The sequence below is a fragment of the Rhinolophus ferrumequinum genome, chromosome 22 (genome assembly GCF_004115265.2).
Source record: "Rhinolophus ferrumequinum isolate MPI-CBG mRhiFer1 chromosome 22, mRhiFer1_v1.p, whole genome shotgun sequence".
Classification (NCBI taxonomy): domain Eukaryota; kingdom Metazoa; phylum Chordata; class Mammalia; order Chiroptera; family Rhinolophidae; genus Rhinolophus; species Rhinolophus ferrumequinum.
Window position 1 is genome coordinate 43,082,006 of NC_046305.1, and position 135,092 is coordinate 43,217,097.

The 135,092-nt window shown below is 42.3% G+C and overlaps 3 protein-coding genes and 1 pseudogene across 7 annotated transcripts; 2 read left to right on the forward strand and 2 right to left on the reverse strand.

Moving 5' to 3' along the window:
- Positions 1–16,859: 16,859 nt before the first annotated feature.
- On the forward strand, positions 16,860–88,015 carry RAP1A (RAP1A, member of RAS oncogene family). Of its 5 annotated transcripts, none has more exons than XM_033092986.1 (8): positions 16,860–16,878; positions 68,314–68,397; positions 72,159–72,227; positions 74,414–74,470; positions 75,524–75,664; positions 77,241–77,384; positions 82,849–82,963; positions 86,337–88,015. In XM_033092986.1, exons 2-7 carry the CDS (start codon positions 68,341–68,343, stop codon positions 82,933–82,935), a joined length of 555 nt encoding a protein of 184 aa, XP_032948877.1. In that variant the 5' UTR covers positions 16,860–16,878; positions 68,314–68,340; the 3' UTR covers positions 82,936–82,963; positions 86,337–88,015. The 5 variants fall into 5 exon arrangements, with proteins under 5 accessions (XP_032948877.1, XP_032948875.1, XP_032948879.1 ...); XM_033092984.1 differs by having other exon boundaries at positions 86,330–87,022; XM_033092988.1 differs by lacking the exon at positions 16,860–16,878 and adding an exon at positions 19,665–19,687 and having other exon boundaries at positions 68,314–68,344; positions 86,330–86,383.
- LOC117014563 (latexin-like) lies at positions 61,548–64,369 on the reverse strand (annotated as a pseudogene).
- An 11,445-nt stretch (positions 88,016–99,460) lies between the features above and the next one.
- On the reverse strand, positions 99,461–111,302 carry INKA2 (inka box actin regulator 2). The gene is made up of 2 exons (XM_033092138.1): positions 111,105–111,302; positions 99,461–100,824 (listed from the first exon to the last, which is right to left on the reverse strand). The coding sequence occupies exons 1-2, from the start codon at positions 111,156–111,158 to the stop codon at positions 99,982–99,984; spliced, it is 897 nt and encodes a 298-aa protein (XP_032948029.1). The 5' UTR covers positions 111,159–111,302; the 3' UTR covers positions 99,461–99,981.
- A 13,309-nt stretch (positions 111,303–124,611) lies between these two features.
- DDX20 (DEAD-box helicase 20) lies at positions 124,612–133,593 on the forward strand. Its single transcript, XM_033093978.1, has 12 exons — positions 124,612–124,626; positions 124,811–125,159; positions 125,561–125,655; positions 127,349–127,517; positions 128,285–128,399; positions 128,522–128,664; positions 128,816–128,954; positions 129,053–129,111; positions 130,135–130,217; positions 130,578–130,683; positions 130,792–130,893; positions 132,085–133,593. The coding sequence occupies exons 2-12, from the start codon at positions 124,859–124,861 to the stop codon at positions 133,245–133,247; spliced, it is 2,475 nt and encodes an 824-aa protein (XP_032949869.1). The 5' UTR covers positions 124,612–124,626; positions 124,811–124,858; the 3' UTR covers positions 133,248–133,593.
- Positions 133,594–135,092: the final 1,499 nt, after the last annotated feature.

Here is a 135,092-nt window from a genome sequence, read left to right on the forward strand (position 1 = left end):
AAATGGAGAAAATAATGGTACCTTCCTCACAGGATTGTTGGAGGATTAAATAATACATGTAAAGCTGCAAGAATGGTTCCTGGAACATAATAATTCCTCAATTAATTTGGTTATAATTATTTTATGACAAGGGTAAGAGGTGTATGATTTTGAAGGCCCTTCTTGTTTAAGGTACCCATAAATTTACTGACAAGTGATTAAAAGTAAACTGTAATCGGATTTTTCCACAAACAAATCGTAGAGTATCTCCCTCCATAAGCTGATTACCCTTCATAAAGACCTGCACCCTCACAACCTGGCATGAAAAGTGTTCATTCAGTGAATCGGATCCTTCAGCCAAACAGAGTTTTGAAACAAGTTTGACATCCTGTCACTAAGAACGTTCTGATAGCCATGCTGTAGAAGAAGACACTACCTGTCTGCTGTCCTTTTCCTCCTGTAGGCTGAGTTCAGGATCAAATCAGTTTTCATTCAAAATACACACTGCAGCATGATAACAATATTTATAGAAAGAATGTGGAGTCAGGAAGCCCCGGGTTTTAAAGTTTGGTCTCATGGCTTCCAAACTGTGAGAACCTAAGAGAGCTGTATTTAAACATGTGGACAATCATACCTACATAGTAGGGTCTTGTGAGGGAGGATTAAATTACATTATTTATATAAAGGGACCAGCAGAGAGTTGGCACTCAATGAATGTCAGTTCCCATTCCCACTGTCCCCCTCTCCTGCTGAAATACAGAGTTGGACTACTCTGTGGGGAGGGGCCATTCATTAAACGATGTCAGTTTATTTTTCTTCCACTTTTCTGAGGCAAGGGCTCGTGAAGATGGGAAGCAGTAAGTACCCACCGGTCTAATCTTTTCTACCTAGTGGAAATTGTCCATCTTTCTCTTCTAGCACTTAAAAAAAAAAAGGATCAAATTCCAGCTGACACTGAATTATCTAGCTACTCTAAGACTGTCTCAATCAACCTAGGCATAAGTGTCCTGTTGATCTCTGTGAAGATGGAAACCAATAAGGCCTCAAGAAAATCAACCCCAATATGGCCCCTTTCCAAGTTTACAGGTGTGTGCAACACCCAAGGGGGTAGGACAAGTGAGGCTAGGGGTCAGGCGAGAACAGGACTTTGCGATGCTTCATTATCAAGAGAGGAGTTAGTGCAAATCCTGCAGTTTCCTATCAGAGTTTTAAGGACAAAGCTGAATCTCCAGTCTGATCCCCTCTAGCTATATTAACTCACAGTCGCGGAGTCCCTCTCCTTCCCTGCTAAGACCCATTCAAGCATCCAACCATCTAACTTCTCCACCCACCCCAATGTCTTCAACTACCCTGAGAACTTTTCTGAGATGAAGCAGAGGCCGAGAACTTGGGTCTTGGATGGGAGTCATCTTAGATGCTGACACACCCAAGTGCTGACATTGGAAAGTACCGCTGCTGAATCAAAAAGCCACTTCCCAGAGATGACAGAAGTGCTTGAGGCTTGGTTCCTGGAACACCACTGATTTGTTCCAGAACCCGAAGTCTTCTGTGCCTCAGTTTCCCAACACGTAGGAAGGGTAATGACAACAAAAGAAAATTGCTACCTGTCATCACTATAAAAATTGCCCCACCCTGTCATCACTATAAGTTTGAACGACGTGACCAACTTCAGAGTACTGTGAAAACTAATAAGTATTTACCATGTACTCTGAGATGAAAGGTGTGAAAATTAGGCAGAGGTGAGGCGAGCAGTAGGGTGTTAGCTGGGGTGCAGTAGAGATTTGACAGAATGGTCCTTTAGCTTGGAAACTGAACTTTAATTTGGACCACAGTAGAACATTTTAGATCACAGTTATTTGTATCTTTTCTTTTGTAAAATACTTTCACTTCTCCCAGGTTTGGGGCATGAACAGTTGTGTTGGAATACAAAACCCACTCCTCCCAGATGAACTGCTCAGGTCTGCCATTAAAAAGGTAGTGAGTATCTGTTAGATTCTCTTCATCACATGCCAACGAAGGGAATGGTATCTAGCTGTCTTTTTTTTTTTTTCCTTTCCTTCTCCTTTTAACAAAACGGATAAAATTTGTAGGAGTGAGACTCTCTGAGATCCTGTCCAGCTTTTGCCCTAAAAGAAAGAACGCCAGCTCTATTTTCCGAGGAGCTTCATTTCAGACTCATTCTGGAAATGCAGACATTTATTTGCACCTGGGCCACTTAGTCTTTGCCTCTCTGTTCCAACTTCAAGAGCACAAAAGGGAACGATTGCAACGATCATTTGCAATCTGCCATCCAAAACCTCTGATGTAAGAGATGCAAAGCAGACAAGAGTGGGCCTTGGCTCGTCTGATGAGAAGAGCAGCATGAGGAGGAGGAAGTGGGAAGGGGCCCAGTGGCTGCGGTGAGACTCTGCCAGCAAAGTCAGCACCTACAGAGTGATGAAGGCAGCAAATGAGCTGTGCCTCGTGCACTGCAGTAAACTGCCGCTCAGTCACTGTCAGGGGCTGGAAAGCCACGTTTCTGAACGCTGTCTGCACTCCTTGACACTCTCAGTGACACAGGTGTCCTTTGAAGTTAGGTGACTGCTCCTTGTGGGACTAAAACTTCTGCTTCATTCTCATCTCTTCAATGTCCTCTACCCCTCACTGCCACACATTGATGCAAATTCTTCTCAGGGGTCCCTATTATATATTGGTTCCACTTGACATCAATTCTCAGTGGCCAGGGTATCCACAGTTTAACTTATACCCTTAAAAACAGTCTTAAAATGAAAAAAAAAAAAAGAAAAAAAACATCATGATAAAAATAAATAAAAATGAGTCCCCACTTCTGACGTAATTTTGATTTGATTTTTTTTTTTTTTTTTTTTTTACAATGCTACAGTCTCTACCTACTTCCCATTTTGTATTGTCATTCGCCTTCTTTGGTGCCTTTTCCCTTTTTCCTCTTTTGGGGCCAATCCTTTGACACCCATCCCACAAAATAGCTGTTATAATCCCTGTCTTATACATTTATCCTCAAAATAATTGTTTAGTTAAAATAGTCCTGGGCCGTCCATCAAAAATGATCAGCAATGTGCTTCGAAGCACCAGGGCCTGTCGTCTCCCTGAACATACCTGGGATCATGTTTTTCTCCATTTCAGTGACTCATCAGCCTTTCTGACTCTCTGGTTTCTATACTGTGAGATTGACTTGGGGTGAGTTGTGAGATGAAGACCTACTTCTAGAAAGTCAAGTTGGTAGGGATAATACTCCACTGAATCTCAGAAGACTGACATGGTTTCTTACCTGCCAGGAATCAACAACCACAAGACTGAAGTGGTTTCCAAGATTCAAGATTTGCTGAACGGTCCCAATATCTAAGAGCCAACAGAGGCAGGGGACACCCAAATCCAGCCAATCCTGGGAAGTGTGGAACACAGTTGGTCTACTAAAGATGGTGGTTTGCACATTTTTGTGGTTTGCCATCACTTTAGTGGGATAAAAATCCCGAAGGGCCAATTCACCCCACTGACTAATGCAAAAACAAACAAACTGACACTTGTTTATTGAGAAGAAAGCCAAAGCTTTGGCAGAGGACAAGAACAATGCCTTTGGATCCCCGGGGCCTAATGGCCTCAAAAAGGATTTATTGAGGTCATTTGATTCCATAATTTCCCAATCATTTTGGTCTTGGAACTGTCCTTGGAGGGTAGAACGCTGTCTTAGAATCTAACCAGATAATGGAATATGGCCGACTAAATTCTTGATTTTTATAAAATGTGGTAAGGAGAGGAGCAGGAGGAACCTGAGCCTCTCAAATGCTTAGAATTAATTGATTAGTCCATTAATGACTTGTTAAAGATGTTTCTGTCTAGAAATTGGTGGCGGGGGGTGCGGGGGGAACAAGGGAAGATCCAAAGTGGTCACTGAGATGGCCAGAAACCCAAATGCTATTATAGGCGAAACCCTTGGCATAAGAGGAAAGAGAATTAGGAAATAGGATTGGACTGTGTTTCAGCGGTCCCCCGGGCCACAGCTTTTGCTTGTTCAGGATGCAATTTGTTCAGGCGGTTGCAGCTGGAAGCAGCAAGGCTTCGGGTACAAAAGCCTTGGCTAGTGAGAGAAAATCAAAATGATCGCCATTAAGTTCCCATTATCTTAAAAATTAGAAACCCTAATGAAAGGCTTCCCGAGTGAGCTGAGCAGCAGGAAGACACCTCTGATGGTCGCTGTCCTCTGGGAGAACGTCACTGTCACCATGGGCCAGCTGAATGCCCAAGTGCCCTCGAGCAGTTTCCCTGGCAGCAGCCAAGATGGCCTGGGCACCTCAGGACACGGAAGCCATGATGAAGAGATCGAGAAGCTGCCCAAAGGGAGGCTGGCAACCCTGAAGGAGACCCTTGGCCTGAGGGGTGATTGTCTTTAACCCTGCATTTTGTCATCGTTCCTCAGACATGGTACAGATTTAACTTTGAAGGCTGCAGATTCTTTTCAGTGCGGTGCTGCCTAATGGCAGATAAAATGCCCTGTAAAGGACTCCCTCACCTCTGTGGTTCTCAATCTGTGCTTTCCTCAGATTTCAGGTGGAGGAACCTCTTAGGAGACGAAGGTAGCAGGGAAGGCTTACTCCCCTGGCAATGAGCAATGGTGGAAACACTCGTCTCACAGACCTAGACCTGGCAAATGGCTCCCAGCATCTGCTATCCAAACACTGGATCGCCTCGCCAGCTCTGCATCTCCTCTTGGCACTGCATGGCACGGTAGTGCCCCATCATCTAGTGGAGCGGAGCCAAGAGCGTGCCCTGTGGTGCTCAGCACCATACAGGGAGTCTGTGGGCCCTCCAAGCTCCCTCCACTGCACTCCTACTGGAGCAGAGGAGATTATCAGGCGGCAAGTCACAGTGTTGTTATTATTACCTTGATGTGTAATAAATCTGCATGGTGCAGTAAATAAAGGCAAGGCTCTGTTCTCACTGTACATGCTGCCAATAGTTTTACTGTAGCAGCACACAGACATGAGTTTTCCTTTTTAGGCAGAGCAGAGGAAGCTATGAAATTTCAAAGAGAGAACAAAAGGATGCTTGAATGTAGTTTGCAAGATAGATATTGTACATGAGTCGGCCCATGGGACATTTTTTGTGCTTCATGGTGTTAGGGAACTTCGAGCCTTAATGCCCACCAGAATTCATTTTAATTCATTTTCATATCACTGTATCTGCGGTCTGCAGAGCTGGCCTCTCTAACAAGACCTAACAGAGCTTTCTTTCAGTGACAAATCTGAACTGATTATAAGATCACCAATTGGTTCTAAAACTCATGAAAGTCAGCAAATGAGCATGAGTGAGATAGTTGCATAGGCTGAGATGGTGATCATTTGTTCGTTTTGGCAATTACAGCTCAGGGGGTGAGAAGAGAGGGGCAGTGAGAAACCCTACAACTTCCAGCAGGAAGATTCTGATCCATTTCAGATACCTGTGCAGAGGTGCACAGACCCTGGCTTTTCTTCCTTGATACCATGCACGTCGGTGCTGCAGGAGGCAAGAGATGGGCTTGAACAATGCTTCCCCTGTACCCTTGGCCAAGTTTGAAGCCCATGACAGGCCTTCAATCACGTCCCCAGCATACCTGACACCGAATGAACTTAGTTTTGTCAGGAGGCCTCCAAGTTAGTAGCAAATTCTATTTCTAGTCTCTGTTTTAGAATTCAGTCCTTACTTTTTTTTTCTTAACTTTTATTTAAGTGTGTTTTTCCAGGACCCATCAGCTCCATGTCAAGTAGTTGTTTCAATCTAGTTGTGGAGGGCTCAGCTCACTGTGGCTCACGTGTGGGGATCGAACCAGCAACCTTTGTTGTTAAGTGCACCGTGCTCTAACCAACTGAGCTAACCGGCCACCCATCCTTACTTTTTTAACTCAAATCTTAGTCATTCAAGATTTCTTAACCCTCTGTTCCAGAACCTTCCTTTTTTATTCTTTTTCTTCTGTCTCACCTAGGCTCATAGATTCCTTTCCCCTAAACTAGACATATGGGGTGCTGGTTCTCTGCTTTACGGGTTATTGTACCCCCTGAACACTTATTAAGCTGTTGAGTACGTAGGTTCAATATACAGATAGATGGCCCCCAACTTAATGATCATTCGACCCAATGATTTTTCGACTTTACGATGGTGCAAAAGTGATACACATTCAGTAGAAACCAAACTACAAGTTTGGAAGTTTGGTCTTTTCCCGGGCTAGCTCTCTCGTGACGCTGGGCCACGGCAGTGAGCCACAGCTCCCAGCCAGCCACGCGATCACGAGGGTACACAGCTGATACTCCACAGTTCTGTGTGACCAGCGGTTTTTGGATATTGTGTTCTGAGCATGTTTAGGGTAGGCTAGGTAAGCTATGATGTTCAGTAGGTTAGGTGGATTAAATGCATTTTCGACTTTTTCCATTTACGATGGGGTTATTGGGATGTAATCCCATCGTAAGTCCAGGAGCACCTGTATAAATGTTGATTAATTGCCTTTCAGCACAGTTATTTGGCTCATTCTGCAACTACCAGCTCTACTTCCCTAGCTTACCATCATCTCTGTATTGCCTTGCAATGCTCTCCTTATGATCTTCCAGCTCAAAACAACTGACTACCAGGTCTGCTTGGCAGAACCCAAATACCCCTCCACACCGTCTTAGAAAATAGTACACTTCTTCACTCAAGTCTCATTTATTAGCAGCAAACACTAAGACAGGTAATTTCATTCTCTGAGATGGAGTAGTCTCATTAATTCTAATTTTCTCTGCTGTTTTCCCCCTAATACATTGTATCTCTGGTTAATCTGTAACAAGCCTAATGAGTAAAAAGTCTGGAAAAGCCGAGGTTCTAATTTCTGAATCTAGTTGAATTTGGGATTTGCTCACGCGGCTGAAAATTAATATTGTAAATTTACTGGAAGCATGTTTTTCACTTTCTGGCCTCAAGCTAATATTTTTTACACACAAAGTTTCGTATCTGGCTCAACTGGTTATTAAAATGGAAAGGAAATTTCCAAACCCTTTTTTGGCTTTTTCCTACCCCCACCCCCAACCCCACCCCACCCCCACCCCCCCCACACACACACACACACGTCACTGGAGATTGCAAAGATGGAGTCCTTGCTTGAATTCCCCTTAGGTTGTATCATTGTTTGGAAGTTACTGGTTCTCATCCAGAAGCAAATACGGACAGAGTAAGGAGTTACTATTTTAGCTCAGCCATATAAAGTAGCACAAACCCCAGGCTTGAATCTCTCTGTCAGGCTGCTCTAGTGTATGGCTTCCTTCTAATGAATAAACAGATTCATATTAATAAATATACATCAAGTGCTTATTTTGTTCCCAGTACTGTGTTGTCCATTATATCATCTTATTTAACTTAATTCTTGTCCTTTCGTAGTATTGATGTTTACATTTTCTAAATGAGGAAGCAAATGTTCAAAAGTATTAGGTGACTTATGCTGAGTGAGTGGTAGAACCAGATTTTTGGATTCTAGGTCTACTGTTCTTTACATTTCACCATATTTCCTACTGTCCGATTTTTAACTTTGTGCCCATAGGAACTGGAACTCTCTGTACAAGGTGGTTGCTTGTAAATAACCGACAGAGCATAGGAACCTCATTACAGCAATCCTCATTCTAGAGATGGCATTCACTCCCAAGTTTCATCTGGTAAATACTCAAGTACTTTATAAAGTTTATCCAGGTTCTTAGTGGAAATTTGGAGCTCAGGACATCTTCAAGGTTGGGTCCACGGATCAGGTATCAAGGGAAGGAATAGTAAACCTCATGATATTACTGTAAGATGCTGGTTGTGTGTTCCTTTATGTCATTGACAGGGCGTCTAAAAGTTGTATTAATTTAATTTGTTGGAAACAAAATTGAAAGCACCATGAAAATGGGGGAGGGGACCGTTCCATTTTTTGTAAAAGCCCTTGGAATATATTTAAAAACATTTTTTTTAGTTAGTAAATAACCATTTATCTTTCCTATAAAAGTAGCTAGTACTTTTTCTACATTTACTACGTGTCAGTTACCATTATAAAGTTTTATGTGTTATTTAACCTTCACAACAAGTCTATGAGGTAAATGGTCTCATTTTACACCTACAGCAACTGAGATTCAGAGAGGTTAAGTAATTTGTCCCAGGTCACACAGCTGGTAAGTGGCAGGGTCAGAATTTGAACTTACACAATGTGACTCCAGAGCCTACATGGTTAACCACCCTTAGGGTTGCCACATAGAATACAGGATGCCCAGTTTAATCTGAATTTCAGATAAACAAACCCAAAATATTGCTTGGAACATATTTATACTAAAAACGTATTTGTTTATCTGAAATTCAAATTTAACTGGACATCTTGTATTTTTATTTGCTAAATCTAGCAACTCTCATTACACTATTCTGTCTTCTATAAATTCACATATCTATATATATATTCGGGTTGCATAATTTGTTGGTTACATATGCTTGAGTTGTGTTACAGAATAAATGATGGTAACTCGTATCAACAGAGCTAGGGCAAGCCCACTTGGATTCCTTTTCCCTCCATTTACTGAAGGCTGGGTTGGTCTGGGGACAGTCTCCTCCTTGATAGTGCAGTTAAGTGCAAGCTTTTCCCTTCTGATAAGAAAAGACTTTGCTTACTGTTGGCACATTCTGGCCTCCTGCCTACACTGGGGCTTTCTCTTCAATGGTGAGCAGTGTCCTCCCTGGAGCTCACCCTTATCCAACTACTTTGCTGCAAAAAATCCTTAATTCTCTCTAGCAGCTGCAAAGCTGCATGGTGGAATAGCTGCTTCCTTCCAAATGACAGTGTCCCCAGAAGGAAATGGAAAAGCATGAGTTGGCTACAGCTTAGCAGAAAGGGACCCTATACACAAAGTCTCTTGTATGAGACATATTAATAGGCAATTACACACCACCAAACAACACTTGATTATCTGTGTGTGCACTCTCGTCTCTAATGTACTTTGTGCAATGCACAACAAAAACCTACCTGACTGCCTTCTTTCACCACCCAAATAACCTGAGCTGAAGAAATAGAAACTATTTTCAAGGCTACTTAGATGACAAATGTATTGTCCCTCAGATCACACAATGCATTAAAAAATAAATATAAAGAACTTTGCAATTAGCTGATCTTTATGCTCTTTTAATAATATGGATAATTGAAAGGTGACCATCTAATATTTATAAGCCTGGGTAGTTATGGAATTACTTGTATAGGCAAGAATTTTTTTTTTTTTTTTTTTTTTTAAGAATTTTCTCTTTTTTTTAATTGGGGAAGGGGAACAGCACTTTATTGGGGAACAGTGTGTACTTCCAGGACTTTTTTCCAAGTCAAGTTATTGTCCTTTCGATCTTAGTTGTGGAGGGTGCCGTTCAGCTTCAAGTTGTTGTCCTTTCAGTCTTAGTTGTGGAGGGCGCAGCTCGGCTCCAGGTCCAGTTGCCTCCAGGTCCAGTTGCCGTTACTAGTTGCCGGGGGCGCAGCCCACCATCCCTTGAGGGAGTCGAACCGGCAACCTTGTGGTTGAGAGGATGCGCTCCAGCCAACTGAGCCATTCAGGAGCTCAGCGGCAGCTCAGCTCAAGGTGCTGTGTTCAATCTTAGTTGCAGGGGGCGCTGCCCACCATCCCTTGCGGGACTCGAGGAATTGAACTGGCCACCTTGTGGTTGAGAGCCCACTGGCCCATGTGGGAATCGAACCGGCAGCCTTCGGAGTTAGGAGCATGGAGCTCTAACCGCCTGAGCCACCGGGCCGGCCCTAGGCAAGAATTTTTTAATCTTTTGAACAGTATGAAGTTTTATGAACCCAGAGTGAAATAATAATGATAGATAACTTTTAGTATAATATAAAAACAACATTTTGTCATTATGTGCCAGGCTCTATGAAAAGCACTTTCCATGCCTGATCCCTTAATTTTCACCAAAACCCTATGAAATTTCATACTTTTATCAGTACCATATTACAGATAAGAACACTGAGGTTGCATGAGGTTAAGCAATTTTTCCAAGGTTGCACAGTCGGTGAGTGATAGAACAGGTATTTAAACCTATGTAGTCTTACTCCAGAGACCATATGCTTAATTACTCAGCAATAATGCTTCCACAGCATAAGATCAGTAGATATATGGTAAAAATGCATTAAGAAATTTTTTTAAAAATCTGTTACTGACTCTTTCACTCCAAACGCATGAAGTGTTCTTTTTCTGAAAAAGTAATATCCAGGAGGAGAAGAAGGTGGTGGCAAATAGCCAAAATGGTTAGGATTAATTAGATAATTAAATTCCTAGAAACATACAACCTACCAAGACTTAATCATAAAGAAACAGAAAATCTGAACAGACTCGTTGCTAGTAAGGAGATTGAATCAGTAATCAAAAACCTCCCAGCAAACAAAAGTCCAGCACCAGATGACTCTACTAGTGAATTCTACCAAGTATTCAAATAAGAATACCAATCCTTCTCAAACTCTTTCCAAAAATAGAAGAGGAGGGAGCTCTTCCAAATTCATTTTATGAGGCCAGCATTACCCTGATACCAAAACCAGACAAGGACACCACAAGAAAAGAAAATTATAAGCCAGTATCCCTGACAAACATAGATGCAAAAATCCTCAACAAAATATTAGCAAACTGATACTTAAAAAGAGTCATATACCATGACCAAGTGGGATTTATTCCAGGGATGCAAGGATGGTTCAACATCTGCAAATTAGTCAATGTGCTTCACTACATTAACAAAATGAAAATCATATGACTATCTGAATAGATGCAGAAAAGGCATTTGACAAAATTCAACATCCATTTATGATTAAAAAAAAAAAAACACTCAACAAAGCAGGTATAGAGGACATGTACCGCCACATAATCAAGGCCATCTGTGACAAGCCCGTAGCAAACATCATACTCAACGGTGAAAAGCTGGAAACTTTTTCTCTAAAATCAAGAACAAGACAAGGACGCCCACACTTGCCACTTTTATTCAATATAGTATTGGAAGTCCTAGCCAGAGCAAGTAGGCAAGAAAAAATAAAAGGCATCCAAATTGAAAAGGAAGAAGATGACATAATATTCATATAAAACCCTAAAGACTCCATCAAAAAAACTGTTAGAACTAATAAACAAATTCAGTAAAGTTGAAGGATACAAAAATCAATGCACAAATTTTCAAAAAGAGAAATTGAGAAAATAATCTGATTCACAATTGCATTATAAAGAATAAAATACCTAGGAATACATTTTACTAAGGAGGTGAAATACCTGTATACTGAAAACTACAAAACATTAAATAAAGAAATTGAAAACACAAATAAATGAAAAGATATTCCAGGCTAATAGGCTAGAAGAATTAATATTATTAAAATGTTCATACTACCTAAAGCAATCTACAGATTCAATGTAATCCCTATGAAAATTCCAATGGCAATTTTCACAGACCTAGAACAAACAATCCTAAAATTTGTATGGAGCCACAAAAGACTCCAAGAAGCCAAAGCTATCTTCAGAAAGAAGAACAAAGCTGGAGGTATCATGCTCTCTGATTTCAAACTCTATTACAAAGCTACAGTAATCAAAACAGTATGGTATTGGCATAAAAACCGACACATTGATCAATGGAATAGAATAGAGAGCCCAGAAATAAACCCACGCATATATTGTCAATTAATTTATGACAAAGGAGCCAAGAACATACAATGGGGAAAGGACAGTCTCTTCAGTAAATGGTGTTGGGTAAACTGGACAGATACCTGCACAAAACTGGACCACTATTTTTACATAAAATTAACTCAAAATGGTTTAAAGACTTGAATGTAAGACCCGAAACCATAAAACTCCTAGAAGAAAACATAAGCAGTAAGTTCCTTGACCTGGGTCTTGGCAATGACTTATTAATCTGACAACAAAAGTAAGAGCAACAAAAGCAAAAATCAACAAGTGGGACTACATCACACTAAGAAGCGTCTGCCACAGCAAAGGAAACCATTAACAAAACAAAAAGGCAACCCGCTGAATGTGAGGGAGGCAATATTTGCAAATCATGTCTGATAAGAGGTTAATATCCAAAATAAATAAAGAACTCATACAACTCAATAGTAAAAAACAAACAAAAAACACAATCCTATTAAAAAATGGGCCAAAGATCTGAATAGATATTTTTTCCAAAGACATACAGGTGTTCAACAGGTACATGAAAAGATGTTCAACATCATTAATCATCAGGAAAATGCAAATCAAAACCACAATGAGATATCACCTCACACCTGTTAGAATGGCTGTTACCAAAAAGACAAGAAATGACAAGTGTTGGCAAGAATGTGGAGAAAAGGGAAGTCACTCTGTGGGTCAGCAGGATTGTAGTCTAAATGACCCAAGTCATCCAAGTCACCTGTTTCCAAAGACTCATCTACCTTGTTTCTAGCAACCTTTAAGAACTGGAGAGCAGGTGTATAAAGATGACTATGTTTCAGATAGCTGTTTCCCACTTATTTTTTCTTGCTTGTTCTTCTTTCATTCATTTCTTTTTAATTTCCAAGAGCTCTGCATCAAACTTGGCCTTCCAACTTAAGAAATTTCAGTTGTTTAAGAGGAGTGCCATGAAATAATTGCTTCTTGGCTTCTTCTGCTTTTTGTCTTTTTGTTTGTCCTAGGACATAGATATTCTCTTTGAGGGTTAGTGATATGACTCTTAGAGAGAAGCATGAATGTTCTTCAGATTCCGCAAAAGTGTATATAACTCAATTCAGTGGCTAGTTGAGAAGTGCTTTGTATATATAAGATACAAGACTAACACTGCACGAGGCACTAACATAATTAAAACACGGTGATCTGCAGGGAGGAATACTTAGTAACAGGAATAAAATGAATACACAAAACATATGACACGGCAGTCTATAAGTGCCACAGGTGAGGCAAAAATAGGAACAGTGGGATTCAGAGGAGAGAAAAAATCGGAAAAAGTTCCAGGTAGGAGCTGCAATACGAGACAGGCCTTCAAGAATTTCAACACATTTGGAGTCTGAAAGAAGGCATATTGTTCCAGGCAGAGAGAATTTAGGCAAATAAGTTGGCTCCTTTGTAAAAAGTTGGTAGGCATTACTGCAAATGGTTCAATTTTGATTGAGAACCAGCTCTATATATGTAAAGGTGCACTGCAAGGTCAGGCTGGAAGAGCGAGGTGAAGACACATAATTGGGCAATTGGCAGACTAAGTCATTTGTACCTGATGTGTCAGGGAACTACTGATAATTTTTCTAAATAGGGTGGAGTCATGATCTGGCCACTGCAGAGAGATGGTTCTGGCAAGAATACAAGATGGGCTGAAGGGAAAGCAACTGAGAGGACCAAGTAGGAGACTATAGAAAAAGTCTAGACTGGAGGTAATCAGTACCTAACCCAGGGTAGTTGCGATGCAGACAGAGGAGGGGGCCGGTGGAAGAGACGTCTGTAGGAAGGATCTATTATGTCTGTGTGTCCAATACAGTGGCTCCAGCCACAAGTGGCTCTTTAAATCTCATTTATATTCATTAAAGTTAAGTGAGGTTTAAAATCCAGTTCCTCAGTCCTATTAGCCACATTTCAAGTGCTCATTGTCCGTATGTGATTACCCTTTTGACGATGCAGATGAGAACATTTCCATCATCATGGCAGAATGTTCTACTGGACAGTGCAGATTGCTACACTTTGGGGACTGACTGGGTACAGGGATGGGGAAGGTGCATTAAAGGTGGCTGAGTAACTGAGGCAGGTAGTGCTGCAAATCGAACAGGGAAGTCAGGAAGAGGAGGGAAGATGTTTAGTTTCTGTCAAACACCAGGCAGGATAAAGTGCTAACACAAGTGCCTGGGTGTCCACAGTGAAAGGGGAGGGTGGGGAAAACAAAGCACCCGGTGGGCTCTCCCCAAGGCTTATAAAGGAGACCAGCAGTATGAAGTTGGCTTATCGTCTCCTCCACTCAGTTTCTCCCCAGACTGTACGGCTCCCTCGTCCTCTCCCAGACCAATGGCTCCTGTGTTTACTGGGAGGAGGGCATAAGCCGGAAGGCATTGCTGTGTCCTCACTCCAGGCACCTGCCTGAACCTTTTTTCTCACAGATCATCTTTGCTTCCGCTCTCTGAACCGCCTCACTCATCCTTCCCCATGCTCGATCCTTGGAAAGTCCCCTTGCCCACACTTATTTGATTGCTTCCTCTTGAACTATTCTTTCCCACAGGGACCACTGAACCATTGGCCCCACTGCTGTTTTACTTGCCCTCTCTTCTCTCACAGCTTAGATTCCAAGGTCTGTGGCTGATTACCAATTGCTGACATAGTCCCCTGCGTCTCTCACTGACTTTCATCAGGAACCCCAGCCCCAGTTAAATCCAACTCTCCTTCAACCTCCCCACTCGCCCCCACACCCAGCAACGGAATGTGGCTGGAGGAAAACCACACAACCTTGCCGACTGGTCTCACTTGAAATATAGGGCCACCAACTCAAGAGGGCCCTCAGCGTTGTCCAGACTTCACTTCTCTAGTAACCTTGCCACTCTTCAGGGGAGTTCTTTCTCACCTTCTTCTATCTCCTTAAATAGCCAATAGCCTCTCCCCAGTCACCATTGCACAGAGTAAAGGAAAGTACAGTGAGAGGGAGCCGGCACACACAGGACTCAGTGCAAATTGAGAAACTGCACAGTGTGTGTGTGTAGGAATGCTAAAAGGCCCCACCCCTCCAGGCAGAGCAATTAGAAAAGGTGCCCCTTCCTCCAGGCTGATGTGGCTTCACAGCTTGGTTGGCAGAACAGGGGCTGGATTTCAACGCCCACCTGCCCCCTTCTGCTCCATGGTGGCCTGAGCATGCCACCACCAAATGGACTACGCGACCTACCTGCGTTTGCAGCTAGACGTTGTTGCCTTCTCTCCAAAAACAGTGTGTAAACATACTGTCCTTGCTTCTATCCAAGGCCAACCTCTTCACTTCTATGCTAGGTCCCACTGCGTCTCACCTACTTGAGGACCATCTTTCTCCAGTTGTCTCCTCTTTTGCAGTATCACTTCTACCTTCCGGAAGGGTCATTCCAGGTCATTCCATACTAACATGAGGAAACATCTCCCACCTTAAAATACCCTCCCTTGATCCCAAGGAATCCTCTGGCCACTGTCCACTTCTCACTTGCTCTTACAGGACAGCTCCTCAGGAGCTTCTAGATTTCCTATGAACACTGGCTCTCCTTCACCTCCCATTCTCTTGTTCACACACCCTAATCAGACCTTCTCCTCTTTGACCCCATTGAAACTGCTTCCGTCGAGGCCATCAGGCACCTTCATCAGGCCAAATCCAGCCTTCAAGCTCTCAGATCTCATTTTACTCATTTCACCAGTTATTTGGTAAGACTGATCACTCCCACCTTCCTGAAACAATCCTGTTATCTTCCAACAGTCCACCCTCTCCAGGTGTTCCTCCCACCTGACCCGCAGCTCCTTCTCCTTTTCTCCTTAATCTCCAAGTGTTGGAGTTCCTTAGTCTTCGCCCCCAGCTACTTTCCCTCCCCAAGTGATTTTATGTAGACCTACTGCTTAAAAAGCTTCTGTGGGCTGATGAATCCCAAATTTTTATCTCAGATTCATGTAGCCAATCGTTCACTAGTATTTCCACTTGGATGTACACTGAGCACCTATGTGACACATACAAAACAGAACTCCTGATGTTCCCCATCCCATATTTTCTCCTCCTTGACTCTTTCCCCATCTCATTCAATGGCACCACCACTAACCCATCCTTGAGGTCCTGACCCTGATAATCATCCATGATCTTTTTGTTCTTTCACACACTCTTTGCCAAATCCATTTCAATTCAAAATCTATCTGACTAGCCCTTTTCTGGCGCCTTCTTTGCGGCCACCCTATTTCACCAGCAGCTTCCTTACCAGTCTTCTCACAGACATCTATGCTTTCCTATTGTGTATCTTACACACATTAACAAGAGTAACTTTTAAAAACGTGAATCAGAAGTGGTCACTCATCTGCTCACCCTCCCACGGCTTTCTGTTGCACTCCTAACAGCCCATAAGGCTCAGGAGGATCTGGCCACTTCCCCACCTCAGCCTAACTACTATTGCTGTCTGGCCAGTTGGCTCCTCTGAGCGATACTGGCCTTTAGCTGTTCCTGCAACATGCCAGGCATATTCCCACCTCTGAGCTTATGGCTGATTTTCTTTCAGCTTGGAAAGGCTGTCCCACCCCCACCCAGGTATTTGCTAGGCTCATTCCTTTATATCATACACGTATGTGCTCACAGGTCTCCTCTGAGGGGCAACATCTGGTTGGCTATAAAGTCACCCCACTCCCGGCTTTATTTTTCTGCACACCACTTACCACCACTTGAAATTTCTGTTTACTTGTCTCCTCTCTCTCACCCCACTAGAACTCTCAAGCTCCACGATGGCCCTTGCTTGCCTATGGCTTTGTCCCTTGCGCCTAGAACAGTGCCTGGCACCTACTAGGTGTTCAGTTAGTACTTGTCGAATGGTTGCAATCCCTTCAAGATTTCATTTCTCCTGAACCCTCGGACCCTTCCTCGGTTCACTTCCGGCCCCATCCCATCCTTCGCAGAGCCGGAACTCCCCGCACCTCCACCGTCGTTCTTTGCTCTCCCCACCCCTTCCTGCGCGGCCCCTTTAAGCGGACTCCGGAACACCGCGAGGAAGGCGGGGCCGAAACCTTGCGGACCTCGACTCGGAGGGGCGGGGAGGAGCTAGGGGGCGGGGCCTGCGTGCTGCGTGCGTGCGCGTTCTGGAGGCGCCGCCGCCGCCACCGCTCTCGAGGCCGCTGCCGCCGTCGCCGCGCAGAGCCGGAGCAGGAGCCACGGCCGAGAGGAGGGAGGAGGAGGAGGAGGAGGTGGAGGAGGCGCCGGACCGGGGGGGTGAGTGAGGGGCGGGGAGCCGGGGCCGGCCCCAGAGGGAGCGGGGGGCGCGGGTCGGCCGAGCCGGGGCTGAGGCGGCTCCTGTCGCCGGTCAGTCCCCCGGCTCCCCCTTCCTCCGCCGCGTTCCCTCGGTGTCCGGGGCGGCGGCCCGGGGGCCTGGCGGGCGGGAGGGGCCGGGGCTCGGGGAGGCCCGGCCGCAGCCGCCAGGGCCGAAGCCAACCACGCCCGCGGGCTGAGCCGGTCGGCAGTGGCTGGGCCTGCGGGAGACGGCCGGGAGGGGCCCGGGCCGGGTGTGGGAGAGAAAGAGGACATTGTGTCCCCCACCCTCCGACTCCCGGAGGTGTCATGGCACGAGCCCGCTTCCTTCGCCATCTCTCCGGACACAGTGCCCTCGCGCCTCGCCCCCCGGGAGGTGTGGACGGTGGGACGCCGCTGCCTCTCCTCGCTGCTCGCGTGTCCCCACACCCGGGTCACAGCTTCCTTCGAACCCAGCTGTCCCTTTGGGGGACACGAGGAAAGGCGGCTGCAGGGATGGGTGTCTTTTCTGTCCTCCCTGCTCGGCCTCGCGGGGAGCCTGGAGCGTTGCCCCGTCTCTGGTCACTTCTGTCCGGGTCCGGGGTCGCCGTCGCCTTCCTTTATCCCCCGAGCGCGCACGGCTGACATTTCTCCATCCCACGCCACCTCGCAGCCCCTTTCCCGCCCTCCTGGCCCCCATGTCTTCCGCAGCAGGCCATGTGTTCGCCTTTCCGGCGTTGCTTTTCTTGCGTCTCTGCTTCCCTGAATTTCGTTAGGGGACACGGTCCGTGGGGTTCGTGTCTTCCTCCGAACTGGGGCTGGGAGGAGTGTCGCTTGCCCTTTTTACTCAGGAAGTTAAGGGACGGTGTCTTAAGCTGAATTGTGTAATTAATTGACTGCTCTGGGGAAAAGATGAAGGGGAGACCCTCCTGCCTAAAAGAAATGGAATCTCCTCCCGGGGCTAAGCACCCGAGTTTAGAGGACCGCTGGGAAAAAGAAGTGGCGTCGAGCAGTTGCATGTCTTTTCGGGAGGGAAGATCATTTTGTCAGTGCTTTGAAGGGAGGAGGGTGTAGGAAATGAAAGGGAATAGTAAGAGGGCAGGAGGTTAATGGGCCACCGCCTTACAGGTGGCCACGGTTTTCTGCTTTCTGGGTGTGGGAGGATGATTCTTTCTGTTTTTATCACAGTAAGAGTAACGTACCGGCTCACGGTTTTAATGTGGGACTCCTACCTTCAAAAGCATGTTGAAGGGCAGTCTCAGAAGGGATGCTGCTGGAAACAGGATTTGGAAACTTACTTTTGGTTTCCTGTCAGTGTGTGGGGGTGGGCATGTGTATGTGTAGTGTTTCTTTTCTTTTGATGTCATTGATATCTGCCAGATTTTTGACATAATCCGGCCCCCAGCTCCTTTGTGTCTTTATTGTGATCGCCTGTAACACTTTCTGTTTTGAAGTTACATTTGCGTTGGTTGAAATTCTTTTTTTAGTCTGGTGTTTCAGTGTATCTTGTTTCCTCGGTAAGGTGTGGAGGATTGTAGGTGCCTGCTGTGTGGTAGACATTTGTTGGGTATTTCTTGAATGATTACAAAGATGTGTCTAAGTATTAGTATGTATCTTCTATCCTTTTGAGAGGTAGCTTCCATTTGAATATTGCATTTCACTTCCAAAATGTGAAATAGTAACGCTTGACCTTTTTAGGCCACTGATACCTTTGAGAATGTGGTGAAATATATAAACGCTCTCCGCAGGAAAAAAAGTAATAGGCATTTATGTACAAAATGTTCCCATTTCGGGGGCCCTCTGAACCAACCATGGTTACCTGTCTGGAAGGTAAACTGGAATCCCTGATTATTCATTTCCATGTTAAAACTGTTGAAAAGCCTTTGTTCATTTTCTGTGTGGTCTCAGGAATGACAGTGTTTACACTTACAGATTAAACTTTCGGTCTTTGGGAACACGATTTAAGAGTGATTGTTATTACAATTTTATGGGGAAAAGTTCTCATTAGTAACTATTACCAGTCAGTAACAGTTCAGAATGGCTTCAAAAGAAATAGGACTGTTATAGTTGCTTTTGGCAGCCTAAAATCTTAATCACGACTGACTTACGATTTTTATTGTACATACTTCTGAGCAATATCAACAGCACTTGAAAATGTTCACAAATCAAACCTGTTTTCCTGTTCTCTTCCAAGCTTTTCATATGCATGGTTTTTCATGTAGTTAATAATTATTGTATCGACATTCAATGTTAATTTAACAAGTGCTTTTTGAATGCCTATTGGAATAAAACAAAGTCCTTACTGTGATAGAGTTTATATTCTAATCAGGAGAGACGGGCCATATCCAAATAAATATAGGGTATGTCAGATGCTAAGAGCTATGCAGGGGAGTAAAGTAAGTTAGAGAATCAGTAGCAGGGACGGGTAGGCAGGGAAGACATGAGACTGGAGTACAGACCTGAAGGAAGTGAGGAGATGTGTGTTCTCTGGGGGGAAAAGGTTACAGGCAAAGAGAACAAGTGCAAAGGCACCTCAGTGTACTTGGTCTTTTTAGGACAGCTGGGAGGCCAGTAAGCAAGAGGGCCACCAAGAGAGTTTGACGTTAGAGAATTAGCTGGGGCCACACCGTAAGTCCTTGGAAAGAAGTTTGGGTTTTACTTTGAATGAGATGGTTTTGAACCGAAGGGAGACCTGTTCTCACTGAAGTTTGTGAGAATCATCCTGGCTGTTGTGTGGAAATCAACTTGGGGCACGGGGAGCAAGAGTGGAGGAAGCAGGAAGACCAATGAGGAGGTTAATCTTCATTTTAAATCTTTTTCAGCGGTTGCAAAACAGTCCATCTACCTGCTGTTGGGCATAGAAGTAGCTTCCTCCCCCCCATTAAAATAACAATGAAATGAACATTTTTGTATATGCAACATTTTCTCTTTTTGGAATATTTCCTGAGGGTTGATTTCCAGAAGGACTGCTGAATCAAAGTATGTGAATGTCTTTGTGTTCTTGGTGTATCTGTGAATCCTTCAGAGAGTGGGTTGTACTTATTAAAGTGATCGCCACAGTTGTTGATCTGAAGTTTCATGGTAATGTCACTTTCATTGAGTATTATCATTTAATACTTTAAAATTTTGAGTTATAAAAAGAGATCTTTTAGATTGTTGGGTTTAATTTTCTAATAGCTCGTATTTGGAGTTTGTGTATTATTAGCTCACCTCTCTTCATCATTTAATTTTGGGGGGATAGAGAAATGAATTAGCGTCTCTACCCTCAGGGAGTTTTACATTCTGTTTATTTTGTAATCTAATAGTTAAATTTCTTCTTGCCAGTGTTCACTGTTAACCCATGAACTTTGTTAGTATGTGATTGATGATCTTTTATATAAAATCAGCATTCCAATCAAGCATTTAGTTTTTCCTTTTTTCCCCTTCCACCCCCACCCCCACTCCAGTTCAAGCCGTTGTTTCTCAGTCTAGTTGTGTAGGACACAGCTCCCTGGCCCACGCTGGTATTATGAGCCTTGCGCTCGCCCCGGCTGAGGCAGCCGGTTGCCAGTTGTCGGTCGGCCGCTCACAGCAGCTCATGGTAGCCCAGGGCAGCTCATGATGGCTGCCAGCCTCTCACGCTGCCTGCCGGCCACTCACTCTGTCCACCAGCTGCTCATGGCATTACTCGGTAGCCCACAGCAGCTCACAGCAGCCCAGCTCCAGGGAGAGCTGTTGTTCACAATCTTAGCTGTAGAGGGCGCAGCTCAATGGCCCTGGTGGGAATCGAACCGGCGGCCTCAGCATTAGGAGCTCAGCCCTCCAACCATCTAAGCCACTGGGCCGGCCAGCATTTAATTTTTCATACTGAGAATTCCTTTTTTTTCCACCTTACAAAGGGATTTTTTTTAATGGTATCTGTAATTTGTTTGTATGTCTTTAGAATTTTACAACTGTGACAGCCCCATGGTTTGGTCTTTGCAATAAATTATGCAACCTGGTACTCAGTTGAGGACTCTCACAGTTGAATTTTTAAATTGTTGTAATTCTTTATAGTTATTCAAAACAGAGAGTATTGTTTCTGTTAAATAAGGTCAGCATTGCATCTTTGAAATTTTATTTATTTTTTTAAGGGAGGATGATACCAGTCTGTTTTGATAGAAATTATACCACTGTGAAGGCATTGCTCAGCATTTCTGGTTGTGAAATCTAGCTGGCTTGATTTGGCATGAGCAAGGAACTCCAATATCTGTGAAGTGAGTGGTTGAACTAATGGAGTTACCTGCAAGCACCTAGCACTGTGTCTGGTACATGCTAGGGACCCAGCGAATGTTCATTGAACCTCAGATAACCTCTAAGCTTCCAGTTCTAAAATTCTCCTATTTTAGAAATTCCATAAAAATATCTCATATAAAGCATTTATATCATAATGTTGTGGTGAGTTTAAAATTGTGAATACAAATTTCCTCTTAATGTTCCTTTTCAAATTAAACTTATAAATTTAAAAAAGAGTTACGGCATATTTCCAAATATTTTCTGCTCATTCTGATATCATGTGTGTTGCCTGAGTTAATGCCAATCACATGGAAAAGATTAGTGTTAAACAAATATACTTAGGCTTGCATATGTTACTGAGGTAGGTGAAGCATCCAATTTTTCCTTTTTTGTGGATGAAATTTTTTCCTTTTTTGTGGATGAAAGCAGAGTAGTTTTTACTGTGCTTTTCAGTCTTTTCATGCACAGAGATAATATTGGCCCATTCACGTTTTGAATTTTTGTAATATTGGTTATGGGTTTGCACTGAATGGTTCACATAATCTCTCCAATACCCTTCACACAGTTTTGAGATGACTGGTTAAGAGGGCAGTTTGTTTCAAAGTTAAATGATCCAAGTAAGTATTGAACTTGTAAGCTTAGTTTATCATGGTATTCTGATCAATAAAGCAGTTCAACAGAGAACTATGCCATGCTCTCATTTCTGCTTGAAAATAGGCCTTTTAGAAGTAGAAGGTACTCGCGTGCACCAATAAAAAAAAGGAAATTATGTATGATGATTAAGGTGAAGTTGAGACAAGAAATATTGTACATCTTTTTATAAGTGGTCTAAAAATCCTTCTCATATAATTTTCATAAGTGCATGATATATACATGGAGGATTTAATATGTTCTATGAAATTAACTTGAATCATTAGACAATTTAATGGCTTTTTTGTACCAATGACTTATTTATTTAAGATGTATAAATTTAAGTAGATAAATCTGGAGGAAAATTTCTTTGCATATACAGTTTTCCCAGATACAGATTCCTATCTTTAGCCTATTTATTACTTCACATTGAAAGAGAGTGGTTCAAAGTGTGGAATGGTAAAGTTAACCAAATTTGGAATTAAATGTGTAGTCCATGTTTGGTTCTAGAATACATTTAAATTAGGTGATATTTCATAAGAATAGGAAATGCCAAACTACACCTTATATCTGATAAAATACTTTGTTGGATTAATTAAAACTTGAACTGCCTTAGGTTGAACTCACGAGTATATATACCTATAACAATCATGGTTGTTTGCAATCATGGTTGTTTGCTGTGCTATATTGTATTATTCTGGTTGTAAAAAAATAACTTTGCTAAGGATAGAACTATGGTTTAGTTATCAACTACAAAAGTGTAAAGTAATAGAGGCACAAAGAACTGGCTACAACTGCTTTTTTTGGACAAATCCCAAATGCAGCTTGTAAGATTCTAAATTAGTAGTAGTAGGAAATTCTCCCTTATTGCAGACTGAACATTTCAGATTTGTCAGATGTGTAACACAGAGAGAAAATTCATTCACTGTATTTTCAGTGATATTTTTAAATTCATTTATAAATAGAATCATTTTGTTCTAGAGAAGTATTATAGAACATTAAACAAGTAACCATGACTTAATGATTTTAACAGTTGAAATTTAACACTCATCTTTCGATTTTATGTAGTTTTCAGTATCTAGTCTAAATCATTGATGTCTTTTGAAACACTTTTTAAATTCCATTGTATGCTTGTGAAAACGTTGCATAATTTCATTAGTAAATTTCAGATTCAGTCATTGAACAGATGTTTGAGTGACCCAATATTAGGCTCTTTGATGGAAGCTTCTATTTAAGGAATTTATAAGCTACTAATTTATTTTCTTTGCCAGAACCTGACATATGTTTTATAAATAAATGTTGTATTTTCATGGTAGAATAAAAATAGAATGATATTAATGTCTAAGTAAAATATTTTAAATTCTCTCTTAGTTGCTTATCAACTGTTTCTGTGGCCTTATTTTCTAACAGCTTTTTGGTATTTTATCAGTTTCCCAGTTGTTTAAAATACAGCGAAATAAGAATTGTTTGCTGCCTATTAACTTCAGTCCAAGACTTTTTGTTTTTCAAGTTGCTTTTCTGTATATATGTCACATTGTGGGGAAATTTATTTTCTTGTTCAGCTAGCAATTTAAATTCTATGTTTAATGTGAGAAGTTTGTGTTTTTTTAGTACAGCTTAATATTTTTTCTACACTGATTAAAATCATCCTGTGCCGTTAAAGTTAACTATTCCACTAGAATAGAAATGTGCATATAGATAAAACACATCACTGTGTATTTTTAGTGAATGTTGGTAGCTTGCCTGCTTTATTTTCAAGTCCCCCAAGTCCCCCCTCCCCAGACCTAACTGTGATGTACTTAAAAGGCAACAAAAGTACATTTACTTAATTTGCAAAATGAGAATAGTTTTTCTGATTTTGCCATTTTTGCATGTTTTGAGTTAGGATTAATTGGATGTTTATTATTTTCAATAAACACAGTAAAAGAGTTCAACTGTGGTGCTTTCTGTTGGAGTATTGGCTGACTTTTAGTTAGTGAGCCTTAATGCAATTTCATGAACACTACTGCGTTTTGGATGGCATTCTTTATACAATCTAAAAGTAAATGGGAGCGTAATAGAAGCTGGAAACAAAAGAAGTTTGACATCTTCTTCGCACTAGGAAATGTAGTTTCTATTTCAAGTAATATGCCCTTGTTAGGTTCCGGATCATTTTCAGTGCTTAAAACTGCTTAAACATTTTTTCCTGTTTAAAGTAATTCATGTTCCATTGTGACAAATTTGGAAAAGAACACAAATGTAAAGAAATATTGAAAAGCACCCATAAACGTGTCACCCAGAGATAATTATGAGTAACATTTTAATGTACATTTTTCTAGTTCTGTCCTTGTATGTACAGATTTTTTAATTTCTAAAAAAATTGGAATTATACTTTTACGTAGACTATTTTACTTCTACTTTTTTTTCTCTGAACAAGATACCGGTCTCCTACCTAGTCCTACCTAGTGTGGGACTTTTTAGGTTGATTCTTTATAATATTACTATTTTAAATAACACCGGGGCAAACCTTTTAATACACTTATCTTTGATTACATCTCTTTTTTTTTTTCCTTTCTTTAGGGTAGATTCTCAGAAGTGGGATAACTGGATCAGAGGGTGGTTATCCTGTGTATAAGAATGTGTGTCTCACTGCACCTTCAATGGCATTGAGTAGGTCAGTTTTTACAATCTTTGCCAATTTGATAGATATCTTTTACAATTCCTGGGTGGTAATCACAAAATCCTTACGTTATTAATAATCTGTAAAACCGTCATTAGTAATTTGCAGTCATCTTTGAAAAAGTTGGTTAGAATGAATTTCTTTGAAAATATTTCAGGTAAAAGTAATCCATGTGACATAAAAAGATACTGCTTGAAGTTACAATTTGCACGTTGTTCTTTTATTGGAAAGAAATAGCATTTTAATGTCTCCCTTTACTAAAATGACAAACACGAGAAAGCTTATTTTATAGCATGTAGTAAGAAATATGATGTAAGGCTAAATTTCTTCAGATAGATTGAAAGGGGTAGTCACGTGGTTCTGACTAAAAAATAAACACTTAAGTGTTTAGAGTAATGGCTCTGGAGGTAGGCAGCCTGGGTTCAAATCCTTGCCTTGCCACTAAGTACATGATTTGAAGCAACTCAGTGTATAATTCGAGGTAACTTACTAAATATATGATTTGATGTTTCTGAACTTTGGCTTTCTCATCTTTAAAAAGAGATAATACCTACTTCATAGGATTGTTGAGAGGATTTGAAATACTGTGTAAGACTGGTTGGCGCATAGAAGCCATTTAATAAAAGCTAGCTATTGTTATTAAATTTGGGTGGGTTTTTTGCTTTTTGCCCATTTGGGTGGGAGGGGCAGGAGATGTCATTTGTGTGGCCTTGCTTACGTGATTAAATGCAGAGATGCAAAATGGCCGTGAGCAATGGCAGCTGGAAGGGAGTGGTAGACATTCTTTGTGGTAGGAATGGCATGAGCCGATATAGAAAGTTCAGGACAAGCTGCTGGAGGACAGGAGACTGATTTGACAGAAGCCTAGGATTGTGTCATTAGCAAATATGGTGATAAGGCCACAAACGTAGATTGAGGCTAGAATTTGGATGCTAGGCTGAGAAGTATAGACTTTATTCAGGAGTGTAAGAAGTTCCGATAATGAGGAAAATGACTCCATCTTTTGGAAGATGAATCTGGCTACCGAGTACTGAATGAATTGAGGAAGAAAGACAGGGAGGCTGTTTTTAATAGCACAGGTAAGATATGAGCATTTAAAGGAAAATGAGGGGGAAGTTGCAGAGAGTCACTGTTGTGAAGATCTCTGGATCTTTAAGTGTAGCCAGTTTGCAGAGGAATTCAAAAGAAAACATCTGAATCTAAGAGATAGGTTACTTGGAGTTAGGCAACCTCCAAAATAAGACACCGTAGGACTCAGTACAGTGTGGTTGTTGCTACCTTTTTTAAGAACTTGGAAGGTAAAAGATTCCTGTTCACTAGTGAAAAGCATATGTTGATGCTATTCCTTTGACAAATTTATAGTCTCAGATATTTCATTTATTTAGTGTTTGAGTTCTTAGTTAACAGGGAATCCTCATGTTTAGACATTGAATTTCTGGAATGTATTATCTTAAAATATTTCAACATAAGGTGAAATTCTTTGCGTGTGGTCTTTCCAGGATTTGTAAATGTGACTGGACTTTAGGAACATCAGTTACGTGAGTAGAAATAATGAATGAAAAGTGAAGTATAGACTTCGTGTTTGTTAAGCAGCTTAGAATGTTGAGGGCAGTGAATTGTGGAACAATGAAAACTAGGAAATTGAGTATCTGATATTTAGAAAAAATATTTTAGTACTTCTCTCCCTTCCCTCTTAATTTCTTAATTAAAAAAAAAAGTTTGCAAATGCCGTTCTTAGTCATGCTGGTACCTGGTCTACCTCTACGCTAATGGCACTTTCCACTTGGCTAAATAACACATTAAGGAAGTTAGCCTAAAGGTTGATATTAATATTTCTTTTTGAGTGGCCAAGTAAACTCACATGACTGAATTATCTGCTAGCTGTCTTCCTATAGTATTACCAGTTGAGAAAAAAAGCAAACCTCCAATTTAAAAAAAATAAATACAGGCTTGTGATACTTTCAAGGTGTTTGCATTTTTTAAAACACTGAGTTGTTATACCTTTCTAAATGTTTCTTTTAGTTTTCAGATATTTTCTAAACTCAGAAATAAAGTCCTTATTGTTGATTTTTATTCAACTCTCTTCCTTTTAAAAGTACCCTTGAAAATATTTTAAAATTACAGTCACGTGCCACATAACATTTCTGTCAGTGACGGACCGCATATACGATGCTGGTCCCATAAGATTATAATGGAGCTGCGAAATTCCTTTTTCCTACTGACAGTCATATCGAAATGCATTCCTCACGTGTTTGTGATGATGCTGGTGTACGCAAACCCGCCGTGCCGCCAGTCACACAAAAGTATAGCACGTACATTATGTACAATACATACTACTTGATAATGATAATAAATGACTATGTTAGTGGTTCTATGTATGTATTTACTGTACTATACTTTTTATCGTTAATTTAGTGTACCCTTTCTACTTAGTAAAAAAAGATTTGCTATAAAACAATATGCCAGATTACGCCAGCAGAAGCCTCATGTACCTCGTGTTTGCTGTGTCTTTTGATTGCATCACTGTGTGTCATGCTTGATTTAATCTTGTGTTGTTTTTAAATTCAGTGTAGCCCCAGTGTACAGTGTTTATAAAATCTACAGTAGTGCAGTCCTGTCCTTCACATGCACTCACCCCTCCCTCACTGACTCGCCCAGAGCAACTCTCAGTCCTGTGACCTCTGTTCATAAGTGCCTTATACAAGTGTGCCATTTTTTCTTTTGTACTGTTTTTTTACTGTACCCATTCTATGATTAGATACACGAATACTTACCATTGTGTTAAATTACCTGCAGTATTCAGTGCAGTAACATGCTGTACAGGTTTGTCGTCTAGGAGCAATAGGCTGTACCCTCTGGGTTTGTGTAAGTGCACTCTGACGTTCACACAAAGATGAAATCGCCAAATAATGCATTTCTCAGAATATATTCCCACTGTAAAGCAGGGCATGACTGTAATAAGCAAACGCAACACATAGTATTAGTGATTGTGTATGTGTTACTTTTTACAAAGTACCATCTTTTTCTTATGTGAAACTACAAAAGCCCAAATCTGGTAACTGAACAATACTTTGTTTACTAAAGAGACTTCAGATATTCAAAACAGTCATTTAATGTTGCAAACTCTAAGATTCCAGTTGAGTCTGTTTTGAATTGGTTCAAAGGTATTTGTGTTTATCAACAGAAATCAGAACTATAGCCATTCTCCTAGGATTGAGGACTCTTACCCTTTCCGCGTCTTCCCCAACCATAGCTGAGAACGGGATCTTCCCTGGTTTGGCCCTGTCTGGTACTGTCACTGTGATGGCAGCCATGGCTTCCCCAGTATGTATGTCTTCCATTCTTAGAAGCCTGCTTTCATCTTGGCAGGAAAAATGCGTTATTAGACTGAGTGGCTTGCAGCTCATGATATACTATTATAGGAAATTACTTAAAAATTATGATAAATTATTATATAATTATTTTAAAAATTACAATTTTATGTTAATTATACCTCAAGCTGAAATTTAAAAAAATTCACTCAATTTTTACATGAGATGACATAGGAAGTGTGTGAAACATGAATAGACTTTCATGTTCTATCCCAAAGGATTAAAATAAAAGAACATAAAGTCCATTGGTAAAATATAGTGTACATTTTTCTTACTCTTTTTATCAAAAGAGCATTTTTTCCTTAATCCTTTTAAATCAGCAATTTTGAATGCTAAACGTAAGTTCTTGACTAAAATCAGAATCCGTCCCCAAAATAATCTGGAAAGTTTGGCTAGTTAATCCACCCAGCAAATATTTATTGATTGTTGGGTGCCTGGTACTATTCCAGGACCTGGAGATGGAATAGTTCATAAGACTTGCTCTTATGGCACTCTTTATACCAATGTGGTTTGGTGGTGGTGGAAAGAAACAAATAGTGAACAAAATAATTTCAGAGGTCACAAATGCCATGCAGAAGGAATAACGGGATGAAATGATAGAGAGTGATAGCAGGGTCTAGATTGAGTGTTGAGGAAAAGCTCCCTGAGATGACGGTATTTAATCTGAGACCTGAGTGACAAAAAGCCAGACGTGACCATCTGCAAGAAGAGTGAACCAGGCCAGAGGGCCCAGTTGGTTCACAAGCCCCACAGTGGGAAGCAGCTAGTCATGTCTGAGAAGGCCATCGCGCTAAGCTGAAAAGAGACTGGAAGGTGAGGTTGGCAAGGGACAAATCACTTAAGTCAGTGGTGAAGGATTTGGATTTTCTTCTTAGAAATACAATGGGTGGACATCGGATGTCACTACCTATCTTTATGGTTAAATATGTGTAACTTTGAAGATGGTGTTACTAATGATACAGGGCTTGAAACACATCTGTGGGTAATCAGTAGTTTCTCTAGACATAGAAAATTACTAACTTATGGTACACAAACCGTGTTTCCCCAAAAATAAGGCCTAGTCGGACCATCAGCTCTAATGCGTCTTCTGCAGCAAAAATTAATATAAGACCCGGTCTTATTTTATAATGTAAGACCGGGTATAATATAATATAATATAATATAATATAATATAAATGTAATGTAATACCGGGTCTTATATTAATTTTTACTCCAAAAGACGCATTAGAGCTAATTATCTGGTTAGGTCTTATTTTTGGGGAAACAGGGAATTATGTTTTTCTCAGGGGTCTGCTGAGTTAGTGAATTATTTTTAGTATTGCAAACAGCCTAATGAAAAGTGTATTTGCTATCAATAGATTTATACAGGTGAAATATCATGTATCTTCGCTTTGACCAATAATTACATAATGTCTCAAACTCTTTACGACTAATTATCACAAATCATTGTCAAACATTGTGGTGATTTGCAAGCTGTTAATGCAATAAAAATTGTGCCTACACCTCAAGAACCTAACTATTCATTAGTTTTCATGTCTTTTGTCAATTAGAGAGTTCTAATTAGCCATTACTTATCTGATTAATAAAATGTCAGTGCAGTTGGTAGATAAAAATCTTTAAAGACATGGAATCCATGGAGAATAGAAGTTTTTCATAGTAAAGTTGAGAACCACTGATAAATGTCCTAATCTCTAGAGGGGCCTACTGGGAGAGGGGGACTATTACTTTCTTGAAGGTAAAGCCCTTGCATCTCATTTAATCCACACAGCAAATCTGCAAAATAAATATTGCCCATTTTTTACAGATGATGAAACTCAAAGTCTTTAACAATATAATTTATGAAAATTCAAAAAAACTAATTACAGAATAATGCTGACAGGAAACTACCAGAAACAGGGACTATTGCAGTAGAAAGTATAAAATAGGTGATCAGTAAATATTTGCATTTTGCTACATGCAAACATGAACGAATGAATGATTGTCAGTAGGTGAATGGCAGGAGACTGCCTCTATCACTATAATCCTTTCTCTGGTACAACACACTATTTTTCTTCCAGATGAGTCTAGAAAGTTCTTCAGAAATGAATGACTTCACCTATCTTTTTTCTGTACAAAACGCCTTCCTCCCCCATGAGGTTTAAGTTACTTAAAATAAATCACACAGTAAAAATCCTGAAGAGGGAATAAAAACCAGAAACATGGAAACTGTAATTTTCACTGAAATTTTAGCTGTCTGAGTAGTCTGTAATGTTTTCAGCTTTTTTTAAGAAAAATCTGCTTTAAACCCTCGTATTCACATTCACTGTATTATCTTTTGGTTCTGTTTGTATATAATATTTTTAATGTGTTAAAAACTTACTGTAGTTTTCTGAAATGCGATGGTCAAACACCAGTTGAAATAATTAAGTAGCCAACACTAGGTGTCCATCTAATCTCTGTTTCAGTTGTGTGGGGGCGTGTGTTTCTGCTCGCTATATTTAGTACAACAAAGTGTGTGGTTCAGAAATAGGAACTGATAATTCATTTAATATAATAGTAGGGTTAAAAATACATAATGTGGTAAATTTCTTCACAACTGATGTTAATAACCAGGCAGACTAATAGTATAAGATCTCTAAACTGCATATTTTACAGCTTCTAATCCTTCAGGTGAGTTAACATCTAATACATTTACGTTTAGAGTTCTTTCAGATGATTACCAAATAGGAATGAATACCTAAGGGATGAAAGTAGGTGTAGATAATTGAGAGTTTTAAAGAAACTGTTTTAGTAGAAGGTTGCGAAAAGGAAGGGATTATGATAACGGGATTTACACATGGAACTTGCTGTGCTTGACTGGAAAAGACTTCACAAAAAGAGAAATGAAATTGATGGACTGAAGGCTGTGAGGAGATAATGTAGAACATGAAGAAAGAACAGTTTAGGTTACATGTGGGACTACAGGGACCTTCAGAGAGAATGTGACGAATGTCACCTTTTCATGGCATTTTCACTTCTTCATGAACTGTGGGTCAGTCTTGTTGGTTTGAGTTGTAAGTACAATATGCTGAGAATGAAGAGGGTGGTTTTGTGAAGGAACATATTTAAAATTTTATTTCTAGATGTCTGAGACTAAGGCTATACTATGACTGGTTTATAAAAGATAACTGTGATATTTTGGTTCTTGGTATCCTCAAAGTGCTCTTTTTGTTTTTTGTGGGGTTTGTTTGTGTGGTGTGTTTTTTTTTATAGATTTCTATATGACAGCTTTTAGACTGGTGTACTGTTGTATCCCACTGCTCTCCATTCTAATTGTATAATTGGTTTAGTATGAAATTTTCATGCTTCAGAAATTTGTTTTGCATATAAAGTATAAGTATCAATTTGCCCTACAGATGTGTATATCTAAAAATTGATGTGAGTGTAACTTTAGTAAATTTAATTATTTAAGAATATCAGATTAACTTAAGAAAAACCATGGGCAAGTGAGTTTGGAAGGTGAATCTTTCTCTCAGACCCATCTTTGTTTGTTTAGATTTTCAGATATTAAGTTATTTTGATGGTGTTTCTTTTAAACATCCTTATAAGTCTGGAACTTAAGTAACTCAAAATTAGTCAACTGTTATACTGTTTTTTTAAAAAGTTCCTGTGGCTTTTGAATATTGAATAGCACACTTCGGACAAACTTGATTGTAAAACATCCCTTTGAATTATAAATGTTTAGTAATTTCTCACTCCTACTCAAATGTCATAATTTTTACTTGGGAATATGATAGCATTATAATTTAAGAACCAACCAAAATCAGCAGTTGAAACCATGGGTTGGAGGATTTCAGATGCTGTAGTTATTCTATTCTTATTATGCTTTAGACTTGGACTGCTGTCATCGATAGAACAAGCTTGAGTTTGTGTCACCACTCAGTGTCATCTGCTTGCTGTGGATGTAAGCAATAGGCCTTAGATACTGGAAATAAAGAATCATCACTTTGTGGTGGTATCCACTGGCTCTGCTTCGGTTCAAGTGTACTGAGCTGAGCTTGCTGTCTACAGGGAATTGTCACAGTTTTGATCTTTTGCAACCATAACACTTCCACAACCATGTGTTTAATGTCTTCTGTGCATTGACATGCTGAAAATGGACATGTCAGATTTTTTAGTGCAAAGAAAATGCCTTCAAATCAGGAAAATTTTCAAATGAGTTTTTAAAAACATACTTGTAAAAGAGAATTCTTCAGATGAAGGACCCACCCATACTTGTAAAAGAGAATTCTTCAGATGAAGGACCCACCATCCCTTCTCCACTTCGTGGTTAATTTTTACAGTATAACAAATTTTTTTTTTTTTTAGTCCAAAGTGTTTTGTAGAAAATCAGGTATAAAATTGCATTTGTCGGCATATTTTTAAAAAGTGCTCTGTTGTTAAGGGAGAAAAGGCGGATTACCAATGTTTTCATAGTATGGTTTCAGTTTTTAGTTTTACAAAATGTCTATTCACATAGGCTAAAAGGAAACACCAAAAGAGTTATTGTCAGTTGCGATTACAGGTGATATTATTTTGATCTTCCAAACTCTATACATTCTTCATATATTTTATAATTAGAAAATGGAAGTTTCTAAAATGAATTCATTATAGATGAAATTTAAAACTTTTAAAGATGAAGATTCTTAGTAGATAAAATAAGTTAAAGGCTTTACAAAGGAATTAATAAACAGACTGCATTCCTGAAATGGAATTATATGTAATGATAAAATCTGTACTTTGAAACAAAAACAAGCAAAATTAGGTTGCCATTTTTTGGGTGCAGGGAATGAGAGAACATGGGGAAAGTATTGTACCATTGATATATGAAGACTTAAAAGACTTTTGTTTGATTCTTCTAACTCAGATTTGCCTCAGTTACATTCATTTATATACTGCTTTATGGATAATTGTTTAATTACAGGATTTAAACTTATTTCTATAAATGGTATGCCAAATCTCACTTTGAACATTTAGCCATTGAATAATGTATTTGTGATCAGCAGGAAGGACTGACTCTCGGTGAAAATTTGAGTGTAGTGCCTACCAGCTGTTACTTCACCTCTTTATTTCTCAGTTTTTTCAGCTGTAAAGTGGAAAAAGAACAGTACCTATTTCTTAGACGTGTTTGCGGATTAAGTAAGTATGCCTGGCATACAAAAAGCACTTAAATATTATTGCTGGCATTACTACTACTCTCACCAAAAGTTGGCATTGATGTCTGTAAGAAATTGGAGTAGAAGGTGGCTGGGGACTGCAGCAACACCCCACGCTTTACATCCACTGTTTTGAGTAACGCTGTGTATTCTTTTTTAGTTAAGTGGGACTATTAGCGATGCACTTAGGTCATGCCATTATTTATGTAGACAGTAAATCCTGGCATTCGTGGTTTAATGTTTTAAACTCAGTGTATTTAACATGGGAGGTTTGTAATTTGGTGTAGGCAAAATTTTGCATATTGCAAGACTGACGTGCCACTAAGTATGTTCACTGGTGAATTGAGTGTAGCTGACAGCTACCCGGTTATTATTGCCCAACGGTGACTTTTGTTCCCTCCTTGTCTAATTTCCATCATAGGATTAAAAACTGAATAACGGTGCCCTGAGAAAGCCAGTGGTAAATGCTGGTTTTTGCAGATTTAACTGAAGTGTATTCTATTGGCAAAATTTAAGAACATTGCTTATTTTATATTTTTTGCAATGCCTTGTGCCTAGTACAGATAATGACTAATAGGCTGTGTGTGACTGTTTGTCAAGAAATTTGAATCCTCAAATTCCTTAAAGGAAAGGGAAGAGTTTAGCAGGTATTCCTAGATTTCCGGACCTGTAGGTTAGTTTTATTTTTACCACTCTAGTATATAATTTTAAAAATTTCTTAGACTAAATTAAAACCTATCAGTCTGGACTTTATGTTTCCATGGCGTGATATGATGATGTAAGTGTGCCACATTTAATAAAAGGCACTAGCCTCATCCATCCATAAAAATACTGATTTTATTAGGTCTGAGGGGGGCCACAGAATCTGCAGTTTACTCCTCCAGGTGACCCCCCAGATGACTGTGATGCAATACTTTATGTTTCATAATGAAAATTAATGGCATGTCTTAACTTTTTATTGTATGTCCCTCTTTAATTAGTTCAATGTATATATTTACTCAAACCAAGTAATACCAACTTAATTGTTGAAAAAATGAGCAAGTACCAATGAGGCAACGTTTCTCAACCTTTTTTATCGTCACTTGTTCACCCACCTCAGCCTGTTTAGGTATTTTTTCCTAATTGCCCGCCTCCTGAAATTTGATACCACAGATACAACATATATTTGTTGATGTATGTTAATCTGTGCTATATATACTAAACGAGTTAAGTTGGGGTTTTTTTGGACCCCTCAAGAGCTAATTTTTACCCCCTTGGGGGCAGTATTACCCCTGTTGAGTATGCGTGCGATAAGCTAAAAGAAAAACCACCTTCCAGCCTGTTAACATTTTGGTATGTATCTTTCCCAGTGGTTCTCAATGCATATTTTTTTCCCATAAAAAAATGAGATCAGATGTATAATACTTTATGCTCCCTCTTTAAAATATATTGTGAATTTTTCATGAAAATATATTTTAATAGTGTCATAGCTAATGGATAAATAATGTATAGTATTCCATTGTGTGTATTTATCATCATTTCTTTAAATGACTCCCTATGGTTTTCAATTTTTTATTATAAAACCTCTGCTCTGGATATCATTGAATACCAATTTTCCCATGTGTCTTATTTTCTTAGGATAAATTCCAAGAAGTAGAATTATTTTAGTCTGTACATTTTAATATTTATGATTATGTATAACTTAGAAAGTGGCAATCCCTTTCCACAAGGACAACCAACGTTAATGTGAATATTTGTCCAGTTTTTTCCTGTGTATTTTCTAACAAATAGTTTTATATAGCTGTACCCATCTATCTTTTTTAAAAGACTAGATTGAACTTTAACTGTGGCAAATTACTTGTTGTCTAAGGTGTTTTGATCACCATGTCACTATATATAATTCCTACCTCATTCTTTTTAGCAATATTCTGCTGTGTTGATATACAGTAATTTATCCATTCTTCTATTTGGAGGACTTTTTGTTTCCTAGCTTTTTGTTTCTGTCACACGCCTTTCTTTGCTTGTGTTTTTCTGTAATATAAATTCCCATTTATGGTGGAATTGCTGGGTTATTTAAGAATTGGAAGAACTTTATATGCTTGAGTCTTTTTTTAGGCTTCCTCTTCTTTTTCATTCCTTTATTTGCCTACTCTGAGGTTGGTAGTACTAGATTTTAATTACTGTAACTTTATAGTGTTGTACTTTTATATCTGGAAATATAAAATGTTTCATTAAGAAGGCAGATGCGCCTGTATCTTTTTCAGATTACAAGTTGCAGTTTTAAGTTTGGCTGTTTGTTTTTTAAAGACATGTATATGTATTTTAACTGGACTGGAATAATACAGATTTTTGAGGATTGACATTTTTCAGCTTGAGACCTTTTAGCTCCTGGCAGTAATTCAGAACTCTAAAAGCACCTCTAAAGTTGGAAAGTGAACAAACAAGCTGTTGAGCTGTGAGCTTTCTGGGACTATCTGGAACCACAACATTTCTGTCTAATATGCCTTTTAATCTTTGGTTTATTGATTGAAGTATCTTGGACATATACTCTCTGCTGTCTAACTCTTATTCCTTCTGGTGATGTTCTTATTTTAGATATCCTATGCTATTTCTGATAAAGTTCCTTTGTATATTGTCTCTAGAGTTACTCATACATTTTTTTGAGGTTTAGAGTCTCAAAAAGTTGAAAATATATCAGAATACATACGTATATGGTAACACTTTGTGGTGAATTAGCACTTGATTTTCACACTCTTAATCTAGTATTTTTGCTGGATTCAAGCAGTTTTCTCTATGGGCATCTATTAAACATTGCAAAACAATCATGCTTTGGATTTCAAAGTAGAAATGTTTTTAGGTTTTTTTAAGAAGCACTCATTTTTTTCTGGGGCAGTTTCTCCTTTAAATTTAATTACTCTCACCATGACTAAAATCTTTAAATGTTGATTCTGACCCTACTAACTATGATTCTATGAGCTAATCTTGTTCTTTCAGATACACTCATAAGTGAGACTTTCAAATGCTCTTAGTGTTCTGGAAGAGTGAGTTTACCTTTGTAAAGAAAAAGCTCTCCTGAGAGTGCTATGCTCCCCACTAGGATGAAGACTAATTATAATGAATATAATAAATGATATTTGGGGTGGCTGATGGCTCAGATGGTTAGAGCGCGAGCTCTGAACAACAGGGTAGCCGGTTCGATTCCCACATGGGCCAGTGAGCTGCACCCTCCACAACTAGATTGAAGAACAACTTGGAACTGATGGGCCCTGGAGAAACACACTGTTCCCTAACATTCCTCAATAAAATTTAAAAGAAAATGATATTCAGTACCTAGGCAATTCAGACAGGACTGTTTTCTAAGAATAGCCTCTCTTTCACTTGAGTTGTCACCACAGCTGCAGAGCTTCACCTTGCTTTGGGGTGTGGCTCTTCATTTAGAGGAGTAAAAAACCTTCACAGTAGTAATCTTTTTTTTGCTTGGTATTTTTTTAAAAATTAACATCTCAAATGTGATTTTTGTCTGTTGAGGCTTACCACTTCACCAGGTTGGAGATTTATTCTTTGCTACAGAATTTAACTTAACTATTGTGAATATACATGAAACTGGATCCTCAGAACGACAGCAGCAAACGTGGCAACCCACGCTTGAGCAGTAACTCCTTATGACTTCAGACGTTGGGCCACGCCTGTGTGATTGCTTGGGCACTGCTTTACCATCCCTATTGCCTACTGCTTTGTTTTCTGAAGTGCATCAAAAACTTCACATTCGTTTAAATGAATGGTCCATATAAGGAGGATATTTGCTTTTAACAAAATGTCTTATGAAATTATTAATGATTATAAAAATTAAAATGTATAATAGACATTTGTGTTTGCAAAACTTCAAAATGTTTCCATTTTATTATTTCTCATATTTAAAATATTTTCCCATCACATTAAGTGTCGTGATAGATTACTACCAGTAATACTTTAATTAGTAATAGCCATCTGGTGGAAAAGATTCTTTAATAGGTTTGTTAGAATATACATCTCCACTGCACGTAGAAGTTGGGGAGATTATATGTTTTGTGCTCTCACAAAAAGTAAACTGCTTTTCAGGAAAGCATAAAGTAATTTTTATTAGCTCTGCGTATAATTATTTTATTCTGTTCAAAGTATGATTGAAGTAATCCTTGGACATTTTTTAGTCACACTTTATTTTTACAAATTCATTATTTTTAACTAAACAAGCAATACATTATGAAAAAGAAATGCCGATCAAGTAAAAATTACAGATAAGGCAAAAATTATAGTTATCCATTTGCCAAGTATGCTTACAGGGATTTCCTGTCTAAATACACTCGTACATACTACATATATAGAAATATTTAGTTTGTTTTCATACCTGCTTTAAAAAAAAAAAATTCCAGATATAGAGGTGAGACAAAGACTAGAAATGTTCTTTACTAGCATGCTGGTGTAGTAAATAAAAATTCTGTTCTTCAGAGACAAGGTTTGTCCACTTCCCCCATCTCTACCCTTGCTCCTCCCCTCACCTGTATTCTTGTAACTACCACTCTTCTCCTTGGAAGGAGAGAAGTATAGTGTGGTGGGTTTTAACCCTGGCTTGGCTGAACATTAGAATTAACTGAGGAGTTTGGAGAAGTATCCCCATCTTGGCTGCACAGTCCAGATACGTTTATTTAATTGGTCATGATGAGGCAAGACACATGGCAGGAGAACATGCTATATCTTAGCTGGCATATGGAACCTTCCTAAGCTTCTGAGTGCAGGTATGATTGTGGGAAGACAATGATTGAGTCCGGGGAGGGGGGTGTCTTCCTCAGTTTCCTGCCTTTAAGAAGGAAGATAGGCGCTGCTTTTGTAATCCCTCAAGTTCTCTAAGGAGTACACTGCCACAAACTTCTTCATTTATTCCAGTGTTGGTTCATCTATAGTTTGTAATACCTTAATTCTAAGGAAAATCAACACCATTAATGCACTGCAGATTAAATAGACAAAATGAGTGATAAAGCAGTATGGTGTTGTGGTTAACCACACAGATGCTAGAGCCAGACTCCGGGGTGGGAATCCTGATTCTGTAATTTTCGTCCATTGAGTTTGGGCAAGTTTGTTTTAACCTCTCTGCCACATATATATATAAGATGGGGATAATAGTCTCCACCTCGTAGGAATGTTGTGAGAATTAAAAATATTAATATATGTAAAGTGCTAAAACAGTATTTTGTACATGGTAAGTACTCAATAAATAATAGTTACAATTAATTTATTCCTTTTCTTGTATCTTTTTTAACATTTCCTACTCTTTTTTTTTTTTCCTCTTGAAGATAAATTAATGCTATCTCTGATGAATTACAGCAGGGATCAGCAAATATTTTTCTGTTAAGGGCCAAATAATAAAAATTTTAGGTTTTTAAGGCCATACAGTCTCTGTTGCAATATACAGTTCTGCTGTTGTAAGACCGATTACTACTAACCAGATTGAATCAGTAATCAACAAACTCCCAACAAACAAAAATCGTGGACTGGATAACTTCACAGGTGAATTTAACCAAACTTTCAAAAAACAATACCTATCCTTCTCATACTATTTCAGGAGGAGAGAAGGCTCCCAGCTCATTTTACAAGGCCACCATTATTCTGGATTCTAAAACCAGAAAAAGACATTACAAAAAAAGAAAATTATAGGCCAGTATCCCTGATGAACATAGATGCAAAAGTCCTTAAAATATTAGCAAACCGAATTCAGCAATACATTAAAAACATCATGTACCATGATCAAGTAAGGTTTATTTCTAAGATGCCAGGTTGGCTCAATATCTGCAAGTCAGTCAATCACCACATAAACAAAATGAAGGATAAAAATCATGTGATTATATCAGTAGATGTAGAAAAAGCATTTGACAAAACCCAACATCAATTTATGATAAAAAGTCTCAGCAAAGTGGGGATAGAGGGAACATACCTCAACACAGTAAAGGCCTACATGACAAACCCACAGCCAGCATCACACTCAAAAGGGAAATGCTAAAAGTATTTTCCTTAAGATCAGGAACAAGACAAGGATGTCCACTTTCACCACTTTTATTCAACATAGTACTGGCAGTCCTAGCCACAGCAGTCAGACAAGAAAAAGAAATAAAAGACATCCAGTTTTGAAAGGAAGAAGTAAAACTGTCATTATTTGCAGATGACATGGTATTATATATACCGAACCCTAAATATTCCATCAAAAACTTAGAAATAATAAATGAATTCAGTGAAATAGTAGGATACAAAAATTAGTATTCAGAAATTGGTTGCATTTTTATACAGCAATAACAAACTATCAGAAAGAGAAATTAAGAAAATCCAATTTGCAATTGTGTCAAAAAGAATGAAATATCTAGGAATAAATTTAACCAGGAGGCAAAAGACCTGTACTCAGAAAACTATAAGACATTGAAGAAAAAAATTGAAGATACAAATAAATGAAAGGATATGCCATGCTCACGGATAGGAAGAATTAACGTTAAAACATCCATACTACCCAAAGCAATCTATAGATTCATTGCAGTCTCTACCTATCAAAATACCAATGGTATTTTTCACAGAACTAGAACAAGTAATCCTAAAATTTATGTGGAACCACAAAAGACCCCAAATAGTCACAGCAATCTTCAGAAAGACGAACAAAGTTGGAAGTGTCACATTACTTGATATCAAACTATACTATAAGGCTGTAGTAATCAGAACAGCCTGGTACTGGCATAGAAACAGACACATAGATCAGTGGAACAGAATAGAGACCCCAGAGGTAAACTCATGCCTATATAGCCAATCTACGACAAAGGCAAGAACATACAGTGGGGTAAAGAAAGTCTATTCAGTAAATGGTGTTGGGAAAACTGGACAGATACATGCAAAAAATGAAACTGACCACTTTCTTACACCATATACAAGAGTAAACTCAAAATGGATTAAAAAATTAAATGTAAGACCCGAAACCATGAAACTCTTAGGAGAAAACATAGACAGTAAACTCTCTGCCATTGGTCTTAGTAATATTTTTTTCCGATCTGTCTCTTCTGACAAGGGAAACAAAAGACAAAGTAAACAATGGGACTATATCAAACTAAAAAGTTTTCACACAAAGGAAACCATCAACAAAATGAAAAGACAATCTACTGAATGGGAGAAGATATTTGCCAATGATACATACAAGAAGCAGTTAATATCCAAAATTTATAAGGAACTCACACAACTTAACACCAAGAAAGCAAACCATTAAAACATAAAATGGGCAGAGGACCTGAATAGACATTTCTCCAAAGAGGACATACAGATGGCCAACAGACATGAAAAGATGCTCAACATCACTAATCATCAGCAAAATGCAAATTAAAACACAGTGAGATACCACCTCACACCTAGCAGAATGGCTATCATCGATAAATAAACAAGTGTTGGCGGGGATGTAGAGAAAAGGGAACTCTCGTGCACTGTTGGTGGGATTACAAATTGGTGCAGCCATTATGGAAAACAGTATGGAAGTTCCCCCAAAAAATTAAACATAGAACTACATTATGACCCAGCAATTCCATTTCTGGGTGTTAACCTGAAGAAATCCAAAACATTAATTTGAAAAGATATGTGTACCCATATGTCCATTGCAGCATTATTTACAATAGCCAAGATATGGAGGCAACTTAAGTGTCCATCGATAGACAATTGGATAAAGAAGAGGTGGTACATAATATATACAATGGAATACAGTGGTACTCCTGTTTTCAAATGTCTCCGTTGAGAACGCCGTAAATTTTATGGATCTGTGGTATCATTAGATAGTAAAATTCATGCTAAATTTTCAGTTTTAGGGGTTGATTTTAAAGGTCTGGAACGGGTTAATCCATTTTGCATTACTTTCTATGGGGAAAACGGAGGTACCACTGTATTACTAGCCATAAAAAAAAGAATGAAATCTACCATTTGCGACAACATGGATAGACCTAGAGGGTGTTATGCTAAGTGAAATAAGTCAGAGAAAGACAAATACCATATGATTTCACTTATATGTGGAATCTAAAGAACAAATTAAATGAACAAAAAACAGAAACAAACAGATACAGAGAACAAACATGGTTGCCAGTTGGAAGGGTGGTTGGGGGGCTGGATGAAAAAGGTGAAGGGATTAAGTAGAAATTGGTAGTTACAAAACAGTCACAGGGATGCAGTCCAATATTGTAATAACTATGCATGGTGTCAGATGGGTGCTACACCTATTGGAGCACTTCGTAAGTGACTTAAATGTCTAACCACTATGCTGTATACCTGAAACCAATAGAAAACAATATTGTCAACTGTAATTGAAAAATAAAAAAATAAATCCTGCTGTCATAGGACAAAAGGACATATATAAACAAATGAGCATGGCTGTGTCCACTTTATGGACACTGAAATTTAAATTTCATGTTAAGTACTGTTTTTCTTTTGATCAAGTCATTTAAGAATGTAAAAACCATTCTTAGTTTACAGGCCACACAGAAATAGACAGTGACCCAGATTCGGCCTGTGGATCATAGTTTGCTGATCCCTGAACTAGTATAAAGGAACCTCTGCAACAATTTTAGTTAGATACCCTTTCTTGAGCATGCCTTCATTCTTTAATTTCACTGTATTTTGGAGGAATCTAGAAAATTAGCTTTATTGCCATTAACGTTCAGAATTTAAAATTCTACTTACAGCTTTGATCTTAAACTATTACCACATGTTGTGAAACTGAACTCTTTGGAGACTCCTCCTCAAACAGTGGCATATAGTATAGTTGCACTTAGGGTTCTTTGGTTGCAAGCAACAGAAGCAGACTTTGTCTTGTTCTCAGCACCAGTATATAACAGGTGTTTGTATTAGTCGGGTTTCTCCAGAGAAACAGGCCAGTGGGATACACACGTGCACACACACATACAATACATACACATTTTGTGTGTGTGTGTGTAGAAAGATTTATTTCAAGGAACTGCCATATGCGATTGTGGAGGCTGGCAAAGCCAGTTGGGAACTCTGGTGGCCTTGTGACAGAAGTTCTTCAGTGAATTCTGTTTTGCCTTTAAGGTCTTTCAGCTGATTGGATGAGGCCTCCCATTACCGATCATCTCCTTAAAGTCAACTGATTGTAGATGTTAACCACATTTTACGTAATACCTTCACAGCAAACCCCAGATTCGTCTGTTTCACTAAATGGGTACTAGCCAAGTTGATATACAACTAACCATCACATAGTTCAATAAATATTTTTCCAATAAAAGGATGAACAAATGCCTAAAATGGTGTTTACTTGAAGGATGGTGTCTAACAGAATTTAAGTAAGAAACGAACATGCAGGCTTCAGGAAGCCTGAGAAGAACCAGTTTGCCAAGAGGTCCGGACCTGGGCAGCAGGAGCGAACAGTGTCTTTAGTGTCCCACAGTCAGAACAATGGGTGCCAGCCTTTTCTGTCTTCGCACCATTCTGCTCAGGAGTCTGCTTCTCAGGAAGTTCCTCCTGGTTGGCCTCGCTTGGGTGAGATGTCTCCCTGCCAGTGGAGGGTGGGGCATCTTGATTGACATTCCCAGCAGTACCGTAGTGAGACAAGGGTTATTTCCCAACAGTCTGGATGCTGTCAGCAAAAGGAGGAAGGGATACTAGACATGCAGAAGTAACAGATGTCCACTTTACAACTCTTTTTTTTTTCAAATTGGGGGATATTGGGGAACAGTGTGTTTTTCCAGCACCCATCAGCTCCGTGTCAAGTCGTCGTTTTTTAGTCTTCTAGTAGTGGGGGGTGCAGCTCAGCTCCAAGTCAAGTCGTCATTTTCAATCTAGTTGTGGAGGGCACAGGTCACCGGCCCACGTGGGACTCGAACCAACGACGTTGGTGTTATGAGCACTGCACTCTAACCACTGAGCCAATCGGCCGCCCCACTTTACCACCTCTTGATATCTACCCACATAGAGGGATATCTGGTGAGGCGTATGTAGACCAGGGCCAGATCATGGAAAACTGGTCTGGGCGGAAACAAGCTGATTTGGGAGGAAACAGAAATACATGGAATAGAGGGGCGGGCAAAGAATAATTCCAACTAAGATGGTAATAATGATACAGAGCAAACACAGATTTTACTCTGCTAGGTACATTTATAAGTGTGCTTTAAAGGTACTAACTCAGTTACTCAAAATAACCCTATGAAGTAGGCACTATTATCTGCACGATGAAACTGAAGCACAGAGAGGTTCAGACATTGGCTAGGATTACAGAGCAAGTAAAGTGACAGCTGGACTTGAAACCCAGGAGGTTAGTGCTTAGTTACTACACTGATGATCAGCCTTGGAGGAGTCCAGGCTTAGGAGGGAAGGAGAGGAGATGACAGGCGGGGAGATGACGAAGGGATCGAAGTGTCTGAAGTTTCAGCGAGGTGGAAAAAAGGAAATTAATTTTTAGACAGTTATCAGTAATTCTTAATGATCAGGAGCTTTTTTCCTGAGTCATATTTGGACTGCACAATTCTCTTTGCTCCATTTTTGTGTGCTGATAGTAAGATATTCTTATAAAAGTAAACCTATTTCCTTTGGTATGGGTGCTTCACCACACTAGTTTTGACAGAATCCCTAGTAAATTACTGGATTTTTTCTACTCTTTCTATTCTCTCCAAAACACTGATTTGGCAGGCTTTTTCATTTTAGTGTGTTTGTATCCACTAGTATACTTCTGCCCGTTTGGGGGGCAGGGGGGAGGCAGCCCTGCCAGTTACAGCTAGAGATGCTTTGTTCTAATTTTTAGTATAGCATGTGTCTGTAAGTTCTCCACGAGATTTCCTTTTCCTTTTTTTTTAACTTGGTGCCCAATTAGCAGACTAAGGGAATAAAGAATGAATGCATCCCTCAGAGTGGCGCACCTCAGTGCTTGGCTTTTTCCAACAATTTTTGTTGTAATTGATAACTTAAACCAACATTTTTGAGTAAATGAAGTATAGTAGTTTTTTCCTTGTTAAAATTAGGTAACTGGTTTTATTTTTCTTTCTCTCTCAGTGCCTCATATCCTTAGTAGGTAGACATAATAAATATTTGTGGTATTAGGGACTATTACATATTTTTTTCGGTGTTAATCTAGATATCAAGATAAGTTTGATGTTTGCTGTGCTCAGTATGTCTTTCATGTTCATTTGGGCTAATATTTCAATTATTTGCTTCTAGCCAGTGAAAGATATCGTTAGAAACAGGCCTCTAGATCTAATACATGTTAAGCTTCTAGCTTCTGGAAAATTTAATCATAGCTATTTAATTACACTATTTCCCTTTGAACCCAGACCCTCAAGGCTTTAGTAATACTTAAGTTGTCTCCCGTATTCAGGTGGTTTTTAATTTGACTAGAAATGCTTTTTCCCAGTTAAAAAACTTAGTCCAAATCTAGGCCTCAAAGTAAGCTCTTTATATGCTTGTAGTGAATTTTAATAGTTATTTCTTATTGACTGGTATCTCAACTAATGTGAAGTTATTTAAATTGGTAAATTGTCATATACTATAACAACAAAAGACTGTAGTTCAGTTTTGAAGAACCTTGAGAACTATATAAATCCAAAAATATTATTAGACTTAAGCACAGTGTTAAGAGTTGATAATTTCATCATTTGTTTGTGTTTAGCATTCAAATTTTACAATTTGTATATACTGTTGTTCTGATACTTTCATACATGCCAAAGGATTAAGGTAAGTCTAGATACTGAGACATTTCTCCTTATCAATGTGAATGTATGAATGTTGTAGGTAATATTATCAGTCTTTTAGTCTGTACTATATTGAGAATTCTCTTCAGTGAAAATAGCTGCTGTACCTTGTGTCTAGAACTAATTCTACATAGAAATCCCTCAATAATTATATTTTCAGGTGTATCTTAACAAAGTCACTGCTCAACTGTGATATAATTTCTATTTGTGGTGTTGTTTCTATGTGGTTGCTTGGAAATTTTATATATTATGAGACTTTCTTTTTTAACAATTTGAAAGATTGTTTCCATATCCCCACATTTTATTTTTGTAATTTTAATTATTTTATTAAATGGTATTTCTTTGGCAGCTCTTTTAATATCCTTAATGTTTGTGACCCTTGGTCACTGCCCTTCAACATGCTGATGTCACCTGCAGGATTTGGGGGTTATTTTCCTCCTCTTCTGTCTTCTTTAGATAAAGATACAATTAATTCAGGTATAACTTTAAAAAAAAAAAGAATTAGATACTAGTGTCAAGCAGATATTTTCCAGGGTTAATATTATTTCTAGTCAAAATTTTCCCAGCAGAAATGTACTCAAAGTAGTTTTCATAGTTAAAAGTATCTTAAAGCCTTGATCAGAATTGCATTTTCAAACAGACTTGTAGGATACTGGTTTCTGCAACTACGTAGCCTCATTTTGTACTGGACCTTGCATTAATGTATACATAAATAAAAAGGAGAGTAAGGAAGGTAGAGGTGGGATTAGTTGGTTAACCTGGATGATTACAAACATTTCCTGGTGGTCATTTCTGCCAACAAACAGTATTTCAAGTATTTATTGTACACCTACTCTGTGGCAAGTGCGCCAGCACATTTTCAACCCCATGACTAGGACTTCGAGTCACTGGAATGGGCTTTCTTAAAAGATTTCAGCCACTGTGAGCAAAGAAACCTACTGAAACAAGGCTTAATTTTGAACTTTAAAAATGCGATAGAAGCCAATATTAAAAAGTAGGCTATGTTACCTCAGCCTTTCATCCATCACCCTATTTTGTTGTGTGGTCTTCTGGGTATTAACTACTTTTATTTAGTTTCATAGTAGTTAGATATGGAAAGAAAATGAGATGAAGCACACATCTGGAAATTTTGTGTTTTTCTTGGATTTTGTTTTTGTTTTCCTTTTACTATAGGAAATGAAATCTGATAAATGCAATTTAGGGAGATCGCTGTTTAGATTAAGAATGTAGACCCTGGGGACATGTTGCCTGAGTTCTGATCCCAGCTATACAAATTACTACCTGTGACCTTTGGTACGTACTTTTCTTAGCCTCCCTTTCCTTATCTATAATATGAATGATAATAATGGCACTCCTACCTGTGGCGATGAAGATGGTATGGCCCAAATAAAGTACTTAGCACGAAATATTAGATACTATCATCACTTTATTTTCTTTTCTGTTGATCAGAAATTTACTAGTGATTCTGACTTGATTTTTGAGGTTACTGTTTGGTTCCGATTGAACTTTTAGCAGGCAGTTTAGTGTTTAAAGGAATATTTAGTACATTATTCCTTTTAGCTAAAATAAGCTAAAGATGCAAAAGAATGAATGTTGTGTTAGATTCCTAAGACCTGGGGAACCGGTCTGAATGCTTTTATACACTTGGTGAACCTTTATGCCATTCAGAACGTGAGACTGGTTTGTTCTGATTTCCATTCCTCTTTTAAAAAAGCCTTAAAAAATCACCATAGTGTTCATTGATGTCATTAGGGAAAAATACTTGTTAGAACTGTGAAGACCCCAGAGAACTCTTATTTATGTTAAGAGTGAAAACTTACTTTTGGTTTAGAATTCTAACAATATATGAGTGATATCTGTAGAGTGCTTTTTACAAACTTTTATAAACTTTGTCTCATTTGATGTTTACAATTTTGTAAAAAAGGGAGGGCAGGTGGAATAACTCCTACTTTTAAAGATGAGAAATCTGGGCTTCTAAGAAGTTCAGGGACTTTCCCAAAGATAAATAACTAGTTGTGTCTGCTATCTCTTATATTAGTTTTCATTCTGCTATTATCAAAGCACTTCTGTGTAGATTCAATTCCTTCTATATGAAGAACCTATACTTTCTATAATATATAAAACTCAAATTGTTGAAATTACTGGATTTTCGCATTTGCCAGAAGTATGTGCCTTCTGTTTTGGTTTGATTTGGAGGGCTGGACTATATATCAAATTGGAACATATACCAAGTTCTGCCGTGGTATATTACTATAATTTTAATCTTATTTGTACCTTTAGAATTTAGAGACATGTTAATTGACTAAATATAATTTTGATTCAAAGGATATTATGAAAAAATTTTTTCTCTGATTCTTACAATATTCCTGATCAAGCTGCCCACTTCACTTTTAGTTATCTAAAAAACCAGTATGTTTATTTATATAGTAAATAGCTCATGGGGAGATACATAATATTCTTTTAATTTGGAGATATTCTTTGTGCAAGAAGTTCAGTTCAACTATTTTTAGAACCTCTGCTCTTGTATTCATGGGTTCTGTGCAGATTACTGTGAAAGAATACAAAATAGTCCTTACCTTGCTTTCATCAAAATTGACATTGTTCGAGAAGGCATTGCTAATTATGAAACAATAAGAGCAGAGGCTGCCAAACTACAGTCGAAGGCCTGTTTTTGTATGGCCCTCAAGCTAAGAATCGCTTTTGTTTTGTTGTTTAAAAAAAACCCAAAAAACAGAATTTGTAATATAGACGACATGTGGCCCAAAAGCATAAAATATTTACTATCTGGCCCTTCACAGCAAAAGTTTGCTGACAATGAATTAGAAGAATATATATAATATAAAGTAAAATGTAACCACAGACATTAGGGAATACAAATCAAAACCACAACAAGATACCTTTTTGCGCCCACTAGGAAAGCTATAATCAAAAAATGGACAATAACAAGCGGTGTGACAAGGGTGTGGAGAGACTGGAACATACATCGCTGGTGGAATGTTCAATGGTGGGGTGGTTGTAGAAACAGGCAGCTCCTCAAAAAGTTAAAGTTACCATATGACCCTGTAGTGCCACTCTACATATATGCCCAAGAGAATTTGAAACATGTTTATATAAAAATTTGTACGCTATGTTCATAACATTATTAGTCATAATAGATAAAAGGGGAAACAGCTCATGTCCATCAACTGATGAATGGATAAACAAAATGTGGTACAGCCGTAAAATGGAATATTATTCAGCCATAAAAAGAAATGAGACACTGATACATGCTACAACGTGGATGAACCTTGAAAAACATTGTGATAAGCCAAAGATGCCAGACACAAAAGGCCACATATTGTATTATTCCATTTATAGACATGTTTAGAATAGTCAAATCCATAAAGACAGAAAATAGATGAGTGGTTGACAGAGGCTGGGGGGAGGGGAAGTGGGGAGTGACAACGATACGGGATTTTTTGTTAGGGTGATGAAAGTGTTCTGGAATTAGACAATGATGGTTGTACAACCGTGTGAAAATACTCTAGACCACCGAGTTGCACACTTTAAAATAGTGAATTGTATGGTAATTGAATTATATCTCAAAAAAAATGTGATCAGAGACTAAGTAGTTTTTATAGATGAAGTAATGAGAGGTTAGGTAAAGAAGACTTAAAGCCATGAGTTAATGGCTATAACTTTGAAGTTGGGGCTTGCAGGGTACCCCAAAGGGCATGGAGGATTTGGATAGAAAAAGAGGAAGTGAGTATGGCATTACGGATCTTAGGAAGGGTATAAACCAAGATGCTGGTATTTGACAGAAGAGGAAGACGTGGCAAGACGTAAGAGGAAGAAAGACAAGCTGTCTCTTGTTTCCGTGGGGCTTTTTCTAAACTGGCATGTTTAACTGATTTGGCCTGCTAGGAATAACACCACTATCATTTTCGTGGAATAAATTGTGTATTCTTCTAGCCTTAGGCAGGAATTTTTTATTCCAGCCAGAAAGTAAGACCTTAGGGCTTTCTGCCACAGTACTTTTAACAGGTTACTGTAAGGTTTTTAGTTCTCAGTATGAATGTGCTTTGAGGAATTTGTTGCCATCTTTTTCGTTTGGTTTGGTTTTTAACCAATTTTAAGTCATACAACGTTATCTGATTTTTTTTTGTTTGTTTTTATTCAGAACAAAAGTCCTTAGTACTATTCCTTATTTTTGGCTACTTTATAAAGTTCTTTCATGTGTATTGCCTCATTTAATCCTTTCACCACACCTGTGAGATAGATAGATGGTATCATTCCCGTTTTAAAGATGAAAGAGGCCACGTGATAGAGTGATGAGGAACCAGGATGGGGACACTGGAGTCAGAAAACCTGGGTTCAAATCCTGGTTCTGCCATTTACTGATCGTATGTGAGTTTGGATGAGTTATTTTATCTCTTCTAGATTATATTTGCTTATGTAAAATGGTGATTGTAAGATGCTAGAGTTTGTATTTCAATAAACTGATAAAAGTAAAATTCTTTGAATCATGCTTGACACATAGTAAGCTTCAGTAACTGTTATGCTGCTATTAATAGATCATGAGACTTGAGTGAGGTTAATAAGTCCAGAGTCTCCCAGCTGGTAAGTGGTAGAACCAGCACTTAATTATAGGTGTTCTGAATCCAAGTCCTGTTCTAATTGGTTTTACCAGATTTTAGTATATACTTATTATTAGACATATATTTAGAAACTTTCTGAACTTGCATTTAAATGGAGACCGGAATAACCCAGATATTAATAGCGCAAGAGACTTTCTGCCTTTCTTACAACAGAACTTTCGTTTCTAAACCCAGTCTTTGGCAGTTACAAACCAAATTTTGAACTATGAAGGGGAAATGACAAAGGAATGTTTGATTTTACATAATTAACAAGACGTTAACTTCAGTATGATACAAATAAACAATTAAAAGCAAATAACACCTGGCGGGAAACCTGGAGTAATCAAAAAGGTAACTGTCCTTAATAAACAATTGATAGGAAAAACAACTATTTTCAAAGACAAATGAGAAAAGAATAGGCAGTTCACACAAGAAAAAAGTGTGACTGATAAATATTTGAAAAACAGTTTATCCTCACCAGCTAATCAAAGAAAGCTAAAATACCATAATACATTTTTTATTATACAATTAACAAAATAAAAACATTTAAGCTGAAGGAAGAAAATTTAAGTTGAAACTCTGTGCTGTTAGGGATGTGATGAAATGGGATTATATTCCTCATGAAAATGTAAATTGATAAAACTATTCATTTTCATGAAGAACCTTAAAAATGTTCGTAACCTTAATCTAGTTGATTCACCTGAGAATGTAACCTAAAGAAAAAAGGGGTGATGCTGGGTAAAAATTTATACGCAAAGATTCATTGCAGCATTAATTGTAATAACAGAACTTTGGGCATATCCAAGCAAATAGTTAAATCATTGCACATTTATTGCAATATTTGTTTTAAAAGGGTTTTATTAAAAATTTTAATGACCTTGGGAAAATGGTGAGATAATGTTTGGAGAGGAAAAAAGCAAGATTCAAAATTGCAGCGCTGTAACCTCTAGTGTCAGGCAATAAACCCAGCCTTCAGAATAGTAGTTCATTCTGGACATTTATTGAGTAGTTCTTAAATGTCTGATATACTGACCTTCACCTACTGTAAAAATAAAATAATTTAAAAAGAAATACCCTCTTGAACCCAAATCCTCTTTCCCTTGTAGTAGTGGCCACCCCATTTCTCTATTCTTTAAGCAAACTCCTCAAAAAAATTGTCTACAATGTGATTTCCAATGTCTTACCTCCCAGTCTTTACTGAGCCTAGTCAGGCTCTTGTCCGTAGGTTATTCCACTGAAATTAGCTCGTCTCCAGTGACCTCCAGTGGTCAGTTCTCCGTCATCTTACTTGACTTGTCAGCAGCCTGTAAGAGTTGATCACTTCCTCTTCTTTGAAATATTTTTTTCTCTTTGTTCCAAGAAACCACACATGTGGTTTTCCCCCTACCTCACTGACTGCTGTGTTTTGTCCTCCTTTGCTGGCTCCTGTACCTATATATTTTTTTTAAGTTAATGTGTTGAATTACTTTTTTTTTAATTGTGGTAAAATACACATAATATAAAATTTACCATTTTTTAAGTATACAGTTAAGTGGCATTCACATTTTTGTGAAACTGTCACCACCATCCATCTCCAGGATTTTTTTCATCTTCCCAAACTGAAACTCTGCCCACTAAACACTAACTCCCCGTTCTTCCCTACCCCAGCAAGCACCATTCTGTTTTCAGTGAATTTGACTATTGACTGCTCTAGGCGCTTTACTTAAGTGGAATCATACAGTATTTATCCTTTCGTGACTGACTTGTTGCACTTACTATTATGTTCTCAAGATTCATCCATGTTGTAGCATGTGTCAGAATTTTCTTTTTTAAGGCTGACTAAAATGCCATTGTATGTGGATAGACCACATTTTGTTTATCCATTCGTCTGTTGCTGGCCACTTGAGTAGCTTCCACTACTGGCCTGAATAACGCTGCTGTGAACGTGGGTGCACTACAAATATCTGTGAGTCCCTGCTTTCAGTTCTCTTGGGTGCATACCCGGAAGTGGAATTGCTGGATCATATGATCATTCAATTTGTAATCTTTTGAGAACCACCATACTATTTTTCACATTCCCACCAGCAATGCACAAGGGTTCTAACTTTTCCACACCCACACCAACACTTGATATTTTTCTGGTTTCTTCATTTGTTTGTTTTGTCTTGGTGATAGCCATCCTAACAGATGTGAAATGGTATCTCATTGTAGTTTTAGATTTGCATTTCCCTAATGATTAGTGACGTTGAGCATTATTTCATGTGTTTATTGGTCATTTGTATATCTTTTTTGGAGAAATGTCTGTTCAAGTCCTTTGCCCATTTTTTCAAAGTAGGTTGTTCGGTTTTCTTTGTTGTTGAGTTGTAGGAGTTCTTTATATATTCTGGATATCAAGCCCCTTTATCAGATACATGATTTGTAAATATTTTCTCCAGTTCTGTTTTTATTCTGTTGATAGTATCCTTTGGTGCACAAGAGTTTTTAAGTTTAAAAACTGATGTCCAGTTTAATCCATTTTTTCTTAATGTTCCCTGTGCTTTTGACATCATATCCAAGAAAGCATTGCCAGATCCCATGTCGTGAAGCTTTTCCCTGTCTTCTAAGAACTTTATAGTTTTGCTTTTATGTTTAGGTCTTTGATCCACTTTGAATTAATTTTTGTATACAATGTAAGGTAAGGGTCCTTATTAATTCTTTTGTATGTGAATAACTTGTTTTCCTAACACCATTTGTTGAAAAGACTGTTCTTTCCTCACTGAATGGTATTAACATATTAACATGGTTAACATACCATACCTGTTTAAAATTATTTGACCATTTATATAAGGGTTTCTTTCTGGGCTCTGTAGTCTACAAATTTTGACATGTTGTATTTTCATTTTCATTCTGTTCAAAATACTAATTTCCCTTTTGATTTTTTTGTTTGAATCATGGATTATTTAGAGGTATGTTATCTATTTAGTTTACAGATATTTGGGGATTTTCCTAATGGCTTTCTATTACTGATTTCTAAGTTAATTCCATTGTGGTCAGAAAACATACTTTGTATGATTTAAATGGCTTTAAATTTTTTAACATTTGTTTTATAGTCTAGATTATGGTCTATCTTGGTAAATGATCCATGTGCACTGGAAAACGTGTGTTTTGTTGTTGGATGAAGTATTCTGTAAATGCCAGCTCGATGCCGTTGATTGGTGGGGGTGTTCCCGTCGGCGTGGTCCTGCTGGTTTTCTGCCTGCTGGCCCTGTCGATTACTGACAGAGGTACTGGCACCTCCAGTTACAGTAGCGGATGCATCTGTTCTTGTGTTCTGTCCGTTTTTGTTTCAGGTACTTGGCTGTCTGGTTAGGTGCGCATATACATTAGAGATTGTCATGTCTTCTTGGAGAATTGACCCTTTATGGTTGTGTGATGTCCCTCTTTATCCCTGATAATTTGTTTTGCTCTGAAGTCTCCTTTGTCTGAAATTAATAGAGTTACTCCAGCTTTCTTTTGGTTAATGTCTGCATGGTATCACTTTTCATTCGTGGCTCAGAACTATCTAACGACTTACCAAGTCCTACCAAGTGAAAACCAAAGTCCTTATCATGGCCTAAAAGTGCGTATTTAGCTGTCGGTTTCATCTCTTATCTCCTACCGATGCCTTCCTCAGTGCCCTCCAGCTGGGGTGCCCTCCTTTCTCTTTATGGAGATTACTCGGCATCTCACGGCCCTTCGTTTCCTTCAGATATCCGCGCCGCTCTGTTCTCTAACCTCCCATCACCGTCAGGTCTTTTTTCCAAATTACAAATCTCTGTGCTCTGTGAAGTGCCTGTCGTCCTTCCCTGCTTCACTTTCCTACAAAACTCTTGACCGGCTGGCTGGCTGGCGCCTTTGGCAGGAGAGAGCATGGCACACCGGCGGAAAGGAAACACATGTAGTTTGGCGAGCACATGGAGAGTGCGAGGGAGCACATGGTGAGCTGAAGCTCGAGTGGGACTTAGGGACTCCACTGCAGACCCCTGTGGGCCTTGCTAACCCTGTTGGTCTTTATCCTTAAGGTTAGTAGAAAACCACTGGAGGAATTGGGGAGGAGGGTCACAGCATGATTACATTTGTCTTTGTATAAAGATCATTCTGGCTCCATTGTGGAAAAGACGGGGTGGGGGGTGTTGGATGTGGGGAGACCAGATGAGGCGCTACTACCATAATCCAGGCGTAAGCTGGTGGTAGCTTAGTCCACTAGGGTTGATGTCCATACGAAGAGAACGTTTGGAACTTGTGTAGAACCTCAGACTTTATGAGAATTGGCATATCATGACATTCTGGCCTCCTAAGACAGATTGGAGGTTCTCAAAGCAAACAGATCAGGATTCTAACCATAGTTGTCCAATGTGGCAAATTTTCATTAAAACAAAACGTTGATCTCCTATTTGCTTTCATTTTGGGGGGGTGGGGGGAGACACATTTAACTTCTTTGTTTTAGGCATGTTATATGTGCCTAATGTGTGTTACGTTGTTTAATTATCAGAAACCAGTGAGGTGTCTTAATCCAGCTTTGTTTTGTTACAAAGGAAACTGCATATTAATAGGATCAAATAACTTGCCCTGGTTTATATGATCTTTAGAGCTTTGTTTTAGATTCAGATGTGCCAGCAGAAAGATCTTTCCTTTCAATGAGAGGTTGTTAATTTGGGTTCCTAGGTCTCCACTTCATCTGTGGTTTTCAAGAACTGTGGACCCTTCCATTCAATAAGGTTCAGAAGCAATAACTTAATTATGCTGGCTCCAGATTTGGGGTTCCTAATCTGACAGTGCTGTCCACTCTTGTCTTTTCACAATTCTCAAAACACCAGTAACACTGTACTTACAGTAGTAAAGCAGTGATAGTGGTAGTTATTTTCTAGTGGATGATATTGCCAAGTACTGTGCTGAGTGCCTTACCTCCTTTGATGTTCACGGCAGCGTTGGGGGACTGTGTCCCTGGTTTTAAGATTAACCCTCTTTCTAATTCAAACCCCACCCCAGGCCTTGCCCTGCTAATTGGTCTCCCTACTCCAGTTTCTCATTCCTTTGTTCCATCCTTTACAATTTTTATAGGGTTTTTTTCCCCCTTAAATTCTCTGCTCAGAAACCTTAGGTGGCTTCCCCCCTATGATCAGGAAGTTTCCAGTTCTTAGGATATCATACAGGGACTTCGATAGCTTGCTGGCTTACTAGTTAAACCTTATCAGTACTCATTCCTTTCCCCCTGCCTTTCATTGCAAATGCTCAAGCCACCTAGACTTTTCTTTTTTTCTTTTTTTAATAGTTTTTTCATTAGATTCTTCTCAAATCTGTGCCTTTTTTCATGGAATTCCATGTGTTATAATACTTCCTCTACCTGCACCCCTTCCTCTGCCTGACCTTCAAGAAACACATGCAGGGCACACAGTGAAAATTCTCCCTTCTTTCCATGTCCCCATATTCCTCAGTTTCCTTCCAAAGATATTCTAAGCATACACAAATTTCTATATACATATATGAATAGAGGCAAGTTAGCATGTTGGTTAAAGAGCATGAACTCTGGAACCAGGCTGCCTGAGTTTCAATCACAGCTTCTCTTCCTAGATGTGTGCTTCGGGCAGATTGCTAGTCCGTACCTCATAAGCTTTTTGTGAGGATTTCTTACAGCAGTCCCTGGCCCGTGATAAGCTCTCAGTAAATGTATGCTGTTGTTGTTGTTGTTGTTGTTATATAACAAAGCATAATACATTGAAAAGAGAATGGCATTTAAAATCTGGAGACATAGATTTGAATATAGGCTTCTAGTTACTTTTCACCTACATCATTTAACCCAAGTTACACTTTGTACGGTTTCCTCATCTTTATAATGGGGATGATGCTGTACAGTTTTGATTTTGATGAACTAAGAGATATAAAGGAGAGAGCTTTGTAAATGATAAAGTTTAGCTGCTATTGGTTGCATCATTTTACTTTCCCTGCCAGGGAAGTTCACAGCATTTCAGCTGGTTATAAGAAGTGAAGTAGTCTTTCAAAAATAAAGATTTCAGAAATTTAGTGACAGTGATGCCGTCTTGCTTTAGAATTTATTCTAAATTCATACTTTTTCATTAGCTGTGGTTTGCTTTTGCGTTAGTCTTAAATTTTAAAATTATGATTATATAATTTATGTGGCAGTGCCATTAAGGAAATAACATTAGAATAAATACCTCAGTGGAAATATATCAAGAGTCTAGAATTGATATACTTAGCTATACTTAGCATAAATTAGTAAACCTAATTTAGTAAACCTTATCTTTTAAGCAAAAACATTTTTTGTCTACTTAGAAAGTATTAGTCACTGCCTATAAAATTTCCTTCATGATTTACAAATGTTTTATTTGCCTGTAATGATAACAGTTGCTGAAAAAAATTAATTTTACTAAATAGATGGTAACAGATGTAAAAAGGGGTCCCTTTGATACAGTTCTTGATGATTTACTACTAATATATTGCTAAAATAGAATAAGCATTTACTCCTTTTTTTGACAGCTCATCGATCCAAGAACACATGTTATAGTCAAAGGCACAGAGTATGGGATATTTTTGGATACTGGGATATCCTTTCTTCTTCTGTTAATTAGAAGCAGTCCTAGTATTCAGCATTTAGGAGGAAAAGTTGTGGTCAGGTTCGTACGTGGTAGAGCAGCATTCTAGCCAGGCAGTGTGGATCCTAAGTCCAGGCTTTTAAACATTTCATTATACTGCTTACGAGGAACAGAAGGAGACTATTTGGGGAGGGGCAGGTAGGGAGGAACCTCTAGAAATGAATATAAATAAAAAAATTAAAACTCAATAGGTAGGTTTAATGACAGATTAGACTAGCAAATTAGTGAACTGGAAGATGATCTGAAAAAAATAAAGTGACAGGGATGAAAATCATAAAAGAAAAGAGAACTGGGAAATTGCTGGTTTTCTTTGAATTCCTTTCTTCTAAGTAATGGATATATTTGTTGGCTGCTTTGCTTTCCAGCTACAGCTTCCATTTCACTGCTTTTCTGTGATATATAAGATTTTTGACTATGTGACAAGGTTTCAGCAATTGAGATGCAAACGAAAGTTACGCTTGCGTCGGTTTGAACCTTATAGCTATGCCTGTAAGAGGAAAGGAGGATCCCTTTCCTTCCTCTTTCTTCCTTCCCATTGACTGGAATATGTACATGGTGATGAGCTATTTTTAGCTGTGGCAGAGGGCAGTCCTCTAAGGATGACAGAGCAGCAAGATGTAAGAGTTCCGCTCTCTTAGCCTGCTGTACCGCTAAGCTGCCACACCAGCCCTCACTGTCCCTCCCGACTGCCATGTGACAGGGAAACAATATTTGCGTTTTGTTGAAGCCACGGAAGGGTCTGTTACACAGCAACCTAGTTGGTCTGTGTCCTAACTAATATACAAAGAGCATGGGAAGATTTAACAGTTCTCTAAGCAGAATCCAGATGTGAAGAAAAATCAGGTAGAGGTCATATTTGAGATTATGATTGAGAATTTCTAAAACTACAAAAAGAAACAAATTCAAGAAATTAAATCTTAAACAGGCTAAATAAAAATCTAAACCTAAACACTTCATAGTTAAATTTGCACACAGAGATCTTAAAAATAGCCAGAGGAAGAAGACATTACTTTCAAAAGATCTGTAATTAGGCTGATTTATTGAAAGGAAAAATTGAAGCCAAAAGACAAGAGAATAATAAGTACAGTGTGCTGAGAGTAAATAACTAAGCTAAAATACCTTTCAGGGGCGTAGGCAGCATGAAGTTCTCAGATAAATAAAAACTGAGATTTTACCACCAATAGAACATCACTAAGACATTCAAAGAGATCGAAGGAAAGAGATCCGTGGTGGAGGGTCTGAGATACTAATCAGAAAATAAGAAAGGCTGAAAATTAAACAGCCAAGCATTCAATCTAAGTTAGAAAAAAACAGTAAATGAAATAATAGACAGAAATACAGAAATTAAAGAAATATAAAACAAGCGTACAGTGAAAGATCAACAGAGGCAAAGTTGATTCTTAAAGACTAAGGAAATTAGCAATCCTGCTAAGATTGATCAAAAAAGGAGGCATAAATAAACAATAAGAATGAAAAAGGAGATATAACTACAGACGCTACAGAGTGTTGTAGTAGAGAGAAAAGTACACTCACTAGCACGTATCTGTTTAGGAAACCATTTCAAATGGTAGGTCATCGCCTGTGCTGTCATGATAGTGTCACAGTAGGAAGCCTTTCAAGACCACTTTTCACACTTGCCAAAAATTGACTCCTGAGTAAGTTAAGAGGGTTGGATTAAATATTTTTATCCTTTACTTGCATTTTTGGAGAATTTCAAGGGTGCCATGAATGGGATAACTGAATCAGTCATACTTTACCAAAAATTTTGGTAAAGATTTATTTGGGGATAATTGATGGATAAATAGCTTTTAAAACAGAATTTGTGTTCCTTTTGAATATATGAAGAAGTTAGAAAGTGTCATTTAGTGAGGAAATACAAGAGCCTCAGAAATTGTGGAAACCTTGTTTTAAGAAATGTTACTAGTAAGTTTTTGATGCTTGTGCCAACAAGTGATGGCATAATTCTGAGAAAGATCTATAATTCAGTGTTTTCTTTTCTTTCTTTCTCTTTAAAAAAAAATGTCACCAGCCCTATAGTACATATTCACATTGTTCAGCTGAATTAAGAAATGTGCTTAGAGACGACATTGATATAGCAGGGCAAGTTTCTTATTTTCTGGAGGAGCAGTAGCAAAAATAGTAGTGGTCGTGTTTTGTGGGTAGGCACTTTGAGCACACTGTGCTAACCCGATGCATGAGGCAGGCCTAGGTGGGCAGGCGGCTGCAGGCCTGGAGAGCACCTGGCACAGATTACAGTGGGCTCCGGGGGAGATGGGGGGAGAAGGGAATGACATTGCTAGATTATCTGACACGTTTGAGTGGAGGATTCTGCTGGTAAATGATTCCAGAATAAATACAAGTTATGCAAAAAAGGAAAGGTAAAGTTAATCTACTACTGTGTTGTGTCTTAAGAGAGCTAAAATTATCATGTACCATAATAGCAATATCTAAAACTAAAAACCAAGAGATAGTAGTAGTACAAATGTCTTCTTTAGAAATATGGAGAAAAGCACTCAAACATTTGAAGTAGTTGTTAGGTTAAGGGGATATATAATGACTGCTCTTTTGTTGTAAGCCTTTTAGTAATAATGCCTGCTAATAGTGTTTATTATTTTATTTATTTTAATTTTACTTAAAAAAATTTTTTTTTATTGGGGAATATTAGGGAACAGTGTGTTTTTCCAGGACCCATCAGCTCCATGTCAAGTCGTCGTTTTCAATCTAGCTGTGGAGGGTGCAGCTCACTGGCTCATGTGGGAATTGAACCGGCAACCTTGGTGTTATGAGCACTGCACTCTAACCACTGAGCAAACTGGCCGCCCTATTACTTTTATTTTAAGAGAAAGAGTTAAAGCTTTGGCAGAGGAGGCCAGAATGATCACAGAATTTGAAACTTGATCATTTGAAAAAAGAAAAAGGACTGCTTATTAAAAAGAGGATATGTCCTCCAGTCAAAGGGCAGAGACCCAATAAGTGGCCACTACAAAGAAACAGAGCTGTGTAAAGAACATTCTAACAATTAGGTTATGCAGAAATGGAGTGGCCTATTTTGGGAGGGTAGAGTTCGAAGGGCTAGATGACCATATCGAGAGAGATTTTTAGAGTGCATGGCCACAAAAGAAATATTTACTGTAGTTCAGGCATTCTGTTATTAAATATTGACTTCAGTATTTAAAACAAGAAAAAACAACACCTGCTATTTATACAATATAAGATTTGCTACATGTAAGTTAAGTTTATTATTTTCTAAGTCTTAAACTTTTATTATTTGTTGTTTGCAAAATTAGGGTTTAGGAGGATTTCTTTTTATTGTATTGGGGCTACTGATCTGTTTTGTCTTATTCCTGTTATCTTTTGTTTACCTTTCTTTCCTATTGTTTATTTTCATTTCTAACTCTGAAGTGACCAAGTTTTCTTTGCCCATTTTTTCTCTAGTGCTTTTTAAGTTGTAGATAATCTAGTTGTTGACATTGCATTTTTCACGTTTAGATGTTTTTCAATGTGTGTATGTAGAGATTCAATATCTTTATCCTTTTCCCAAGCAAGAGAAAAACTTTAACATGCCTTTGCTTTCTAACTCCTCCCAAACCAAAATGTTGAAATAATCATGGAGTTTTATTTCCAAATTTTTGTATATATTTTACAGTGATAATTAGAGTTCTAGCTATAATTTTTACTGATTTATTTGCTTGCCATGATTTTTTGTTGTTATGCCCTTCTGTTTCTTGAATCATTTTGTTGTTGTTGTTGTTGGAGTACCACCTCCAGTAATTTTTGATATGTATTTTTCTTATTTAGTTCTAATTGCTTATTTTCCTTCTTAATTTTTTCTTTGACTCATATTATTTAGAATTGTTTAACTTACAAACATTTTGAGATTATATAGTTATATTTTTATATTGATTTCTAGTTTAATTGCATGGCGGTTAGAATATACACTTTGTATGATTTCAGTCCTTTGAAATGTATTGAGACCTTATTTGTGGCCCAGCATGGTCTGTTGTAGTAAATGACCCATGTGTACTTGAAAAAAGGTGCAATTTGCAGTTGTTGGGTGTGGTGTTTTATACACACACAGTGCCAAAAAATGTATACACATTTTAAGAAAGGAAAACTATTAAAATTGTAATCTCAATATGTACATACCTAACAAAAGATGATACAAGTCACATTTAACTTCTGAAATTACAAGAGGTACTCAAAGTGGTTACCATCAGCGTCCAGACACTTCTGATTATGGTGAACTACTGCTTGAACAACGCTGACCAAAGTGTCCACTTGTATACATGCTTTCTGGCACCCCTGGTATATACACAGAGGGTGCCAAAAAAATGTATACATGTTTTAAGAAGGAAAAAAACTGTATTAAAATTGTGACACTCACTATGTACTGATAACAAAAGATGAATATAAATCATGTGTAAACGTTTTTTTGGCACCCCCGGTATATATTTAAGTTGATTCATTATTTGGTCAAATCTATATATCCTTACTGATTTTATTTTCCTTTTCTATCAGTTACTGAGAGTTATGTTAAAATTTTGTGATTGTGCATTTGCCTAAAATCATGATTACATATTTGCCTACTTTTCTCTTGAGTTCTGTCAGCTTTGTTTATTTTGCCTTGTGTTTTAATTTTTTTTTCCTATTGAATATTATTAAGGTAATTACTGATACATTTGGATAGTCTGATATCTTTCCATTCATTTTCTGTTTTTCCGTGTGTCCGTTCTTCCTTCTGTTTTTAGTTATATTATTCCAAAGTGTAGTGGCTTAAAACGAGCCATGTATTATGGCTCCTATTTTCTTGTGTGGAATTAGGGAGTGGCTCAGCAGGGTGGATCTAGCCAAAGGTCTCTCAGAGTGTAGCAGTCAGATGGTGGCTGTCTGGAATCTTCCTGAAGGCAGATTCTTTATTCATGGTTCTGGAAGGACTCACACAACTAGGGCCACTCTGTCTCTTTGGTCTCTGCAAAGAGGCAGCTTTCTGGCACCTTGCCAGCCCTGGCACCCTTTCTAAAAGCTTCAGAAGCCAGACAACACCACTTCTCGCTCTTTTAGTAAACCCACCCATGTGCAAGGGCAGGGGAATGAATGTTCTCTCTCTAGAAACTTGTTAGGATTTTGTCTTCACTTTTAGTGGTTTGGAATTTCAAGTACAGTATTTTCAGTTGTGAATCTCTTTGATGATGATGATGACTGCATTCGTTGGGTACTTTAAATCCGAATCTTTCTTAGTGTACCTCTTGGAAGTGTCCAATTATTTCTTTCATTTTTCTGTTTGATTTCTCGACTTCCTATCAGATAGCTGCTGGACCTACCCTCCTTACCTCTTTCTTTCATACATCCCATCTCTCTGCCCTTTTGTTCTGCATTCTTTGGATGCGTTCAGTATATTGGTTCACTAACTTGCTTTTCAGCTGTATCCATTTTTCTCTTCAGCCTATCTACTGAACTTTTACTTACATTTATATATCTATCATGACATTATTTATTACAGAAACTATACAGTTCTGTGCTGTATTCAAGACATTTATACAAAGTGACATTTTGGGATTTATTTGGCCCCATAAGCTACATATCAGTGAAAACTGACATACACGCCGTTAGTAAGCATGTTGACACTTCATCTGGTGTGAGGGTCTTTTATTCCAGTTGTGCTTCCTTTGGCAGATGGCTTATTGTGTTTTACTTTAGTACCATATTGAGGATGCCAGAGAACTTGGTTTGCCAAGGAAGAATCTCCTAAAGTGCAGTGTCACACAGCAGAATGTGCCGTCTAACGCAGTGACGTCATCATTTCTCTGCACTTACTGGAGTTGGAATTTTTACTGTTTTATGCCACGTGTTTTCAGTAGAATTCTGACGCATTGCATAACCACAGATAACCCAGGCTAAAGGTCAAACTGGCTTCATTTCTGGAGATACATTTCCAAAACTGTCTGGAATAGTTTGTGCTTCTAGTGGTTCCTTCATGGACTTGAGTCTGTGATACAATGTGTTATCTTCTTCATCGTGGCTCTTTTCAATTTCTTCTTCAAATGTGAAGTGATTTTTCCTGTTCATTGTCACTTGCTTTTGGATAATTTCTTTCACAGAAAACTTAAGGCAGCATTTTTGTCCTCTTGCTGGAATATCCTCCCTGCTGGCTTGTTTGACCGTCTACACCAGAAACACCTTGTGGGGGTCCCCTGCTGGGAGTTGATGCACTTCTCCGTCCTGCAGGCTGGGTAATGGGGCGGACTTCCATCCTTGGTGAGCTGCTGCTGGGCGAGTTCCGGTCTGCTCACGTTTGAGGGCCAAGTACGGGCCGTGCACTGCCTGCTGCCTGGTCACCAAGCCCTGAACTTTTTCTTTCCTTCCTTTTTTTCTTTCTTTTTTTTTTTTTGATGGTCCTATTTTATTTCCTAGGTTTCCAATGTGTCTTTTACATAGACTTGGTAACTTCACAAGTTTCTTTGAGGATGTTACATTACTTTACAGTTTTTTATAGGCCCTCTTGACTGTTTTCTTTGATTTTTGTTCTGTTGAATTTATTGCCTCTGTCAAATTGTTTTCCTCAAATCTGTGGTTAATTGTCTGCTCTTTTTGCGAATCCACGTTGGCCTCTGCTATTTACAGGAGTTTATCCCCTTTCATTGTGGGAAGGGGATAGAAAGTTCTGTTGGGTTGAGTGTGCCTAGTTTTAAGAGTTTGAAGGCTAATTTATGATCTTCATTTATAAGTTCATTATGTCTGATCATTTAATCTCTATATACATCCTCCCCGGAAAGTACTAGTCTTGAGAAGAACAAGAAGAAAGTATCAATGTGATATCACGTTACCAAAAAAGTTGAATTTCCATTGTGATGTACTGTGAAGAACACTGTTCTTTATTTGAGAAAGTTAAATCTTAACCATGATTTCCATATTTACTCACCACCACCACCCCCACCTTGCCCTCAGCATGTTGTGGTCAGTTGTCAGTTTTAAAATATTCATGGCTTCTGTAAATATTTAAATATAACCAATAAAATAACTGCTTGTTACAAAACTACCTTCAGTGTTCCTAATGTAAAAACATTTTTTCTCAAATTTTTTGTCACAACTAAATTTCCTTTAATAAATTTTGTTTTGTAGGTTCAGTTGTGCAGGAGAAATGATTTCACTTTGTAATTAGTTTACGTGTTTAAAAACAAAGTTGGGATCGATTTGTACCACACAGACAATCAAGTTACGTGATTTTATGAAATTTAGAAGTGTAATACTTTTGCTAAAGGAAGAATGAAAAAATTGCTGTATGACTTTGGACCATAATGTTAGGGACTTGAGATTGACGTAAAATGTAAACATAGTGTAATGTTTATTCTCGTCCTCCTTATTTGTCAGGGAATCTTAACCAGAGTGAGAAACTTTCTGGTGCTGTGTCGGGAGTGCAGGGCACGAGAGATTTCCATAAAAAGGCATGGGATTTGCTTGGAAGAACATAGAGCTTTTCTAACTTGGCAGTAATGAGTTAGAACTAACCCCTTTAAAAAGAAAATATTAATCCACGTTATTTATTGGGGGGGGGTGTTTTCTCTTTTTTCCTTTTAAAATGTTTTCATATTTTTAAACTAGATTGTGAAAGTGTGTGTGTGTTTTCATATCTGAGCTATATCACTGTTGTATTTGCGTGTGTGCATGTGGATTTCCATTCATAAGACAGGGCATTTTCTATACACACATACAAAAATGGCTTCATACAAAAATGGCTTTGGAACTTGAATATCTTACCACTTGAGTTGAGGAACAGGGGCTAAATATATTATTGTTGCAGAATACCCAGAATAATTTGGCAATGTCTGAGTCCTTTCCTCAAATTCTACTGCCCTAGGAGGCATTTGGGGGAGTACAGATGAGCCTCACTATATTAGGATTCCCTCTTGAAAGATACACATTTATGGAGTAGAGAAATGATGAACTCACATCTTGTTAAAATGACAGCAGTCCCCAGACTAAGCATCACTTGGGGCCTGGAAAGGGAGTTAGGATATGAGGATCTGTCTGGGTGAGATATGTGCTTTTGTGTTTAACAGTATTTTTTTTCCCATTGAAATGAGAGAAACACCTGATACAGACAGAGAGGTGTAAAATGATTAGTGTCCAGCACAAACCTCTCCCACCGCACTTTTTTCTCAGGTCTCCTGTCCATCTATCCTGTTTCCCCGAAAATAAGACTTAGCCAGACAGTCAGCTCTAATGCATTCTTTTGGAGCAAAATTAATGTAGGACCCGGTCTTATTTTATTATACTATAAGACCGGGTCTTATATTAATTTTTGCTCCAAAAGACATTAGAGCTGATGGTCCGGCTAGGTCTTATTTTCGGGGAAACACGGTACGTAGTAAAATGTGGTTGTTTCTCGGGCTCAGTTCTTAGCTTTCTTCTGTTTTCACCGATAAATGCTCCTTTTTGATTTCATCTGTTGTGGTTTCAACTACGACCATCTTTTAGGACAATTCCTAAGTCTATACTTCTAGCCCACTGGTTTCTACCGAGCTTCCAGACTTGGATTTTTAAATATATGTCAGATATCTCTACCTGCTTTCCCACAGGAGTCTCAAAGTTGATTTTTGGCAGAAAGTATTAATTTCCTTTTAACCCTCTTTTTGTATTTCCTGTCTTAATGAGAGGTATGCTACCAGCAACCTAATTTGTCCAAGCTAAATATCTAGGACTTATCTTCAACCCCTCTTAATTCTCCTTAAGTATAACCTCCAATCAGCTATGGAGTCCTGTCAGTTTTACTTTTAGAAACCAGTGTCCCCTGTTCAGCTTAATCCTCCTGTACAGGCCAGTACCATTTCCCACCAGAGCCGTGACAGGAGCTTCCTAACTGTTCTCCCTGCATCAATCTCTCTTTCCTTCAGTCCGTTATATATACTGTTACCAGTTATCTTTCCAGAATATATAGCTAACTGTATTACTTTTTTTTAAAAAATGACTGTTTTCTTCTCCCCACTGCTTACTAGATAAGCTGTCAAGTCTTTTAACGTGGCAAATGCCTTTGCGAGCACAACCCAGTCTCCATACCCAGCTGCATTTTCTATACCTTCTTTTTAAACCCTATGTTCTAGCCACACTGAGCTCTGTGGTAATCCCTGGATCTTCTCTACTCATGGTTTAGAGTATTTGCTCAAGCTGAAGTTTCCTCTGCTCAGAATGCCTTTCCCTGCATACCTGGAACTTTCCTATTCGGTTTTTCACTTAGCTCTTATGTAACTTGCATTGAAAAACTATCCTGTACTCTCGTTTGTTTCTCCATCCCTCCCCAGTCCTTTAATTTTGTCTCTATAATTACTTCACGTCATATAGTGGTTACTTCTTTTTCTTCCTCTAGGAGCTACTTGAGGATGGGAAACATATACTTTCATTTCTGTGTCCCTGGCACCTGGGAGGTGCTTTGCTAATGTTTGATTCAGAACAACAACCATACTTGCCATCGTGTTACATAGTCTACTTTACCCTTACTGTTTCTTACTAGTTCGCCCTGCTATAACAAATTACCACAGACTGACTGGCTTCAACAACAGGTTTATTTTTCCCAGTTCTAGAGGCGGGGAAGTCCCAGATCAAGACCCTGGCAGATGAGGCGTCTGGTGAGGACCGGCTTCATGCCTTGTAGATGGCTCTCCTGTGTCCTCACCCGGCCGGAGCAGAGAGAAGCAAGCGCTTGGGTCTCTTATAAGGGCGCTGATCCCATCAGGAGGGCTCTGCCATTGTGACATTATCTAATACGAATTACCTCCCAAGGCTCCACCTCTTAATACCATTGAATTAGGGGAAGGCTTTCAACATAAGAATTTGTGGGGGACACATTCAGTTCATAACACCGTGTATGTAATTGGTATTCTGAGAAATTTCCTTTTTTCCCCCCATTTATTTTTCTTAAATTAATTCTGTTTAGCTATAATTTACATGTAATAAAATACACCTATTTTTAAATGTACAGTTCAGTAAGTTTTGATAAATATATACACCAGTGTAACAATCATCACAATCAAGGTACAGGTCATTTTCATCACCCTAAAAAGTTCGCTTCTGCTCCTTTATTGTCATCACCCCTACCCGACCACCACTGGCCCCAGCAGCTTTCTGGCACTGTAACTTAGTTTATCTTTTCCAGAATTTTATGTAAGTGGAATCATACAGTATTCACTCTTTTGTGTCTGGCTTATTTTGCTTAGTTTATTTTTGAGATTCATCTATGTTGTTGCCGCTAATAATAGTTCATTCCTTTATGGTCTTAAGTTTCTGTCTTTTATCATTTTCATCCACCTGCAGAACTTACTTTGTTTTTTAAAAGTGTTTGCTGGTGAACTGTTCCCCCAGCTTTTTTTTTTTTTTTCAATTGGAAAGAAATCTTTCACTTTCATTTTTGAAGACTATTCATTGTATTTAGCATGCTTAGTTGGCCGTTTTTTTCTTGAAGCATTCTAAAAATGTTTCTTCTCTCTTGTTTAGCTTCTTGAAAAGTCGAAATACTTTCTTAAATTTCTCTGTATCTAAACTTTTTTCTCTTGCTTCTTCTAAGATTTTCTAATTTTGACAACTTTTCAGGAATTTGATTACTGCCCCTTGTGCTTTTCTTTGTATTTATACTGATGAGAGCGTTTTTTGAGTTTCTTGAATCTGTTGATTTATATTTTTTATCAAATTTGGAAAATACTTTGATAGCATGTTGTTCTGTGGTTCTTTTATTTTTCTTCTTTTCTCCCTCCCCTTCTCCCCACCTCCCCACTCTTTACCCTCTTTCTCGTTACCTTTTTTCTATCTGCATCTTAGTTCCTCTGGAATTTCCTTCTGCGATATCTAATATACTATTAATCTCATCCAGTAATATTTCCATTGCAAGTATTTTTTGAACATAGAAGTTGGTTTTGGTTCTTTTTTATGTGTGCCAGTTCTCTCCTCATTATATTTTCCTTTAAATCCTTGAGCATATTTATAATAGCAGTTTTAGAGTGCTTACATTATCTCATTTCTGGGACTGTTACAACTGATTCATTTCACCCTGGTTTCAGGTCACATTTTCTTTCTTCACATGTCTACTAATATTTTATTGGATGCTATGGACATTGTAAATTTTACATTGTTGAATGATGGATTTATTTTTCTTTTAAAGAATTTTGGATTTTGTTCTGACAAGCAGTTGAGTTACCTGTGGATTGGCTGTATCTTTTTGACACTTGTTTTTAAACTTTGTTAGGAAGCATCTAGAATATCTTTTACTCTAGGGTATGTTTACCTCTGCTACTCGAGTATGAATCTTCTGGGGTTTCAAGTGAAATAATTGCCTGTTTTTCAACAAGGAGGACTTTTCTGGCCAGAACTCCCAATATTTCCTAGCACTCTGGGAATTGTTCAGCTTGTCGATCCCTGTTTATTCTTTGTCTTAACTCCTGGAGTTCATCCTGCATACCCAGCTTAATGATTGGCCAGACTCAAGTGGACCCCTGTGCAGATTTCTGGAATTTTCTGTGCATAACTCCCTCGCCTCTGGTATGCTTCTGGCCTCTGCTTGAATTCTTCCTCCCTGCGCCACAGTCGGGAAAGTGCCTGTGAACACAAAGCCAGGGCAGTTGTAGGTCTCACTTCACTTCCTTCCCACCTGTCAGAGATCACAGGCCTATACGGCTTATTGTCCAACGTCTGAAAACAGTTGTTTTCATATATTAATATTTTGTTTGCTCTTGTAGCAGGATGGCAAGTTCCATCATAGCCATTGGAAATTCTTTCCTGCCCTTTTACTTTTTAAGATAATCATAGAGATACAAAATAAAGTTTATACTCACTTTTTTTCTCTCTAGCAATTTGGGCCTTATGGAGTATATGACTAATACGTACCTATAGAGTTTTAACAATTTTACCCATAATTGCCATTCGTATCCTAATAATTTTTGAGGTAACAATTTACGTGGTTCAGCTCTAATACAATAATGAAAAAAATAGTATAGAATTACTATATGATGTTTTAAGCATATAGCATGTATGTTATATTAAAGCTCATGAATGAACTTTTCAAAAAAGTACATAAGTTGTTTAAATAATAGCTTCATAAATAATTGGGTTGATGATTGTAGCTATACCTACTAGTTTTAAGCATCTTGTTTTCTGATCAAACAGTGTTAGAACTAACATGAACGGGCTGATTGATGCTAGTCAAAGCTGATCTTTAATGAATTAAAATGCCCGGCAGCTGTCCTATAAACTTGGTTAAAATGTGCATGGTTTTGCTGTGTAGCCTCTGTCTTCCCCTCGATCGTCTTAAGGGGACAAGCAAACAAAAAACAAAATCTCATATTATTTCATGTAACATTGTACATTCTTAGGCTAATCTTAGCATCCTTATTAATTTTTTATTTTTTTATTTTTATTTTTTGTTTTTCAGATTGTCAGTATTTAAACAGACCCCATCATGCGTGAGTACAAGCTAGTGGTCCTTGGTTCAGGAGGCGTGGGGAAGTCTGCTCTGGTAAGTCAGCCACCCGACTATAACTAATTAGGATAATGCAAGAAGAACATTGGTGATGTCTTCTTGCTTGGAAACTTAGAGTCACTAAAGAGAAAAGGTAGCAGTATGTTCTATATGCCTCGTATCAAGCCCAGAGGGGACAGGATTCAGTCAGTAACCACGAGTGTGTAGTTTCGTAATGGCAGCTCATCCATTTTTTCACTTACCAAATATTTATTGGCTACTGACTGTGTATCAAGCACTAGTGTTCGTGATTCAAGAGGAATAAGATTGTTCTCATCTTTAAGAAACTTAACATTCCAGTGGGGGAGACTGATTATTATAGATACCAGTGGAGTAATTCCTACCCTACCCACACCCCAGACTAAGTGGAATGAAGGTTATTTTTTGTACATGTGCTGTATTTATTTAGTAAATATTTATTGAGCTTCTGCAATGTCAGACTCTAGGATTACAACCATCATAGTGAACAAAAACCATCATGGTCCCTTGTGGAGCTTACATTATCGTGGAGGGCACGTGATAAACACACAGTTAAACAAGGAACTACTTGATTACAATTATGAGAGAGACACTTTGAAAGAAAAGAACAGATTGTTAAGAGAGGCTCCGATGGCAAGTGCATTAAATTAGCATTTAAACAGCTAAGAGAAAGGTCACCGTTGCTGGGGCAGGAGTGAACAAGGGCCACGTGGGGAAATGAGGTGAGAGGCAGGCAGGGGCCAGATCATGAGTTGAAGACTATGTAAGAGAACTTGGAACTTATTTCTAATGACTCTGAGAAGCCATTGAAGGTAGGGTTGGAGGGTGGCAGGCGGAGGACAATTGGATATGTTTTAAAGAGAGCACTTTGATTGCTGTTAGAGCAATTTAGACAAGAGACAGAGTTGATGTGAGGGACAAGTTGGGAATGAATGCAGCAGTACCCCAGGTTGTTTGTGGGAGCTCATATTAGGGCCATGGCAGTGAAGAAGAGAAAAGTAGATGTTTTGAGAATGAAATGGGAGGTAGAGCTGACGTAACTCAGTGCTGGATTGATGTGGGGACGAGGAGAGAAGGAGCTGTCAAGGGTGACTCCCAGATTTCTAGCTGAACTGAAGTCGTGGCGGCACCATTCAGCAGAAGGGAAACACTGAAGGATGAGCAGATGTGAGAGAAAATCAAGTCATGTCAAACTTGGTATTTGTGAGATGTTCAAGTAAATACATCAAATAAACAATCGTGTCCTCGAGATAATAGCTTAAAGAGAAACTTGTGACATGATTTAGGGTGCTATGGATATATCAATAGTATTTAATTTCGTGAGAATTACATTTCTGTTGGATTGTACATTAGTACCTCTGTGGTGAATGTTTGAGAAAATCTGTCATTCTAAATGCATGTAATGTTTAATTGAGCAAGTCCCTTTCTGGAAATTTATCCCACACAAAGTTCACATGTACAAAATGACGTGTCAGGGGTATCCAGTGCAACATTCTTTACAGTGGCAAGAGTTTTGAAACAACCTAAATGCCTACTAGTAGGGGCTAGTTAAGTTTTTAATGCGTATTTTGAGTAGACTGCCAGATAACGATTAAAAACAATATAGCAGCTCTACATATATAGATGTGTAATGATACCCAAGGTGTATCATTTAGGGAGGAAAAAGTACCACTTGCGTTGTATAAAAGGGGGGAATGTTATAAAATGTAGACTGTTTCTGCAAGGTTAAATAAGCTACAGATAACAGTTACTTCCTTGGGAGTGGAATTGGGTAGCTGGGAACGATGGTGGTAGGTAGGGCTAGTTACCATTGCGTACTCTTTTGTATTTTGTCCTATGTCCATGAATTACCTTTTCAAAAACACAAATAAAATAATTAAAAATAAAAATCCTTAGGAATAAATGAGGTGGTCTAGAGAGAGATTGGAGAAAGAAGAGAACTCAGGGCTGACTTCTGAGTACCTCTCAACCTTTAAAAAGTCGGTAGGTAAGATTATAGGATCCAGCATAGAAGAATATGTCTTGTACTTGAATGTAAAGAATGTGTCTTTACTTGACAGTCACGTAAAGAAAACGAAAAGGATGATATGGGAGCATGGAGATAGCCAGCTTGATAAAAGCAGCTTCAGTACGGCGATGGTGCCATAACCGTCATGGGGGACGTTGAAGAGTCAGTGAGACCTAGGGAAATGGAACCACCATGGTAGACAGCTGAAGTTTGATTATAAGCGGGAACAGAGTACGGGGCAGAAGCTGGAGGGATCGTGGAGTTACGTAAGGGAGGTTTTTGTTTTAGGGTGAGACATAGTAAAGCATGTTTGTATGCTGGAGGCAGTAATCCAGTGGAGAGGAAAATACACAGGAGAGGGAGAGAATAATCTTTACAGAAAAGACAATAGGTGAGGAAGGAAGAAAAGGATTCAGTAGGAAAACCGAAAGGAATAAAGTGAAAGTGTGTGAATGAATGAAATGTCCCTGAGAGGATGAGATTCAGAGAAGTAATGAAAGATTGCTTTTAGTAAGAAAGAAATGAGAAGTATGGTGTTGTTTCTCATTTTTGCAAGTCTCTTATAGAAAGCACATGGGTTCTCATACCTGCTTCTGCATCCAGTTTCTTGCTATAGCATGTGTTATATATACCCTTTGGAAAATTCCATTGTAAATTTATGAGTGAGTGTATCATGGTATTATTAGGAAAATAGTTTTTTTCCTAAACCTCTGCCCTAAATCATATCAGAACCTTTGTTCTAGTCTAAAGCATAGTAGGAAGATTTTCATAATTATATGTAGTGCTAAGATGCGGTGATTAAATCTTTGATAAAAATAAAGTTTTGATGTGATTATATCCTGAGTTTCCTTAAAAGAGTAAGAGTTTAATAGGAGAAAGAACTTAGAAATTTACTACATTCAAGTGACTCTCTTTAACTCCAGCTGAAATCATGTATAAAATACGCCTCTGGGTAACTTGAGGTATAAATGATCTCCGCCTTCTTGACCTCAGTCCACATTCTTGCCCTTGCATTTAGGCAGCAGTGTACCAGACCCTGTTTTAAACCTGTCAGGAAATAGTGCGCAATCACTTTCTGTACTTCTTTTCATTTACCAAATGATAAATGCTTAGTTTCTAGTTTGCTTACAGAAATCCTAGAGATAAAAGGAGATAATCTGAAAAAAGACAAGTAGGTAGTGGTTTCCAATGAAGAGAATAAGGCTGTAGAATCAGGAAGAAAGTGTACATTGGAATCTCAGCTGGCAAATGGGAAAAACAACTACTTTCGGGGTGAACATGAAATTAGAATGTGATTATACATTTCATAAATTCTATAAATTTTACTTCTAACTTTTAAACTACTTCTAACTTTTAAAGTCTTGAAACCTTTTTTCTGTGTCCTTTGAGGGCATGAGATAAAAGTTACTTACTGTAGAAATGTACAGGAGTAATAGTTACTGATAAATTTTCATTTTTCAAAAAATTAGAATCTCTGTCCTTAATTGTATCTTCGTTATATTTTAAAACTTCATATAGTGATTATTTCACAGTGTAATGTCAGTGGCAGCACTGTTAACAGTTTTTAACATGATCACTCCCTTTCATAATAAGTGTACTCTCAGTTATGGGTGTGTCCTTATTGAAAAATAGTGATACTTTATATCTACATGTTTACCCAGAGTTTTCACATAATTTCATTTAATCTTGACCACATTGTGAGGTTAAATAACATGGACAAGGGGTTGATTTTTCTTTTAAGTCCTAACTTTTCTTTGCCTTTTTTTTCTAGACAGTTCAGTTTGTTCAGGGAATTTTTGTTGAAAAATATGACCCAACGATAGAAGACTCCTACAGAAAGGTAAAGTGTGAAACTTGTATGCACATGCTTACAAGTAGTTCCTTAGGACTTCAAAACTTGATCCATGGGATTGCTTTTTTAGAAATAGTTTTGAAAAATGATACAAATGTTCTATATCTGTTTTTAAAAGTTTCACGAAGGCAAAATATTTCTCAGAATACTCCTTAGCTGCAGAGAGCTATGTGTTCTGTTACTGATAATCTGTTCTTTAATATTTATTTTCCTGGTAAGGAATCTTTTTCATGGTAGAAAACTGCATGTAATTAGTAGGTAAATTTTTGACGAACTTTTTGTGAACTAAAATTAAGATCACTTTTATGCTTGAAGTTTTCCAGTGACTGAAAATTTTTATTTATATTCAGTTATATAATTTTAAAGCTATTTCCCCTTCAGACTATAAGAAATTAGTTGTTGGATTTCATATGATACTGTAACAGTGGATACATGTGACTATGCATTTGTCCCAACCCATAGAATAAAGCCAGCACATAAACTGTGGACTTCGGATGAGGATGACGTGTCTGTCAGTGTAGGCTCGTCTCCTGACAGGTGTGCCTCCCACTCTGGTGGGATGCGGACAGTGGGGGAGGCAGCGAGGGGCAGGAGAAGAGCGTGTGGACCTAAAACTGCTCGGAAAAGTCACGCTTATTTAAAAGGAAAAAGTTGGTCTGAACAAAAATTACTATTTTACTTAATTACAAGACTAGCTAGAATTGTGGAGAATTTTCATGATTTCATTTCCCAAATATTTTATGGGGGTGGGGGGGAGGGGCGAGAGATATTATTATTAAAAAAACTAATGGCCAGTGACATACAGAGAGAGAGAGAGAGAGAGAGAGAGAGAGAGAAAGGGAAGAAGGGGAGAGAGAGAGAGAGAGAAAGAAAGGAAGAAATTAAGTTCATCAAGCCTTGAGCCATAGTAGAGGAGCGGTTTTGTTGTCTGCAAGTGGGATACAAAATTGTGCTCTAGATACGCTGAGAAACTACAGGCCTGATTCACGAATCAGGGCATTGAGCACGCCCCCGTTTACAGACTGGGCAGGTTACACATCAGTGCCATGTGAGTGGTGGGCCACCAGTCGTGCCCCTCATCAATCCATGACCTGACCCAGAAGCAAGAGTTTAAAATAGTCCTTAGGTTAATTTTAGAAGATAGTGTTGCATTGGATTTCCCAAAAGTAAGTTGCTGGTTAAAGCTTGAACCACAAACGGAGATCTGTACCTGGAATGCTGAAGACTGAACACTTTTCTTAGTCCCTTCCTTTATTAAACATTTTCCACACGGTGGATAGTTGATATTTTCTTTAGGCCAACCTTATCTTCTTTTATAAAACACTAGGAAAATAGAATTCAGTGTATAAAATTTCACCTTCTGCGCGCAGCTTTTCCAAAGAAGTACCTTTTTCTTAGACTGAACACTTTTCTTAGTCCCTTCCTTTATTAAACATTTTCCACACGGTGGATAGTTGATATTTTCTTTAGGCCAACCTTATCTTCTTTTATAAAACACTAGGAAAATAGAATTCAGTGTATAAAATTTCACCTTCTGCGCGCAGCTTTTCCAAAGAAGTACCTTTTTCTTAAAGTCTTAAGGACTGTATGAGTTCAGTGTTACTCATTTTAGCACTTCTGTGTTCCCTTTTTCTCTTAAATTTTTCCTGTATATTAAATTTGGGATGTGACACATTTTAGTAAAACTTTTAACAACTTGAACTTGGTAAGTTGGCAACATTTGCTTTACCCCAAAAACTTTGTCTACATTTTGAACTATTTTATATGTTTGTGCTTTATTTTCTCCGAAGATAATATAAATATACATATTTTACACATATTTTTTCCTATTAAGACTATATGCCTGTTTGTTGCAGTTTTTCTTAAGTCACAGTATATGACCATTGCCCTTCTAATAATAACAAAAATCATTACTCAGAGTTTACAGTGGTCAGAAAAGAGCGAAACTCAGCATGAACAACCCTGGCTTTCATAATATTAATAGAACGAGCCTGAGACCTTCTGTCCTTAATTATAGAACCACGTTAAGTCTCAACCAGTATAGCAAGCAAACTGCTGAAGAAAGGCTTTGTAGTCGTTATAGGTACTTGGAGTGAAGAGGTGGGAGGAGAACAGACTGACATTTTGATGTTACTTTTTCTTTTTTTTTTTCCTCCCCCTTCCCCCCGCAACAGCAAGTTGAAGTAGATTGCCAACAGTGTATGCTCGAAATCCTGGATACTGCAGGAACAGTAAGGATGTTTTCTCTTTTTCATAGATTTGAATTTGTAAATAGGTTTTGTCGTCTGAATAATTCCTCTGAGTAAAAGTAATTATTCTGATGAAGAACAAATTCTCTAAATGCAGGGCTTCTTAAATTTTTCATGTTCATGAAAAGCATCTAGGACGCACTTAATGCCCATATAGCACCATCCAATTGTATGTTGAGTTCACCTGTAGAATCTGCGTGCTTTAGGTAAGGATGGTGCTGTTACTGCTTTCCCCAGTAACTGTATTACCACCCTAATCTCTTTCTTACACGTCCCACTCTCCACTCACCACCTCTTGTTTTCCCATCTCACTTCCTTTCTTACCATCAGCTTCCCTGGAGCCTGCAGTCCGTTTATCCTAACATCTTTAATTATCCATCATATCCTCAACCCCCTCTTCACACAGCTTCAAGTCCATGGTCTGTCATTATGATCAAGCCCCTGCATACATCCTCAACTCCCTTGACTTTGCATTAACCTTTGACCCAGTTAGTTGATCACTATCTTCCTGTGTAAAAATTTTATTCATTTGGCTTCCAGAGAACAGTAACTTGCATGGTTTTCTGCCTGCATCAGGGGTTACTCCCAAGTCTCCTTTCCAGATTAGCCTTCATCTCCCCAACCTCTTAGTGATGAAGAGCCTCAAGGGTTCAGAACTTGGACTTCCCTTTTTTAACAACACTACCTTGGAGGTCATCTTTAGGGAAGATGACATGGAAGGGAAGACATGAAAATAATTTACTTAGGCTCTGTATATGAAAAGCAATTCTACCCAGTTTTTCAAAATCACACAAAAGCAAATTAAGATGGTTAAGATTTCCCTTCTAATTGTAGTTTACTGTCATTGTTTCTAGTCACGTAAGTAGGCAGCATTCACCATGGCGTTTCTAGAAACCAGGTATCATGTCTTATGTTTACTGTCATGATAGCATGGAATAAAAAAATCAGTAGCTGAACTGTGATTATTCTGATTTAAGTTGTTTCAGTATATGTTCAAGAAATCATGTTTATAATTGCATATTTTTTTTATTGTAGGAGCAATTTACAGCGATGAGGGATTTGTATATGAAGAATGGCCAAGGGTTTGCACTAGTATATTCTATTACAGCTCAGTCCACATTTAATGACTTACAGGACCTGAGGGAACAGATTTTACGGGTTAAGGACACAGAAGATGTAAGTATTTTTTTCTCTGTGAGACATACTGTCATCTCTTTGTGGCCAAATAAAAAGTATCTGTTTTCTCTGTCAATAGAGTATTTGGAGGATGGATATCTATCTGCCTGAAAGGTCCCCTGTGACCAAAAATACTTTAACTTTCTAAATTTACCTACAAATGACATGCTGAGATGGTTAGAAAAGGACGACATATATGATAAAGTGCTCATTGTGGTTAATGAGTGCAGCAGAGAAGAGAGGCAGAGAAAGCTTAATAGTGGGACTCAGGCCGACCTTTGAGAGGCGCTGCTTAGTCAGAAGCAATGTTCCCAGAACCATAATAATTCGTTCGTTTCTAAACTTCTATTGGTATAGTTTTTACTTGCTGTTTTTTAAATTGCATTAGAAGATTTTAACGTTATTTTTTAGTTTTTGTTTTAGAATTCTTGTCTTAATTGATGGCTGGCATGGTTGTTGTGCCTTTCTGCAAAGGTGAAATGTATATTTTACATGTTCACCTCAGCTTCGAGCTACAGAGAATTCCTTTTCAGTTGTATAAATCAGGATATAAAATTTCGTTTGTACCTTTCTTTCTGTTTTCATGTGTTCTCTTTCATTATTAATGGGAACATATGCACCTGCTCAGGACCTTAACTTTGGGTAACACTGTAGGCGGGAGAGATTTGTACCATATGACTCATGACCAACCGTAACCTAATAAATAGTTCTCTTCCTTCCCATGACTAATTCATCTAAGAGAGTTCTGTTTTCCTAGGCAATTACATGCAAATTGCTGAACTCTGGTAGCGTTGATCTCTTCATCCCATGTAATAAACTACAAAAGATAGAGTTGTAGATGTCTAGTGTGTTTCGTCTAACTCTAACTCGTGATAAGATAGGTACAAGATCCACCATTTCCTTTAACATCTTTCTTTTGTATTGTGCCCATCACTTCACAAATGACTTTGCTCTCTGGGCACCTTTGAACTCAGGGCGTTGTACAGTTTCGTAGCAGCCTGTTTTATTGGAATTGGGGGCGTGTGGATGGACATAGCCAAGCATTTCTGGTATGGTGCAAAAGGGAAGACATAGCTGCTTTGTGGCTTTATTTCCTCCTTAACATCTCACCTAAACTGGTCTTCAGATTTGGCTGTCACACGTAGGGAAGGACCTGTCACTGTGTGGGTCTGGCCAGTACTTCCGGTATTTGTTAGGCCTGTGAGATGCAGCAGTTACACCGCAGCGAGGCCCATGAGTACGTTCCTCTCTGTGTTGCAGGAGGTTCCTTTTCCTTCAGATTTTTCTACTTGGCATTCAACTATTCATAGTAGACCACATGAGAATTTGGGGATTATATTCTTAAAATAATTTGCTGAGTCAACATAGTAGGACCTCTTCCATATTTTTTCTGTCTCTTCCCCTCCAACCACCTTCTTCCTCCCAGCACACAAATATGTGCCCTTTTTTAAGCATTTGGTGAAGTTTATAGTACTCACTAATATACATTTCAATTGGTGGCAGATAGTTGCTTGCTTAATAAGAGGCTAAGTAACAAGTATGTTAGTGTTCATTTCATGTCATTTCCTTCCCACAGGTTCCAATGATTTTGGTTGGCAATAAATGCGACCTGGAAGATGAGCGAGTAGTTGGCAAAGAACAGGGTCAGAATTTAGCAAGACAGTGGTGTAACTGTGCCTTTTTAGAATCTTCTGCAAAGTCAAAGATCAACGTTAACGAGGTAACCTACAGCTGCTAGGCAGCATGTACCAGCGCCTTTTTAGTTTCCTGTCTTTTAAGTTAACAGCCAAAAACCAGTTAAGAAAAAAATTGATTCTTTTAAATAATCTCAATTCTATCAATTTATAGAAAACACTAATTCTTAGAAACCATATTCTTGTGCTTGCATAAAACTGCTTTACTGGCTACAGTGAGGACGCTTATATTTATTTACCTTATTGGCAAAGAGGAAGTTTAAGTTAAAGAATACGTGTAAAGTCCTGCTAAGCCTCTAAATGATGAAAATGTGTATGAAAATTGTCACATCAGCCTTGTATTTTAACAATTAACCTATGCAAATATGTATAAATAGGTTGTAAAGTCAAGTAGAAAAATACAAAAATCAAAATAGTTATTATAATGAACTTAGGTTAGACAGAAAGATTTTACCTCATGGCTGTCGTAGAATTTGGTATTTTGAGTCCTGCTTCGCTTTAGTGTGTGACTGGAAGGGAGGACCTAGAACTGTAATTGACTTGGGCGCTTAGGCCTGGCGTAGCAGGTGCACAAGGCTTTTATTGTCCGTGACTTAAGCACTCCACTGTCTTGAGACCATAGCGGGGACTGGAATGCTTTACAGGTAAGCTGCCTGCCGGGGTGTACAGGGCCAGTAGTTTACTGGATCCCTAAAAGATTAGTCAGTCCCCAACGGCCACTACCAACCAAGCAAAAGCTTGAGGTTTCCTTTGCTTTTGTTTATTTTAATAGCATTTTTTTTTTTTAAGTTTCTTGGGTTTTTTGTTTGTTTGTTTGTTTGTTTTTTTAAGGAGGCACAGTTCACAGTGGCCCCTGCGGGGATCAAATTGGCAACCTTGGTGTTATCAGCACTACGTTCTAACCAACTGAGCTAACCAGCCACCCCAATTAAACCAGAGCAGGCTTTTTATTCTTTCCCAGCAGTACAGAAGCTTTACTTGCCAGTGTGCTTGCCATTTGTAGCACCCTAGGTAATCGATCAGAATTCCGATCACTTAGAACAGAACTCAGAGCCAAGAGTGGGTTAGGTTATCAGAGTCCTGTATTTTTGCTTGCTGTTCTCTGGCTTTTTCGTTCTGTACGCCATTTTGACTGTTATTACGGTTGTAGGCTATTGCCTGACTTTTGAAGTGACCAAATTAAGTATTTGGCAGGGGAAAAAAATTAAACTTGCTGCAAATCCTCTGTTTTACAAATAATTAGAAAATGTTAAAGCTTGCCATTTTTAGGTAAAACCAATTTTTATAAGTACATAAAAATAAGAAATTTGTAAATTTCGTTTATTCAGCAAATACATATTGTGTGCCTATATATGTCTGGCACTGGATTAGGCACCAGGGTAACAGACAGACACTCCTCCTGCCCTAAAGAAATTTACATCTCAGTGAGAACAAGTCCTGCTGAGATCTTCAACCACAGTTGTTTCTTACTCACTGCCAAGTAAATGAAAGGAAATGTGATATGCTTCCAGCTTCAGCTTTCTCTGTTGTAGAATTAGTTTCATAAATGTTATTTTGAAAAACGTGGCTAATCAGAAAAGTTTGATTTTCAATACAGCCTTTTCCAAAAAGAAAGGTAGCTGAGATAAAACACGTTAGGTCCGATGAATAAACTTGGCTAGGAGAACAGTAGTGCAGGGTTACTTCCGGCAGGTGAGTGGCCTTCGGGATCTGGTTGTTTGCTGTCCCTGTCCCTCACTCTCACTGGTACCACCCACCAGGTTCCCAAGTTCCTAGGGCTCGGCTGGGGCTGGGGTGCACCAGGGTCCGGGGAGCACAGGGTACAGGACATGACTTACCTGTAGGCACTTACTTGCTGCTAAACCTCCCTGTGTTGTGCTTTCCAATACAGCAGAGCTCCTTTTTTATAGCTGTTGTTCATCAGTCCTCGACATGAGCGTTCATAAAACAAAAATAGGAAAACAGTGAAATACATTAGCTATTTAAGAATATTTACTCTCTTGGAAAACATTGCAAAGTACATGCTAGGAATTATTGAGAGTGTAATATTTTGAGTTTCTTTTAATGTTTCTCTCTGTAGCCTGATAATCCAGCTACAGATTTCCTTTAATAGTTAATAGTACCTCAGACAGCTATGCTTTATAAACAAATTGTGTGATTTCTGAATGCCTGAAGATGGAAGGATCATACTTTTTTTTTTTTAATTAACAGCTGACATTCGATATTATTTTATATTAGTTTCAGGTATACAGCATAGCGGTTAGACATTTATATAACTTATGAAGTGATCCCCCCAATAAGTCTAGTACCCGCGACACCATACATAGTTATGACAATATTACTGACTATATTCTCTATGCTGTACTTTACATCCCTGTGACTATTTTGTAACTACCCTGTTTCCCCGAAAATAAGACCTAACCGGAAAATAAGCCCTAGCATGATTTTTCAGGATGACATCCCCTGAACATAAGCCCTAATGCATCTTTTGGAGCAAAAATTAATATAAGACCTGGTCTTATTTTTCGGAGAAACACAGTACCAATTTGTACTTAATCCCTTCACCTTTCTCACCCAGGCCCCCCAAACCTCCTCCCATCTGGCAACCATCAGTTTGTTTGCTGTATCTATGAGTCTGTTTCTGTTTTGTTTGTTTTGTTTTTTGTTCTTTAGATTCCACAAATAAGTGAAATTATATGATGTTTGTCTTTCTCTGACATTTCACTTAGCATAATACCCTTTAGGTCCATCCATGTTGTCACAAATGGTAAGGTTTCATTTTTTTTTTTTATGGCTGCATAACATTCCATTGTATATATGGACCAGATGGTCTTTATCCAATTGTCTATTGATGGACGCTTAGGTTGCTTCCATTATCTTGGCTATTGTAAGTAGCACTGCAGTGAACATAGGGATGCATATATCCTTTGAATCAGTGTTTTGCACTTCTTTGGATAAATACCCAGAAGTGGAATTGCTGGGTCATACGGTAGTTCCCTTTTGAATTTTTTGAGGAAACTCCAAACTTTTCTATAGTGGCTGCACCAATTTGCAAGAAGGATCATACTTGCACAAGATTCAACTTTTGGACTCAAATTTGAAATTATATAGGGGCATAACTGTTTGGCTAAATAGCTCTAATTACTGATATCTATCTATACATCTATAGCCATATATTTTTTAAATCCTTACCACACCATTCTTGCTATGTTCTGAAATAGTACATAGCTATACCAAAAGCTATCAGTCTTTATTAAGAATTAATTGTTCTCTGCCAAGAATAATTGGAATCAAGAAAGCCTAGCTGAGGAATGGCAGAGAGACTGAGAAATTATTTTGTGTTTCCTTTAGATTTTTCTATAGTTCAGAAAGATGAGGAAGAACCTAGGCTGAGGACTTTTCAGCATGTGTAACAAATACTATAGTTTGAGCTTGCCCTCATCACTAACCAGCTGCTGCTGTGAGGTAGGCAATGTTTGTCAAAGAAATTGTTGAGGATAATAGTACAAAATCAGTTACCGTTCTGTATAGCACCAGAAACCTGCAACTGGCTTGCATGAAGAAATGTGTGGGTTCGATTTATTTATTGTTTTAGTTTATCCTTTTATTATTTTTTATTTTATAGCTTGTGCATTGAGGAGAGGGAAATAATGAGAGCTTGTTCGTGGCTTATGCATATTAAGAGGGGCTTCAGCGTTGTAAAACAACGTGGATCTCAGAGTTGTGGAACAAAAACTACCATTTTGTTCATGAATTCTGTGTTTTTAACTTTCTTAGACATAAAATAATAGAGAAATTAAATGATTAGAAGAAAATGGGAGTGGGGAGGAGGGAGCAGGAAGAAAAGAATACAAACCATTTTTATAGATTTGGGGTAACCTTAGGAACATTCTAAAAAGTAAATAGAAGTTGTTTTGTCTGAGTCCATCTTAAGAAAATGTAGACCAATAATTTTTTAAATATTTTACTTTAAAAACTTACTGAAAAAATGTAAGAACAATAAAATATTTGTTTACCCTTCATCCAGATTCATCAGTGTTAACATTTTGTCACATATGTGTGCATATCACACTTCTTTACTCCTAAATATGTTAGTATACGTATCCTTAGGTCAAAGACATTCTCTTACACACCACAACACAGTTATTATAATCAAGAAAATTGATATCGACAATCCATGTTCAGTGCATATTCGAATTTTGCCAGTCGTCCCTGTAATGTCTGTAAAAGCCAGAACATTTTGATACACTTCTGCAAAGCACTATTTCTTATGATGAATAATAGTAGGAGCTTCTGTGATAATTTTTTTTTGTTTCCCATCATTAGTAAATGAGCATTTGCATTCCATAACAAAGAACCAAATTTAGCTGCTATATTTCGTGTTTCCACACTTTGGCATACTTATCACTATGAAACACATAAACACCAGAATTAAAATACTCTGCTTCTGAGAAATAAGTAGTATTGTATTTTTGTCTTTGATACCTTGCATTTTTTTTATCCAAAATGAATCCAAAAGATTTATTAACAGGTATTATTTGTCACTTAAAATCATGGGTCACAGACGTTTTCTGTTTTTCACTTTAACCAAAATTAATATCACCAAAAAAGGGGCAAGCAAAAATCATGTGTTGAGAAGAATATAATATCTTTTCTATTCTATTTCAGCCCAAGATGTATAACATGAATCTAATCATGTGGAAATATCAGGCAAACCCAGATTGAGGGAAATTCTATAAAGTTACTAGCCATTATTTTTCAGAAATGACAGTGTCACGAAAGACAAAGGCCAAGGAACTGTTCCAGATTAGAAAAGATTAAAGTGACAGGAAATTAAATGTTCTATGTGATCTTGGATGGATCCCTTCCAGGGAGGAGGCGGGGAATTACTACTATAAAGGACATTTATTCAGCTAACCAACAAGATAGGAATTTGCACTGCAGATGATTCATAGTAACGTATTAATGCTAAAATGTCTTGAATGTGATTACTGTAATGTGGTTGTGTAAGAGAATATCCTTGTTCTTAGGAAATATACACACTCAAGTTCACATGGTAAAATGTTACTAATTGGTGAATCTTGGTAAAGAATATATGTAAATTCTTGGTACTAATCTTGCAACTTTTCTGTAAGTTTGAAGTTTTTAAAAAATAGAATAAATCCAAAGAATCAAGTTGAACATTAACTTTTAATAATTATGTTTCGAAGCATACAAGATTCCATGAAGAATATAACTTCTACTTTATTTTGCACTAATTCTTTTTCTTAATTTGATATTGAATATCCAAGAGCAAATGCATTTCCTTCATTATAAATAATAAGTCCTGCTTTACCCTGAGAGTCAGCTAGAGCTTCTAAGAAACATGCCTTTACATCAAAGCAGCAAAATATAGATCCAAGAGCAGAATAATAAGGCACAGAAACAAGATTGTTTTGTGGAACGAGGTCTCAAATAATGGTTGAATAAGTACTTTTCTCTTCTTTTTAGATATTTTATGACCTGGTCAGACAGATAAATAGAAAAACACCAGTGGAAAAGAAGAAGCCTAAAAAGAAGTCATGTCTGCTGCTTTAGACCTGCAGTAGCAGCAGCTCTGAGCCAGGTAAGATGCTAAAAGCAGAACACATGCCTTTCTTGTCCTCTTATTTTGTTTTGTTTTGGGCTTTCCCCGATCTTAACCACTTCCCATTTCACCTGGTAGGGTATTTCCAGGCTTCTGTAACTTGGGAAGGTGACGAACTATAGATATGTTCGTCTGCTGGGTAAGCTTGCTCCCTACCCAGGAGATGCTACTCTGACCTGAGGCAAAGGCCATGTCTGTCTTGCTCCCCGCTGTGTCTCCAGTGCCTGGTGTAGAATGGGTATTCAAAAATGGTGGTTGAATGAATAGAATGCCCTCCAAGGTCACTCCTAAATTCATGTTGAATTGAAGAGGAGCAGTGGTTCATCTGAAACAAAAGGCTTAAGTGCACCTTTGATGATGAATTATTTTAAAGTGAACACATCAATATACGAGGTGTGATCAAAAAATACAGTGAATGTTTAAATAAAAATTTATTATAGTAAAAGACACATTTCCATTAATCCCCCTCACTACACTCTCCCTCACTTCGAACACACTTATCCCATCATTCTTGCCACTTTATGAAGCGGTTCTGGAAGTCCTCTTTCATGAGTGTCTTTAGTCGTGCTGTCGTGGCTGCCTTGATGTCCTCAGTCGATTCAAAACATTTACCTTTCATGGTCATTTTGACTTTGGGGAAGAGCCAGAAGTCGCATAGTGCCAGATCCAGTGAATAAGATAGATGAGCACACACCGTAATGTTTTTATTTGACAGAAATCGCCATACCAGAAGTGACGTGTGACACGGAGCATTGTCATGATGGAGGATAAAACCCTTTGCCCGTTTCATGCTAATGCGTTGTTCATGATCCATGCTTTATGCCACACTTCAAAATACACCTGCTCTCAACCATAGCTCATACCCAACTGACGGCACCAAACAAGTTGAAACTTGTCACACACTGTTACTAAGGTTCAGCGTGCCACTTCCCGTATTGAAGATCCCTTCCTTTCTGTTGGATGGCACTTGGCAGCGGCATTCATCAGTTTTTGATCACACCTCGTATATCCATAGGAGTCGTTCCTCCCCAGATGGAACCCCTGCCCTGATTCCTAACAACAGGGATTAGTTTTGCCTCTCTTTGAACTTAATATAAACAAAAACATGTATTATTTTATGTCTGTCTTCTTTTACTCAAATATGTGTGTTTTTGAGGATTATCCTTGCTGCATATAGCAGTAGTTCATTTTTCTTGTGTAACCATACTCTCAATATACTTGCATATTCTGCAATTGATTTACGTTTGGGTCCTTCCGGGAACTAGTGTGGGTAACTGCCGTGCACATTCTTGTACACGTCTTCATGCATGTGTGCTTGCGTTTCTGTTTGGTGTGTGTCTAGGAACGGATGACCACATGGTACGCTATATATATGGACAGTTTTAGCAGAGTCTGCTAAAAAGTTTCCCAAAGTGGTTGTACCAGTTCACACAGCTACCAGCAGTGTGTGTGTGAGTTCCACATCCTGCTCAAATGTGCTATTGTCGGTCTTTTTAACTGGAGCCACTCCGCTGGATGGGGGGTGGTCAGTGCAGTTTGGTGGTCATTTCCTCTCAGATATGGATTAACTTCTTTCGGTGTTTTGTCTTGAGGCTTCTAAGTAGTAGTTGACTTTCCCGCTTAAGTTTTCATTACATGAACCTGTTGGAAAGAAATTAGTGGCAGCATTGAAGCTGCCATCAAACCAGGCCCTATGTGACCATTTGTTTGTTTTTAACTATATATTTAATCCCCTGAACATTTTCTACTTATCTTTATCAACTGTATAAATAGTACCAAAAAAGAATATTTTTCTGTGATGGATTTAGGATGTAATTTGTACACTTGGTTTGTCCCGTGAGAGGAAATTAAACTTCCCGCGTGAGAGTTGGTTGCGCTAACTCTTGGGAGCCTCCTGGGTCTATTTAGTAGATTACCTCTTCCAGAGCACCAAGTGAACTAGCATGTGCTTCCTCAGAGATAGGCATGAGCCTCTCTCACGGGAAGCACTGTGTAGTTGTGCTCCCTTGTTAAAAGAATGTAGAGGGGAAATGGGCAGAAAGGGGGAAAGGGCTTGGGACTTGCCTCTGGGAATTGGATTCAGAAAAAACAGCTTCTGGCCAAGTGGTTGCTTTAGGCTTTTAGTGAAATCTTGATTTAATAACTATAAATCATCAGCTCCCTGAAAGTGATTGTTATTAAAATTGCTGATGTTTGTGTTTGTGTAGGTAAAAGTACAAAGGTAGGGAAAATGAGGACTCCAGTTCCTGTTCTGAAATACATTAACTCTCTTATAGTTGACTGGCTGGTTGATGCCGTCACCTTAGCTGATCTTCATTTAATTGCCAGTTCTCAGAAAATGTCCAGTAAGCTGATGTTGAAAGGAAGAGGTGCCATCTCCTGGCCTATTAAGAAAATTCACTCTTACACACCCTACTATGTATTGTGAGTTTTATCTGAGAGGAGAGAGGTCTTGGCCTAGATATAGAAATAACAGTTTCATCCTGGTTGCAGAAATTTTTAGGCTCTGATGTGTAATTCAGCTTACAGTTTATTTCATAGAAGTCCCCTGAGATCTCTGTGAATGTTTGATGATAGGTCACTTAGCAGTCAGAATACTTTGCATGCAGAGCATTTTATTGTGATTACACACTTGAAGGGTCATATTGATCCTATTGGAAAAGACTGAGATTAGGGGAAAATTTAAATAGCAGTTACAAACGTTTTTAGTAAGAGTATGTGAACCATGAGGGCAGCGTCCTAGCCTTCGCCTTCAGGCAAAATTGTATTGAAACATGTTAATCTCTTTCTAATATGTCCCACTTTTAAAAACCTAGGAAAGAAATTCTTTGTCAGGAAATTCTGCCTTTAACCTAATTCTTTTCTGCTGAACAACAAGACTAACTTTGAGTCTTCTGTCCTTGAATATGGGGCTCAGCAGCTTCTGCATCATCTCTTCTTGTCCTGACCTGTGTTAGAAGTGGGAACCCCAACAGGTACCATCACAAAGTGGTTGAGTAAAGAATTTCCCATGGAAAGTTGATGCAGGCAGGTGCCATATCCTTAGTGGAAAGGAACTTTACAAATAAGACGATAATGAGATAGAAATGAAATAATCACTGTTTTCCTCTTTAGGGACAGGACTGTCAGATATATTATGAAACACTAAGTTGTAATAAAGCTATTTTTTAAACATTTTTAAAGGGAGTTTAAAATAGCCCTGTTATTGGAGCTGTTTAGTATAACTTAGATCTCTAGTAACAATGAGCCAAAATCATTGTTTCTGTCTGTATTTATTATATGCTTGTTTAGTGCCATCTTCTGGCATCGAGAATAATACATATCTGTATTTATTCAATGTTCTAGATTACAGGAATGAAGAACTGTTGCCTAATTGGAAAGTGCCAGCATTCCAGACTTCAAAAAATAAATCTGAAGAGGCTTCTCCTGTTTTATATATTATGTGAAGAATTTAGATCTTATATTGGTTTGCACAAGTTCCCTGGAGAAAAAAATTGCTCTGTGTATATCTCTTGGAAAGTAAGACAATAGTATTTCTCCTTTGCAATAGCAGTTATAACAGATGTGAAAATAAATATACTTGACTCTAATATGATTATACAAAAGAGCATGGATGCATTTCAAATATTAGATATTGCTACTATAATCAAATGATTTCATATTGACCTTTTTATCATGATTCCTCCCTGCCAAGCACTAAAAAGTTGAACCATTATACTTTATATCTGTAATGATATAGATTACGAAATTTCCCGTCAAACTCATTGCAACAGATAACTTTTTTGAGTCATTGACTTCATTTTATATTTAAAAAATTATGAAATATCATTCTGTCATTATATTCTAATTAAAATTGTTTGTGCATAATGCTTTGGAAAAATGGGTCTTTTATAGGAAAAAAAACTGGGATAACTGATTTCTATGGCTTTCAAAGCTAAAATATATAATATACTAAACCAACTCTAATATTGCTTCTTGTGTTTTACTGTCAGATTAAATTACAGCTTTTATGGATGATTAAATTTTAGTACATTTTCATTTGGTTTGTGTGTTTTTGTTATTGTTTATCGATTTAAGCCCTTTCTTTTATAATGACCACATCATTTTAAATGCAACAAGTAGTTCCTTTCTGCCTGGTACCTGCAGAACACTTAGCAGAACCCCTAAGTAACTGGTTATTTCTCTAAGAACACACCTTGTACTTGCTGTTCTAGATATATTTGTTCCTACTATACAGTAAAATACATCAGACTACATAGAATAGTTTTGTATGTTCTCTCTTGATCTTAAAGATCGTATCTTATTGAATAAAATATCCCACTGTGTGTTATTTTTCTATGTAAAAAGATAAGTTTAGTACTGTATCAGGGTTTAACTTTTGCTATTGCAAATCTTCCACAACTTGTAATTTCATCAAGGGAATCCTTTTGCCATTGTTAATTTGTGGGTAGAAGTCCACCGATGAAATGTTATGTAAAATTTTTCAAATTTGCTTTTTAACAGATTGAAGAACCTCAGCGAAGTGGGTGAAAGTGGAAAAGCATGTAGAGGATGTGCCCGTTGCTTTTGCTTTGACTGTGTATAAAGTAGCACAGTAGTTGTAGTGTGGGAAAGATTGCTAAGTTAACATTTTAGCTGGCTGTATAGTGGTGCTTTGCTTTCCTTCCCATTTTTTTTGCATTTTTAGAAAAGATGGGGCTTAAGTAGGACATGGACCTAGGGTGATATGACTTTCGTATTCTCCATAGAGGTCGAGCACGACAGCTCGTTAGTCAGTTAAGTGCTGGAGAAGGAAAGAAACAAGCTTAGGAAACCCTGTGCCTTGTCCCCGAATATTAAGGAGGAGACCAGTCCTAGAAAGTCCAAACCATTGCTCAGGGATGTAGACGCTGTCTCTTGCAACCCAGTGCGAAGTAGTATTCATACCAGGCTGAAACTTTCCAGGAGTGTGGTCAGCCCCTCAGTTACAAACTTGAAATTGAAAACTCAGATTTCAAATGTAACCTCTGACCAACCTGAGAAAATGTTCAAGTATTGTAAAAAAAAATATTTGGAAATTGTATTCTTTTGAGTTTCTAATAAACTTAGTTACCTAATACTTTATCTTCTACTGATCCACTTATACATACGTCTGGGATCAAGGGGCCAAAAATCTAATAAATGCAATAAGTTTAAAAAAATAATAAAATAAAAAAGCGAAGCATTAGAGCCCGTGTGTCCAGGTCAGGGTGGCATGTTTTGAGGTCCTCTAAAGTCATTCTTGCTTTAAAATTCACCTCTCAGACTTTCCTTTGGACTTAAAATCATAGACACACATCTCACAAATGAGTAAACATTTCAAACTATTTCCTGTTGCATAGTTAGTTATTTGCCAGATTAAGTAGAATCCATTAAATAAGTCCCAGTAACATAAACTTGGTTCTTGTATTTTTGGAACATGGTCCATAGAGAAGGATGACAGTACACTGTATTTCTTTGTCACATCTTGTATAGTCCACTTGGGATAAAGATAGAACTGTGAAGGAAAATGCCCTTGTGACACGGTAGTATGCAGGGCGGGACCAGCTGAAATCACATACGCATTCCTCTCTGAAGGAAATCTCAGTCGCTGCTGAGCAAGATGGAAAGTTTTCCTGTTAGTGAGGGGGGTATTCTTGTATTGTCCCTGTGTGAACTCCTTAGCCTTGGTTCCAGCGGGCAAGGTGCCTGAAAATAAGATGTGTTTTTATAGCTGAAAAATCAAAAAGTCCTCAAGAATATGTGAATCTCGTAAAGTAAATACCCGAGAACTGACATCCTATTCGTACCTGTGGCTATTTATAGTATAATGGCTTTGGTTATATGAGTACCATATAACTTAAAGGAGGCTTGATGGTACAGTCGGTAGTTTGCTTTTTTCCCACTAAAACAAACACAAGTGACTTGAATGGCTTGGCAGTGCCCCCAAACAATCTAGTTTTAGAAATTAAACAGTAAGGACACCGTCTAACTACGATTTTACCTTCCACCAGGGGGTGCTTCAGTATCAGTTAACATTTCTATAAGCGTTGAATTAAATGTGCTCAAGCCATCTGTAAGCACTGAATGCCTCACAGAGGCACAAAGGCCTTCCCTGGGGAGGTTACAATCTAATTGGTCAGGGGAGATAATGTCAGCAGTTTATCAAAGGCATAAATAATACTGTAGTTGATTGAACTGGGGCCACAGGGTTACTTCTCCAGGAATATTCGGAGAAACGCGTTACTCTCTTCCCCCACAACTTTGAGCTAATCTTGTTTTGGTACCTCGCTCAACCATCAGAACTGGCCACCATTTACTCCACAGTGAAACAATCGGCTGCTTTGAAGTCAGAATGTACTTGGAAAAAGTTAATCCTTGGGAAGATACTGATCTTTATTTTATTACCAAGTTTATTAAAACACGTTACTTGAGCTGGAGCTGTTTTTTTCCACACACGAACGTTCTTCATTTTCTGCCCAACTTCAAACGGTTTGCCTCATTGTCTTCATTACAAGGTACACATGTATTTGTTGGTTCATGCGACTGGTTTTTGTTTTTAGGACTGAGGGACAGAAAGAAATAAAGATTACCTCAGTTTGTTCCTTTGTAAGCCATCATAGAATGTTAGAAGAAGGCATAAAATATGCTCTTATAAATTGTGTGTGTGGTTAAACCAAAGTGTGAAGAAATTGTCAGGTATTTGGAGGAGGAAAAGAACTCGTAAAATAACGTTTTGTTTTGTTTGGGTCTTAAACTTATTTAAGGTGCTACTTAAATGTATGTTAAAATAGCCCCTCTGGTCTCAGCTCCAAACTTAAAAGGGCAGAGGGTTTGGGTGCTTGTCCAGGATCAGGAAAGGGCCCAGCAGGCAGGGGAATGAGTGGGGCTCTGAGGCAGTCTAACCACCCAGCTTTTAGCATTTCTGTTCCCCCAAAATGCAAGTTATTTGTGGAAATGCAGTACAGACCTTGCAGAGAACATGGGTTTTTCTTCCTACACTTCCATCTTGGGTTTGTCGAACGTGCAGTCCACTTACTGAATGCCATGTTTTGCTTAAGTATTCTTGTTGAGGACCGCTGGAGACTTGGAACTGGGTGCCTAGTTCTGTTTTCCAGGGAAGGCAGCATGGATTTTGTTTTGCAGACATTCACCGGAGTTTTAAAGGGGAATTGGGGAGGGAGGAAGGATGCCAGTTCTTTGGCTTGTTAAGAAGCCCCCCTGTGGTTCTGGGCTCAAGGTGTGACACACATTTCCTGCTAATTGCTTCTCTTAAGAAGCATGGGCTTGGCTGTTCCTCTTGAGGCAAAACCGTAATAACCCTTCCCATTTTAAGCAGTGATGTGGCCCTTATTGTGAGCTGTTTTCAGTGCATTTATTTTTAAGTTTAACCATGTAAAACTTAGTGTTGGGCGTACAAAACAGAACAAGGTATGGTCATTATGGGCCTATCAGCAAGTTGGGCGTGCTTCTACTGTATGCCAGGCGCTCTTCTGCATGTTGGAGATGCAGTGGTGAATAATACAAACCCAAATCCTTCCCTCCTGGGGTTTCCTTTCAGCAGGTAGCAAGGTGTGTGTGTGTGTGTGTGTGTGTGTGTGTGTGCCATGGAGAACAGTTAAGCCGTGTAAAGGGGCAGGAGTGCTGACAGAGGGAATGGTGTGGTAGTGGGTGAAAGGTTTAGGTCTCACTGAAGTTGCCATTTGCATAAATACTTGAAACGTGCTGCCCAGACAGCTGGGGTTTGGGGAAGAATGGCCTTCCGTGCGGTGGGAAGGGTCTGTGCACATGCCATAAGGTGGACGTGTGCCTGGCATGTTGGAGGACTCACAAGGCGGCCAGCGTGAGCAAAAGGGAGGGAGGAGAAGGGGATGGGAGGGATGGGGGAGGGGGCAAGTATCCTTCAGCATCTTCTGAGTGGGATCCACGGAAAGGACTTTAGCAAAGGATATACAGAGGGTGCCCAAAAAATTCATACACATTTTAAGAAAGGAAAAAACTATTAACATTACGCTGATGGTAACCATTTTGAGCACCTGTTGTACTTGCGGAAGTCAAACGTGACTTGTATTCATCTTTTGTTATCGGTACATATTGAGTATTACAATTTTAATAGTTTTTTTACTTAAAATGTGTATACTTTTTTTGGCACCCTCTGTATATATAACATGAGCTGACTCAACCTACCATCAGGAATACTCCGGCTGTTAAGTTGAGAGTAGCCTATAGACGAGCAAGGATGGCAGCAGAGACCAGTTAGGAGACCGAATGTGAGTCAGATTCAGAGGAAGAGGTCTGGACAGAAGGTTGACATTTAATATTTAAGAATAGGAGGCTGAATAGAATCACTAGGGTTGAGGACAGATAGAGAAGAGGTCCAGGAACTCCCATCATGGGATTGGGAGATGAAGAATTAGCAAAGGAGGGCATGGAGGTCATGGTGACCTTGGTGGGCTGTCAGTGGAGTGGTGGACTGTCAGTGGAGTGGTGGACAGTGTTGAGTGCGTATAGGAGGAAACGAGAAGAAAGACGAGAGACGCAAAGCATGGACTACTGTTAAGATGAGGGGAGCAGTGCCAGCTTGTGTGCTCGTGGGAACGATCCACTGGGGAGGAAAACAGTAGGCGAAATGGATGGAATCTAGTATCCAAGTGAAGAAGCTGAGCCTGGTAGGAGCAAGGGCAGGCGTAGTGGCAGAACGGACGACAGTCACAAAGAACTAATAAGTACCAAGTACCGTAAAGAATATGTATGCAAAGTAGTGAGACAAAAGGAACAGATGCTTTCTGTTCTGGGAGATCGCAAATGCTTCAGAGAGGACTTTGAGGGAGGCGTTCAAGGGTGGAATTCCCTACAGGCGAGAGTGGGGAAGAATAGTACCTGCAGATTTCAGGGAAAAGCAAGTACAGAAAACCTGGGAACAGGAAGTGGTCTAGTTCCCGTTGGTGTTAATGTGGAGGGAATAGGCTGGAGGAGCGGACTGGGGCCTTGAAACGAAGTCGGCTGTCTAGGGGGCTGAAGGAGGGAACAGCCATCGCGGTCGCCCGGTGAGACTTGGAGAGGGCAGGGACGGGGACATTTCACAACTGATCGGGATGAAAGTTACAGTATTACGTTCGTCCCCGTGGACTCGGGTGGCCTTCCCCGTCTTCATTTCTCACTTCTCCCCCCTTTTAGTGGAGATGATCTCGGCGGCATATGGTTAGGATCATTCCCAAACAGGAGTTCGGTTTAGAACGCAACCAGCGTTAATGCTTCGGCACAAAAAAAAATTTTTTTTCACTCTCTATTCCTCTGCTTCACCTGATATGATTCTGCTCCCCTCAGAATTTTTGGCCCCCACTGGGCAGGCATACAGCAAGTACTGGTTCCACCATCGCACCCTCCCAAGTTTTCCTCTCTTCTCTGTTAACGTCACAGCATGAGACAGCAGCCCCTCTGGCTCTTCCAGCCCTTCCCTGGGTGGCGGGATCTACCATGTTGATTGAGACGACTGATGAGAGGGTCTCTCTTTTTTTTAAAAATTTTTTATTGGGGAACAGTGTGTTTCTCCAGGGCCCATCAGCTCCAAGTCGTTGTCCTTCAGTCTAGTTGTGGAGGGCGCAGCTCAGCTCCAAGTCCAGTCGCCGTTTTCAATCTTTAGTTGCAGAGGGTGCAACCCACCATCCCATGTGGGAATTGAACCGGCAACGTACCGGCAACGTTGTTGTTGAGAGCTCAGGCTCTAACCAACTGATGGCTGCCCCGCCCCTCCAGAGGCTCAGCGGCCCCTCGTTGTCTTCAATCTAGTTGTGGAGGGCGCAGCTCACTGGCCCATATGGGAATCGAACCAGCAACCCTGTTGTTCAGAGCTCATGCTCTCACTAACTGAGCCACCCAGCCGCCCCAAAGAGGGTCTTTTCCTTAACCCACCACCTTTATACATAGGTGCGGACTTTCCCAAGATCCCGTCATTTGGCCTCCCCTCATGGGTGAAAAGAAAGGCACAGGCCCTTCTGTAGCCCCCGTCCACCTTGCCCTTCACATCACCGACCAGTTGGATGGGTTGGGGACTTGGAAGGAGCAGCCAGGATTAAAGGGACGCTATGCATGCAGTGTCCCCAGTTGGGAAAGTAGGACTTGGAGCTGGGACTAGGCGCTGGCCACTGCCGGCCTTTCCTGGGAGCCGAGATGTTGAAAGAAGATATTTGATCCCTACACTCCCCGCAGGGTCCTGTAGGCTACGCCGTGCTTTGGAATTCTTTGGGCCTTGAAATCACTGGTGCAGAGCCTAGCCTTTTATTTCCTGGGATATAAATGGACTTATTTGGACAGATGCTTAGAATCCCAGATCAGGGATTCTAACACCTGCTTGCGTCGGTCTGGCCCGGAGCTCCCTCCAACTGAGCTCGCTCCCTAGGCCCGTCGTGCATGAGGTGTGGCAGTGCAGGCTGGGCGCTTTGCGTGGGTACTGGGAGCCTATCTGGGGCGGAGTGACCAGCCTTGGCACCTTTGCTCGGAGAGCTGAGTCTGTGCAGCTTTTTCAGTTGCTGCTTGTACCCCATTTGGAAGAACCTCTGTTTTCGTGTTTCAGGGTGGGATGTGGGCTAAAATAAAATTGTATGCCTGACAGCCTCTCCTTCCCACCACTTGTCCACCCACCAATGAGTGCATGCCTGCCGCCTTGCAGACACCCAGCCCCTGGGACACAATGCCTGGCGTGGGGCCAGCAGTGGGGGCTGGAGGTGGGGACGGCGCTAAACACCCAGCTCCGCTTCCTTCCCCGATGCCCTGCCCGGCCCTCCATAGTCACAATGGGGAAAGGAGGAGCTAGCAGACTCGGTGTCCCCACTTGGGGTGGAGAGCCCTGGCAAAGCCGGTAAGGAAAGACTAGAGTAGAGTAAGTCTGGGGCCAGATGTTGCCAAAAAGAACCAGGAGATGGGCCAAGTCAGGAAGACCAGTGCACAGGGGGTGAGCAGAAAGGGAGAGGTGGGGGCTGGGGCAGAAGTGATGTCCTCCAGCCTGGAACCTGGGATCCACTCAGGATTTGAGCAGGCATGGGGGGCGAGGGCCTGAGCTCCGGGCAGCCCAATGACAGTGTGCAGAGACGGAGCTAGAGGGAGGGGTGGGGACCAAGGCGCCTCAGGCTGCTGGCCCTGGACTAGAACTGGCCTGGGAAGCTAGGTGGAAAAGCCCAAGCAACAGGCCAGGCACAGAGGGGGCTGCAGAACAGCTTGGGGAGGGGCTTAGGGACGGAGAGTTTGCTCTGGGAGGTCGCAGCTCCCATGTCCTGGGGAGAGGACTGAAGAGCAGAGTGAAAAGTGGGCCTTGGGAGGCAGCTGATGAGGTGGCTGGAGCCAGGCTCAGCCCAGGGCTCCCTGGCAGGTGTGGGGTCGAGCTGACCGCCCTGTGCTCGGGGCTGCAGGCGCACAGTGAGGAATGAGTCCTGTCTCCCCTGGAGGCGCTCACAGTCCAAAGGGGAAGAGAGAATGCAAAGGACGTCCCGTGGTGGGTACAGGGCCACACAAGGCCTCCGGGGAGGGCTTCTCAGAGGAGATGCCCTACTGGCGACTGCAGAGGGGAAGATGGGTACAAGTCAGCCACCTGAGGCAGTGGGTAACCGAGTCCTCAGGGAGCAGCCAATGCAAAGACTTAGAGGCAGAAAACCCCAGACTGGGAGCATTCTGTGAAGTACCTCATGGCCCTGGAGGGTAGACTAGGGGGTGAGAAATGCCCAGAAATAGGCTGAGCTTGTCCATTGGTGTCTGAAGTGGGCAGAGCTGGGCCCCGGGACCCCCCCGAGAAGACCGGCCGGCCGAGTGAGGAGGAAGTCCCAGGATCTCGGAGACATTTCCTTCACCTCCTCTGTTCTCACAGACCCAGGCAGCACTCCCTTGCAGCTGCAGGCTCCAGTCCCTGGTCAGGAGGAGCAGACAAGGAAGCTCCGAGGCACAGGCACAGGCTCCGGGGGCCGGGAAAGCAGCCGGGGAGTAACATGTGCGATAACGTGTGGCGGGAATGAGAAAACAAAACCTGATTCTTCCTCGTCATGGGGACACCTTCCGCCACAAAGCAACACCCCTGGAGGCGACACGCAGCCTGGGACTGGGTGCAAGTGGCATGTGCTGTGCCTGAAACTCCCCTGTCTGGCCAGTTGGAGGAAACTAGGGGGCGTCTCTCAGAGTGGAGAGGGCAGAAAGGGGCAGCTGGGCAGCCCAGAGCTGGGTCACGGTGGGGAGAAGGCAGAGGGACAGAGCATCAGGAGGTCATTTTTGGGGCTGTCCCTGAAACGGGCAGCCCTCTTGAAGGACACGCTCAGAGAGGCATTTTGAGAAGGAACAGCTGTGGGGTGGAAGCCAGGGTGTGTGGCCTCTGCGGCCTGAGACCTGGTATGATGTCGCCAGTCCTGCTCCCTTCCCTACCCAGGGCCCAGTGTCAGGGACCCTGGCAGGGCCAACTCCATGATAGTGCGTGTGCATGCGTGTGCACATGCCAGAATTTGGGGTGTCTATGGGGGGCTGGAGGTGGTGGGTAGAGGGATGTGTCGGGACTGATTGAAGGGCACAGAGGCGTGAAGTCCTCCATCAAGTTCAGAGCGAATGTGGGAGAGGTTCCATCACTTATTTGCTGTAAGAGTTGGATAGAGGAAGCTAACAGGAGGCAGGGGACATCTAGCAATAGTGCCCTGCAGTCTGCGGTCCTTATGCCCCTGCCCTGTACCCCCAGTTGGCCAGGCCCTTCTAGCCCACCTTTCCTCTGGCAGCAGGAGCCTGAGGCCTGGTGCCGGTCAGGAGGGGTCGACTCTACGGACACCTCCCTCCACCATGCCTCCCACGCCATCCAGTGGGAGAGAACTCCAGGACGCCCCAAGCCCCTTTAGGCCATTAGCCCCCAGGGAGGCTGGCAGGACTGAGGAGGGGAGAGATGGGGGGCCTGGGAGGGGCTCCAGCGACTAAGGCCTTAGAGCAGATCAGGGCCTGACTCTTAAAACCATCAGGACTTGGCTCATTCAACTCTCTAGTCCTTGCCAGGATCGTGAGGGCCAGAGGGCTGTGAGGGAGAGCTGGGGTGCCGGGGGGTGGGGCACGGGTGTTCCTCAAAGCACGTCCCCAGGCGGTGGGGTCCTCAGGCACCATCTCTGAGCTCAGCCCAGGCCGCTGCACTCTCCACACGCCACCCCACCCCCACACACATCCCATCTTTGTTCCGTGGAAAAGTGTAAACTGCCATTTGGTAAATAACAACCCATCTGGATGATATTTTTACACTGTACAAAAACATGTCCACACCTATTGTCTTCTCTGATCCTTGCTACATCCTGTGAGGTAATCAGGCCAGTATACATTCTTTAACAGGCGAGACCGAGGCTCAGAGAAAGCTTTTCTCCCCCAGCATTTTTGCCCTGGGTTAGCCTGGACCGAAGGTCAGGTGGTCCAACATATACTGAGCGTCTGCTGTGTTCCAGACTGTGTGACCCTTAGGTGCATTATGTTCTTTACATCTCAGCAGCCCTGCATTATCCCCGTTTCACAGATGAGAAGAACGAGGCTCCGAGAGGTCAAGCCACATGCTCACGCTCACAGTGACAGAAATGGATCTCCTCTCCTGGCTGACTCCAAATTCAGTGCTCATGCTGTGGTATTGGCAGAGGTGCCTTAACTGCCCTGGGGCGGGGAGTCACCTGAGGTGGATTGAAAGCTGGACACAGGCCCCTGCTTCCCCCTTGCTTTTTTGAGCCCTACAGGAAATGTCAATGGGAAGGACAGCGGGCCCCCTCCCCCACAGGGCTCTGGGGAGCAGGTGTGGATGTGGTGGGGACAGAGCTGAACCAGGTCCATTCTTAGGGCAAGTCTGAGTTCAGATCTCAACCTGAGAGGTGGGTGCAGGGGAAATGCTTCAGGGAGACGGGCCCTGTGTCCTCTGGGAAAGGGGTCTCAGGCCTGAGGGTTGGAGGGAGACCAGGCAGGCCCAGCACCGTGTCCAGCAGGGACTCCTAGCTCGGGCTTAGGGTCCAGGAACATCCATACACTCTGGGGCTACGGGGCCACAAAGCAGGTGGGGGCCGTGAGCAGATGTCTGAGCCAATCAGGGGGCCCCGTACCTGCCAGGGAAGTGGGCCAGGTGTGAGGCGGGGCCCCGTGCCAGGGAGGGTATTCAGTGAGCTTCCAGCTTATTTGCATGTCCTGATTAACCATAAAATGAGCCCCCGGGGCAGAACTGAGCCATCCATTTCTGCTACTTCCACTAGGGCCCCTCACACACAGTGCTCCCTACCCCTGCTCTCCTGCATCGCGTAGGCCCCCGGCATTCCCGTTGCCCTCTTCCCTCAGCTTCAGTAAAAGTGTCCATCATCTTCATGGCAGGAGCCCAGAAGGGGGAGGGAAAAGAAAAAATTATGGGGGGGTGCCAGTAAATGAATGAGCCATTAGCTTTTATTAGCAAAGCATGCCATGACGATAGGGGCAGTACATCAGCCCTGTCAAGACCCAAGCCAGGTCCCCCACCAGACGTCAGCACCGCCTTTATTATTCATGCCTGAGTACGAGGGGAGGACAGGTTTGGTGGTGGTTCCTCGACTTGGCTTTGGAGCAGATATGGACAGTCTGCAGGGTAGTGTGAGAAGCACAACACTGGCCGTGGGTTGGAACGGTTTCAGTCCCAGCTCTGCCCCTCTGACCCTGGGCAAGTTGCTGAACTGCACTGAGCCTCTCCATGCAAATAAGAGTAACAGCAGCCACTTCCAGGGTGTGGGGAGAAGGCAATAAGAATGCAGACGGCTGTCCCCACCCCTGTCATTGAATGTTGTTAGCAGCAAACGTCACTCTCATTGTCTTGTTCTGGCCCACGTTAAAGTTAAGTTTTCATTCACTGGAATCCCTTGAATCCTTCTAACTGGGGGGGGGGGGTAAGTTGTTTCTTTCTTCCCACTGGGCCCCTTGAGGCAGGAACTGGGTCCTTTCCATTGCTCTGGCCTTACAGCAATGTTGGTAATTCCCATAGGGATACTTGGCATTGGGAGGGACTCACAAAGATCTGTTCAATTGGTCTGAATTGCTGTGACTGGTCCACAGAATAGAGGAGTAGGATGAATGGCCAAGAGGTGACTTGGTTTCCTGTAGGATCATTGTGACACGGAGCTGGTGCCTCGTGGAACTGTTGGCTGGATGGCTTCTCTGCCACCCTGCAGCCCCCGGCTCCCTCCTCTCAGGTCTCAAATGAGTCTTCCCACTCACACATTCTACATACAATCACCGCCACCACCCACGGCAGCCCCCGCCAACGGGCCTTCACCTGAAGTATCAGAGTTCCGTGGGGACACACAGAGGACGGGCAGGCAGGGCGACCTCCGTTGGCAAACTCCAGGGAGAGGGGGAGAAAGGACAGGGGTTTGGGACAATCCTGCTTCAAATCCTGGTTCTTTCATTTGCCAAGATGACGACAGTACCTTCCAGGGCCGTCACACGGCTTGGCCAATAGTGAGCTCTCAAAAAAGAATTAGCGCCTTTCCTCCTGGAGCTTTGACCACCAAAAAGTACACATCCACCATTTGATTGCCTAGGAATTTGGGAGTGACCCCAACCACTCCGCCTCCAGCAGTTGAGGTGCTCACTCTGAGCCCCCTCCCACCATCTCCACCCTGGGGGGTCCGGGATGCAGGAAGCGCCTTGTTATTTTTCTTCTCGTTTGCTATTAAGGATCTGAGGGCAGGAAGGTGTCAGGCCTCTAATTGCAGCTGTCACCCCTCATCAGGCAGAGGGGAGATGGGCCAGGAGGGGAGGAGAAAGGGTGTGCCCTCCCAGGCTGGCTCTGCGGGAACAGGGACCTACATTGTTTTTTCCCAGCCAGCGGGTGTTCCTGGCCAGAGTAGGCAGGCTGGTGGCTTCCAGGGGGGCGGCTGGGGTGGCGTCGCCTCTTGGGCCACGTGCCCACCCCTGCTGCTTCAGGAGCTCAGCTGCTGCTGGGGCCCTTCCCCTCCTGCGGGGCTGGTTCTGGGTCAGGTTGGAAGATGAGGCCCAAGGCTGCGCCTGGTGCAGAGGGAGGGAGGCCGGGAATAGAGCTGGGAACTTGAAATGAGTGCTTCCGAGTATATCATTTGGGTGCACCTTGGAGAATGCACACGCCCCATATCTGGGTGGGGGTTCAGGGCTGGAGACAAGGTTGGGCAGGAGTGTGTGTGAGCCTGGGGCCCGGCTGCTGCTCCCGGTCAGCCCTGCACTGGGCTGGGGAGGCCTGCTTCCTTGTCTGGAAAGTGGGGATAATACCGGCCTTACTTGCCCACTTCCAAAGGCAGTAATAGATATGAAGAGGCTTTCCAATGTTTAAAGTTCTATACAAATATCATCATTCCTCTGCTTTTGGAAAGACAATAAGAGGCTGCCTCAAGTACTCCTACACCTACACTCCTTATTCAGCCATTTCTCAGGATCCAGGTGCCAGGTGAAATCTCAAAGGCACTGGGAACAGGCGGGGGGGGGGGGGGGGGGGGGGGGGGCGGTATCTGCCTCTCTGTTGCTCCCCCTCCCAGGACGGCTGAGGTTTAATACCTGTGCTTGGAGCAGCGTTTACCAGGGAAGCAAACAGTTGTAAGGCTGGGACTGGGAGTGAGAGGCTTTACTGGGGGCCTCTCTGGGGAACCTGAGGCCCCAGTGCCCTCATCCATACAGGATGTTAAAGGGTCTTTGGGGGCAGTGAAGGAATGTAAGAAGGATTTCCTGGTCCCCTCCCGCTCCCCCCCGCTGTCATCTCCAGCCCCTTGTGACACACACACACACACACACACACACACACACACACACACACACTCTCTCACCTCTTCCACCAGCCAGCCCACCACAACCTCTCCCAACCACAGTCCTGTCTGTCCTGCTCCAGCCGCTCTTGCGTCCTCTCCCTCCTTCCTGGGGGACAGGAACTTGGAGTCAGGCTCCTGAAAGCCATAGCACTTGCACACCCTCCTCCCCAGAGTCCCAGCTTGGGGACCTGGCCATTATGGGCTCCGTTAACTTTCTGTCTCTAGGACTCAGACCCAAACAGCTGTGTTAATATCAAAGCCAGAGGGTGATGCCTCCAGGGCTTTGGGGAAACTTGTGGAAGGGCTTCCCCCTCGCCTGGGCTCTGCCGTGCCTGGGAAGGGAAAATGTCCAGAACCCTTGGAATGGCTCCGCTTCTTAACATTCTGGGAGCGTCCAGCTCGGGGCTCCGAGGAGGTGGGTGTCACCCAGCCTGGTTTCTCCTTCAGCAGCCGGTCCCGGTCAGGCCGCACGCTCCGCAAGAACTTCCTAAAGATGTTTGCTGTCAGGGCGAACCTGCGGCTGAGCTCCCGGGGCTGGCCCCTCTCTCCCTTGGGCTCTCCTCCCTCCCTAGTCTCACCCTTCTCCCCACCCTTCTCCAGTTCTGGCAAGTCCAGCCAGTTGCCCACCAGGTCTGCAAAAACGTTGTCACCCAACACCAGAGGCTGCCGATTCCGGCCCCGGGACATCAAGGTGGAGGTCCAGTCATCTGGTTCCAGCAGCTCTGGCCCCTGCTGGGCACAGCTTTGGTGCTCTGGCTGCTGTGTCCTGGGCTGGGGGGCCAGATCCCTCCCACACACACTCCTGTGGGAAGGGAACTTGCTGCTGCTGCCAAGAGAAGGTTGGCTGGAGGGGGAGTGAGCAACAGGCCTGGCATGGCCTCTGCCACCGTCCCATTGAGGGGACGGGGGCTGTGTCCGGGGGCTTTCAGAGCAGCCTGGGGCAGGACCCCCTCCAGAGATCTCCAGCTGTTCCAGGGCTGTCTGCATCTGCAGCAGCTTCAGTTCCTGCAGAGCCCCCATCATGCAGTTCATCTGATCCTGCAAGCCATCGCCCACTTCCTTCATGGACACCTGTGGGGGGCAGAGAGCGCACAGGGCCCATGAGCCATGGGGGTTGGGGGGAGCTGCCCCTCACTGGCCCTGAATGTAGACCGCCCTCCCCAAACACACATCTCCAGAGTCATTCAGCCTACCACTGACCCCACCTCTGTCCAGCCTAGGACAGGGCAGGCCGGAGCCGGGAGAGGAGGAAGAGTGACGCCAAGACTGCTGGATCAAGGAGGTGACATTCATGGCAGCTGACCTGCTACGGCAGACACTCCATCGATGTGTGTGCAGGTGCATGTGTGCAAATACGCCTGTCGTCAATCACCCCAACCGCCCTGCGAGGGAGTGACCACTATTGCTTTCACTATACAGATGAGGAAACTGTGGCACACAAGTCACTGTCTCAAGATTTACATAGACAGAGGAGGAGCCGAGATCAGCTTGACGTCGTGGTGACAAAATGTCTTTGTCACTGTCTGTGTCTGTGCCCTCTTCCTCCTCTGAGCCTTCCTGAGATGGTGAAGATGATGACGACATTTTATGAACCTTCTTCACTATGTAGCACGACTTGTGCTAAGGACTCTACCCACCTCCTCTCATTTCATCTTTAACTAAACCTCTGAGGTTGCTATTAGTGTTCCCGTCTGAACAAACGAGGTAACCACGGTGAGGTGAGGTGACTTGCCTGAGGTCACACAGTTCATGGGGCCGGACTCAAACATAGGACATCTCACCCCGACCGCCTCAGTCCTAGCTACCAACCCCGGCTTCTCGTGGCTGCCAGTGGCGCTGGCTTGGAAGGCACCTTCGGGGAAGAGGAGGCGCTCAGACTCCCTGTGAGAAAGGGTAGGCGGGGGTTTCCTTTCCCTCCTGTTCGCATCTGGCTGGTCAGGGGCGAGATGAGGAAGCGGCTGCTGGTGGAAAGCCTTGCCCAGCTCGTCCCAGCCCTGCGCTCCCTTCCAAACACCTGTCCTCTCCCAGCTGCTCCCAGACTTGGCTCCAGCGCTCTTCCTGCCTTCTCAGCCCAATTGGCACCGCTGCCCTGGCCAAGAGTGGGGACACTTGGAGCTAGTTCCCCAGACCCTTTGTGGACGTCGAAGGCCCGAGTCCCAGATGCCAGCTGGAAGGGGCTGAGAGATTGACTAGGGTGAGGGCCGAGTGTGGAGGCTGGGCCGGGGATGCTTCGTCTGATAACATTCACGAGGTTCTGTCCCGGGCCCAAGCTGCCTCGGTCCCCCCAACTCCCGCCCCAGATCTGCTCAGGTTACCAGCAGCAAAACTCCTGTGCGGGGACCATCTGTTTCTTAAGCCCCCCAGAGACCCGTGGGGATCATCTTACCTCCCAGCCGCGTCCTCATGCACACGCAGACACGCAGCTAAGCCCACGGGGTGGAGAGGTTGGGAGGACGGCACACAGGCTCTGCAGGGCTGCACGGGCAGCTGACCCTCTCAGGCTTCAAGGGCAACCCTCCCCTGCCAACGCCAGCCCTGGCAGGGTGGTAGGCCGGGCCAGGCTCTCCTGAGCCAGCAGCACGAACAGACAATGGAGGACTGACTGTCCCTGGGGCCAAAGACGCCTTTGCCGAGTGGGGAAGTGTCCACCCTGCACACCTTGCCCCACACAGGGCAGGAAGTGGTGGTGTTGGGGCCCTGACCGCCCTGGGGTTTGCCAGGCTGCCTGGGCCAGCTCGTTCCACTTGAGTGGCAGCGGTGAGAGACACAGCCTAAGGGGCGGCTGTGTTTGCTGATGGCTCCTCACTCTTGCGTGTTTGACATCCAGCTCCCTGACTCCTTCTTTCTGGAGGCAGCTCACCCGCAGCGGGGAAGACCCAGCGCAGGGTCAGCGGAGACACGAAGCCCCAAACCGAATTTCTCAAGGCCCCTTCCCGGAAAACTGTGTCTTCGACTTCCCAATTCCTGCCCTCATACCACTTTGCTCCTCACCCCAACCTGGAACCTCATGGTCGTGTTTAGCTTTTCCACACAACCGCCCCTGCTCCTATCCTCAGATGTGTCACATTTGCCTTTCGATCCCGACAGGCAGAAGCCTCCTGGACGGCCTTCTAGCCACCAGATCAGTGCTCCCAACACACACCTCCGATCGTGGCACCGACCACTCAGAATCACATCTCTACTCCCATGTCAGAACCTCTTCTGCAAAGGCTCTTGCCTGTAGTCCGACTACTCCAGTCCCTGCCGCAGCTCCTCCAGGCGTGTCGAGGCTCACTCAGGCAAAATGCACGGAAGATCTATGACTTGAGGGAGGCCCTGAGACCTGTACATTGTTATGTCTCCCCAGTCAGGACCTGGCACTTGCTACGTACCCATAAAACACACATTGAGTACCACAGAATACCCCCAATCATCCTTCCAGATGGCTTGCCGCCCTCAGACGGTAACTCACCACACAGGGAGAAAGAGTCAGGGATATATCTGAAGGTTTCATCTCACCCAGAGGCAAGGAGTCTGAACTAGCAGGATTCCTTCCAGAAGGCGGAACACAGGCCCGGTCAGAGGCAGAGGGAGGAATGAAACGACCCCATTCAATCTCTTCCAACATGGAAAAATCTTTAAGAAATAATGCTGACATTTCGTACCATTTTCCAGGGAGGACGAATGTGTGGGTATGCATGAAGGCAGGGCTGCCCATAAGACACAGGCCCCATTTAAGTAAACAACAGCTGAAATTACACCCACATGGAAAATGATATTCTGTATTGGTTAAGATCTTGGGTTCTGGAGACAAATGGGACAGGGTTCAAATCCCAGCTCTACTATGTAATACCGGTGTGATCTGGGCAGGTTATTTAAATTCTGTTTTCTAATTTCTCCAGTCTTTAAAATGAGAATAAGAGTTCCTGTCTGGTACAGCTTCGGACAGTTGGGTGAGGTAGCATGTGTTTATGTGTGGCCTAGAGGTGAATTTGGGCTGTTATCTTAATGTAAGACTTCCTACGAGCTCGCAGAACATTTCTTCCTCTATGAACCTGAACGCCTAGTAATGATTGGATTCCATTCATCTATCTGGTCTGATCACGTAGAAACGCATCTCTTGACCTGTCCCTTCTCTCCCACCCCCACCCCACACAGAGGAAGGAAAGGGGAAGGAAAAGGAAGCCTTGGCGCCCTCCTGCCCATCGTCTCACCATGGAGGGTTGACACTGCAGGTGAGGAGGCAGCTGTGAGCCGGATGAGAACGGAAGAAGGAAGCCGGAGGATAGGAAACGGGGAGGCCAGGGAAAAGGGGAGGAGGGCAGGAGCATCAGCTGGGTCTTAACTGAGAGGCAGCAGCCTTTCCCACCCCGAGGGGAATGATGTCACCCCAGGAGAAAGAGCCAGGGGGCAGGCGGTTGTCTTGTCCAGAGCGTGGGACCGGCTCAGATCCCAGGGTTTCTCTTGCCTCGGGAACCCAAGAGGGAAAAGAGAGAGCACTGTGGGATGGGAGCAAAGGAGATGGGCCAAATCAGAGAAAATCCCCAGCTAGAGCTCATCAGCAACTCAATTCCAATCTCCATGCTGGAGGGTGCTGAGTTCCTCTCTGGCCTCTCAGTGGCTCATAGCCCCAGGTCCTTCCACAGGACGGGGACCAAACCAAAACACACCCAGCTTAGTCTGTGTGGGAATAGATCTAACAGCCACCTCTGTCTTTCTCCACCCCTAATATCTCTCTCTCTCTCTCACCACACACACACACACACACACACACACACACACACACACACACACACACACAAACACGAGCTAATGTGCTCCACCATCGAAACATAAAACCCTTCGTAAGCGGACCCCAGAGACAGTTCTGGGACTCTTTTCTGAGAAAGGCCCCAGAAAGGTCCCCCCGCCCCCAGCATCCACACTACCCCACAGGCACCTCCTGGGCCTGGAAATGTTTCATTCTGAACATTTTCTTCATGTGAAGCTTTAGTCTTTCCCGCAGCCGCAGCTGAAACCAGCCGGTGGCCTCAATCCCGGAGCCCGCCCGGTGTCCGAAGAGCCGCTTGCTCTAGTCTGGAGACCTGGCCTGCAGGCCGAGCTGAGTGACTCCGGGCACACTCGCCAGCCTTTTGTGCGTCGGTTCCTGATTGTGTAAAGTGATCACCCCTCCCATGTACACAGCACTTGTCCTTCCCGCCACGTGGCGGGATCTGATCCCACAATTACTCAAGGAGGCTGGCGAGGCCGGAGGGATCCCCACTTGAAGGACTAGGGATCTGAGAGGTTCGTTTTCTCCCTCAGCGTTTCCCAAACATTCTTCCCCAGCCTTCCTTCATGATTTGCACCATATCTACATATGGCCTAGTCTCCTGTTTAATATTTTATTTAAATCTACTGTTTATATAAATGTATTTATGTAAGAACTTACGGGAAATGCATATCACTTGCTATAAACACATGGTAACTCTCTCCGTCTCTAAAACGAGAAGTTTTTCATCTATCACTTAATGTCATCTTGAGCACCTCCAGCGGAGACCTGATCTATTGCCCGAGGTTCTGAGGCACGTTAGTGGGAGGGCTGGGACCCCAAAGCTGGCCCTCTTCCTCCTGGCCAGCAGGCTTTCCACATTATCAGAACCGCTGCTTTGTCGTGGGAGGAAACCAGGGTAGTCAGTAAGACGTGCAAAGGGCAACTACCATCAAACAGGGAGGGAGAACATGAAGTCTTGGAGGGACTCCAGGACCCCGCTCAATTCATTTCCACTGAAGGTGTCTCTTCACTGAATCATCTGAAGAGAGAAGGGGAACTGCCTGCCTGAGGCTACAGGGGAAGGTGCTCCTCTGAACTCAGACCCCGCCATCCTGGACCTCCAGACCTCAGCTCTCAAGGGGTAGTATGGGGTCAGCTGTCCACGGACAGCAGCCTCCCGCCCGTTGGCACTCGCTGGCCCCTTCGTGGTGTGAGAGGAGTGAGGATGGGAGCGTGTGATACCAGCATCCTCGGCAACCTTCCCAAGCCGTCTCCGAGGCCGCTGACTGATGCCACAGCTGTGCCCTGCATCCATCCGTCCCCCACCCTCTCCCAGCTCAGCCAGAATGCTTTGACACAGGCTCCAGCTTTGCCCAGGGACCTGGCAGTGTGCCTGCCCCGTTTCCCCCACCCCCATTACTCACAAGAGCCCCAAACAGTCCCTTTCAGCCCTCTGGAAGCTAGGAGGAGGTTCAGGGCCGGAAACGGGAAAAGCCTCGTTTTTTGCCAAGTGGCCCATTCTCCAGCTCAGTGAATGGGGACCTTCACAGCCCCCTGCTCTTGGCTGGAACTCTCAACAGGAAGGTAAAGTAGAAACTGTGCCAAGAGCTGGAGGAGAGAGGACGGGAAAGAAAGGAGGAAGAGTGAAACGGATGAACTCACTCTCCCAATTGAACCATCTTCTGGGGGCCACGGGCTCGGGCAAGAGGCCAACGGAGAGAGGGGCCCAATTTTGCCCCTTCAGGAAACCGGCCTCTCCACCTCACCAAGGCCGCTCTCCCGACCAGCTTCAGCTCCTGTCCACTGCCGTCAGTCAAGTTCCTTAGGCATCCATGTGACCTCAAGAATTTACCTTCCTTTTCTCCTTCCTGGTTCAGGTATTCATACTCTCCTTTGTGGGCTCTTACAATAACCTCCTAACTCACCCTCCTGCCTCAGTGTCTTCCTGCCCACGACCTCCCAGATCCCAAGTGTATCTGATCAAGCTGCTTTACATGCATGTCGAAAAGGCCAGCCGCTTTAGCATGGCAATAAAGGTCCCCATCGTCTGCTCCCAAGAACTCTTTCAGCCCTGTTACGCCCTATGTCTCTGTCCGCACCTTATGTTCTAGCCAAACTCAAGTGAGTCTTCAAACATCCCCATTTCTTGAATCTCTGTGCTTTTTGCTCCTGTTGTTTTATTATCTGCCTGGAAATGTTTTTCTCCTGTTAAGGTCCCTATTTAACCCTCAAGGTCTAGCTCCAATGTTCCCTCTTCCACAAAGCTTTCCCCGATCCCCCAGCTGGAGGTCATTTCTCCCTTCTCGGAGCACTGAAATGTGCCTCTCCTACAGCCTGGATCCCCGGTCTACACTAGAGGTTTGCACGCGTGCAGTTGAAGGGTGTAGTTCTGCACGCAGAAGGGCTGAGCCGGAATCCTAGCTCTGCGGATGATCAGCGCTGTGACCTTGGCCCAAGTCACTTAACCTCGCCATGTCTCGTGTATTAAATGGGAGTCATCCAAGTACCACTTCTTAGTGCTGCTTTGGCAATTAAATGACAATACATTGTATGCCTGGCAGATCAATAAATGTTAACATCAGTGAATGTTATTATTATCTCTCCTATGATATTGCGAGTTCCCTGAAGGCAGGATCTATGTCTATTTGTCTTTGTAACCATAGCACCAGTGCCTGGTAAAGTACATTAAACATGGTATGGACTCAGTAAACATGTTCTGTGAGTGAATGCATGCCAGTCTGATCAGTCCATTATCAGGAGTTTACCAAGTGCTTACAACACACCAAGAACTGTGCTACGGGTAAGGACATATCGTTGGGGAGGCACTTTGCCTATACTGTCATTTAATCCTCACAGTAGCTATTTAAAGTCGGTATTCTTAAAACCCCATTTTACAGATGAGAAAAACCAAGGCACAGAGAGGTTAAGTAATCTACCAGGTTCACACAGAGTCAGGATTTGAGTTCAGGCCAATGCTCTTCCCACTGACCACCCTGCTTTTTCTAGTCCAAAGTCCTCTTCGCCGTAGCTCTAAACATAGAGGGAGACTGCATTGTGAGATCCCTTGCAAAAGCTTTTTTCTGCCTCAGGAAATTGGCTCTTTTTCCCCAGGAGCTGCAAGCTATTCCTGCTGTATCTCCTCTATCACCATCTTTTCTCCTCCCTACTTTGCCTTTAGGCCTTGGTCCTCCTCCAAATGCCAGAACCTCCTGAACTTGTGGCCACTAGCAGCTAGATAACTGTCTTCTAGGAACAGCACGTTGTCCTAGGATGACCTTCTCCAGCCTCACAGAAGTCCCTCTGCTGCTTCACCGCGCCTCAGCTAGGATGGACATGCCAGGAGCTGGCCTCCACCAACGTTCTCTGCCTCCAGGAAGCCTTCCCAGCCTGTCTATACGTCACAAGCACCGCTCACTCAGTTTTTATGCACTCCCTTTGCTCTACACTGATCTGAATTCACGAGGAACGCCCTGTGAGCATCTTGCATATGCTTCCTCCATGTGCCGTGTCTACCCCCTTTGTTGGAAGTCCTCAAGGGAGCAGTGTGTAAGGAACAGCTGGTCCCAAGGCCTTGTGTGCAGGCGGGCCCCTCTTCAGCGGCTGGAGGGGGAAGAGATGTGCTCCCTGCTGAGTATGTGCAGCCCCGACCCCCTCATCCTAATGAAGAAGTGTGTCAGCTGCTGCTACTCTCCTGCCACATTTCATCCCTGAAACCTGATCCCCGTCCCCTTCCAGGCAAGGGCAAAGGGCCAGTTCTCTAGACATCAACCTAATGAAGCCAGGATCCCCCAAACCCCCAGCCTCCCCACAGTGCTCACTCATGACCGTACACATTTTCTGCTTCAGGAAATTCTGCTACCTTGGTTTTCAGGAACAGACTCTTCTTGTCTAGATTTTCTGGGCCATGGACAGGACCAAAATGTATGAGGGGGGCGCAGAACACCCTCGGCAGAGACAGTTTCACAGCCCGTTAATGTTTCCGTTTCCAGCAGGTTTAACCCCCAGTGTCTGCAGGACGAATGCTTCTGGAAGGGAATTTAGTGGAATAAATGAAGATTGAACTTGACTAGTATTACACGAGTGCCATTCCTGGGCGTACACTAACTCAGGGCAAAGCCAGGCAACACACAGTCCTCCTGGGTGGCAGGGAAGCTTCTGGCTGCTGGGATGAATAGACACACACACACACACACACACACACACACACACATGCACACACATGCACGCACATACACACACGTGCACACACACACACACATACACACTCACTCAAGCTCATGACAGAAACCCACTGTAGGTCTTTCCCATCCCATTGCAGACCTGGGAGATAAACAAGCCCATAACTTCTTATCACAACCACAACCAAGCCGCATTGAATTCAATCCCCACAGTCCTTACAGGAGCCAAAAGGCTGAGCCTGGGCTAACTCAGCTGTGCTTTCTCTTTCACACCCATTGGCAAAACTGAGGCACTGAGATTTGGTTCCGCGACCCAACCATTGGGCTTAGATGTCAGGGAGTGAAGGAGACTCGAATAGCTTTGCCTGTCATTCTGCTGTGTCTCCTTTCTGGGCAGACTGGCACAGGGGAGGGGGCGGAGTCCCATGGGGTGGGGAGGAGGGTGCAGAGCTCTCCCATCTGAGTGTCGTTCTGGGCCCCAGGCCAGGCATTTGGCTTCCTCTCCAAGAGAGTCAAAGGCTGAAGCTGCTCAGACAAAGCGCCAAATGAAAGCTAATGGGGAGCTGGGTGACTTCAGCCTCTCCCCTTCCTCCTCCTGGGGACTGGGGGCTCCAGTCCTTGGCAGGAGATGGTGCAAATCAAGATGTGGAGCTCAGCTCAGCGCAGATTCCTATTTGCCTTTTTTAATCTTCTGGCACCCACAGACTCTCTCTTCCTCCTCTCACCACCACCTACCTAGGGTGCTGTAAAAAATGCAAATCAGTAGGATTTTAAAATGCAAGCCCATGCCAGGAACACCCACAAACCCTCTATTAAGGCAGATCCTGAGGTGGGTGGTGTGGTCCCAGATTCTATGCATAAAAAGAGGGTTCTGTTAGATTCTTTTCTCAGCACGGGCTTTGGGCATCAGATATTATCTGTGACGACCTTGACCCTTCTTTCTGGATTGGACAAATGCATGGGAAAGGTCAGAATTGTTTGTGTATGTATGGGCTGGGCCAGCTATTCCAAACTGATATTGGAAGCTTGTGAAAACTAATTTGGGACAGGACATGATGGAGACTCTTCTGCCCTTCACAGAAGAAGTATTTCTCTGGGTAACGTTCCCATCAGAGCATCATCACAAAAAGGGCTTCAGGAGGAAGTACCAGAGAAGTAAGCATTGACCTGAGCAGGCAGGCCCTGGAGTAGGCCAGACAGGAAGAACGCCTGGGCAGCTTGACCAAGAAGCATCAATGAGAACACCTGCTGCTTCAAGCTCCCCTCCCCCAAAGATGGCTTCTAACACAGCGGCCAAGCACCCTCCCCCCTACCCCATCCCGCAGAAAGAGTGGAGCGTCCGCAGGCAGGAGTGAGAGAAGGCTGTCATGGAATCTGGAGAGCCATGGGCTGGCACTTGCTGGATCCAGGTCTGCTGTTTTGAGCCTGGGTGCCCCTGGCTCTGAAAAGTAAGAAGAAAGAGGAGGGGAGAAAACTGACACTAAGAGGCCGACTCCAAGAGAAACAAACTAAAAGGGACAAAGAGAGGCAGAGGCGAGGACACAAGAGAGCCTGGTTGACTGTCTGAAGCCTGGTGCTGGAAGGAACAGAAAGGTGGCAGGTGGGAGGGGAGATACATGAAGTCGATGAAAACCTAACAGAGCTTTAGCAGGCAGTCATCCTTCCCCCACGTGGGTACCCCTCCCCACTGAGCTACTTCTCCCGGCCCCTGCGCCCCCGCCCCCTCACACTCCCTCGCGAGCCCCAAGCCCAGACCTGACATCTGGCTGGGCCTCCATTGCTCCCGCTCGCGATCTGCCAGGCGGGCCCCTCCTCCAAGCAGAGCCCTCCCCTGCCGTTCCAGCTGCCAGCCCCCTCCCTGCTGGCAGACAAGCCCGGGCAAACAGCCGGCCCAGCCGGCCCCCGCAGCCGCGCCAGCTCTGCCAAACCCCGCAGAGCTGGGGGCCTCAGGCGGTGCCAGCTCCCCTCGAGCGCCAGTCCCGGGCTGACCTCCTGCCCTGGGCAGGGTTCCTGCCCGCGCTCCCCGGCGCCCCGCCCGCCCTGCGCGCTCCTCGTTGCCCAAAGCCTCCCCTGCAGCTGGGCACTGGCGTCCCGCTCTTTCCGTGCGGGCACCTGGGTCCCACTCCGTCCGCGTGTCTGTCCGTCTCGGGGTGCGCCCTCTTTTCTCCCTGGGGTTCCTTGGGCACCTTTCACTCTGGGTGTGGTTTGCTCGGTCTCTGTCGCTTGCTTGTGTGGCCTCAGTCCCACACTATCTTTGCTCTAAGTTTCCTCGTGGACCCTTTCCCTCGGTACAGGCTCTGCCCTCTGCCTGCCGGTGCGCGTTCCCCCTCTCCTCCCTGGACTTCCTCCACCCGCGCGCGTCCAGGATCCCGTGACCCGGCGGGGCCAGGTACCCACTGGGATGAGCTGCCCAGCCCGCCTGGTGCCCGCTCTGCTCTTACCAGCTCCTGTTTGAGACGGCGCAAATAGCAGTCCATTTCCCCGTTCTTCTTCATGCGCTCATTTGCCAGGCTCGGCTCCACCAGAAAGTCCCGTGTGGGAACACCCGCCCCACGGAAACCGCGCGCTGTTCGGGCTCCCGGACCCTCTCGCAGCGCGGAGCAGAGCTTCTGTTCCGAGGCCAGACTTGGAGCAGCTTCCCCGGCTGCGGGCAGCGCGGCCCGTGCCGGGGGCGGAGGGAGGAGTGGACTAGCCTATGAGCGTTCAGGGGGGATGCCTCCAGCCAATCAGAAGAGCGCACAGGGGGAGCCGGCTGGGCGGCTGGTGGTGAACTATGCAGCCTGGGTTTGCACCCCTGAAAGGGCTGGCAGGGGGACACCTAGTCCTGGCCCGCGCGGCTGGGGCGGTATTATGAAGCCAGACTGTACTGACGCCCGCCAACAAAGCACGTGAGCCCTGTTTGGTCCTCAAGAGAGGGCACCGTCACACGAGTGGGCACTGGATGTCGGCCTCAGAAAGAGGCTGAGTGCCTTAGTGTCAACCCCGTTTCCCAAACTCCAATCTGGCAAGGAACACCCTCCACCCCAGAAGCCGCTCAGCAGCCCTTATAAACTCTGGAAGTGTTCCCAAAAGTGGGCTCTGGAAGTGTGGCTCTACCCCACCCCCTAGTGTAGGGTCCTCCCAGCCCGTTCTTCCCCCGTGGAGCGGAGGAGCTGCCGCTCGGTCCACTCACTTATTTAACACAGAGCAATGGAGGCTCTGCTGTCCTCCCGGCCAGGTTGTAGGTCTGAGGATCCTGAATAGCACAGGCAAGGTCTCTGATCTAAAGAACGCACGTGGGGAGCAGGCAGGAAAGGGATGAAACAAACGGGGGGCGGGGAGGAGCACTATAATTTCAAGTGGTGATTCTTTATAAAAACATAAAATGGAGTAATGGATATGGAGGCTGCTTTCAATCGGTGGGCAGAGAGTGGAGGCACAGGCCTTTCCCGTGACCAGTACCACGGCGTTGTCAAGTTACCCAAACTCTTGCGAAGCGCTAGATGCTCCATTTCTATTCAACAGCCACGGCCTGAGCACCCGAGGTGGGCGAGCTCCAGCCAAGCCCGGACCGTGGAGTAGCTCAGAGGGGCCCCGAGGGCGGCCGCAGACCCGCTGGGCGCTCCTCCCAGCCAAGTTCGGGACCGGCCCGTGGGCCTCCGCGTGCGCACGCGCTGCGGTTCCCTCCCGGTGCCAGGCGGCGCGCCGCCAGACCTGGTACCCCGGGGGTGGGGTGGCAGGGCCCGAGAGTAATTAGGGCAATTAGTGACGTGTTGTTTCAAGGTAATTAACGGGGAAAGTGTGCCCTGAGCAGAATTTGGGGTCTCGGAGAGAGACAGAACCGTGAGGACGCCAGAGAAGGATTGCAGGCGCTGCGGTGATTCTGGCCCGTGTCAACAAAGAGCGCCACATTTGCTTACTATTGAGAGGTGAAAGGGAGCATAGATTTAAAAAAGAGCTTTAGACGTATGAAACCTTTGCAGAGTCCATTCAGATGGCCTCCACTTCACCCCAGGTCCTCAGGTGTAGTGGACGTGCCCACGTGTTTCGGCTTGGTCATGAGGGCCACGTTTGGACCAAGCTGGGGCAGAGGAAAGAAAGAGACGCAGGTGGGGCACAACTCTGTCCGAAGCCTGAACCTCGGTGGCCTCTTACCAAGCTCAGGGGCCTGCGTTCCCTTCTCGGTTGGTTGCTGTTCAGGATCCCGCGGGGGTCAGAAAACCGGACCGACTCGGCTAGGAACTGAGAATCTGCTCCGGCATTTCCAATGCCGGCTGGGAGAACCTGAAATTACATTTATTCTGCTCTCCCTGCAGCCACCACCGAGATGAGTCCCACCTCACCTTCTAACTTCCTTGCAGTTGTGAACCAAGATCCTCAAGGGGCCCCCTTACATGGGACAGGAGGAGTGTTCAGAGTGGGAGCCACCCACCAGGAAGGAGCTGCAGTCTCCAGCGCAGCTGAACCAGTTCTGGAATCGAATCCTCTGGTATTGGGATAGAAAGGAGACCATGTAGTCCACCGAGAACGGCTTACATGGGGAGAAGCGCTTCTTCCCAAGAGGCTTCTCTAACCCAGAGGGTCAAACTGTGCTCACTGTTCTGTCTCCAGCACCCAGCGCAACTGCTGTAGGAGGCACTAAGGAAATGTGTACAGGTCTGTGGTTGAAATAGTCTTTAGAGTTGGGTTTAAACCCTGGTTTTCTCCTTCCCTGAGAGCTCACGGACTGGAATCCTCTTGGAAGTGGATGTAGAAGGGCTGGTACAGTTAAAACGCCAAGAGGTGCAGGCCAATTTTAGGGCCGTGGTTAGGTCTTTCCGACTGTTGACAGCACAGGATGACCTTGAACGCATGCTTTCCTTTTATTGGTCTCAGTTTCCCTTGCTTGTAGTTTAAACCTACAGGGAATCTAACACTTTTATACTCCTTGCAAACCTACGTTGACAATGACCTGTGAAGTAGTCAGGACAAGAGGAGTTCATCTTAGAGATAAAGAGTATGTCATTAAAAAAACAAAAAAAGAAGATGTTCCTAGCAAAGTCAGATCGCATTCCATCCACTTTTAAGGAGATGGCAAGAAAAAAATTGACGATGGTAACCTCAGTGCAGTGTTTGAAAGAGAGGTCCCAGACAAGTCAGGGGGGCTCTCACAACGCAGTTCCCACAGGACCTTAGAGGATAATGACTGTCAATCTCTGAAGTCCCTTCCTGATGCTTAGCCATTGCAACTTTCTCGCTCTCGCCTCTGAGAAGCCCAAAATCACATGGGGCTCTAGGGGGCTCGCTCTCTTGCCTTGTTTCTGAAGAGGTCATCTGGGCAGAGCAGGAGGCAGAAGTAGAGAAAAGGGCTGTCTTCTTCCTTCCTTCCTCTTTTTTCCTTCCTTCCTTCCTTCCTTCCCCTTCCTTCCTTCCTTCCTTCCTTCCTTCCTTCCTTCCTTCCCCTTCCTTCCTTCCTTTCTTCCTTCCTTCCTTCCTTCCTTCCTTCCTTCCTTCCTTCCTTCCTTCCTTCCTTTCTTTCTTTCTTTCTTTCTTTCTTTCTTTCTTTCTTTCTTTTCTTTCTTTCTTGTTTAAGTGGTAGAGAATAAAGCCTGCTGCCATGGTTATATAAACATGGGTAAATATTCCTGGGTTGGGGGGGGGCATGATTCATTTTTGCTGAAGAGGAATCAAATGGTTCAGCCTCCTCCCTCCTGCTCCCCTCCCCCAAACTCAACCTCGAGGGAGGATGAGATTATCTCATTTGAAAATGAAGAATAAATCAAAGGTCTTGAGATGGATTGAGAGCATACTTTCTTAAAGCCATCCGGAGCTGGGGTGGAACGCTCAGTAGGCATCTTAGCATTTGCCCTCTGCTTGTGGGGATAAGTGTATGGTGGGTACTTTTCCTGAGGGATAGGGTACAGCTCCTGGAAATGGTGTCTAAGAGTATCACCCTGGAGGTTTTCCCAGCCTCGCCAAGGAGGGCGCCCCTCCTGTCCCACTGCCAGAGCCTGAGGGTCCTGGCACTGACGCCTGAGCTCAAAGGAAGAGGCCAAGCCAGTTGTGTCCCAACAGAGCTCAGATCCTAAACTAAACAATGGAAACACTGACATTCTCCTGGCTCTAAATCCATGACCCCCTGGAGAGCCTCACCCACCAAGTCCTAGCCAACGCTCGAAGAAGCACCCCTGGATGAGACAGTGTCTGTCTTATCTCCCCTGGCAACAGAAGAGCTGAGGAGCTCATCCTGATGTGAGGAAATAGACAGGTGGCCACACACAGTCTGCAAACCTGATCCTAACGTCACCCTCCCAAGGGCGGGGTCCACGTCCCCATTGCCTTCATGTCTCCTCCCCCTGTGGCTCCCATCAGCCATTATTCCACTCCCCTGCCCGCTCCCCCCGGCCTCATGAGCACCAACAGGAAAGGCTGACCTTAGAGATAAACGTGTGTTGTTGGAATGTGTTCAAATATCCCTGATTCTCTCCAGGCAGAGGACCTCACCTGGCAAGCAGGCCCAGAAGTGCTGAGCAGAGACTGTGTGTCTGAGGGATGGTGGGGGAGGAACTGGCCTGAGGCCTCACTCATCTTGAAAGAAGAGAACTCCTAGCTTTTATGACATCTTTCTCTGTCCATCTCAGATCAGGACTGGGCTCCCTGCCTCTTTCAGTCCCAACACCAGGGGAGAGAGCAGAGGAAAGAAGTCGCTTATATGTTGGGAGACTCGTCAGTTCCAAAAGAAAGATTCACTTTGGGTTTTAACTAAAAACCCTTTTGACTGGGTGAAGGAATCAAAGACTCTAGTCATAAAAAGCTCCTTGGTTTTGGGAGTCTTCAAACAGAGTGTCATTCTCCCCACTTATAGACAGAGCAACTGAGGCCAAAAGAGGTCGGTCTGTACGGTGAGGGAATAAAGTCTCCCTGTTTACAAGATAATCTCTTTCTATAACCCTGCTCTGCAGAAAGCAGGAGGGATGTGCCCTAAGGTGGATTACTGAGGTGCCTAGAGCAAGGCAATCAGTCTGGGAGTTTCCCACTCACACAATCACCATCACTTTAAAAAAAAAAAAAAAAAAAAAAACCTTTTATTTATTTAAGTGTGTTTTCCCAGGACCCATCAGCTCCCACTCAAGTAGTTGTCTCAATCTACTTGAGGGTGCCGCTCACACTGGCTCATGGGGGGATCGAACCGGCAACCTTGTTGTTAAGAGCACTGCGCTCTAACCCACTGAGCTAACCGGCTGCCCCTCACCATCACTTTTGCACATAGTGCTAATTTAGTCACCACTTTCACAGCCTTGCCATCTTTAGTCTTTCCAGAGTCGCTGGGCTGCAAGACCAGGCTGTCGGTTATGCAGATGCTAGAACTGTGTGGAGGGGGACAGGAGGAAGGTGTTGCAGGAAGAAATAGCAGAGCAGTAAGTCCTTACTTAATGTCGTCAATGGGTTCTGTGACTTTAAGAAAAACACTTTACCACAGGCTAATTGATGTAAACAAGAGTTGGGTTCCTACAGCATCTCGGCATCATCTCGTAAAACGATGTTGAATTTGAATGAAATGACGTAATGACGTAATTCGAGGACTGGCTGAATAGCATGTCCGTGTATGGATGGGCTATCTATCTCACCTGCACAATGCAGAGGGAATTTTAAGTGCAAAATTAAGTCCAAATAATGAGCTCTCCGCCTATGGGCTGCTACTGAGGCCTGTTTGGAATTTGCTTCAGCCGTAGACCGTAGACCTGGTGCTCACAGTATCTAAGCAATGGTCTCATTGCTACCAGGGAAGCAAATATTTCCATTTTTCAAACATTTCCTGGAAAAGCAAATATTTTTCAACCGCAAAACACCTGAAGACTGTCAGGGCACAGCTAAGGGAAATACTTACAGAATTGGTGCCAGCTCATGCTGGTAGATACACTGCACTGACAAGGGACTCTCTCCTGGGGACATGCTGCCACGGCTGACTCCCCGGAGGCCCTGTAACCTTACCATGGCCTGCAACTTAGAGCGGAGGCTCATTCGTTACACACTACTTGGCCATCTCCACACGCTTCTGGTAGCTGTTAGCAACGACCAGGGGTTGTCAGCCTGCCAGGGAGAGACTTGTTAGCAAGAGAGGAAGAAGGCCGGCCACCTGCTTCTCCTCTGGAAGCCACACCGTGAGGAGAAAAACAGGTTACTTCTCTGCTTTGGCTTACTGTATACTTGCTTCCACCAGGCTGGCTCCGTAGCCTCTTCTGGTCTTTTTCAGGGGCCAGAGAACTGTCCTAGCCCTGATCAGATGCCAGCCCTGGGGGATGGTGAAGATTTCAGCCTGGAGACCCTGAGGGCAAGCCAGTACTGAGGGTGACCTCTGCTTCCTGTGAAGGCTTCTGCTTATTCAGAGAGGCGGACCCCTCTCCCTGGGGTTTTGTGGGGTGGGCGGTGACTCCCAGAAGCAGCAGCAGAAGTCTCTGACCAAGAGAAAGCCATAAGTTCCCAGGGTGGAAAGACAATGAGGCAAAGAAACACTGTCATTGCTTAACAAATGAAGATGCATATGGAAAAATAGGAGCTGAACAGGCAAAGGCTTCTGGGCTTTTCCTGCCTCCCCCTCCCTGCCTTTGGACAGGTTTTCTTTGCTGTGATTATTCCCCATGAATCATCATCCATAGAAAGTGACTGAGGCAATGGAGAGTGAATAATGAACCCCCCAAATGGTCTTTTGTGTCTCTGCCTGGAGGGTTTTGGACATAACTTGCATTTTAATCTTTCTGACTGGAATCATAGAATTTGGGAGCTGAAAAAGGACCTTATAGGTAATCAGGGAATTGTGACCTCGTGGAAAGACCTGAAGTCAAGATATGCAGGTCTGAACCTCTGGTCTGTCGCTAAAAATAGTGCTAGCTACGTAACATTTATTGAAGGCTTTCCTTGTGTCAGGCACGCATCTATTCTTCCCAAACCCTCCGAGACAGGGCCTCCTGTTGCCTCCATTCTGCAGATGAGGAAGGAGACGAGGGGCCGGGACCCCAATGCCTCCTGCTGCGGCCTTGTACATGTAATTTTAACCTCTTTGGGTCTCAGTTTTCTCCTCTGTGATCTCTAAAGTTTTAAATCACAAATGGTCTGCATTTCCTGCCCAAGCATATCATTTTACAAGTCTCAGGGAAGTAGAGCATAGAAATGTTACGTGATTTGCCCTAGGTCACCCAGGCAAATGGCTGAACCGGCACAGGAACCCAGCCCCAAGGAGCTTCCTACCCTGCCCCTCAGGCAAGCCCTTCTTCCCCTCCACCTCCCTTTGACACATGTTTCTAGAGGAATCTAATTCCTTGCCTTAGAGGAGGTCTGTTCTATGATTTCAGATAGACAGATTGGAAATACTGGGCTTGGGTGTGGCCAGTCCACACCACAGGTGAGCTTAGGAGGCTGGTGGTATTTGTCTGGGTACCTTCGATCTGTCTGTCTGCTGTGTGTTATCTGTTTTGGCAAGTGTGGTGTTCAAAACCACGTGGTAACCACGGGAAAGAGGCTGACGATACCGTGTATGGTGTGGCACATACACGCTCTCCCCTGCTGGGTGGTGTTTACATTGGTTTGTCCTCATCAAGCAAATTTTTGTCTCTCATCCAGGTTCCTTCCTGGTGGCAGCGGAGAGTCTGCTCCTTTCTCCAATTCTCCTGCCCTTCTCCCCCCGCCCCATGTCCGGGGATCTGATCATTAACCGGTTGTGGTGAGATTGATTGGGAGGAGGCAGAGTCCAACCGTGTGCTCTGGCAATCGTTATGCACCCTTCCTACCAGGTCCCCATCCCTGTGTCCTCCTGACCCATAGAGATTGGGGAGGCGTGCAGGTCTCAATTAAACAAACTATCAGCCTGCTTCGGAAGTGAAAACAAGGGCATCCTGGGTGAGGCATTACTCAGTTCACAGTGCTGCTGTGTATCCACATATGTTTGTGGCTCAGACACCCCGAAAGGAGCTTTCACCCACCGGTGAGTGGAAAATTAGCTTTGGCAGGTGAGGAACGGGGTGACAGGCGAGGAAGCCAGCAGGGTGTCAGTGTGATCCTTCTACAATTGCTGTTTGCTGGTGTGGGTAACAATCTCTCTCCCCTCCCCCTCTCCTGAATTGTAATTAGGTAGAGTGGCCCTGACTTGGAAGGGCTTGGGCGTGTGGGAAAGGGGGCAGGAGTACCTTAGAATGGCCGCCTGACCTTGGGAAACTAGCTCTGTGCTTTGCAGGTGGGCTGCACTAAGCCAGTTGAGAACTGGCATTTTCCTGATGACCCACAAAGCAAGCTGTGTGGTTTACATTTCTCTGGTGGGTGGGAGAAGCGATGGCAGTCCAGGGACTAAATCTGGGAAATGCTGCCATATGGCGTACCGTTCGAGGGGATGTGGGCCAGGATTAGCAGGCAGGAGATCTGGGGTCTTGGACTGGCTCTGCCGCCCGTCTCTGTATGACTCGAGATGGTCCTGCAATCTCTGTGTGCCTCAGTTTCTCAAACTGTAAAGTGGGGCAAATTATCCCGGTACTACCTGCCTGTTGTGAAGGTAAAGTGTGTAAAGGCCCTTTGAAATGTCGACAGCAGTGTTCCAAATGTGAGGCCTGACTACCAAGGGAATTCTCGGAGCCTGCAGGGAGGCAGCAGCCTGCCTCTGTCAGCTTCACAGCCTGTGCTCAGACAGGTACTTAAGCATCTCACATCCATGAATCTCATCTCCTATCTACAGTCAGCAAATAGGGAAAGGGCAGGCTGCTACCCTCTCATCCTCCTACCAACCTGGCTCTGGGCCTCCCCTGCCCCCACCCGAGGCGAGGCGAGGCGAGGTGTGATCCCTCGGCCCGAACTCATCTGCGTCCAGCCTGTCAGCTTAATTTAACAAGGTTGCGGGAAAGATTTGATTTAATCAAACCAGTTGCTGTATCCATTCTGCTCAGAGGTCCCTCAGTGTCACCACGGAGGCTCAGATTAGACAGTGACAATTACTTTTTCTTTCCTGGCTGTTGCCTCCCCCTCCCTTTCCGTCCCTGGAGGGAACAAGGAGGCAGGCCAGTCTCCTGGGACCTAGGAATAGATTGGAGAGGATCAAAGGAGGGAAGCCGACTCTGGCCTCAGAAAGCCCCTCTGCCTTGTTTAAAGCTGAGCCACAGCCTGAGGGGTGAAGAGGAGTAGAAAATGTGAGCAGAGCTGCCTTAGAAAGGCTCAAGGCTGCCTGAGGACAGAGCTGTGCCATCATCTGTGCCATCGCTGATGGCCCTCAGAGATACAGCCAGTCTCCTTTATTGTCAGGAAACTTGGTGGAGGGTGGGCCAAGGGGAGGAGAGAGCTGTATGCTCCGCACACGCCAGACCACAGACATGTATTTCTAGGTGCTCAGCCTGGCTTTGGGGTCTCTGGAGCTGGGAGACAACAGCAAGAAATGGTGAGACTCCGTCCACCTGAGTTTCCGTGGCTCTGTTCTTGGCATGGAATCAGCAGTGACAGGAGGAGCTGCCAATCTGAACCAGGGGTTCAAGGGAGGCTGTTTGGATGTGGGGTAGCTGTGTGTGTGTGTGTGTGTGTGTGTGTTTGGTGTGTATATGAATGTCAGGGGCTGGAGAGTAAGGCAGGGGATCTCTGGTGCAGAAACCTCACTGGTGTAGGGAGTTTAGAATTCCAGAACAAATCTCTCTTCTTGCTATTTAACCCTTTCATTTCCCTCCTTTTCCCGAAAGTTGGTGCTCAGCACCTCTTCTCTCTTGAGTAGCTCTCAGAAGAGAGACAAAGGGCTCTTGAAGGAGAACCCTTGCTTACGGTGATGGAAATTCTTTTTTTCCTTTTTGCTCATTTGTGTCACATTCTTTCATCAGGCTGGGCAACTAACAGGTGCACCCCTCCCCAGGCCCCCTTCAAAGTCCCCTCCCTGCCATTTGTGTCTCTCTGATACCCAGCAGACACCATCACCCACAGGAGCTGGATGTGATTAGCAGAAACCCGTCCTGACAGCTCCAAAGAGAATCCCTCAAATGCATATTCTATTGAGTGCATCTCACTGCGGCTGACAGCAGCTTTATCAATTAAATTCCACATTCTCCGTCTTCAGAGATGCCATGAATTTCCCTACCTAATAAATCACAGGCCCCCAGTTATTGTTAAATGTCCCATCAGTCTCTAATAAACTCCCTGCCAACAGGGGCAGGTTATTTATTATGCTGCCTGGACAAAAATGAATTGGGCCCCGGTCTCACAAGAAGAGCAAACGCGAAGCCTTTCTCCCTAAAGACTGAGGCTGTGGCATTAAACGGGGCAATTAATCAATGTGAGCCTTGGGCAGAGGGGCGTCTGGTCTGGAGAGAGGGAGGATGGCCTGGGGTTCTTGTCTGAAAGCCAGCCAGGCAAATCCCCAAGGGGAGAGGTGGCTTCACAGAGTGCAGGGGGCCTTTGCTCTGTCTCCCCCTCTCCTGAGTCCTATGTGAAAAGGTACTGAAGATATGATCACCCCATAGGCCATAGGGCACATGTCGAAACAGTTATTCTCCTGGTTGGGAGGTAGCCACTTAGGATTGAGCAGGGTCATGAAACACCAAATTCTGTCCCGAAGGCCAGATTCTATTCTGTGATAAACTTTATATATAACTTAAGTTTATTGATGAGGCTTATCCATTGGGCAGACAAACTGAAAAATGTAGGAGGGAAAGAGAACTCAGAAACACGTGCTCAGTCACTGTTTGCTGGATAAGCAGCATCCGTGTAGCACTGGAACGCAACATACCGACACCTACAAGACCCAGGAGATGTTAGGTGTAAAGTAGGTCTTGCAGTTACCTGCCACAAATTAGTTCCCAGACTTCCATGATGCTCCATGTTCTGCAAGTTAAAATCCAAACTCAAACCCCACTCTACATTTCCAACTGTATTTCTCTTTATTGCTACGTAACACTACCTCTCTTTGGGAGAGCACAACACACTCATTTTGTCTTCCTCACAGTGGCAGACAAGGTCTTCCATCATGTGGGACCAATATATCTCTGCTGCCTGGTTTCCTGGTAACTGCAGCCATACTTGCCTCCGTTCACACCAAAGATCTTGCCTTCCCTAAACTACTATGGTTTCTCCTGCTTCCACGCCTTTGCACAAACTGTTCCCTTTGCTCAGAATATCTCCCTAACAGGTCTGCATGGTAAACTCTCCTTCCACCCCCACTGCCTGGTGAACTCCTTATCTATCCTTCCAGCTCAGAAAATCAGCCCCCAGGGCTTCATGGGACTTGAGCTTTGTCTCCAGGTCTTGGCAGAAGTACTGGACTCCAGGGATTTAGGGAAGGAAGGATCTGTGCATGGAGTTTTTCTCATAGTTTCATGCACATTTTAAACCACTAATTTTGGGTGCGGATGAGAAGGGCACAGATGAGCTACTGTTCTCTGAATACCAAAAGCTGTTTTCCTCAATTTCTCAGAAATTGTAACTCTCCCCCACATGACAGCCACACTTTGAGCAACTAAGGCCCTGAAAAATGTCAGTACTGCATATGATTTTACACCCCCCTGTGCTATTTGAGTTTTTCCTCCTTGATCAGTGCCACCTACTTGCATGTATCTCTCTCCTTGAGGGCAAGGATCTTGTTTATTTTGTGCCATGTTTGTATCTCCAGCATTTGGCTGATTTGTATTAGGTGTTCAGATTTTTCTTGAAAGAATGAACAGAGATGTTTGTGTACTGAATGCAAGTAATAACGTTGCCTACCTTTTGTTACCTCGAGGGTCAAATGAGTAAAAAGTGGCTACAAAGACCTCTCCTTCCCTTTCCATTCTCCCACAGATCCTCATACCCAGGGGGGGCCGTCTTGTGTCTTGCATCTAGTCTTTTATGTACATAGTTTTCCTTCCCTCTGGGCCCAGAAACCTCCACTGCAAAATGATTGGATAGGACCATTTGAACCTCAACATCTATTCTGAGTCTAAGTCTTACTCCCACTTCTTCGGTTCACAGGAAGTGTTACCGAGCAAAAGGTTCAGCTGCTCACTGCATGAAAGCCAAAACTCGAGAGTTGAGGTTGGTGGGAAGCAAAGCAAGTTTTATTCCAAACTGCCGCATTAAGGGAAGACAGTGGACTCTCTGTCACAAAGACTGCCTTCCTCTATTAATATCGCCAAAAGGTTTTATAGACACGCAAGGAGGGGCTGAACAAAGGAAGAAGTTAGCCAGGCAACTTCGATTCCTAAAGGCTGGTCAGCCCCAGGGTCAGGAGTGAATCCCATACAGATGCAAAAACCCCTCCCAAATTACGAGGCCAGGTCTGCACACTGGACCGAAGTAAACAAAACCATTGGAACTGGTATGCATAGTAAATGCACAGTAAACAGAGTCATCAAGTTTTGGTGGGAGGAGAGGAAAGCAAAGAAAGGGAAAAAGAACTTTCGAGAAGTCCCAAGCCAAACCACTGTCAAATCGAATTACATCAGAGGTTTAAATTTCAAAAATATAAGATAGAGGGTCACTGTTAAGAATCTTTACTTCCTCTAGCTCCCAGGTACATGAGGTGAGGAAAGGCTTTCCAGGTAGACGGAACATCATAAAGAGGCTGGGGTCCCATTGCAATTTTATCCTGGGGGAGGCTGGGAGTCAGACAACAGTCCACCTGGTTTCTGTGCATGTTACTAACACACCTTACCTAGTTATTAAATGGTCTCTTACCTTTGTGTTTTATCTTTACAGCACTAAAAATTATGGTCACCAACATTATTGCAATTTTTAACTACTGATGAAAACATTTTATTGATTTTGTGTTTTTAGCTATGGCATACAATTTATTCCCAGTAACATTACTGTAATATTTGTGCCCATAAAACATCACAACCAACAAATGCAATAACAGAATGCTGTTAAAACAAAAAATATTCTTTTCTGGAAAGTTAGTCTTTTTGTTTCTTTTGATATGAGAGCTGGTTCTTCAACAGTGATTGGTGTGATTTCTACAGAACCACTCCTGTGTGCAGGGAGACCCAGCAGGGATTTTTGAGCGAGAAAGTGTCAGCCATTCAGTGTTTATTAGGTCCACCGAGGACCTGCTGCTGGGCTGGAGAGCCTCTGGTGACAATATTCCCTTCATTGAGAAGCTCATAGTTTATTTAGTGTGAGGGACAGACATGTAAACAAGTAAATAGAACATGGTAAGAGCTAGATTGTAATTATTTATAGTGTGAAATAGGAGCCTAGGGTGAGAAACAAAAAAGATTGTCAAAAGGAGCAGTACCTGAAGCTGGACCCAAACAACCTAAGATATCCAATTAAGAAAAATCACTCCAGCACCTGGGGATGGGTGGGGGGTTCGGGAAGGGGCGGTGGGTGGCGGGAGAAAGAAACTGGGCAGGGAGACCATTCAGGAGGTTGTTGGAATAGTGAAGATGATGAAGGGGCCAAATAGGACAGATGCTATGGAGACCAGAGAAGATGAATGAATGAAATATTTGGAGACAAAATTACCTGCGCTCAGTTAATTGTTAGGGGAGAGGGATAGTAGAAGGTGAAGTCTAGAGTAACTGCCAGGTTTCGGATTTGGGGATTAGGTGGATAAAAGAGGTGTGGTACTAAAAGGAAGCCAGTACTCCGCCTCCCCCTTAATCCACCTAATGGGAGTTGTCAGTTCCGTTCCTGGTTCCAATTCAATGTACCTTTATGCGAGTTCACCGTGTGCCAGGTACTGCTAGGGGCTGGGGACGCAGAATTGAATCAGGCAGTCCCGCGGGCCGACGGATACCCGCCCACGTGTCAATCCCGTCTCGCTATACTCGAGGCGCTGTCTGTGGGCACAGAGAAGGCCGAGGTGGAGCAGGAGAGGAAAGGGGCGCGGGAAGGCGACCGCGGGCCACAGGCACGCGGGCCGGGAGCGTGACGCGCTGCGCGCATCACAATGACAGCGTTGTAAGGTTGGCGACGCAGGACGCAGGGCTGAGACCCTCCCACCGAGAAGCTGGAGGCGGGCCCCCCACAGTGAACCCTCGGTGCCCTCTGCAGGCCGCAGGCGGCGACACACCGGTAGCCTCCCCTTTTCTCTCCTCTTCCCGCCTTGCGCAGGTCACAATTTTTCGTTGGTATAGCTGTTTCCCAGTCTTTCTAAGCCTCCGACTTCCGTCCCCGGTTCCCCACCTCTTCCAGGCCACGCTTGTCCGTGTCCGCACGGGAAGCGTGCTAATAAAGTTTTTCCTCTTCTCGCGCTCAGACTCCCCGCCCAGCCTCAAGTACCGCGAGATCTGGCGGCGCGGCTGCCATGGCGGCGGCGTTGGAAGCCCCAGCGGCTTTGGCTACCGTGGAGACCGTTACGCCCGCGGAGCCTATGGCGGCCCAGGTCTCAGCCCCGGAGCCCACCCCCGGGCCGGCGCGGAGCCTGCGGACGGCTCACGACGTCAGCGGCCCGCGGACCCGCACGGGGGACGTGCTGCTGGCCGAGCCCGCGGACTTCGAGTCGCTGCTGCTGTCGCGACCGGTGCTGGAGGGGCTGCGGGAGGCCGGCTTCGAGCGGCCCTCGCCGGTGCAGCTCAAGGCCATCCCGCTGGGGCGCTGCGGGCTCGGTGAGGGCGGGGGCCCTGGGGAGGCCGAGGGACGGCGGCGGCGGCGGCGGGGCCCGGGAGGGGCCCCAGTGCGGGGTCAGGCTGGGGCAAGGTGCTGCAAGCATTCGAGCCTCAGTTTCCTCTTCTGTGAAACGGAGGCGCTGTATTGGTTGAGTTTGACGATAGTTAAGGCTCTTTCCACACTGACAAGTGGTTCACGTTTGAGAAGATGAACGGTAGAGGTTCAGGGACGAGGCCCATTTCTGGATACGTGGCCATGCGTTTCTGAGAGTGAACTGAAAAACGAAGATGCTAACTAACTAGCTGATTTCTGGAGACCCTTCTAGCTCTGTGATTCATTATTTGGTACCTAAGCTTCTACAGTCAGTACTGGCCAGTGATAATGTTTTTTTCCCTTGCAGATTTAATTGTTCAAGCGAAGTCTGGCACTGGGAAAACCTGTGTATTCTCCACCATTGCTTTGGACTCTCTTGTTCTTGAAAACTTAAGTACCCAGGTGAGTTCAGCTCAAAGAACCCAGAGGAGGGGGTATTCTGTGCATTTTACCACAGGTCAGATGAAATACCAGTAGCTCCTGAGAGAGAGGCCGTGAGTTTAGTGAATGATTGAGTTAAGCCCTATGAAAAGTATAAAAAGGAGACAGTAAGGCCATTGAGTGGTGGTGCTGAGGATGCTGATCAAGGATCCATTCTTAGTGTTAGAAGTGTGGACTTTTCTATTACTACTGCATCTTAAATAGAATGTCTGTCATGTGTGTCAGTTTTGTCATCACGTACTTGAGAATACGGGGAGAGATTCTCTTTTACTTGCTGATCAGAAGAATGTGATGAGATTTAGCGTTTGGCCTGGTTCAGAGTGGTGTGGTGCCCTGGCTGTTGCTGGTAACTGCCCGTGGTTCTTACGACTCTGAATGTCATTGACCTATGCTCTGGGTTCTCATGGCATAGATCTAAGACGGCCTTACTCAAATTAACAGGAGATTTGGGTTTGGGGATCATTCAACAAAAACTTGCTGAGTTCGTATTATGTATAAACAGTATGCTAGGCATGGGGGATACAAAGCTGAATCCAATATGATCCTGATAGTTTTCCTTTGTGGTTTAGTAATTATGACAGACTGTGTTTCAAGCTCTCAGTCGTATATATCTGATAATGATTCTTCAACAGTGTATTTTAGCCCGGGTACCATAGGAAATCCTTCTACTTTCCAAGGACCTGCGCTATCCTACTTGTGAATTGAGATGTATTTGAGATTTTGCCTTGTGATAATTTGGCAGCAGGTCAGATGCCGAAACCCGGAATAAGATCCATAAATAAAATTTGTATTTTTGATTTTAAGATTTTTGTGTATCAAAGTAATATCTATTCATTTTTGAAAATTGGGAAAATTCATAAAAATGAAGAAGTACCAGAAAACAAAGTATAATTTCACCTATCCAGAGAGGAACTGCTGTTAACAATTCTGGCATATTTTCTCCTAGTCTTTTTTTTTCTTAAATAGTTTTTTTTTTTTTTTTCATAGTTGAGACTATGAAGTTTCACCTCTTCCTCCTGCCATAGTTTTATTGCAGTGTTCTCACTGACTTCCAGCATCTTCCATGACCTAGCCCCTGGAGCTAGGTCTTTGCCCCTTTCTTCCTGTGTAATTTGTCAGGCCACAGGGACCCCTTTGCTGGTCGTCAGACCCACCAAGAACACTAATGTCTTAATGCCTTTGCATTTGCTGTTTCCTCCTCCTGAAAACACTCCCCCACAGGTATCACACAGCCAGCTCTACTCTGTGGATATCTGCTCAAATGGTATCTCCTTAGAGGGGCCTTCCTCGATCACCTCATTTAAAATAACTTGTTGAGTTGCTTCTTTCTCTTTTCCCTGTTTGATTTTTCTTCATAGCACTTTTCGTTACTCGCCATTATTTGTATATGTCTGTTTATTGTATATCTTCTCATCATTCAAGAACGAAAGTGCCATGAGAGCAAGGACTTTACTCTTAACTGTTGACTCCACAGCAACTTGTATGTTGCCTAGGTACTTATTTAATGTTTGTTGAATGAATGCACGAATAAATGAATGGAATAGTTTCTTTTGTCCATAAAAGCTCATTTGAAATGATCGTTTAAAGGAAAGATAGTTCGTCGTATAATGAATGTGCCACTGACTCATTAAAGGTATATTTTACGTTTTCTTAGATTTTGATCTTGGCTCCTACAAGAGAAATTGCTGTACAGATACATTCTGTTATCACAGCCATTGGAATAAAAATGGAAGGCTTAGAGTGTCATGTCTTTATTGGAGGGACTCCATTATCACAGGACAAAACTAGACTTAAAAAGTGTCATATTGCCGTTGGATCTCCTGGTAAGATATCAATGCCTGTTCATAACTGGGGCTTTTAGGAACTGAACACTTTTAATATAACAATAATATGAGACTCTTTGATAACTGTGATGATTATTTTGAGGATTAGAAATGAAAAACCTTAGACCAGTAAGATATAGACATGTGACTGGATTACCAACAGAATTTATGAACTCTCCATTCGTAAAGATGTGTGGGATAGGCTTCTGAGAAGAAGAGTGAGCCCTTCTAAGACGTGGATTGGGATTATTCTTTGCTTCTCTATTTTTTTTTTTAAACTTTTATTTATTTTAAGTGTATTTTTCCAGCACGCATCAGCAACAAGTCAAGTAGTGTTTTCAATCTAGTTGTGGAGGGCGCAGCTCACAGTGGCCCCTGTGGGGATCGAACTGGCAACCTTGTTGTTAAGAGCACGACTCTCTAACCAACTGAGCTAACCAGCCGCCCTGCTTCTCTATTAATCATTCAGTTATGAATCATTCAGAATCAGAATCCAGCATTCAGTGCCTTAGCATTCAAGTCTTTTGATAGGAATAGGGTTTATTTTCCATACTTATTGGTGAAGAAATGGGAGGGGAAAATAATGGATTTAGGAAAGATCAGAACTCAGGATTTCTAATTTGTGGTTTAGTGCATAAATGCATGAGGATTGGGTCAGGAAATTCAGCAGTACAAGCTGTAAGTAAGTAGAGGGGTATCATTGGCTGTGACTTGCACAAATTTGGTGCTTCATAAATATTTCAAAATTTTTTTTTTTTTTAATTCAGGCAGAATTAAGCAACTGATAGAACTTGACTACTTGAACCCAGGCAGTGTACGTCTCTTTATTCTGGATGAAGCAGATAAGCTTTTAGAAGAAGGCAGCTTCCAGGAGCAAATAAAGTAAGAAAAATAACTAACTTGACTATTAAAATGGTGCCCCAGAGTATCTGTCTTTAGTTTTTGCAGGTAGTGAATACTGTCTGAATAGTTTCCATGGCATGTATTTTTCTTCTGTTTTGCAGTTGGATTTATTCTTCCTTGCCTGCCAGTAAACAGATGTTGGCAGTATCAGCTACTTACCCTGAATTTTTGGCTAATGCTTTGACAAAGTACATGAGAGATCCCACTTTTGTAAGACTCAATTCCAGTGACCCAAGTCTCATAGGTGTGTACACATACTGGGTACTTACATTACTTACATATGTTCATGATATTCTGGAGCTTTCCCTTGCCTAAGTTGCCTGTTGCTTTCGTGTTTGCTATTAGGATATAGCAAATATGTTTGTTTTGACAGGAGACTCTTGACTTGTTTGCAGGTTTGAAGCAGTATTACAAAGTTGTCAATTCGTACCCTTTGGCCCATAAGATTTTTGAGGAAAAAGCTCAGCATTTACAGGAACTGTTCAGCAGGATTCCATTTAATCAAGCCTTGGTCTTTTCTAATTTGCACAGCAGGTAATGTACCTTAAAACATCATCTGGGGGAACTTGTGAAATAAAAGAATAGGTGTGGGGCAATATTTGTAAAATGATAACCCTGTATGTTTTTCATAGAGCACAACATTTGGCCGATATCCTTTCTTCTAAAGGCTTTCCTGCAGAATGCATTTCAGGTAAGTTCATCTCTTTAATTTGTTTAGTATCCTGACTTGAAATCTCACCCAAATCAGAAGGAAGAAGTATCACTTTATGAGTTGTCTTGTGAGTGTGAGGTTTTGCTGACTTTTTAGAGTAAAGGAGATTTCAGTTTTATTTTTCATTGGGATTTGATATATTAGGCTGGTGCAAAAATAATTGCGGTTCAAAAGGTTAAAAACAATTACAAAAACTGCAATTACTTTTGCACCAATCTAATATCAATATCCTTATCTTTTAAGAAGTAACTTGGTATGTAATAATTAGAAAACTAAAGTTATGTCTACGAAGAACTTAATAATGTTATCAAAGTTTGTTTTTTGTCTTTCTTAAGAGAAAAATATTTTGCTGCTTGATATAATCATTGTTAAAATGCTAACAATTGCTAACTGAACTGTCTTACGGTCTTGTGGAAGGAAAAAGTGATTCATTTTTGACACAAAGCTAAATTATTACTGCTGGCCTAATAGTAATGAAAGATTTAAAGGAGTTTTTGATCAGTGAGATCCTGTTTCGAGTTTTGATTGATATCTCAGCTTGGTTTTTAACCTGTTCACTAAGCTTGTTTAGTCATGATATATCATGAGGTACTGGGGAGACTGTTTTCTAATGGATCAATATTTTGACTATAGATCACACTTCAACACCAAATTTATGAACAGCTGATTAAAGCAATTTTATTTTCCTAAGAATTGTTATACTTCATATGTAACTTTGCAGATACAATGTTATATCCGCAGGTATAACCTAGTCACCATTTAAAATTGATTTTTGAATTTCAGGTAGATTGCCTAAGTAATTTCAGGTTGACTGCCTAACCATATTTTAAGATTCTGACTTTAGGTCTTAACCTTGATTTGCATGTAAGGCCACAGTGACTTTGGCCTTACATGGTATAGTTTTAAAGTGTTAAGACTGGGGATTATGATTTCTGCTTTTTGTGGATTTGATGAATGTGTATTAGCTTGTTTTTATATGACTTTCTTTTCGGGTCTTTTTAGGCAGCATGAATCAGAATCAGCGTCTTGATGCTATGGCTAAACTGAAGCAGTTTCATTGCAGAGTCCTCATTTCCACAGATTTGGTAAATTTCCTCTTCAGTTTGGGTGACTAATTCCTCTTAACATATGTTCTATTCTCAGATGTACAGGTTTCATTTGTTATTTTATGTGGGGGTATCCTGACAAGAAAATACCAGAAGATAAGCGTGTCTTCCCAGTGCTGGGCAATATGCCTTCCTAAAAATGTCTTTTATATTTTCATCTTTGTTTTTGAAATTATTCATTAGAAATGAATTTCCTTTCCCTTTGCTCCTAAATATCTTTCCTCCTAAATACCCTCCTGTTATTAGTTTGGCTCTTGGTTATACTAGAGTAGGATAGTATACGTTGGTACCATGCTGCAGTTAACGCAAACCAATAGTTGCTCTGTTTCTCAATTTAAGACTTCCCGTGGGATTGATGCTGAGAAGGTGAACCTGGTTGTAAACCTGGATGTACCGTTGGATTGGGAGACATACATGCACCGGATTGGCAGAGCTGGCCGTTTTGGTAAAAAGAAAAGTTTGGGTGCTTTCTTTAAGCAGAGTAATCTGTAATGTAGACTTGGAGTGCATTTATGTGAAAATGATTTATTACTTAACATTCCCTCTGCTTTAGGTACTTTGGGACTGGCTGTGACCTACTGTTGCCGGGGAGAAGAAGAAAATATGATGATGAAAATTGCCCAGAAATGTAATATCAACCTTCTGCCTTTACCAGGTATATTTTGCCTGTTTCATTTTGCTGTCAAAATAATAATGGTAATGATAAAAGGCCTAATAAAAATAATAGGTAACAGAATACTTACGATGTGTCAGGTACTGTTCTAAGTACTTTGTGTATGTTAACTCTTTTAATTCTCACCATAGTCCTATGAGGTTATATTCCCTTATTATCTACATTTTGTAGCAGAGGATATTGAGGCTAGAGAGGTAAGTAATTTGCCTTAAGGTCTTACAGCTAATAAGTAGCAGGGAGAAGATTGCAAGCTAACCACTGGCATGTGGAAGGTGAAAAATAGTTTACTACTGTGTTAGCTCCATTTTTTAGTCTGTAGCCTTGTAATTTGATTTTATTCTTTTTAAAAGGGGGCATTTTACCTCTTTTGTCCTTGTAAAGGTCATTCTTGCTATATTCTCCTTTGTCACCATTGGGAAGGAGTAGTATCTTTAATTTGAACACTAGTTTGAAGTGTTTTCTTTTTTTAAAAACTTTTATTTATTTAAGTGTGTTTTTCCAGGACCCATCAGCTCCAAGTCAAGTAGTTGTTTCAGTCTAGCTGTGGAGGGCACAGCTCACAGTGGCAGTGGCCCATGTGGGGATCGAACTGGCAACCTTGTTGTTAAGAGCACCGCGCTCTAACCAAGATAGCCTGCCGCCCCCTGAAGTGTTTTCTTTTGATTTTAGTGAATCATTTGTCAAGCTGCACTTTTTAAATGCCATTTTGGAAACAATGTGTGTTTGAAACTGTTAGTGACCTCTTGAAAACAAAATACCCTAAAAAAACTCTTGTGTGAAAATACAGTATATTTGCTATATATTTTAATGTATGCATGTGAATATATATCTGTATACGTACATATTCATAAATGTATATTTACTTATGATGTATACGTGAGCTAGAATATGGAATATGTAGTTTTTGAATAAATATAACAGTGAAATTTTCCCAATTTAAAATTTAACTCCTTTAGTGATTTTTACAAAGCTAGAGTAAGCACAGGTGTGGGAGTCCTGTGGATTCTAATAGTTCTTTCTTTGTGATAACTCATTTTATGATCTTTCTGCAGATCTTTAAGTGCTTTAAGCTTATGTCCTGATTTACAAAATATTTGTTTTATGAAGTCATTCAGAAAATGCTGGTCTAGAGTAGCTCGAGAATTTTAATATTTATTTTTCCATTTTATGCAGATACCATTCCTCCTGGCCTGATGGAAGACTGTTTGGATTGGGATGTGGAGGTGAAAGCCTCTGTGCATACATATGGCTTAGAGAGTATGCCTGCCAAGCCCCTAAAACAACAAATGCCAAAACTAGAGAGAACCTCTCAAACTCAGAAAGCTCACAATAACCACACGGCTTCATCTAGAATTACTTCTGCATCTCCACTACTAGTCAAATCAAAAAATAACGCCAAACAAAAGCTTCCTGTGAAAAGTCACTCAGAGTGTGGAATCATAGAAAAAGCAGTAGCAGCAGAAACACTGGGCTGTACCCTACGCCCAGAAGAGCAAATGAAGGATGCTGTGCAGGCCCCTGGGGAAAACTCTGACAGCAGCCAGCACCAGGTCCCAGGAGACTTACCTGAGTCACTCCCCCAAATTCCTTGTCTGTCTTCCTTTAAGACCCACGTGCCCTGCGCCATGACTTTTGCAGAGTTGGTGGGGGATTATGAGCACTATATTAGAGAGGGGTTAGAGAAGTCTGTGGAAATCATCAGGCACTACGTGGGTCCTGGGGATCAGACTGGGAATCCTCGAAATGGTTTTGTGAGAAATAGAATTACGGAAGAGAGAGTGCAGGCACTGGCAGGTGGGAGCCAGTCTGGGGACTCTCAGAGCGACAGCGAGTCCTGCAGCTCCAGGACTTCTTCCCAGAGCAAAGGAAATAAGTCCTACGTGGAAGGCTCTTCAGATACTCAGCTGAAAGACTTGGAATCTACCCTTGCCGATGGCCATTTCTCTGTAGAACAACCTCTGCATGGAAATGACACCCCTAATCTAGAAGCGTATCAAGAATCCCCTGAAATCCAAATAAAGGCAAGGCATAAGGAGGGGGTGAACCAGAGAGCTAAGCAGAGCCGGAGAAGCCTTCCGAGGCGGTCTTCCTGTCGGTGGCGGGCAGAACCCCGGGAAGAGGGTTGGTATGACCACCCCCGGGAACCACCTGTGAGCTTTTCCGGTACCTATCAGGATTACGAGGAGTACTGGCGAGCGTACTACAGGGCATGGCAGGACTACTACGCCACTGCCGCCCAGTCCTATTACTGGAACGCTCAGCGGCATCCAGGTTGGATGGTGGCCTATCACATGAACACTGTGTACCTACAAGAAATGATGCGTGGCCACCAGTGATCGTCGCAGGCTGTCCTCAGACCATCTGGAAATGTCCGCACGTGATACTTTTGGATAGCCACCCTCCTTGACCTACAGTAGACTGGCATATAGTGGCATTTTTGAGGAACGTGGAAAGTCGTGAGGCTTTCTGCTGGGGTCCATCTATTTTTCAGATTGTTGTGACCTAAGTCAAACCTTAATTTTTAAAGAAACTTCATAGATCAGATTTTAGAAAGAAATTTTTTGGGATGTAGAGCTAAAGGTCCCAGTTGTGCCATTTTTCTATAAGCCATTCCAAAATGAAACGTTTGAAAAGACTTATACCACTGCTTGCTTTAAAAAAATAAAAACAGCTGAGATTTGAAAAATGTTAGTTTATGCTGCAGAGTTCTTTAAAAAAGGCTTGGGCTGCATTTCTCTAGAGGTACATTGCTGTAGAAATTTGTAACATGGTCACTCAGAAAATTCCCTTTTCTTCTAGATCAAGGCAGGAAGGTGTAAAATTGCTTCAGACTTTCCCAAAGGTACTTGATTTGATGCCCTTTGCTTCCAGTAAAAATATTTTGTTAACCACTGAAAATACAAACTTAAGCTGCTCACTCTTTCATAGGGCATTAAGTAGCTGGGAATCACAGTGGCTGTCTTAGTTTTGTTTCTCAGGAAGAGGAGCAGCTCTTAATGTTTATTAGTTTTTGGATCCTTTTATGAATCTGATGAAAGCTAGAGATCATCCCAGAAAATTTCTCATTCTATAATATAAACAAGAACTGTGTATGTAATTTCAAGGGCTTCCATAGACCCCCTGAGCCCATTCATGGAACCCAGGTTAAGAGCTGCCCTACACTGCTGGTAGGCTGAGGGAAAGTTCTAGCTCCTTTGTGTTAAGTGTTTAGTGGAAGCTGGAACTCATTCTGTTCAAACTTTTCCCACAGTGTCCTAATCTTGTGTCTTCTAGAAATTTTCCCCAGTTTTTACCTCTAATGCTAGGATCCAGGCGGATCAGTCATTTTTCTAAGATGATGCATCTGTAAATTATGATTTAGAAAAATGTAATTGGAAGTTACATATTCTCCCATTTCTTCTCTGTGGCAGCCCTTTATGATTATGCATTTGGTTCCCAAACCTTTCTGTGAGCTGTATTTATGGGAGGAGAGAACCCCTTACGTATGGATGTGTATTTACTTTTTTAAAAGGAAAGCTCTTCTCTCTTGTGCGAATACTGTTTGTGTTGGCCGTGTAATTAATTTTCCCTCAGGACTGTCAGCAAACATCCACAGCCATTGTCATTTACTGTCCAACACTCACGGCACAGTTCTCAACTTCTGTTTAACTTGGATTCCTGTCATTTGGGTTGGGCAATGGTAGACTTGACGTATACATAGTATTGCCAAATTAGAATGAATTAATTAACACTGTAAATAGCAAATCCATAATTAGGTCCAGTATGTTATTAAAAAGTAGAGACTTTAATTACACATTTAAATAAAATCCTGCCATTGCTGTATAATTGAACATACCACTTTTTCGACCCTTTCCCCCTCAGTGTAGCCAAGTTCACAGTTTGTCTTTGCTAGGGGAGTTTAATTAGGATACTGCTGCATCTTAATTAGAAATGAGGTTACCCGTTAGTCTTGAAATTAATTGGATTATCTCTTTAGGTTTGTTGTATTTTGTATTTGCTTTCTTTTTTTATTTTCCCCCTTCTTCCGCCTCCTCCCACCCCCACTCCAGTTCAAGCCGTTGTTTCCCAGTCCCGTTGTGTAGGACACAGCTCCCTGGCCCACGCTGGGATTATGAGCCTTGTGCTCCCCCTTCTGGTTGAGGCAGTTGGTCGCCAGTTGTCGGCCTCTCACAGCAGCTCAC

Coding starts and splice junctions, on each gene's coding strand:
- RAP1A (XM_033092986.1), top strand. CDS start 68,341: ATGCGTGAGTACAAGCTAGTGGTCCTTGGTTCAGGAGGCGTGGGGAAG. Junction 68,398..72,158: donor GCGTGGGGAAGTCTGCTCTG/GTAAGTCAGCCA, acceptor TTTTTTTTCTAG/ACAGTTCAGTTTGTTCAGGG. Junction 77,385..82,848: donor CAAAGATCAACGTTAACGAG/GTAACCTACAGC, acceptor TCTTCTTTTTAG/ATATTTTATGACCTGGTCAG.
- INKA2 (XM_033092138.1), bottom strand. CDS start 111,158: ATGAAGAAGAACGGGGAAATGGACTGCTATTTGCGCCGTCTCAAACAG. Junction 100,825..111,104: donor GCCGTCTCAAACAGGAGCTG/GTAAGAGCAGAG, acceptor TGCCCCCCACAG/GTGTCCATGAAGGAAGTGGG.
- DDX20 (XM_033093978.1), top strand. CDS start 124,859: ATGGCGGCGGCGTTGGAAGCCCCAGCGGCTTTGGCTACCGTGGAGACC. Junction 130,684..130,791: donor TGGCAGAGCTGGCCGTTTTG/GTAAAAAGAAAA, acceptor CCTCTGCTTTAG/GTACTTTGGGACTGGCTGTG. Junction 130,894..132,084: donor CAACCTTCTGCCTTTACCAG/GTATATTTTGCC, acceptor CATTTTATGCAG/ATACCATTCCTCCTGGCCTG.